The sequence below is a fragment of the Bombina bombina genome, chromosome 1, assembly GCF_027579735.1.
Source record: "Bombina bombina isolate aBomBom1 chromosome 1, aBomBom1.pri, whole genome shotgun sequence".
In the NCBI taxonomy this organism is placed as follows: domain Eukaryota; kingdom Metazoa; phylum Chordata; class Amphibia; order Anura; family Bombinatoridae; genus Bombina; species Bombina bombina.
In genome coordinates, this window is record NC_069499.1 from 1,502,170,722 (window position 1) to 1,502,314,900 (window position 144,179).

General features: G+C 39.4%; 1 protein-coding gene across 1 annotated transcript; it reads left to right on the forward strand.

Moving 5' to 3' along the window:
• Positions 1–17,416: 17,416 nt before the first annotated feature.
• Positions 17,417–105,704, forward strand: CACNG5 (calcium voltage-gated channel auxiliary subunit gamma 5). Its single transcript, XM_053696426.1, has 5 exons — positions 17,417–17,627; positions 82,179–82,265; positions 91,340–91,480; positions 96,125–96,270; positions 105,412–105,704. Exons 1-5 carry the CDS (start codon positions 17,420–17,422, stop codon positions 105,667–105,669), a joined length of 840 nt encoding a protein of 279 aa, XP_053552401.1. The 5' UTR covers positions 17,417–17,419; the 3' UTR covers positions 105,670–105,704.
• Positions 105,705–144,179: the final 38,475 nt, after the last annotated feature.

Consider the following 144,179-nt stretch of genomic DNA (forward strand, 5'->3'; position numbering starts at 1 on the left):
TGAGTGCGCTACTTCCGACACCTATATTACAGCATAAGAGTCTGTCAAATACTAGAGCAGTTGGGACTAACCTATATTAAAAAACAACAAAACAAAAAAACCTAACCTATATCACAGCATGAGAGGCTGGCACATACCAGAGCAGTAGGGACTAACCTATATTAAAAAAACAAAACAAAACAAAAAAACCTAACCTATATCACAGTATGAATGGCTGGCACATAGCAGAGCAGGAGGGACTGACCTATACCACAGCATAAGAGACTGGCACATACCAGAGCAGGAAGGACTAACCTATATCACAGCATGAGAGACTGGCACATACCAGAGCAGGAGGGACTAGATAGAATCACAACATGAGAGACTGGCACATACCAGAGCAGGAGGGATTAAACTATATCACAGTATGAGAGGCTGGCACATACCAGAGCAGTAGGGACTAACCTTTATTAAAAAATACCTAACCTATATCACAGTATGAGAGGCTGGCACATACCAGAGCAGGAGGGACTGATCTATATCACAGCATAAGAGACTAGCACATACCAGAGCAGGAGGGACTAAACTATATCACAGTATGAGAGGCTGGCACATACCAGAGCAGGATTGACTAACCTTTATCACAGCATGAGAGGCTGGCACATACCAGAGCAGGAGGGAATAACCTATATCACAGCATGAGAGGCGGGCACATACCAGTGCAGTAGGGACTAACCTATATCACAGCATGAGAGGCTGGCACATACCAGTGCAGTAGGGACTAACCTATATCACAGCATGAGAGGCTGGCACATACCAGTGCAGTAGAGACTAACCTATATCACAGCATGAGAGGCGGGCACATAGCAGAACAGGAGAGACTAAACTATATCACAACTTGAGAGGCTGGCACATGCCAGTGCAGTAGGGATTAACCTTTATCACAGTATGAGAGGCTGGCACATACCAGTGCAGTAGGGACTAACCTTTATCACAGCATGAGAGGCTGGCACATACCAGTGCAGTAGGGACTAACCTTTATCACAGCATGAGAGGCTGGCACATAGCTGACCAGGAGGGACTAACCTATATCACAGCATGAGAGGCTGGCACATACCAGAGCAGTAGGAACTAACCTATATCACAACTTGAGAGGCTGGCACATACCAGAGCAGGAGGGACTAACCTATATCACAACATGAGAGGCTGGCACATACCAGTGCAGGAGGGACTAACCTATATCACAGCATGAGAGGCTGGCACATAGCAGAGCAGGAGAGACTAACCTTTATCACAGCATGAGAGGCGGGCACATAGCAGAGCAGGAGAGACTAACCTATATCACAACATGAGAGGCTGGCACATACCAGTGCAGGAGGGACTAACCTATATCACAACATGAGAGGCTGGCACATACCAGTGCAGGAGGGACTAACCTATATCACAGCATGAGAGGCTGGCACATAGCAGAGTAGGAGGGACTAACCTATATCACAGCATGAGAGGCTGGCACATACCAGAGCAGGAGGGACTAACCTATATCACAGCATGAGAGGCTGGCACATAGCAGAGCAGGAGGGACTAACCTATATCACAACATGAGAGGCTGGCACATACCAGAGCAGGAGGGACTGACCTATATCACAGCATAAGAGACTGGCACATACCAGAGCAGGAGGGACTAAACTATATCACAGTATGAGAGGCTGGCACATACCAGAGCAGGATTGACTAACCTTTATCACAGCATGAGAGGCTGGCACATACCAGAGCAGGAGGGAATAACCTATATCACAGCATGAGAGGCGGGCACATACCAGTGCAGTAGGGACTAACCTATATCACAGCATGGGAGGCTGGCACATACCAGTGTAGTAGAGACTAACCTATATCACAGCATGAGAGGCTGGTACATAGCAGAACAGGAGAGACTAAACTATATCACAACTTGAGAGGCTGGCACATACCAGTGCAGTAGGGACTAACCTTTATCACAGCATGAGAGGCTGGCACATACCAGTGCAGTAGGGACTAACCTTTATCACAGAATGAGAGGCTGGCACATAGCAGAGCAGGAGGGACTAACCTATATCACAGCATGAGAGGCTGGCACATACCAGTGCAGGAGGGACTAACCTATATCACAGCATGAGAGGCTGGCACATACCAGTGCAGGAGAGACTAACCTATATCACAGCATGAGAGGCTGGCACATAGCAGAGCAGGAGAGACTAACCTTTATCACAGCATGAGAGGCGGGCACATAGCAGAGCAGGAGAGACTAACCTATATCACAACATGAGAGGCTGGCACATACCAGAGCAGGAGGGACTAACCTATATCACAACATGAGAGGCTGGCACATACCAGTGCAGGAGGGACTAACCTATATCACAGCATGAGAGGCTGGCACATAGCAGAGTAGGAGGGACTAACCTATATCACAGCATGAGAGGCTGGCACATACCAGAGCAGGAGGGACTAACCTATATCACAGCATGAGAGGCTGGCACATAGCAGAACAGGAGAGACTAACCTATATCACAACATGAGAGGCTGGCAGATACCAGTGCAGTAGGGACTAACCTTTATCACAGCATGAGAGGCGGGCACATAGCAGAGCAGGAGGGACTAACCTGTATCACAGCATGAGAGGCTGGCACATACCAGAGAAGGAGGGACTAACCTATATCACAGCATGAGAGGCTGGCACATAGCAGAGCAGGAGGGACTAACCTATATCACAACATGAGAGGCTGGCACATACCAGAGTAGGAGGGACTAACCTATATCACAGCATGAGAGGCTGGCACATACCAGAGCAGGAGGGACTAAGCTATATCACAACATGAGAGGCTGGCACATAGCAGAACAGGAGAGACTAACCTATATCACAGCATGAGTGGCTGGCACATACCAGTGCAGTAGAGACTAACCTTTATCACAGCATGAGAAGCTGGCACATAGCAGAGCAGGAGGGACTAACCTATAGAACAGTATGAGAGGCTGGTACATACCAGAGCAGGAGGGACTAACCTATATAACAGTATGAGAGGCTGGTACATACCAGAGCAGGAGGGACTAACCTATATCACAGCATGAGAGGCTGGCACATACCAGAGAAGGAGGGACTAACCTATATAACAGTATGAGAGGATGGCGTATACCAGTGCAGAAGGGACTAACCTATATTACAGCATGAGAAGCTGGCACATACCAGAGCAGGAGGGACTAACCTATATCACAACATGAGAGGCTGGCACATACCAGAGCAGGAGGGACTAACCTATATAACAGTATGAGAGGATGGCGTATACCAGTGCAGAAGCACTAACCTATATTACAGCATGAGAGGCGGGCACATACCAGAGCAGGAGGGACTAACCTATATCACAACATGAGAGGCTGGCACATACCAGAGCAGGAGGGACTAACCTATATCACAACATGAGAGGCTGGCACATACCAGAGCAGGAGGGACTAACCTATATCACAACTTGAGAGGCTGGCACATACCAGAGCAGGAGGGACTAACCTATATCACTGCATGAGAGGATGGCACATACCAGAGCAGGAGGGACTAACCTATATCACAGCATGAGAGATTGCACATACCAGAGCAGGAGGGACTAACCTATATCACAACATGAGAGGCTGGCACATACCAGAGCAGGAGGGACTAACCTATATCACAGCATGAGAGGCTGGCACATACCAGAGCAGGAGGGACTAACCTATATCACAGCATGAGAGGCTGGCACATAGCAGAGCAGGAGGGACTAACCTATATCACAGCATGAGAGGCTGGCACATAGCAGAGCAGGAGGGACTAACCTATATCACAGCATGAGAGGCTGGCACATAGCAGTGCAGTAGGGACTAACCTTTATCACAACATGAGAGGCTGGCACATACCAGATCAAGAGGGACTAACCTATATCACAGCATGAGAGATTGCACATACCAGAGCAGGAGGGACTAACCTATATCACAACATGAGAGGCTGGCACATACCAGTGCAGGAGGGACTAACCTATATCACAGCATGAGAGGCTGGCACATACCAGAGCAGGAGGGACTAACCTATATCACAGCATGAGAGGCTGGCACATAGCAGTGCAGTAGGGACTAACCTTTATCACAACATGAGAGGCTGGCACATACCAGAGCAGGAGGGACTAACCTATATCACAACTTGAGAGGCTGGCACATACCAGAGCAGGAGGGAGTAACCTATATCACAACATGAGAGGCTGGCACATACCAGAGCAGGAGGGACTAACCTATATCACAACATGAGAGGCTGGCACATACCAGAGTAGGAGGGACTAACCTATATCACAGCATGAGAGGCTGGCACATACCAGAGCAGGAGGGACTAAGCTATATCACAACATGAGAGGCTGGCACATAGCAGAACAGGAGAGACTAACCTATATCACAGCATGAGTGGCTGGCACATACCAGTGCAGTAGAGACTAACCTTTATCACAGCATGAGAAGCTGGCACATAGCAGAGCAGGAGGGACTAACCTATAGAACAGTATGAGAGGCTGGTACATACCAGAGCAGGAGGGACTAACCTATATAACAGTATGAGAGGCTGGTACATACCAGAGCAGGAGGGACTAACCTATATCACAGCATGAGAGGCTGGCACATACCAGAGAAGGAGGGACTAACCTATATAACAGTATGAGAGGATGGCGTATACCAGTGCAGAAGGGACTAACCTATATTACAGCATGAGAAGCTGGCACATACCAGAGCAGGAGGGACTAACCTATATCACAACATGAGAGGCTGGCACATACCAGAGCAGGAGGGACTAACCTATATAACAGTATGAGAGGATGGCGTATACCAGTGCAGAAGCACTAACCTATATTACAGCATGAGAGGCGGGCACATACCAGAGCAGGAGGGACTAACCTATATCACAACATGAGAGGCTGGCACATACCAGAGCAGGAGGGACTAACCTATATCACAACATGAGAGGCTGGCACATACCAGAGCAGGAGGGACTAACCTATATCACAACTTGAGAGGCTGGCACATACCAGAGCAGGAGGGACTAACCTATATCACTGCATGAGAGGATGGCACATACCAGAGCAGGAGGGACTAACCTATATCACAGCATGAGAGATTGCACATACCAGAGCAGGAGGGACTAACCTATATCACAACATGAGAGGCTGGCACATACCAGAGCAGGAGGGACTAACCTATATCACAGCATGAGAGGCTGGCACATACCAGAGCAGGAGGGACTAACCTATATCACAGCATGAGAGGCTGGCACATAGCAGAGCAGGAGGGACTAACCTATATCACAGCATGAGAGGCTGGCACATAGCAGAGCAGGAGGGAATAACCTATATCACAGCATGAGAGGCTGGCACATAGCAGTGCAGTAGGGACTAACCTTTATCACAACATGAGAGGCTGGCACATACCAGATCAAGAGGGACTAACCTATATCACAGCATGAGAGATTGCACATACCAGAGCAGGAGGGACTAACCTATATCACAACATGAGAGGCTGGCACATACCAGTGCAGGAGGGACTAACCTATATCACAGCATGAGAGGCTGGCACATACCAGAGCAGGAGGGACTAACCTATATCACAGCATGAGAGGCTGGCACATAGCAGTGCAGTAGGGACTAACCTTTATCACAACATGAGAGGCTGGCACATACCAGAGCAGGAGGGACTAACCTATATCACAACTTGAGAGGCTGGCACATACCAGAGCAGGAGGGAGTAACCTATATCACAACATGAGAGGCTGGCACATACCAGAGCAGGAGGGACTAACTTATATCACAGCATGAGAGGCTGGCACATAGCAGAGCAGGATGGACTAACCTATATCACAGCATGAGAGGCTGGCACATAGCAGAGCAGGATGGACTAACCTATATCACAACTTGAGAGGCTGGCACATACCAGAGCAGGATGGACTAACCAATATCACAGCATGAGAGGCTGGCACATACCAGAGCAGGATGGACTAACCAATATCACAGCATGAGAGGCTGGCACATACCAGAGCAGGATGGACTAACCTATATCACAGCATGAGAGGCTGGCACATAGCAGAGCAGGATTGACTAACCTTTATCACAGCATGAGAGGCTGGCACATAGCAGAGCAGGAGGGACTAACTTATATCACAGCATGAGAGGCTGGCACATAGCAGAGCAGGAGGGACTAACTTATATCACAGCATGAGAGGCTGGCACATACAAGAGCAGGAGGGACTAACCTCTATCACAGCATGAGAGGCTGGCACATAGCAGAGCAGGATTGACTAACCTATATCACAGCATGAGAGGCTGGCACGTAGCAGAGCGGGAGGGACTAACCTATATCACAGCATGAGAGGCTGGCACGTAGCAGAGCGGGAGGGACTAACCTATATCACAGCATGAGAGGCTGGCACATAGCAGAGCAGGAGGGGCTAACCTATATCACAGCATGAGAGATTGCACATAGCAACACCTTTAGTGCAGGTATCAAAATCAATAAGTGAAGACTGCATCTCCAATCAGCAAATTTAGTGATGCCCTCCAGAATCTGTTCATGCAGTGAGATGTCCATATAACACTTTGCAAGGAACTGTCAGCTTAACAACCTGAAAATACTGGTTAATATCCGAGAAGACCAGGATAGATTAGACTACATAAGAGTATGAGAAACTAGCCCATATCACAGCAGGAGGTATTGGCCCACATCACAGCACAAGTCACTGGCCTATATCTGAGCCGGAGACATTAGCATACATATGAGCATGAGAGACTGGCCCATATGTAAGCAGCAGGGGCTAACCCACATGAGAGCTTTAGAGACTAGTACATATTATAGCAAGAGGGACCAGTACTAATCAGCTTTTTGACATTCAGTGTAAAGGCTTTTAGTAGCCTCATCTTTCAGATACAAAATTGCCTCTTGTCTAGGACAGAATATAGGCTCAGAAGTCAAGTTAGATACCACAGCAGGAACTTGATTGGATGCCCTCTTACAGTTAGGAATTGATACAACCATGGTAGATTGATGCCTCAGAAAATACGGTCACACTAGAATTTTATATATTAACCTCCCTGGAATTCAAGGTAGTATGCACAAACAGGTTATACCATATTGGGATCAGGTGCTACCTAAGCTTTTGCACCTTTTTGCTTTTGAACTTGGCTTTGGTCTCTATCTTTTCTTTTTCCCCTGATTTTTGTCTCTTACTACCCTGATTTCTTTCATCTTTTTTCCCAAGCTTTCTATCTTTTTATCTAATGGAAGAAATCATTTTCTTTTTTTAGGGCATTTTGGATCACTAAGTAGCAACATGTATCAGAGTAAAAACCATAAACAACTCTTACGGTTCTCCAGGCGATTCTCATAAATGTGCATTTTTCCTATCCGTTTTTGAGACCCACAGATACGTAGCTGCTATTAATCTAGTACATAAAGCTAATCTGATAAGCAGTTTTATAAAATGTGTTGGTTTATGAGAGACCAAACCTTTTGAATCAAGCCAATTACACTGACGACAAATTTCCATTTTCTGTGCAACGGGGGCAGTTATATGACACCAATTAATCTGTTTTATGGAGGAGATATATTTACATGTATAGGAGGGTCTCCTTTATGGAACATAATGTACTGTGCATGAGCTATTTCTAGTTTCTGACCCCAATTAATCCTCATCCGTTAAAGTCTTAATGAACGGGGTATAGTTATATCATTGATTGCTTTTAGGACAGCCATACACATTAACAGCTTCCAGCAAAAGGAAAGTTAGTCCTTCATTATGAAATTGTAATCTAGCCTTCTACCTGCAAATACTGAAAGCTGGTAAAGATCATTAAAGGGACATGATTGCATATTGCAATTAAACAGTGCTCTGCAAAGGGCTAGATTACAAGTGGAGCATTATTTAACCCTCCCGCTTGAGCGTTAACTCCGCTAAAATTAAGATATTTATTAGATGGTGTTATTATGAGTGTAACTGTTCTTTGTAATGTATTTTTGGTGTGTTTTGTGACCATTTTTTGTTTCATGAAACAGTTAGCCAGAGCTCTGAAGTTGCGCTAAACTGACACGCGTTAACTTGAATTGCACTCATGCAATTCCGTTTACTTTAAACTTGTAATGTGACCGAAAAACCCGACCTGCACAAACACCCACGATAAACCTCATTTCGCTCGGGCGTAACTGTTAGCGCTTCACTCTTAATCTGGCCCTAAATGTTTTAAAATAATTTAACATTGTTATTTTGTTAGTACAATTTACAAGGATGTGCAAATCAAGAGCTATTCTGGGAAAGACTTTTGAAAAGCCTGGTAGAACCTATGTTGCCAGTCTCCTTTTCTGTGGACAGGTAGAGAAAGAGTTAAATGAGCTTGTGTTCTGGTTTAACCAATTGCTGTGTAGAATGCTGCAGGCTCAGGTAAATTTCCTCATACTTAAAGGGACATTATGGTCAAAATTTATTTGCACAAAATGTAAATGCAATGGATACAAACACATTTGCAATTTGCAAACTTTGGCCTAGATTTGGAGTTCGGCGGTAGAAGGGCTGTTAATGCTCCGCGGGCTTTTTTCTGGCCGCACCATAAATTTAACTCTGGTATCGAGAGTTCAAACAAATGCTGCGTTAGGCTCCAAAAAAGGAGCGTAGAGCATTTTTACCGCAAATGCAACTCTCGATACCAGAGTTGCTTACGGACGCGGCCAGCCTCAAAAACGTGCTCGTGCACGATATCCCCATAGGAAACAATGGGGCTGTTTGAGCTGAAAAAAAACCTAACACCTGCAAAAAAGCAGCGTTCAGCTCCTAACGCAGCCCCATTGTTTCCTATGGGGAAACACTTCCTACGTCTGCACCTAACACTCTAACATGTACCCCGAGTCTAAACACCCCTAACCTTACACTTATTAACCCCTAATCTGCCGCCCCCGCTATCGCTAACCCCTGCATATTATTATTAACCCCTAATCTGCCGCTCCGTAAACCACCGCAACCTACGTTATCCCTATGTACCCCTAATCTGCTGCCCTAACATCGCCGACCCCTATATTATATTTATTAACCCCTAATCTGCCCCCCACAACGTCGCCGACACCTGCCTACACTTATTAACCCCTAATCTGCCGCTCCGTAAACCGCCGCAACCTACGTTATCCCTATGTACCCCTAATCTGCTGCCCTAACATCGCCGACCCCTATATTATATTTATTAACCCCTAATCTGCCCCCCACAACGTCGCCGACACCTGCCTACACTTATTAACCCCTAATCTGCCGAGCGGACCTGAGCGCTACTATAATAAAGTTATTAACCCCTAATCCGCCTCACTAACCCTATCATAAATAGTATTAACCCCTAATCTGCCCTCCCTAACATCGCCGACACCTAACTTCAATTATTAACCCCTAATCTGACGACCGGAGCTCACCGCTACTATAATAAATGGATTAACCCCTAAAGCTAAGTCTAACCCTAACACTAACACCCCCCTAAGTTAAATATAATTTAAATCTAACGAAATAAATTAACTCTTATTAAATAAATTATTCCTATTTAAAGCTAAATACTTACCTGTAAAATACATCCTAATATAGCTACAATATAAATTATAATTTTATTATAGCTATTTTAGGATTTATATTTATTTTACAGGCAACTTGGTAATTATTTTAACCAGGTACAATAGCTATTTAATAGTTACCTAGTTAAAATAATAACAAATTTACCTGTAAAATAAATCCTAACCTAAGATATAATTAAACCTAACACTACCCTATCAATAAATTAATTAAATAAACTACCTACAATTACCTACAATTAACCTAACACTACACTATCAATAAATTAATTAAACACAATTCCTACAAATAAATACAATTAAATAAACTAGCTAAAGTACAAAAAATAAAAAAGAACTAAGTTACAAAAAAATAAAAAAATATTTACAAACATAAGAAAAATATTACAACAATTTTAAACTAATTACACCTACTCTAAGCCCCCTAATAAAATAACAAAGCCCCCCAAAATAAAAAATTCCCTACCCTATTCTAAATTAAAAAAGGTAAAAGCTCTTTTACCTTACCAGCCCTGAACAGGGCCCTTTGCGGGGCATGCCCCAAGAATTTCAGCTCTTTTGCCTGTAAAAAAAAACATACAATACCCCCCCCCAACATTACAACCCACCACCCACATACCCCTAATCTAACCCAAACCCCCCTTAAATAAACCTAACACTAAGCCCCTGAAGATCTTCCTACCTTGTCTTCACCATCCAGGTTCACCGATCCGTCCTGAAGAGCTCCTCCGATGTCCTGATCCAAGCCCAAGCGGGGGGCTGAAGAGGTCCATGATCCGGTCAAAGTCTTCATCCAAGCGGGGCAGAAGAGGATCTTCCATCCGATTGAAGTCTTCATCCAAGCAGCATCCATCCGGAGCGAAGCGGCAGGATCCTGAAGACCTCCAGCGCGGAACATCCATCTGGCCCGACGACTGAACGACGAATGACTGTTCCTTTAAGGGACGTCATCCAAGATGGCGTCCCTCGAATTCCGATTGGCTGATAGGATTCTATCAGCCAATCGGAATTAAGGTAGGAATTTTCTGATTGGCTGATGGAATCAGCCAATCAGAATCAAGTTCAATCCGATTGGCTGATCCAATCAGCCAATCAGATTGAGCTCGCAATTTATTGGCTGTTCCGATCAGCCAATAGAATGCGAGCTCAATCTGATTGGCTGATCGGATCAGCCAATCGGATTGAACTTGATTCTGATTGGCTGATTCCATCAGCCAATCAGAAAATTCCTACCTTAATTCCGATTGGCTGATAGAATCCTATCAGCCAATCGGAATTCGAGGGACGCCATCTTGGATGACGTCCCTTAAAGGAACAGTCATTCGTCGTTCAGTCGTCGGGCCAGATGGATGTTCCGCGCTGGAGGTCTTCAGGATCCTGCCGCTTCGCTCCGGATGGATGCTGCTTGGATGAAGACTTCAATCGGATGGAAGATCCTCTTCTGCCCCGCTTGGATGAAGACTTTGACCGGATCATGGACCTCTTCAGCCCCCCGCTTGGGCTTGGATCAGGACATCGGAGGAGCTCTTCAGGACGGATCGGTGAACCTGGATGGTGAAGACAAGGTAGGAAGATCTTCAGGGGCTTAGTGTTAGGTTTATTTAAGGGGGGTTTGGGTTAGATTAGGGGTATGTGGGTGGTGGGTTGTAATGTTGGGGGGGGGGTATTGTATGTTTTTTTTTACAGGCAAAAGAGCTGAAATTCTTGGGGCATGAACCGCAAAGGGCCCTGTTCAGGGCTGGTAAGGTAAAAGAGCTTTTACCTTTTTTCATTTAGAATAGGGTAGGGAATTTTTTATTTTGGGGGGCTTTGTTATTTTATTAGGGGGCTTAGAGTAGGTGTAATTAGTTTAAAATTGTTGTAATATTTTTCTTATGTTTGTAAATATTTTTTTATTTTTTGTAACTTAGTTCTTTTTTATTTTTTGTACTTTAGCTAGTTTATTTAATTGTATTTATTTGTAGGAATTGTGTTTAATTAATTTATTGATAGTGTAGTGTTAGGTTAATTGTAGGTAATTGTAGGTAGTTTATTTAATTAATTTATTGATAGGGTAGTGTTAGGTTTAATTATATCTTAGGTTAGGATTTATTTTACAGGTAAATTTGTTATTATTTTAACTAGGTAACTATTAAATAGCTATTGTACCTGGTTAAAATAATTACCAAGTTGCCTGTAAAATAAATATAAATCCTAAAATAGCTATAATATAATTATAATTTATATTGTAGCTATATTAGGATGTATTTTACAGGTAAGTATTTAGCTTTAAATAGGAATAATTTATTTAATAAGAGTTAATTTATTTCGTTAGATTTAAATTATATTTAACTTAGGGGGGTGTTAGAGTTAGGGTTAGACTTAGCTTTAGGGGTTAATCCATTTATTATAGTAGCGGTGAGCTCCGGTCGTCAGATTAGGGGTTAATAATTGAAGTTAGGTGTCGACGATGTTAGGGAGGGCAGATTAGGGGTTAATACTATTTATTATAGGGTTAGTGAGGCGGATTAGGGGTTAATACATTTATTATAGTAGCGCTCAGGTCCGCTCGGCAGATTAGGGGTTAATAAGTGTAGGCAGGTGTCGGCGACGTTGAGGGGGGCAGATTAGGGGTTAATAAATATAATATAGGGGTCGGCGGTGTTAGGGGCAGCAGATTAGGGGTACATAGGGATAACGTAGGTGGCGGCGCTTTGCGGTCGGAAGATTAGGGGTTAATTATTTTAAGTAGCTGGCGGCAACGTTGTGGGGGGCAGGTTAGGGGTTAATAAATGTAATACAGGGGTCGGCGGGGTTAGGGGCAGCAGATTAGGGGTACATAAGTATAACGTAGGTGGCGGTCGGCAGATTAGGGGTTAAAAATTTTTAATCGAGTGGCGGCGATGTGGGGGGAGCTCGGTTTAGGGGTGCATAGGTAGTTTATGGGTGTTAGTGTACTTTAGGGTACAGTAGTTAAGAGCTTTATGAACCGGCGTTAGCCCAGAAAGCTCTTAACTACTGCTATTTTCCTGCGGCTGGAGTTTTGTCGTTAGAGCTCTAACGCTCACTTCAGAAACGACTCTAAATACCAGCGTTAGAAAGATCCCATTGAAAAGATAGGATACGCAATTGACGTAAGGGGATCTGCGGTATGGAAAAGTCGCGGCTGAAAAGTGAGCGTTAGACCCTTTAATCACTGACTCCAAATACCGGCGGTAGCCTAAAACCAGCGTTAGGAGCCTCTAACGCTGGTTTTCACGGCTAACGCCAAACTCCAAATCTAGGCCTTTATTAGGGGTCTCTAGATATAATAATTTTTTTATAGGGTTTATAAATTTCCATTCCCCAGCAAAACTGTTTTACAAAGATTTGGATGTTTGTAGCTTTCTACAATTTAAAAGGGTAGAAAATTGTCTTTCAAATGAGGGGTCTTGGAGGTCTTTGATTAGTAAGGGAACTGATACTGTAAAATTTTAACAACCACCACCCATCCAGTTCCCTTATCTTCCTGTCACATTCTGGTACTGCCCCCTCTGTGATGTCACTATAAATGTTTGTAGTGACATTACTGGCACTCCCATGTAGCTCTGAGAGTGTTGCCCACTTCCGAAGATCAGGCTGGCAGTGTGGGGGAATCGCTGATGCTACACTGTGATCAGCTATTCCCATTTATGACAAGAAAGGGACATCACGCACTTACAATTTGCTCGTTGCATGACAACCCGTTCTCTTCATATGCATCAAAGTGGTTAAAGGGACAGTGAACATATTTTTTACATTATTGTGCAGCATGTACACAATTATATTGAGTATTCAGTTACATTTTTTGTGTAGACAAATTTAAATAGATTTTGACTCCCAAAATGGCCTCAGTCCCCCTTAGACAGCTCACCTGTCAGCTCACGTGTGCATCCTTTTGGTTTCTTTTCAACTTTGTTATCTCCAGCACTAGCACTGCTCTCTTTACTATAGCTCACTCCAACACTCCCACAATGAGCTTCATACCTCGAACGGTTGATTTGCAAACATCCCTGTGACTCCCTTTAAAAGGAAAAAATATGACAAAGCTGAATCAAGGCCAATTTTGAAGAACCTCCCTCATACAGCTCCCTTGCTGCTACATTTAGTTTCTGGTTCAGCCCCATGAAGCCTGGGAGTGCCACCCATTATGCCACCAATGATCTCCGTCATGTAGTGCAGGGGGATCACAGAAAACAATGTTTAATTGGCAATTCCCCTGAATGACAAAAAGGGCTCATCATGCGCCTACAGGTTGCAATGTCCATTGAAGGGGTTAAATGGACATGAAACCCAATTTTTTTTCTTTCCGTAGTCAAATAGAACATACAATTTTAAACAACTTTCCAATTTACTTCTATTATCAAATCTGCTTCATTCTTTGTATATACTTTGCTGAATGAACAGCATTGCACTACTGAGAGCTAGCTGAATTAATCTAATCAGCCAATCACAAGAAACAAATATATGCAGGCACCAGTCACCAGCTAGTGTACAATATGTACATATTCCTTTTTAACAATGGATACCACAAAAAAAACAAATACCAAAAGAACAAAGTACATTTGAGAATTTAAGTAAATTTAAATGTCTATCTGAATCATTCAAGTTTAGTTTTAAATTTTCTATCCCTTTAATGTTATGAAGGTTGGTTGTGTATCAAACCTTGGCGACAGCTTATCAGACAATGATAGCTTAATTAGTGAAGTGATTAGCCAACTAGGATCTGGGCCATAGTAAACTAATTTGTAATTTGACATGCTTAATAAATAAAGTGAAACTAAACACATGAAATACAGGGGTAGGTTATTTTTAGCAAACACGTCATATTTGCACATGAAGCCACAAATTACCATATGCTGTAACAAATTAGCATACAATGTAGCCAAATACATGTTTTTTTTTAATGGATCAAACAATCATTTTTATACACATCAGATTTAAACAAAAATATAATTCTGATGCACAAATGCATGTAATAGTCATTTAGATGCTTATGGTATTTCCTTAATAATTAATAAAAGTGCCAAAAAGAAAACGAGAAAGGTTAAAAACATGATAGATTGGGTAAAGACATAGGGGCATATTTATCAAGTTCCGTATGGAGCTTGATGCCCCGTGTTTTCGAATACGATCGGGTTGAATGACACCCCCTGCTAGCAGCCGATTGGACGCAAATCTGCAAAGCGCGGCATTGCACCAGCAGTTCACAAGATGATAAATGCTGAGAGCTTATGCTGTCGACATTTATCGATCTGCGGCGGACATGATCCGCAATATCGGATCATATGCGCTCGCACAATAATAAATAGGCCCCCTTAACACTAGTTGATGAGTAAGTGCCGATAGGGGGCTTGAAACGCGTCAGGCTATCTGTCCACCTTACTGCCATGTCTGTCTGCCTTATAATTTGACTTAATAAAATGGATTTTAACTATACTGGGTTTTGGTGTAGTGCCTGCCGCTTTTTCCTCATGCTCTATCTGAATCATTAAAGAAACATTTTGGATTTAGTATCCCTTTAATGTTTTCTTCTGTTATACATATTACTGTTATTATAAATGGCTACAATAGAGCAGCAGAGGACAAGTTCATCTTGTATTCAATAAAATCCAGATTATTCCATCACAAAGTTACCACAATTGACATTAAAATACATTTCTATTGTGTTGCTATAGAATAAAATATCAGCCAAGTATTAACAGTGTTAAAAAAAATGAACATCCTTTTTACTGCAATTGTTGTTTAATATCCAAACTCCACTTTTCATTTGCTTTATTTGGAGGAGCCAATATGGGTTTTTGTCTGAAGCCAACACGGCTAGCTATGGTCATAATGTTAGTACAAAATGCAAGTCAAGTTCTGAGAATTAAAAATTCCTTAGGGGCTAAAAAATAAATAAAAATATATTACAAAGTTACTTTATTATATATAACTAAACATGTTAATTAAAAATCTCAAGGTACTTACTGTCCCTTTAAATAGCTTTTACTTTAATTGTGTTGTGCAAAAGTATATTTTAACATGTTTAATTATTCCTCTCATGTATGGGAACAATATACTACTTTAATATGTCAAACTGGTGACCATGATGACTGTTGCATGCAGGAATTAGGAAACATAAAAACTACTTTACTTCACATCTATCAAGCTCCGACGCCCCGTGTTTCTGCCAAACCTTCAGACTCGCCAGAAACACAAGTTATGCTCTGGGGAGGCCGACAGAGATTGCCACAATTCAACCCGATTAATCGGGTTGATTGACACCTCCCTGCTGGCGGCCAAGCTGCTGGTGTAATGCTGAATATGGAGAGCGTATTGCTCTCCGCATTCAGCACGGTCTGTCGGACCTGATCTGCACTGTCGGATCAGGTCCGCCAGACCTTTGTTAAATAGGCCTACAAATATCCAATGGATCGAGTTTTGTGTTTTTGGAGGGATCAATTCGATTTTCCAAACTCTCAAACCGTAATATAAAAAATAGCATTACTATTTTTCAGTATCCATCATTAATGTTAAGGCAACAGTATCTCTACTGGAATATTGCAGTTAGCAGAAATCATCTCCACAAGGTTTTGCAGCAACAACTTGTTTGGGGATATGGATTCAGGGTATGGGGTTTGGGATGTGGATTCAGATCAGGGTTGGAATTAGGGATTATGATTACAGCAAACTAATGCTATAGCCATAAACGGTAAAGATAGGATAACCCACTTGACACCCTATGGGTTAAAACAAGTTTAAAGGGACATGACATACACATTTTTTCTTCATGATACAGATAAATTTACAACTTTAAACAACTTTCTATTTTACTTATACTATCAAATTTGCTTCATTTTCTTGGAATCCTATGTTGAAGCCACAGTAATGCACTACTGGGAGCTAGCTGAACACATCTGGTCAACCATTGAAAAGCAGCATATATACGTGTAGTCACCAATCAGTAGCTATTTCCTGTTAGCTTCCTAGGTATGCTTTTCAACAAAGGTCACCAAAAGAACAAAGCAAATAAGATCATTGAAGTAAATTAGGACGTTATTTCAAATTTAATGACCTCTCTGAATGCTGAAAGTTTAATGTCTACTTTACTGTCCCTCTAAACAACTTCCAACCTAATTCTTTAGGCTGGAACATTGTTGTGGCAACATTTTGCCTAGCGCAACATTAAAGGGACAGTCTAGTCAAAATTAAACTTTCATGATTTAGATAGGGCAAGTCATTTTAAACAACTTTCCAATTTACTTTTATCGTAAAATTTGCTTTGTTCTCTTGTATTCTTAGTTGAAAGCTAAACCTATGTAGGCTCAGATGCTAATTTCTAAGCACTTGAAGGCCACTTCTTATCTGAATGCATTTGATGTTTTTCACAGCTAGAGGGTGTTAGTTCATGTGTGCCATATAGATAATATATAGATAGTTACCTATGAGAGGGCGCTGATTAGCTAAAATGCAAGTCAAAAGAACTGAGATAAGGGGCAGTCTGCAGAGACTTAGATACAAGGTAATCACAGAGGTAAAAAGTACATTAATATTAGTGTTGGTTATACAAAACTGGGGAATGGGTAATAAAGGGATTATCTATCTTTTTAAACAATAAGAAATTCTAGAGAAGACTGTCCCTTTAAGGTTGCAATATCTTTTTTTGGCGCAATATTCTGATGCTGGCAGAATTGTGAGAACCTACTGTGAAATAGCATTGTAAAATATTTTAAGAAGTGAATGTGGTTTGTGTCCTTTGTCCGATCTCTGTAGTTTTATTCCGCAGACTAATGCCAATATCCTGTCTTCTCTACAGACCTTCTCTTGCACGATCTCAGACCTGATGCTTTGTGGGATGGGAGCGTGCAGCAGGAAGGCTCTTACGCTGCTCAGCAGTGTGTTTGCCGTGTGTGGCTTGGGGCTTCTGGGAATCGCAGTCAGCACAGACTACTGGCTCTACCTGGAAGAGGGCATCATCTTACCCCAAAACCAAACCACCGAGATCAAAATGTCCCTTCATTCTGGCCTGTGGAGAGTCTGTTTTTTAGCAGGTATTATAGATATTGTGTGATTGTTATTCCTCTTTATTTAAAGGGACCTTAAACTATAAACAAATGCTAGATAGAAAGATGCATTTAAAGAAAAAAATAACTTGTAGAGGTATTTTTTAGTTTAATTAGCTGTATAAATAATGACAAAATAAGTGTAAAGTTTTAGTGTCTGTAAATCAGTGGGAGTTGCCATGTTGTAACCTAGGTTGCCTTCTCTGCTGTGGCCAATTAGGGACAGTTACAAATAGGTCACTAGAGTGTGCAGCCAATGGCTGTGTGGATTAAAATAATGCGCTGCACTTCCATTTCTAACAGGACCTGAAAATCTCACAATTTCAGAATGGAATTACATGAAAAGGAGACAAAACAAATAATGAAAGTATATAGAGGTTGTTTTTTTTAATATATACAGTTTGTCATTTTATATTACTATCTCAATGTGTTTAATGTCCCTTTAAGTGCCATTTAATGTTTGCAAATGTGAACAATCTGAATTATGAACTTACTAGGCGATAAGCCTGCCCAGAGGGAAGTCTATGTTGAAAAAAATACAAACCCCCAAGCTAAATTTACAAAAAGTAAAAAAAGTAAAATGACAGAAAAAAATAAACAAAGCTATCGAAAATAAAAAAATTAACCCTAAACTAATACCCCTTTAAAAATAAAAAATCCCCCCCCCAAATAAAAACACCCCCTAATCTAATACTAAACTACCAATAGCCCTTAAAAAGACCTTTTGTAGGGCATTGCCCTAAGTTAAACAGCTCTTTTACCTCTAAAAAATACTAAGTTGCCCCTAACAGTAAAAAAACCCCAAAATAAAAAACCTAACTCTAAAGGGGCATTTGTATGGGCATTGCCCTTAAAAGGGCAATCAGCTCTTTTTGTAGCTAAAAATAAAAAATTAAATTGAAAAAAAGCCTAATCCTAAATCCTAAATAGGTACTCACTGTTCCTGAAGTCCGGCGGAGAAGGTCTTCTTCCAGACGGATCCATCATCTTCGATCTTCATCCAGAGTAAAGGCGGCGTGGAGCGGAGGTGCGGAACTGTGTTCCCGATGCCTGGATCCTCAGCGGCAGTCCTCAACGGTGGTAGTCCTTGGCGGCTGTCCTCTTCATCCAATGTCCGTCGTAAACTGAAGATTAAATGCAAGGTACCACAATCAATTTGTGGTACCTTGCATTCCTATTGGCTTAAATTTTGAAATCAGCCAATAGGATTAGAGCTACTGAAATCCTATTGGCTGTTCAGATCAGCCAAAAAGATTTAAGTAGCTCTCATCTTATTGGCTGATTTAAAAAATTTCAGCCAATAGGAATGCAAGGTACCCCAATATTTAATCTTCAGTGTGCGGCGGACGATCACATGAAGAGGAGCCTCCACTCTGCAGAAGACCGCCACCGCCGAGGACTGCCGCCAAGGATCCCCAAATCTGGGAACACTGCTCTGCACCTATGCTCCGCGCTGCCTTCGCTGTGGATGAAGATAGAAGATGATGGACCTGTCTGGAAGAAGACCGTCTCCGCTGGACTTCAGGAACCGTGAGTACCTATTTGGGGCTTTAGTGTTAGGCTTTTTTTTTATTTTTAGGTTTTGTTTTTTTTAGATTAGGGTTTTTTGGGCAATTGAAAAAGAACTGAATTCTCTTTTAAGGGCAATGCCCATACAAATGCCCCTATAGGGGCAATGGGTAGTATAGGTTTTTTAGTGTTATTTTTTTTATTTTGGGGGGTTTGGTGGGTGTGGGGTTACACTGTTAGAGAGGGGACTTAGTATTTTTTTAAGGAAAAGAGCTGTTTAACCGGTCCTTTTAAGGGCTATTGGTAGTTTATTCTTAGATTTGGGGTGTTTTTATTTTGTGGGGGCTTTTTATTTTCATAGGGATTAGATTTTTTTGTTAAAATACCTTTTTTTCTTGAAGCCGGAGAAGCGATTCCCACTCCTGCTGCTCGTCTCTTCTTACGTCAGCAATGACGAATATGGCATCCTCCAATCATGGCTTTCTCCCCAGGGGAATCATTGCCTGAGGCAATGTCGTGATTGGAGGAAGCCGGATTCATCATTGCTGACGTAAGAAGAGACGAGCTGCAGGTGGGGAAATCGCTGCTTCAGCTTGCAAGAAGGAAAGGTAAGTATTTTAACAAAAACAGTGAAATGTAAACTTTCATGAATAAAAGTGCCCGTGTTTTAGTAATATATTTTAAAAACGGGCACTCATTCGTGAAAGTTTACCTTCACTTTAAAGTACTGTTAGGATTTTTTATTTTAATTGTAATGTAGTATTTTATTATTTTATGTAATTAAGGGGTTAATTTAGGGGGTGTTAGGTTAGGGGGCTCAGTCATTAAATTAGTTATTTGCGTTGTGGGGGTTGGCGGTTTAGGAGTTAATAGGTAAAAGGTTTAATACATTGTGGCGGGTTGGCAGATTAGGGGTTAATATGTTAATTAAGTTTATTGTGTTGGTGGTGGATGGCGGTTTAGGGGTTACTAAATTAATTATTTAATTTACGATGTGGGGGAATGGCAGATTAGGGGTTAATAGATGTATTAGGTAGTTTGCGATGTTGGGGTTGGCAGATTTAGGGGTTAATAATTTTATTATGTAGTTGTTTTTTTCTTAATATTTCGTACGGCCGGTTAGTTTTTTTTTTTTTATACTTATTGCGGGCAGTTAGTTTTTTTTATATACTTATTGCCTGCGGTTAGGTTTTTATTTTATTAATACTTATTGCGGGCAGTTAATTTTTTTTTGTAATGCTCCGTTTGCCTTCGCTGCAGCAGGTGGATTCTTTCACCGCCCTGCCATTTTCGTAATACACCGGGATGCAGCTTTGCACAGCCAACATTCTTTTGAGGATGCGTGTGCAACTGGCGACACCAACGGACGCGCTACAAACGCGATTATAGTGTAGATGTGTTTCAGTGACTCAGGAATAAGTAACACAAATCACGTATCACTGCAACATTATAAACCTCTACTCCCTCATAATGCAGGTTTAATAACCACATGCATGATACAGAATATGATGATTCACTATAGGTTTCTTGTAACTAACACATCCTACAACAGTTTTATATATACAGCAGATAAGGCTACAATCTGTTTCTTAATATAATTATTTAGCTCTCTAATGGTAGTGTTCAGTAAAAATGATTAATGAAAATGGGGTCGATCACAGTCTTTAAAAAAACAAAAAAAAACAAATCCCCATATACGTTAAATGTGTTTTTCTGTTTGAAATAGAGAAGTATTTCTAAAGCATTGTGATAGACCCCTATGTTAGAACAAAGATAAAGTGGTGTAATTCGTTAGAGAATTTTACAACAACGTTCCTTTGTTGACTATGAATTTTATAACAACAATGTTCCTTGTTGACAATGCATTTAACCTCCACAACGTGCTGGTTAATCATGTTTGATCTTGAAAAATGGGACAAGCCACTAATTAATATACAAATATATATTTTATTCCGTTTATTTGTCCGTGTCAAAACCACAGCCAAGGTTAAAAGGACATTGTACATTGTACATTGTATAAATGTTTTGTAGATGATCGGCTTATATTATAGCCCATCTGGGAGTGTTTTTGTAAAAATGTATAGTTTTGCTTATTTTTAAATAACATTGTACAGTACTGATTTTCAGACTCCTAATCAAGCCCCAAAGATTTAGATGTATACTGATGTATACAGACTTCAGACTGCTTCTGTTTGTATAATGGGTCTTTTCATATGCAGAGGAGGGGGGAGGTTGTTGCCTCAGCCCCTTTCAGTAGGTGTTCCAGACTAATCTCATCAACAGTGCTAAATTGGGAGCTTCTAAGTAAGTTTTTAAAAGATTTTATACTGGATTTTTTTTTAGCAGTATCTGTGCATATTCTTCTTTATAGTAGTGTCTATTACATGCAGTTAAATTAAAATTGGCGTATACTGTCCCTTTATTATTCCCCACAATATTCAATCTCCATTGAGAATGTTTATGCCTAGATTACGAGTGGAGCGCAAAATTGCGCTTTCACAAGTGCGTTATTTGCGCTCCATTCAGTAATACCAGCGCATTTTTTTTTCATTTACCAGAGGTCTGTCCTCTGGTTCATTGTGCTACTAGCAATGGTTGGTTATTTAACGTGCGCCCGTAAATGGCAAATTTGCCCCTTTACGGGCGCACATTAAAATAGCGCTTCACTTGTAATCTAGCCTTTAATATTTAAAAAAAATTTTTATATAAATATCTTATTAAGAAAACTTTCACCTAGATTACGAGTTTTGAATTGCGGCTTTTAACGCTGAAAAAATGGCAATTTCAGCGTAAATGCAGGAATGCACTATTGGGAGTTGTGCCGGTATAGCTATACCACAAGCATTGTAGCCTGTAACGCAACAACAATACCGCACTCCAAAAAATTATGTTTTTGTGTGGGATTTCCATAGCACCGGTATTGCAGGTTGTGTGCTGAGGCTAAAATGCTTGCGTTACAACCTATACCGACACGATCCATTCCACCTTCTGAATGCAGTAGTTATGGATATTGTGTAACAAAAATGTTTCACAAAACTCATAACTAAAGTGTTACAAAGTACACTAACACCCATAAACTACCTATTAACCCTTAAACAGAGGCCCTCCCACATTGCAAACACTATATTAAACTTATTAACCCCTAATCTTCCGCCCACCCACATCGCGGTTATTAAATAAACCTATTTACCCCTAATCTGCTGCCCACCCACATCGCCAACACTGTTTAAATGTATTAACCCCTAAACCACTGCTCCCCGACATCGCCGCCACTATAATAATGTTATTAACCCCTAAACCGCCGCTCCCCGACATCACCGCCACTATAATAAATTTATTAACCCCTAATCTGCCATCCCTGCCACCGCCACCACTATAATAAAGTTATTAACTCCTAAACCTCCGGCCTCCCACATCGCCGCCACTATATAAACCTATTAACCCCTTAACCGCCAGCCCCACCACATCGCAAATACTAAATTAAACTATTAACCCCTAAACATAAAAGCCCCTAACTTTAAATTAAATTTACAATATAACTCTATTTAAATAAATAAAAACTTACCTGTGAATTAAATATAAAACTTACATTAAACTATAAATTAACCTAACATAACTAATCTAATAAAATAAAAAATACTACCAATTAAAATATCTAAATTACAATTTAAAAAAAAACCTAATAAAACGAAATAAAAAAAAATATCTAAATTGCAACTTTAAAAAAAAAAAAAAACTACGAAAAATTTAAATAATCTGTTTACCAAAAATAATAAACACTAAAATCACGAAAAATAAAAAACACTAAGATTACAAAAAAATAAACGAAATTATCAAAAATAAAAACAATTACACCTAATCTAATAGCCCTATAAAAATTAAAAAAAAAACTAGCCTACAATAAACTACCAATAGCCCTTAAAAGGGCCTTCTGTAGGGCATTGCCTTAAAGAAATCAGCTATTTTACCTGTAAAAAAATACAAAGTCCCCCCAATAGTAAAACCCACCACCCAACCAACCCCCCCAAAATAAAAAAACCTAACTCTAAAAAAAAAACTAAGCTACCCATTGCCCCTAAAGGGGCATTTGTATGGGCATTGCCCTTAAAAGGGCATTTAGCTCTTTTGCATTGCCCTTAAAAGGGCATTCAGCTCTTTTAAAAACCCCAGGTTGATTGTGCAATGTTAAATGCTGTCGGCCTTCAGCAATGTCGATGAGACCTGATACGCTACAGCTGGATAGTGGTAGACAGCTGCTAGTACCTAAGATAGCGGCACCTAGTGAGAGGAAGGGGGGTTAGAGAGCTGTTTGGGAGGAATTAGAGAATCTACAGAAATTAAATAAAATATTTTAAAAAATACTATCCCTAATCTGCATACTGGTATACTGTTTGGCAGTACTTAAAGGGACAGTCAACACCAGAATTTTTGTTGTTTAAAAAGATAGATAATCCCTTTATTACCCATTCGCCAGTTTTGCAAAACCAACACTGTTATATTAATACACTTTTTACTTCTGTGACTAACTTGTATCTAAGCATCTTCTGACCGCCCCTAATCACATGACTTTTAGTTATTATCTATTGACTTGCATTTTAGCCAATTAGTGCAGTGTCTGCCACTACCCACGGGCGTGATCACAATCAGTGGCGTAGCGTGGGTTGTCAGTGCCCAGGGCAAGGCAAGTATTGCGCCCCCCCAACCCCATTTTAGATATGCTGCTTCTTCTTACATTTGGGACAAACCAAGCAAATACCCAAGCCTGGTAGATCACATAAAGCAAGGGACACTGTCTCCTCTCCCACAAAATGCTCCCTTAACCATCTTAACTGGATAACTAACAGTTATTGCTGATGATACCCATATCCCCAAAATATGTCCCTTGTCATAAGCAGCTGCTAATCAGTAGCGCCTTACAAACAAAGCCATGAAAATAATATATTGGCAATACAAGAGGCAGTGGGTGAAGCCTGCAAGCATTATGTGCTATCCCCCTGTGATCAAACCATGTCTGCAGCTCTCCAGAGCTGGGCAAATATATACAATATTAAATTTTAAGATCTATTCTCATTTTACACATGGGTGGAAAGCCCCCCTTAACCCTCATCTGGTGGCGACATGTCCTGATCTGTAAAACTTCATGGTACAAATACTGCAGACCACAGGGTGCACCCACCCCCACATTGCAGCAACCCATATTGTATATGTGGTGCAATAGGTTTTTGGTAAGTCCTTAAAAAGAGGAAAAGGGGACACACAGGTTGGCAGCTGTTACATAAGTTTGTCCCTGCTGGGCAGACTGTCTTTTGCGTGCCAATGACATATAAAAGTGGGGTATATATTCTACCTTAATAAATATAACAATTGTAAGTAATCAATATAAAAGGGGCATGGGACAGACAACCCAGCATTACATACATATATGGGGGGAGGGTGTATGGTATTTAGGGGGGTGCTGTTAAATTTATTTACTAACACAAATTATAGTTATTTTTTTTACTTTAAATGCAGTAAGGGTGGGTTTAATGTAAATAAAAAAGGCAATGAGCACCCAAACCCTAAAAATCGGTAAAAGTCCACACCTCAGGAGTCCAGCAAGAAATAGATTCAAGATGGTGAATTCATAGAACTTCTTTGATAGGAGACAAACACAGTGAAATGCCTGGTGAGCAGCCCAATCCTGGTGCAAGACAGCACACAAATCCCTAAATCTACTTCTGCCCTAGGAAGATCATGGAGGGGAAAAATCAAATACAGGAAACAAGGCCTAATTTTTGTCAACTGTCACAAATATACTTTTTTTGTGCAAGGACAAGATGGCGTAAGTTGTAATCAGAATCCGGTCAAACATGAAAGTATGGTCTCTGATCACCCCACCATCCCACTAACTAGGTAACTGGGGTTAACAGAAAGGCAGAGCCCAGCCATGCTGCCACCAGTGCCACGGGTTTGAAAGAGATTTATTGCACTTTTTAAGGATTCCTCCCCCCCCACCTCTGCTTAGAGAGCCTTAAAAAGTGCCCCAGGCAATGCATGGCATTCTGGCTCTGGGTCCTTTGTTGGAAGGGAACTTAATTGTCGGGTAATAATAGAACCGTAATTAAGCTGCATTTTGCATGTTGCTAGTATCAGGCAAAAACAGGGCTATAAGTAAGTCTGGTCCTGACACCTTACCTTAGTCGCGGCATCACCACATTCCTGACGGGTCGCAGAACAGAGCTGGGGGCCTGTCAGAATTTTTAGCCTCCCTTCTTCCCTTTGCTAAGTTGAGGCTGGAAGCGCCCCTCAGAATTATGCGCCCGGGGCAACCGCCCCTGTTGCCCCCCCCACGCTACGCCACTGATCACAATGCTATCTATATGGCCTACATGAGCTTGCTCTCCCCTGCTGTGAAAAGTAAATAAAATAGAGGCGGCCTTCAAGGGCTTAGAAATTATCATATTTGCCTTCCTAAGTTTGCTTTCAACTAGAATACCAAAAGAACAAAGCAACATTGTTGATAAAAGTAAATTGGAAAGTTGTTTAAAATTACATGCCCTATTTGAAAAATGAAAGTTTTTTTTGGACTTGACTGTCCCTTTAAGATGGTGGTGACCCGTGGGGGTTGAGGGAGGGAAGAGAGTTGTTTGGGAGGGATCCGGTAGGAATATTGGGGGTGGGGGGGTTGGATGGTAGTCTCTACACTACAGCTAAAATTAACCATACAAGCTACCTGATTAACCCCTTGACTACTAAGGTGTATATACATATGTATTTATATGTGTATTTATGTATTTACAGACATATATACACATATAAAACGAAAACAGTATACTGTATAGTAAAATTATAACAGTGTATATAATCAAACAATAAAAGTGTAAACAATAAAGAAACTATACCATACTACACCGTGCACTATAAGGTCATTGGATAATATTCAAAAGGTAATCTTCTTCGTACCTCAAAGAAAATGGAGAAAAACTTTTATTGTGTTAAACCATATGAGAATATACCTTTAAACACAATAGGACAACTACTCACATGATTTTGAGCTACTATAGCTCTAAGTGATGCGCTCAGTACTAAAATCCAGACAGATGAAACATACTGCAACCTATGTCGGAGTCAGCAGTCACAAAAGCAAAGTCACAAGGAGGGCAGGCATATTAAAATCAAGGTGCAGAGGACCCTTCTGATATCAATCTAGGAAGGAGGTCTGAAAGTGTTGCCTGTTGATAGCCGCTGGGACCCCAGAGTGACAGACATTTATTGCCTTTTAATATTGCAAGGACTTTGCTTTTTAAAGAATCTGTTTTTTTTTGTGATTCAATTATAAAATTGGAACCCCCTACAACAAATACAGTCTTGGATCCATTTGTACTGAGCGCATTACTTAGAGCTATAGTAGCTCAATATCATCTGAGTAGTTTTCCTATTGCGCTTATTCTCATATAGTTTAACACTATGAAAGTTTCTCTCCATTTTCTTTGAGGTAAGAAGAAGATCACCTTTTGAATATTATCCCATGAGCTTATAGTGCACGGTGTTGTATAGTACCATATATACACATAAATACATATGTACACATATATATATATATATATATATATATATATATATATATATATATATATATATATATATATATATAGAACTGTATTAGTGTCCTTTGCAGTTAAGTAGATGAAAAACACATTTATGAAAATAGTCATATTTAATAAAATGTTATACTGTGTATGTACTGTAAATATTTCACATTCCAATGTTCTACACATAGGGGAATATGTTCTAAGTATTAATAAATAGATATTCCTATATATATATATCTGTATATATCCATACATATAAATATATATATATATATATATATATATATATATATATATATATATACATACAGTCATGGCCAAAAATATTGGCACCCCTCCATTTCAGTTACATAATGCACCACTTCGTCCAGAAAATTGTTGCAATTACAAATGTTTAGGCATTCTCATGTTTGTTTATTTTGTTTGTATTGGTATGACACAAAAAAGTGAAGAAAAAAAAGCCAAATCTGACACATTCTGCGCAAAAATCCAAAAATGGACTGGACAAAATTATTGGGACCCTCAATTTAATATTTGGAAGCACACCTCTTGGAAAAAAAACAATTGCTTCCTGTAACCATCAATGAGTTTCTTACATCTCTCTACTTGAATTTTGGACCACTCTTCTTTCACCAACTGCTCCAGGTCCCTCAAATTGGAAGGGTTCCTTTTCCCAACTGCTGTTTAAAATCTTTCCACAGGTGCTCTATGGGATTGAGATCTGGACTCTTTGCTGGCCAGTTCAGTACTCAGTCTCCAGTGCTTTGTCTTAAACCATTACTTGGTGCTTGTTGACATGTGCTTTGGGTCATTGTCCTACTGTGCCCTACATTGCACCACAGAATTCTTTGGTATTCTTCAGATTTCATAATACCATGCACACAGTCAAGACATCCAGTGCCTGAAGCAGCAAAGCAACCCCAAAACACCATGTTTGACTTGAAGGACTGTATTCTTTTCTTTATAAGCCTCATTTCTTTTTCTGAAAACAGTAGAATGATGGGCTTTACCAAAAAGCTATAATTTTATTTCGTCTCTCCACAGCACATTCTGCCAAAAAGATTTTGGCTTCCTCAGGTAAGTTTTGGCAAACTCCAATCTGGCTTTTTTATGTTTCTGTGTCAGCAGTGGAGTCCTCCTGGGTCTCCTACCATAGCGTCCCTTTTAATTCAGATGGCGATGTATAGTGCAATATTTGATCAATTTTTCTCTTTTGTCCACGTCTAGAGAGATTAGCTACAGTGCCATGGGCTGTAAAGTTCTTGACAATGTTGCGCACAGTGGACACAGGAACATTAAGATCTCTGGAGATGGACTTGTAACCTTGAGATTGTCCATGCTTTTCCACAATTTTTGTTCTCAAATCCTCAGACAATTATTTGCTGCTCTTTCTCTTCTCCATGCTTAGTGGGGCACACAGAGACACACAACAGAAAGGTTGAGTCAATTTTTCACCATTTTAACTGGTTGCCGGTGTGATCTGTATATTGTAAGCACCTGTTAATTGATACAGGTGAGTTAAATGACAAATTACAGGAGCATCACAAACTTGGAATGCAATTATTTCTTAACATTTTGAGAAGGTGCCAATAATTTTGTCCAGTCCATTTTTGCACGGAATGTGCCCACTTTTTTGTGTCATACCAATACAAACAAAAAACAAACAAAATAAATAAAAATAAACATGAGAATGCCTAAAAATGTGTAAATGCAACAATTTTCTGGGCAAAGTGGTGCATTATCTGACACAAATGCAGGGTGGCAATATTTTTGGCCAAGTCTGTATATATATATATATATATATATATTATTTTATCAAATATATAAAGAAATATGTATTATGAATATATAGAACATATTCTGCTATGTGAAGAACATTGGAATGAGAAATATTAATATTTCATGTCGGGTTTGTGCACTTGGTTAAACCTTTTCACGATCCATTAAAGTCTATGGACGAATATGTTAACGCTATCGCAATATTGTAAGTGTGACTTTTTGCACACAAGTGAAAACTTTTTACTTTGAACTTGTAATACGTGCGGTATTCGACGAGTACATAAAACTTACTTCCACTCGTAATCTGTTCCTTAGTCATTACAAATGCTCAGGGTATTTCATTGTTACTGACATGATGCATGCGACCATGCAATCATAATCTAATGCTGAGTGTCATTAGACAATTCACAGAGTTTTAGGCGTGATAAATGAGCTTAACAGATTAAATTCATGCTTTTTTTGAAAATCACATAATTCTTAACAAAGGTTTAATAATGGAAATACAAAGAACATCAGTGAAATAAACAATAGTAATATTTATACCTCGTTTTTTAGTTACCAGAAAGGAAGCTGTCATTCAAAATCCATGTTTGCAACATTAGTATTCCATCAAAATCTAAATTAATTTTTGTCACAGTACTAAAGTGAAATTTGCGCCTGTTGCTGTAACTGATTGGCTGACATAAACAAATTTTTGTGAGTAGGCTGGTTCGACTGAGTGACAGAATTTGGAAAACAACATTGACATTTAAACAATTTTAAATTGTTGTAAGATATATGTAGAAATATGTATTTATGAATAAAAAGAACATACGGCTAGATTTGGAGTTTTGTCGGTAACGACCCGAAAAACTAACGCCGGCTTTTTTCTGGCCGCACCATAAAAATAACTCTGGTATTGAGAGTCCACATAAAGGCTGCGTTAGGCTCCAAAAAAGGAGCGTAGAGCATTTTTAACGCAGCTTCAACTCTCAATACCAGAGTTGCTTACGCAAGCGGCCAGCCTCAAAAACGTGCTTGTGCACGATTCCCCCATAGGAAACAATGGGGCTGTTTGAGCTGAAAAAAAACCTAACACCTGCAAAAAAGCAGCGTTCAGCTCTTAACGCAGCCCCATTGTTTGCTATGGGGAAACACTTCCTACGTCTGCACCTAACACTCTAACATGTACCCCGAGTCTAAAAACCCCTAACCTTACACTTATTAACCCCTAATCTGCCGCCGCTATCGCTGACACCTGCATTTTATTTTTAACCCCTAATCTGCCGCTCCGTAAACCGCCGCTACTTACATTATCCCTATGTACCCCTAATCTGCTGCCCATAACACCGCCGACCCCTATATTATATTTCTTAACCCCTAATCTGCCCCCCTCAACGTCACCGCCACCTGCCTACACTTATTAACCCCTAATCTGCCGAGCGGACCGCACCGCTATTATAATAAAGTTATTAACCCCTAATCCGCCTCACTAACCCTATAATAAATAGTATTAACCCCTAATCTGCCCTCCCTAACATCGCCGACACCTAACTTCAATTATTAACCCCTAATCTGCCGACCGGAGCTCACCGCTATTCTAATAAATGGATTAACCCCTAAAGCTAAGTCTAACCCTAACACTAACACCCCCCTAAATTAAATATAATTTTAATCTAACGAAATTAATTAACTCTTATTAAATAAATTATTCCTATTTAAAGCTAAATACTTACCTGTAAAATAAACCCTAATATAGCTACAATATAAATTATAATTACATTGTAGCTATTTTAGGATTAATATTTATTTTACAGGCAATTTTGTAATTATTTTAACCAGGTACAATAGCTATTAAATAGTTAAGAACTATTTAATAGCTAAAATAGTTAAAATAATTACAAAATTACCTGTAAAATAAATACTAACCTAAGTTACAATTAAACCTAACACTACACTATCAATAAATTAATTAAATAAACTACCTACAATTACCTACAATTAACCTAACACTACACTATCAATAAATTAATTAAATACAATTCCTACAAATAAATACAATTAAATAAACTAGCTAAAGTACAAAAAATAAAAAAGAACTAAGTTACAAAAAATAAAAAAATATTTACAAACATAAGAAAAATATTACAACAATTTTAAACTAATTACACCTACTCTAAGCCCCCTAATAAAACAACAAAGCCCCCCAAAATAAAAAATGCCCTACCCTATTCTAAATTACTAAAGTTAAAAGCTCTTTTACCTTACCAGCCCTGAACAGGGCCCTTTGCGGGGCATGCCCCAAGAAGTTCAGCTCTTTTGCCTGTAAAAAAAAACATACAATACCCCCCCCCAACATTACAACCCACCACCCACATACCCCTAATCTAACCCAAACCCCCCTTAAATAAACCTAACACTAAGCCCCTGAAGATCATCCTACCTTGTCTTCACCATACCAGGTTCACCGATCCGTCCTGGCTCCAAAATCTTCATCCAACCCAAGCGGGGGTTGGCAATCCATCATCCGGTGGCTGAAGAGGTCCAGAAGAGGCTCCAAAGTCTTCATCCTATCCGGGAAGAAGAGATCCGGACCGGCAACCATCTTGATCCAAGCGGCATCTTCTATCTTCATCCGATGACGACCGGCTCCATCCTGAAGACCTCCACCGCGGACCCATCTTCTTCCGGCGACGTTCAACTGAAGAATGACGGTTCCTTTAAGGGACGTCATCCAAGATGGCGTCCCTCAAATTCCGATTGGCTGATAGGATTCTATAAGCCAATCGGAATTAAGGTAGGAATATTCTGATTGGCTGATGGAATCAGCCAATCAGAATCAAGTTCAATCCGATTGGCTGATCCAATCAGCCAATCAGATTGAGCTCGCATTCTATTGGCTGTTCCGATCTTAACTATTTAATAGCTATTGTACCTGGTTAAAATAAATACAAAGTTACCTGTAAAATAAATATTAATCCTAAAATAGCTATAATATAATTATAATTTATATTGTAGCTATATTAGGATTTATTTTACAGGTAAGTATTTATCTTTAAATAGGAATAATTTATTTAATAAGAGTTAATTAATTTTGTTAGATGGAAATTATATTTAACTTAGGGGGGTGTTAGTGTTAGGGTAAGACTTAGCTTTAGGGGTTAATACATTTATTAGAGTAGCAGTGAGCTCCAGTCGGCAGATTAGGGGTTAATAATTGAAGTTAGGTGTCGGCGATGTTAGGGAGGGCAGATTAGGGGTTAATACTATTTATTATAGGGTTAGTGATGCGGATTAGGGGTTAATAACTTTATTATAGTAGCGCTCAGGTCCGCTCGGCATATTAGGGGTTAATAAGTGTAGGCAGGTGGAGGCGACATTGTGGGGGGCAGATTAGGGGTTAATAAATATAATATAGGGGTCGGCGGTGTTAGGGGCAGCAGATTAGGGGTACATAAGGATAACGTAGGTGGCGGCGCTTTGCGGTCGGCAGATTAGGGGTTAATAAGTGTAGGTAGATGGAGGCGATGTTGAGGGGGGCAGATTAGGGGTTAATAAATATAATACAGGGGTCGGCGGTGTTAGGGGGAGCAGATTAGGGGTACATAAGGATAACGTAGGTGGCGGTCGGCAGATTAGGGGTTAAAAAATTTTAATAGAGTGTCGGCGATGTGGGGGGACCTCGGTTTATGGGTGTTTGTGTACTTTAGAGTACAGTAGTTAAGAGCTTTAGAAACCGGCGTTAGCCCAGAAAGCTCTTAACTACTGACTTTTTTCCTGCGGCTGGAGTTTTGTCGTTAGATGTCTAACGCTCACTTCAGAAACGACTCTAAATACCGGAGTTAGAAAAATCCCATTGAAAAGATAGGATACGCAATTTACGTAAGGGGATCTGCGGTATGGAAAAGACGTGGCTGAAAAGTGAGAGTTAGACCCTATTTTGAGTGACTCCAAATACCGGCGGTAGCCTAAAACCAGCGTTAGGAGCCTCTAACGCTGGTTTTCACGGCCATATTCTTCTATGTGCAGAACATTAAATGGGAAATATTCAAATTTTCCTGTCAGGAAAGCGCACTTGAGAATATGTAATCATGTTTACGCATGAGTTGGGTATTAGGTTTTCCCCCCACTTTTTTTGCTCCATTGGCTTCTATGGGGGAATACGTTATCGCATGCAATATTCTAACTTCGTCTTTTTGCGATTGTCGGGTTAGTGCAAGAGCGAAACCAGTTTACTTTCAATTTATAATACGAGAGCAATCCGATGAAAGCTTACTTCTAGCGCAGTTAACACATTATTTCACCAAGGTGCTATGTGGATATTGTCATGATCTATGCTTGTTTTATCAGTAGTGACTTAACTATTAAAGGGACACTAAACCCAAGTTTTTCCTTTCATGATTCAGATAGAGCATGCAATTTTAAGCAACTTTGTCATTTACTCCTATTATCAATTTCTCTTCGTTCTCTTGCTAGCTTTATTTAAAAAGCAGGAATGTGATGCATAGGAGCTGGCCCATTTTTGGTTGAAAACCTGGGTTATGCTTGCTTATTGGTGGCTAAATTTAAGCCTCCAATAAGCAAGCGCTATCCATGGTGCTAAGCCTAAAATGGGCTGGCTGCTAAGGTTTACATTCCTGCTTTTAAAAATAAACAGCTAGATTAAGAGTTTTGGCTTCATGAGTGAAAAAGCAGAGTTATGCTTCATAACGCTGCTTTTTCCCTAACACCGCTAATACAAGTCTTGTAGGTATAGCTGTACCACACACCTTTTTGGCCGTTACGCAACGTCAGTACCGCACTTTTAAAAAGTCATTTTTTAATGGGACTTCCAAAGAGCCAGTATTGCAATTTTTGCGGTACGGCTAAAAAGTGAGCTGTACACCCTGTACCGACAAGATCCGTACCGCCATCTAAAGTCAGTAGTTATGAGTTTTACGTTGCAAAGCTGTAGCATAAAACTCATAACTAAACTGTTAAAACGTACACTAAAACCCATAAACGACCTATTAACCCCTAAACCGAGGCCCTCCCACATCTCAAACACTATAATAAATTTATCAACCCCTAATCTGCCGCTACCGACATCGCTGCCACTTAAAAAGGTTATTAACCCCTATTTCGCCGCTCCCCAACATCGTCGTCACTATAATAAACCTATTAACCCCTAAACCGCCACCCTCCCGCATAAAAAACACTATTTAAAGATTATTAACCCCTAATCTGCCTTCCGCCCCCACACGGCTGCTATAATAAACCTATTAACCACTAAACCTCTGGCCTCCCACATCACTACATAAATATATTAACCCCTAAACCTAACCCTAACATAAGCCTAAGTCTAACCCTAACCCTAAGAGCCCCTAACTTAAATATAATTAAAATCTAAATAAAAAACTTACAATTATTACCTAAATAATTCCTATTTAAAACTAAATACAAACTTACCTGTAAAATAAAACCTAAGATAGCTATCTTAGGTTTTATTTTTATATCACAGATAAATTTGTATTTATTTTAACTAGGTAGACTAGTTAGGAAATAGTTATTAGCTATTTACTAGCTACCTAGTTAAAATAAATACAAAGTTACATGTAAAATAAAGCCTAACCTGCCTTACACTAAAACCTACCATTACAATAAAATAAAATAAATTAATAAAATACTATGTACTAAATTACAAAAAAAATAAACACTAAATTACACAAAATAAAAAATGAAATGATCAAAAATAAAAACAAATTACACCTAATCTAATAGCATTATAAAAATAAAAAGCCCCCCAAATAAACAAACCCCTAGCCTACACTAAACTGCTAATGGCCCTTAAAAGGGCCTTTTGTGGGGCATTGCCCCAAAGAAATCAGCTCTTTTACCTGTAAAAAAAATACAAACACCCCCAACAGTAAAACCCACCACCCACACAACCAAACCCCCCAAATAAAATTATATCTAAATAAACCTAAGCTAACCATTGCCCTGAAAAGGGCATTTGTATGGGCATTGCCCTTAAAAAGGCATTTAGCTCTTTTACGGTGCCCAAACCCTAAGCTAAAAATAAAACCCACCCAATAAACCCTTAAAAAAACCTAACACTAACCCCCGAAGATCCACTTACAGTTTTCGAAGACCGGACATCCATCCTCAGCCAGACGGCGAAGTCCTCATCCAAGCGGGCAGAAGTCATCATCAAAGCCGGCAGAAGTCTTCATCTAAGCGGGCAGAAGTCTTCATCCAAGCGGGCAGAAGTCTTCATCCAAGCAGGCAGAAGTCTTCATCGAAGCCGACAGATGTCTTCATCCAAGCGCCCGCATCTTAATAAATCTGCCCCATGGTGTCAGAAGTGCTGCACTGAAGAGAGAGACTACTCCTGGATTTGGTGTGCTGGAAACTGTAGGGGCTAACTGAAAATAAGAAAACAAAAGAAGATCAGAGTCTTCAAAAAATGTACACCTAAGTAGCACTCAAATTCCCTGAATGTGGAATTAGACTTAGTTACAACTGGCGAATATACTAGAAAAATTAAAATATAACTTTTATTTTTTATATTTTAATTTTTCTAGTATATCCGCCAGTTGTAACTAAGTCTAATTCCACATTCAGGAAATTTGAGTGCTACTTAGGTGTACATTTTTTGAAGACTCTGATCTTCTTTTGTTTTCTTATGGTCCAGTACACAGCACCAACATTTATACTATGAAATATTAGGAGGAATACATATGTCAATCTCCTATGAGCTACAATTTGATAATTATTATCAGTAATTATATTCCCTATAACGTCACAGTAGTGCCATTGGGCCCCCCTTTTTTTCTTAGCTAACTGAAAATAGTCTGCAACATCAAGGTAGGAGACAACATGGAATGTTTAAAGCCAGCACCAAAACTTCAGTTAACTGGGAATGTTGCTGAAAATTGGAGGAGATTTAAGCAAAGCCTTGAATTATATCTCTCTTCAATTGAGGCTGATAGAAAAAGTGAAAAAATAAAAGTCTCATTATTTCTGTAGTGGGTGAAGAAGCCCTAGAAATATATAATAACTTTGTATTTCCAGAGGGAGATAACCTAAAATTAAATCCAATAATGACTATGTTTGAAGAATATTGAATACCTAAAAGGAATGTCACATATGAAAGACACTGATTTTTTTACATGCATGTAGAAGCCTAGAGAAATGATTGAAGAGTATGTAAATGAGCAGAGAAATCGTGCCAAAATATGTGAGTTTGGAGAATTTTCAGATTCTTTAATAAAAGACAGAATAGTGGTATACCAGATAATGCACTTAATTAGAGAGCAAGATCTAACTCTAGAAAAGGCAATAACAAGTCATAGAGCAGAAGAAACTGTTAAATCACAAGCTAGAGAGCTACTTACTGAAACATGTGCTGTAGATCAACTAAGAAAGTGTGAGCAAAAAAGTAAAATGGAGAAAAACCAGATACATATGGAAAAAAAACAGACTTAATATATGAATAAAGAAACTGTATAATAGGTGTGGTACTTATCATCATCCCCAAAAATGCCCTGCATATGGACAGAGCTGTAAAAATTGTGGTAAGCTGCTGCAAAAGTACAAATAAGCAAGTTCACATGCTGAGGGAAAGCACTCTAGAGGACTTTTATATTGATACACTTCTATAGGATCAAGAAGAACAAAAGGAATGGATCCTTACATTTCAAGTGCAGAACACCAATATGTCATTTAAAGTAGATACTGGAGCTCAGGTTAATGTAATATCAGAGACTGATTTTGCTTTGTTTGGGCCAAGACCAGGACTACAAGAAAATAATGTCAGATTCACAGGATACTCTAGTGCAAATATATCAGTGATAGGTACATGTGTGGCACAAGCAACATACAAAAATAAAATGTTCATTTATAGTGATCCCAAAGAATATTCAAGCAATATTAGGCTTATCATCTTGTGAGAGACTGAATCTGGTGAAAAGAGTACTAATGATAGAAACTGAAAGTGATCCAGATTATTACAGCTTGTTGGAAGAATGCATCCAAAGGACTTGACTGTCCTCTCCAGGTGAAAACACCATCAGGATAAACAAAATGAAACTGCCAGTAGTTTACCCTTGCACAAAAGTACCTTTTACTCTACAAGACCAGCAGAGCTTGACAGAATGGGAAATAGATGAACTGACAGAGTGGGTGAAATCACTGGTAATAATGGAAAAGAAAAATGGAATTGCCTTGATCCTCGCGATTAAAACAAATTAATAAAAAGAGAATATTTTAAGTTGCCTACTCGAGAAGAGATCATGTTGCAATTTGCAAATAATAAAAACTTTAGTAAATAAGATGCTTCCTCAGGATTTTGCAAATTTAAGTTGGATGAAGCCAATTCAAAATTATGTACATTCAAAATGCCATATGCCAGATACAGATTCTTAAGATTGCCATTAGACATTGCACCCACCCCAGAAGTATATCACGGAAAATTCACATGGTATATGAAAATATTGAAGGTGTGGACACATCCATGGATTACATTATCATATGGGGAACCTCTAAGGAGGAACACAATTCTCATCTAAAACAAGTACTACAAGCTACTCGGCAACCAAACCTGAAAATAACGAAAGAAAAATGTTAATTAGGATTAAAAGAACTAAAGTTTGCGGGAGACATAATCAGCGCTAATGGGGTTAGACCTGATACCATGAAGATATCTGCTATAGAACACATGCAGAGACCACAGAACATAAAATATGTACAGAGATTTCTGGGCATGGTAAACTATATGGGAAAGTTCATACCCAACCTGTCCGACAAAATAGCTCCTCTGAGATGGTTACTTGAATACATGGGACTGGAATCATGAGCAAGAAATAGCAAATCAAAACACTTAAAGGAAGTGCTTACGCATGAACCAGTGTTAAAGTGATATGATTCTGCTAGACCCATTAAGATATCATCAGATGCATCACAAACTGGATTAGGAGCAGTTTTACTGCAAGAATATGACAGTAACTGAAAACCAGTAGCGTATGCTTCCTGCTTCATGACAAGTGCTGAGACAAAATATGCTCAAATACAAAAAGAATTTCTCAGCCTCACGTTTGCATGTGAAAGATTTCATTAGTTTGTTGCAGGACAACTAATCAATGTTAAAACGGATTATAAGCCACTAATGGCACTATTCACAAAGTCTCTTAATGACTGTCCGCTAAGGATTCAGAGAATAATGATTCATTTGCAATGCTATACCCTATAGAAACAACTAAAAACGATTGACATAACTTATAGCCAATCATCAGTTGTTTTCTAAATAAAGATATGATCAAATCAAAAGCTTGTAAAGAAAGCTACAGAAATAAAATGTAAAGTCTATCTCATATTACATCATATTGCCAAATCAAGTGATTAATAAAAGATCCCAGTAACACAACCTGTATAGTACAGTATATCCTGAAAAATACATGGCAATCATAGCTTTGTACATAGCTCTTCTATATATAACAAAATATTGTCAACATAAGGAGGTATCTGATTTACATAAGATCCTAATAGCTAAAGATATTTAGTATATTCTGACATTAAATTATTAACAAGTGATCATATCTTAATGCATGAATCTTTTACCTACACATACAATAAATTATCATTGCCATAAAAAAACAATATCTAAACACAATTTGTCTGTTCTTTAAGGGATACTAAACTTAATTTTTTTCTTTCATGATTCAAATAGAGCATGAGATTTTAAGCACCTTTCTAATTTACTCCTATTATCCAATTTTTCTTTCTTCTCATGCTATCTTGATTTGAAAAAGCAGTACTGTAAGCTTTAGAGCCGGATCATTTTTTGTTCAGCACTTGCTGATTTGTGGCTAAATGTAGCAAACCAATCAGCAAGCTCTACCAAGGTGCTGAACTAAAAATGGGCCGGCTCCTAACCTTTTATTACTGCTTTTTCAAATCAAGATAACATGAGAACAAAGAAAAATTGATAATAGGAGTAAATTAGAAAGTTGCTTAAAATTGCATGCTCTATCTGAATCATGAAAGAAAAAAAATGTGGGGTTAGTATCCCTTTAAAGAAGTGTCATTTTGATACAAATTTGCAGAAAACAAGACACAACATTTACATACGTGCACGTCAATGATACTGTATTCTTCTACTGAACATCATCAATGGGATATGAAACTCAAATTATTTCTAATTTACTTTTTTTTTATCAAACTTTCTTCGTTATCATGGTGTGTTTTGAAGAAAAGCAGGGACTTATGCTTATTAGCCGGCCTATTACTGGAGAGTTATATGGCAGCAGTTTTGCAAGATTGTTATCCATTTGAGAAGTATTATTATTGAAGTAAATTGGAAATGTTTTTTTAAAAAGGTATGCTCTATCTGAATCATAAAATAAAATTTTTGGGTTTCATATCCTTTTAAATGATTATATTTACAAACTTACTGCCCTAACTGGAAGAAAAACATAGGGCCATATTACGAGTGACATAGGGCCATATTACGTGTGACATAGGGCCATATTACGTGTGACATAGGGCCATATTACGTGTGACATAGGGCCATATTACGTGTGACATAGGGCCATATTACGAGTGGATCGCTATGTACTGCTTTCACTCATGCGCTAAAGGTAAACTTTTTGCGCACTTTGGGTTGCACTTGAATTTCAAGTTGAAAGTAAAATGTTATCATAATTAGAATTATAAATTATTAATTCATTTAATGCATTTCAAGGCACAAGCTAAATAACCTGTAACAGTCAGTCTTTTCACTAATTGGGAACTAGCTGATATTTTTACATATTGTAGTCGGCAGTGAAATCTGGGCACCAGCAAAACCAGCACATTTGCATGTCCAGGTTTGAGTAACTAGGAAAACCGGAACACACCGTTTGAAATCCCAAACAGGGGGCAAACTCAGTCACGCTAAATATTCTAGCGCAGTTTTGGCTTGCGCTCAAGCGCTACCTGTAACGTTCAACTTGTAACATGAACGCTATTTAGCACTGTTGCGATCTCTGCCGAAAGTATAAGTTGCCCGCTAATGTTAGCATGGTCCAGTGGTACTGCTTATAACGACCCACGCTCTTATTTGTGCACCACTAGTAATTTAGCCCTATGTTGGGAGTATTCAAACGTATTTGTAGGTAACATGTTTTTGATTATTAAAGGGAGAGACTACACCAGAATTTTTATTGTTTAAAAAAATAGATAATTCCTTTATTACCCATACCCTAGTTTGGCATAACCAAAACAGTTATATAAATACACTTTTTATCTCAGGGATTATCCTGTATCTAAGCCTCTGCAAACTGCCCCCTTGTTTCAGTTCTTTTGACAGACATCCATTTTAGCCAATCAAAACTGGCTCACTGGAACTTCACGTTCGTGAGCACAGTGTTATCTATATGACAAACATGAACTAACACCCTCTAGTGGTGAAAAACTATCAGAATGCCCTGAGAGAAGAGGTGGACTTCAAGGGCTTAGAAATTAGCATATGAACCTCCTTGGTTTAGCTTTCAACTAAGAATACCAAGAGAACAAAGCAAAATTGGTTATAAAAGTAAATTGGAAAACTGTTTAAAATTACATTATTTATCTGAATCATGAAAGTTTATTTTGGACTAGACTTTCCCTTTAAGAGAAGGTTTCAGCCTCTGTAATTCACTGTATATTTGTGAAACCTTTTTTCCTGTAGTTTTTTTGTTCTCTGTCCCTCATCTAAGTATTTTTGCTTGTTGTGACGCATTTCTATCTATACTTTTTTCCTATACACTGTTTAGATTTAATTTGTCTGTTCTTTAACAGAAACACAATTTATTAATGTTGGTTTGCTGGGACTAGCACAACAAAATTATTATACTCCTGCTGCGACTTCTCATCTCTGCCTCAAACAATTTATACTTTTTTGTATTATTGTTTCATGCTATTGTAGAGTCCCTTCCCCTTTGTCAGACACAGAAGTGCATTACTGTAATGCTTAGCCTTTGTCTATTCTGAGAGTACAGGTTGTTTGTTTATTTTCAATTTCGTAGGAACACAGTGTTCCAAAGATTCTTATTTTAGCAGAATACAGTTTTATTTAGTATTAATTTGTACAATGTTCAATGGTTTAGTGCAGAATACAGTTTTATTTAGTATTAATTTGTACAATGTTCAATGGTTTAGTGCAGAATACAGTTTTATTTAGTATTAATTTGTACAATGTTCAATGGTTTAGTGCAGAATACAGTTTTGTTATAATTTTGCTGTAGAGATCTTTTAATTATAAAAAGTCTGCTTATTTGGACTATGGCATTTAATTTTTGGATTTTTACATGCTTGCAAGTGTCACTCACCTGCTTCATGATTTTTCCTTTTGCTTTATCTTGGTTTGTTTTCATATTAATATCATTATTTCATTGGCCCCTATTTATGAAAGTCTGGTGGACCTGATCCGACAGTGCGGATCAGGTCCGCCAGACCTCGCTGAATACGGCGAGCAATACGCTAGCCGTATTCAGCATTGCACCAGCAGCTCACAAGAGCTGCTGGTGCAACGCCGCCCTCTGCAGACTCGCGGCCAATGGGCCGCCAGCAGGGGGTGTCAATCAACCCGATCGTACTCGATTGGGTTGATTTCCGCCGATGTCTGTCCGCCTGCTCAGAGCAGGCGGACAGTTTATGGAGCAGCGGTCTTTGTGACCGCTGCTTCATAACTGCTATTTCTGGCGAGCCAGCAGGCTCGCCAGAAACACGGGGCATCAAGCTCCATACGGAGCTTGATAAATATGCCCGATTGTCTTTATTATGTTAAAGAGACACTCAAGTCAAAATAAACTTTCTTTAGATAGAGCATGCAGTTTTAAGACACTTTCCAATTTACTTCCATTATACAAGTTTGCACAGTCTTTTTATATGCACACTTTCTGGGGAACAAGATCCTACTGAGCATGTCCACAAGCTCACAGGGTATACGTATACTAGTCTGTGATTGGCTTATGTCTATCACATGATACAAGGGCCAGAAAATGGTAGAAAAAATAAATTTGTTAGAAAAAAAGTAAAAAAGTAAAAAAAGAGTAAGTGTTATTGCTGAATGCACATACATAATATAGTACCTCTATACACTTTAAAGCATTTTCCACGAGCTTTCACAATTTATTTATGGACTATGGATGACTCAGAGGGGTTCCCCCACAATGGCTAACCTCCTCAATGTCTTTTTATTATCTACTTAATTTTTGAATTATGCAATTCTACTGCATTAAGTGGTCCTTTAAGGGAATGGTTATGTTTATTAGATAATTATTAGTTTATTAGTTATTTTATTACTAAGAAGCATAAATGCAAATTTTAGCGTTTTATGTTCAACCACCTTGGTTTTCTAACCGCTTATCTTTTGGTGAGCGGGATCAGAATTTTGCAGTAATGTCCCTTGGGGATAATTTTGAGTTGTATCTCTTCTGGGATAAACTTTACTAAAATTACTGGTGAAATATACTTAATCAGTGTGCTTGCAGATCTCCTAGTTATGTCTAGAAGACCTCTTTTGAGCTTCTCTAGCTAGTTCGCTAATTAGTGAGAACCACAATGTTCTGAACCTTTAGTAAGAAGCTTGTTTAAATATGGTGGAAATATTATTTTACATCCATTCTATGGGAATAGTGAGTTCATTTTTCTTTATGTTAGAACTCCCAATTATTGAAGAATGATCTCAGCCTAGTTAAAGATTCCATAGTTTTAGGTGTCATTCATACACCTTCTGATATTTTCTTTTTAAAATTTAAGAAAATGTTGCCTCACAATATTTAAAGATTGTATTAATAAATAAGGTCTTTGCAACATTTTCCTGCCATGGATCAGATTCTTCTAAATTTTAAGAAAAATCCTAAATTGGTTCTGCTACTTGTAGCTAACCTTTCCATAGGGAATTGGCCAAGAAAGCTTGATAATCCATAAAAACATATGATTACACATATGGGTAAATGTATTAAATGGCGAGATGACATGATTCGCTATAGTGAGCAAATCATGTCCGCTGGACATCGCTAAATGTCAACACTGTCAGCATTTATCAGTGAAATGCTTGTGCAATGCCGTCACCAGCTCACCGACAGCCAATCGTCCGCTAGCAGGGGGTGTAGTAAATCATCCAGATTGTATCGTATTGGGATGCTTTCAGTCGCCACCTAAATGGTGGCGGAGAAGTTAAGGAGCAGTGGTCTTACAACCGCTGCCTCTTAACTTACGTTTTAGGCAGGACTGGCATAGAAAGCAGCATTAGCTGCATAGTAAATCTACCGCATAGACTGAGTTATGCTATTTAAACACATACTGCCAGATAACATAATATGAAATTCTCTCACACTCTCGGAAAACTTGCACTGCTGGGTAGATGGCCTCACCATATTGGGGTAATCCGCAATGGTTACAAGAAATCTAAGATAGTGTTTGTTTACACATACAAATATATTTTCTACTTAAATCACTTAAGTCTCTGGCTATTTGTACAGCTGAAGAAAGGCGTTTTGACCTCTTTCTGCATAGCACACTCACTATTGCCAAAGGCTAACTAGCCCAAATTATCAAGCCTATGATCATGCAAGTGCTACCAAAATATACAGTATTTATTTGCATTTGGCAGCTTTGCTCACTGCTGAATGCGGAAGAAGGCGCAATAAAGAGAAAAAGGTTATTCTCAACCTGTGGGTGCGACGATCCAGATGTTTGGCTGCACTGAACAAATATTTATAGAACATTTCAGCCATGCCAGTCTATTAAATTAAAAGGAATATTATAAAGGTATATTAAAATGTGACGTTAATGTGTATAATCTAAAAAAGTTGACTATGGCATAGATTATAAGTGTCGCTCTTATATTAGTGCTGATATTAGCGTAAAAGCAAGACTCAGGTCTGCTAATAACTGGAGGTCGAATATCGCGACTAAGCGAAAACCTTTCCCCTTTGACATTTATGAGAACGCGCAAAAGAAAGCCTTTTCTTTTTTTCATTCAAGCGTTAATTTGAAGGTGCGCTAGTCCAACCGAGCTAAAGCAGAAGGTGCTTTAGGAATACTTCAAATACCTATCAGCTAGATTACGAATTGTGCGTTATGAGTGAAAAAGCATCGTTATGGCTCTTTTTCACTACCGCTGGTATTACAGGTGTTGTAGGTATAGCTGTACCGCACACCTTTTTGGCCGTCATGCAACAAAAGTACCGCTCTTTTTAAAAAAGTCCTTTTTCAATGGGACTTCCACAGCGCCGGTATTACGAGTTTGCCTGGCAGGCCAAAAAGTGAGCGGTACAGCCTATAACTACAAGATCCCGTACTGCAATCTAAAGTCAGTAGTTATGAGTTTTACGTTACAAAGCTGTACCATAAAACTCATAACTAAAGTGTTACACAGTACACTTACACCCATAAACTACCTATTAACCCCTAAACCGAGGCCACCCCGCATCGCAAACACTAGTTAAATATTATTAATCCCTAATCTGCTGCCCCCAATGTCGTCGCCACCTACATACACTTATTAACCCCTAATCTGCTGTGCCTAACATCACCGCAACCTACATTACTGTTATTAACCCCTAATCTGCTGCCCCCAAAATCGCTGCCACCTAACTATACTTATTAACCCCTAATCTGCTGCCCCCAATGTCGCCGCCACTATACTAAAGTTATTAACCCCTAAGTCTAACCCTAAACCTAACATAACCCTAACCCTAACACACACTAACTTTAACATAATTAAAATAATTTCAAATAAAAATTACAATTAATACCTAAATTATTCCTATTTAAAACTAAATAAATACTTACCTGTAAAATAAAACCTAAGCTAGCTACAATATAACTAATAGTTATATTGTATCTAGCTTATGTTTTATTTTTATTTCACAGGTAAGTTTGTATTTATTTTAACTAGGTAGACTAGTTATTAAATAGTTTTTAACTATTTACTAACTACCTAGTTAAAATAAATACATATTTACCTGTAAAATAAAACCTAACCTGTCTTACAGTAAAACCTAACATTACTCTAAAATTAAATAAATTACATTAATCAAATACAATTAACTAAATTACAAAAAATATAAACACTAAGGGCTCCATGTACTAAGCCGTCAATTCATCCGTCATTTTAGACGCGGATAAACTCGCCGTTACTCGCCGCGGGCGAAATGGTGTCCGCTGTCACTATGTACTAATAATCCCCCAATAAATAGACAAGTCTAGCCGCCGCGAGCAGTGGCGGATTAGTGATAAATTTGACGCCTCGCTCGCCGCGACTAAGCTGATGTACTTAACTTTCAGTTGAATTGTCTGGCCAATTATTAACACGTGACATGCAAGGTGTCACGAACATCATAGTAGTCGCGGGAATAGAATTTTGCTCCTATAAAAGTTCAACTTATCTAAACAACTTTATTATTGTTCAAAATTTTTTGAAGAGTGATAACAGAGCGTTATTTTTGTAATATTTATTTACAATTTGGATATGGCTTCATCTGGATCTGATAATATATAAATATTAATATAAAAATAATTATAAAGATTGACAACTATACAATACAAATTTAAAATATAGATTGCTCTTTAATTACAGTCGACAAATTTGGCGCAATTTATGTACATGGAAATGAGAGACAAATTAGACGCCAGTTATGCTGTACAATGCTGATATTACTGCCTTTTATATATGTCTAGACTGGCATCTAGATTGACTTTCCTATTGTTTTGTACCTTGCCCGCCACCTAAAAGGTGGCGAGGCAAAAATAACGAGGTGGGAGCGGAAATTGTAGCGAGCGGACAAATAGATTTTTTAGTACATTCGTTTTTGGCGAGTTGGTGGTCAAATGTGTCTAATTACAGTGAAAAATGGAGAGGTAGCGAGGTTTGGCGGATAAGTACGCTCGCAATTTTAAAGATGCGAGTTTGAACATAGTTGACGACTTTGTACATATCAGTTTGCGAGTTTTGACGCGAGATTTGTTGCGGGTAGCTCGCTGACTGCTTAGTACATGGAGCCCTAAATTACACAAAATAAAAAAGAAATGATCAAATATTTAAACTAATTACTCCTAATCTAATAGCCCTATCAAAATAAAAAAAAATAAAAAAATGAAACCCCTAGCCTAAACTAAACTGTCAATAGCCCTTAAAAGGGCCTTTTGCAGGGCATTGCCCCAAAGATATCAGCTCTTTTACCTTTCAAATAAAAATACAAACATCCCCCCAACAGTAAAGCCCACCACCCATACAACCAACCCCCCCAAATAAAATTCTATCTAAAAAACCTAAGATACCCATTGCTCTGAAAAGGGCATTTGGATGGGCATTGCCCATAAAAGGGCATTCAGCTCTTTTACATTGCCCAAACCCTAAGCTGATTGGAACAGCCAATAGAATGCAAGCTCAATCCCATTGGCTAATTGGGTCAGCCAATAGTATTGAAGCTCAATCCTATTGGCTGATTGCATCAGCCAATAGGATTTTTTACCCTTTAATTCCTATTGGCTGATAGAATTCTATCAGCCAATCAGAATTCAAGGGACGCCATCTTGGATGACATCCCTTAAAGGGAACCTTCAGTGTACGGCTGGGACCGTATGAAGAGGATGCTCCGCGCCGGATGTCTTGAAGATGGACCCGCTCTGTGCCGGAAGGATGAAGATAGAAGATGCCGTCTGGATGAAGACTTCTGCCCGCCTGGATGATGACTTCTTGCCGCTTGGATGAAGACTTCTCCCGGCTTCATTGAGGACTTCTTGCCGCACGGCTGGATGAGGGTGGCTGTCCGGTCTTACAAAACTGTAAGTGGAGCTTCGGGGTTAGTGTTAGGTTTTATTAAGGGTTTATTGGGTGGGTTTTATTTTTAGCTTAGGGTTTGGGCAATGTAATTGCCCTTTTAAGGGCAATGCCCATCCAAATGCCCTTTTCAGGGCAATGGGTAGCTTAGGATTTTTAGATAGAATTTTATTTGGGAGGGGTTGGTTGTGTGGGTTGTGGGTTTTACTGTTGGGGGGAATGTTTGTATTTTTATTTGCCAGGTAAAAGAGCTGATATCTTTGGGGCAATGCCCCGCAAAAAGGCCCTTTTAAAGGGACAGTCAAGTAAAAATAAAACGTTCATGATTTAAATAGGGCATGCAATTTTAAACAACTTTCCAATTTACTTTTATTACCAATTTTGCTTTGTTCTCTTGGTATTCTTAGTTGAAAGCTACATCTAGGAGGTATATATGCTAATGTATTAGACCTTGAAGGCCACCTCTAATCTGAATGCATTTTGACAGTTTTTCACCACTAGAGGGCGTTAGTTCATGTGTTTCATATAGTCTGTCAAAAGAACTGAAATAAGGGGGCAGTTTGCAGAGCCATAGATACAAGGTAATCACAGAGGTAAAACCTTATTGTAACTGTGTGCGTTATGCAACATTGGGGAATGGGTAATAAAGGGATAATCTACCTTTTTAAACAACAAAAATTCTGGTGTTTACTGTCCCTTTAAGGGCTATTGGCAGTTTGGATTAGGCTAGGGGTTTTTATTATTTTGGGGGGCTTTTTTGATAGGGCTATTAGATTAGGAGTAATTAGTTTAAATATTTGATCATTTCTTTTTTATTTTGTGTAATTTAGTGTTTATTTTTTTTGTAATTTAGTTAATTGTATTTGATTAATGTAATTTATTTAATTTTAGTGTAATGTTAGGTTTTACTGTAAGACAGGTTAGGTTTTATTTTACAGGTAAATTTGTATTTTTTTAACTAGGTAGTTAGTAAATAGTTAATAACTATTTACTAATTAGTCTACCTAGTTAAAATAAATACAAACTTACCTGTGAAATAAAAATAAAACATAAGCTAGATCCAATATAACTATTAGTTATATTGTAGCTAGCTTAGGTTTTATTTTACAGGTAAGTATGTATTTAGTTTAAATAGGAATAATTTAGGTATTAATTGTAATTTTTATTTGGAATTATTTTAATTATGTTAAAGTTAGTGGGTGTTAGGGTTAGAGTTATGTTAAGGTTAAGACTAGAAACATGGGGATAAGGGAGCTGTTAAAAATAATTCTGGATATGTGTATAATTATAACAGAGGTGCAGACCCTATAATACTATAATCAAAAAGATATATGGAGAAAGAAAATAAGGATAAGTGATCCTTATAAAAAGATAGCGAATTCAGCACCCCAAAATGTTGGTTATATAAGGGTGATGTTGTCATAGTAATATTACTATGACAACATCACCCTTATATAACCAAAATTTTTGGGTTGCCCTCTGATAGAGGTGTTGCAGGTTCACTATTATATTAAGCCACTTTATAAGTTATGCTTATATATATGACCAAATTTCCCATGAGACGTCTCTCTTAGATATCAAGCTTTATATATAATTTTTTGGTTTTATATTTCAAGTTTTCACTAATTTTTGCTTTTTGTAAATAATAAACTATTGGTGCTTTGAAACGCATGCTAGTTGTCAAGTTTCTATTCTTTGTATCCACCACGCTCCACACTCATCTCTATATATAGATATTTAGGATTTTACTCATATCAATTTTCCTAAATGTGTAGTGGAGAGTGAATTCCCTATCTTTTTATAAGAATCACTTATCCTTATTCTCTTTCTCCATATATCTTTTTGATTATGTTAAGGTTAAGGTTTTCTTAGGGTTAGGTTTAGGGGTTAATAACTTTAGTATAGTGGCGGCGACATTGGGGGCAGCAGATTAGGGGTTAATAAGTGTAGTTAGGTGGTGGCGATTTTGGGAGCAGCAGATTAGGGGTTAATAACAGTAATATAGGTTGCAGCGATGTTGGGGGCAGCAGATTATGGGTGTTTAGACTTGGGGTTTATGTTAGGATGTTAGGTTTAAACATTAAAAAAAAAATTCCCCATAGACATCAATGGGGCTGCGTTACAGAGCTTTACGCTCTGTGATTGCAGGTGTTAGGCTTTTTTTTAGCCAGCTCTCCCCATTGTTGTCTATGGGGAAATCGTGCACGAGCACGTAACAGCAGCTCAAAGCAGCGCTGGTATTTGTGTGCGGTATGGAGCTCAACGCTGTCATATCGCCCGCAAACGCCAGCTTTTTTTAAACTCGTAATACCAGCGCTACAGGGAGTGAAATACCACTGAAAATGCTGCGGTCGTTAATTTCCCTATAGCGCCCAAAACTCGTAATCTGGCTGTATGTTATTCACTTAGAAGAAAGTACTCTTTTTATTTGTATATATTTATTTTTATTAATATATACAGTATATATATCTGTATATATTTCTGTAAAAATACAGAATAACTATAGACATATGTCTATATGAAAATATATATATATTTATATATATATATATATATATATATATATATATATATATATATATATATATATATATATACACACAAATATGCATAGTATAGAGCAATGGAGAATATATATTTAAAAGTAAAAATATTTTCTTCTGAGTGAAGAGAATAGGAATTTTTAAAAGTTCTATTAAAAAAGATAAAAACATATTAAAATTGTTTAAACTTTACATTAGATATTTCAAGGTATTTGACTGGGAAGGGCTCAAAAGTGATTATATACTTGTATATATGTATGTATGTGTGCACATATAAACACATGTATATACATATATAGACATTGATACATAAATACACACAGACATATAAAGATTTAAACATAAATATATATATATACACATATATTTTGGAGCCGTTCCCAGTCAATCACATTGTCATATATCATATCCCTTTTTAAACCTTTAAAAACATTTTTTCAATATTACACTTAAACATAAATAGAAGTATATTACAGGCACTTTGCAGTTAAGTAGATGAAAATATGTAAAAGCATATTATGCAATATTCATATTTAATAAAGTGTTATACTGTGTATTTACTATAAATATTTCACATTCCATTATACCTATATATAATTTTATATATATATATATATATATATATATATATATATATATATATATATATATATATATATACATATATATATATATATGTATATATTATACCAAAATACCATCCACTCTAAATAGAAATATGTATTTGAGAATAAACAGAACATATTTTGCTATGTAAAGAACATTGGAATGTGAAATATTCATATTTTTATGTCGGGTTAGCGCACTTGAGAATATGCGATCGGGTTTGCATGCAAGTAGGGTGTTAATTTTTACCCCCTCGTTTTTTGCTCTTTTGACTTATATGGGGAATACATTATTGCGTGTGCAATATTCTAACTTCTGCTTTTAACGCGTGTCAGGTAAGCATGCAAGCAAAAACTTTCCATTTGTAATCTGAGCGCTACTCGACGCGCGCAAAAAATTTACTTCTAGTAGAGTTAGCGCTCGAGTGGGAGCGTTATTTACAACTCTACTTGTAATATGGCCCTAAATCATGAAACACAATGTGGAAGACACAAATTTTACATTCCTATGTTCTTCACATTGAAAAACATATTACTATATATACCTGATACTTGTAGGGTTAAAGTCAAACAAAGGAATTTGACCACAAAAGATGCATCTAAATAGCAGGGCCGGCCCTAGCCATTGCGGGGCCCTAGGCAGGATGACAAAATGGGGCCCCTTTGTCTCCGCCTCCAACCCCGCCCAGTCTCTGCCTCCAACCCTGCCCAGTCCCCGTCTCCAACCCCGCCCCCAGTTTTTAAAATTAATTAAAATAAATGGGAGAAAAATAATTTAAAGGTAATGCGCAACATTTAAAAAAACAAAAAACAAATCCACAAATGTGGAGCACTATAGCATTGTATATACTGCAATAAACCATTTGTACTATTGGAACAACTGTTTATGTATATAATGAAGAATTATGCTGACAATTAGGGACAGTTGAGTGGAACTGGGCCTTATTTTGTGTTTTCTTATGATAACAGGAACATTACAGAGGCGCCAGGGCTGGCCCTAGCAAGTGCATGTCCATAGGCAGAATGACAGAGCAGTGGCCTCTACCCAGAACAATAAATACTTAAAGAAATGGGGCAACCACACACACACACACACACACCAACCACACCCACCAACCAACCACACACCCACACCCACCAACCAACCACACACACACACTAAAGGGTAATATAAATGTGATGATAGCAGGATGTGATGTCACTAGCTGGTGGGCGGGGCTTAGGTCCGGTGTCTGTGTCGCAGTTAGTTTAGTACAATCAACCTGTCTGGATGTGTATTGCTATGCTCTGTAATAAAATAGAGTTGTACCATCATTGCTGTGTCCTGCATATGTCCTGCATCTCATGACATGGTGTCAGAAGTTCTGGACTGCGCTTCTGTTCCTGATCGATTGCAATGTCAAAGTTTACCCCACCTGAGCCTTTTGACTTTTCTCAGCCTGCAGCTTGGCCCACATGGCGTCAGCGGTTTCAGCGCTTCAGGATTGCATCCAAACTGAACAAGGAGAGTGGTGAAGTACAAGTTAATTCTCTTTTATACTCCATGGGGAAAGATGTAGAGCCAGTGTTCAATGCTTTTACTTTTCAAGAAGGGGAAGAAGTTAACTTTGATATAGTTATGGATAAACTCAGTGCCCACTTTGTGCCCAAAAGAAATGTGATTCATGAGAGAGCTTGTTTTCACAAACGTAATCAGCGTGTGGGAGAATCTGTGGAGTCATTTGTGCGCAGCCTGTATGAATTAGCTGAATTCTGTGAGTTTGGTGTTGCTAAAGAAGAGCAAATCAGAGACAGAATAGTTATTGGAATTGCAGATGCTGAAGTCTCCCTGAAGCTGCAGTTAGAACCTGATTTAACGTTAGAAGGGGCTATTAGGATGGCCCGCCAGAGTGAACTGGTGAAAAAGCAAAGTGCTGATCTGAGGTCTGAGAGTATTGTGGATGAAGTGCAACAGTCTAGAAAAATTACTAGTGAAAGGCACAGTGTGAGCGGTAGATCAAAAGTACTGGAAAGGCCTAGAAGTGGATGGGCGCAACACGGCCGATGCACACGGTGCTACCGGGCTCATGATCAGAGTGCTATATGCCCGGCCAGAGATAAAAGATGCAGAAAATGTAACAGAATAGGCCATTTTGAAGTGGTGTGTAAAACTGAATACATTAAGGAGATGCAGGTGGACAGTGACCAGGAGGGTCAGGAAGTGTCTTTTGTGGGGTCTGTTGTGGAACGGACAAGCTCAGAGGAAGATTGGAAAGTTACTTTTACTGTAATGGGAGCCAAAGTTGATTTTAAGATTGATACAGGAGCTGATATCACTGTAATGTCTTTTGCTGAATTTATGAAACTGCCTAGACAGCCCCAGCTGGCGAAGGTTACTACTAATGTTCATAGTCCTGGTGGCCGCATTGATTGTGTGGGGAAGTTTCTTGCCAGCTGTGAGTACAAACAAAAAAAATTCACCATGTGGGTGCATGTGATCCGAGGACAGTGTGTTAACAGTTTATTGAGCAGAAAAGCAGCCTGTGACTTGGGCCTTGTGGCCAGAGTGAATGAGATCTCCGAAGATATGTTTGGCGAGTTGGGCCTACTGAGCTGCAAACCTGTCCGTATAGCTCTTAAAAGTGACGCAGTCCCGTACAGTATTTCTACTCCTCGTAGAATTCCGTTCCCGCTCATGCCTCAAGTGGAGAAAGAGCTCATGCGCATGAAGTCTATGGGGGTTATTGAAGAGGTTGTTGAAGCAACTGATTGGTGTGCCCCCATTGTTCCTGTTGCAAAGAAAAACGGAAAGGTGCGCATCTGTGTGGACCTGAAAAGGTTGAATGAGGCAGTGAAGAGGGAGAGATTTGTGCTGCCGACATTGGAAGATATAGCCCCGAAGTTGGCTGGGGCGAAGTTCTTTTCCACATTAGACGCTTCTAGCGGCTTTTGGCAGATCCCCCTGGATCCAAAGTGCCGCAAACTGACTACCTTCATCACTCCGGTAGGTCGGTTCTGCTTCTGTAGACTTCCCTTTGGGATATCCTCCGCTCCTGAGATCTTTCAGAGGGAAATGAGTTCTCTCCTGAGTGGCCACGTGGGCACAGCAGTCGTCATGGACGACATTCTAGTGTATGGGTCTACAGTGGAAGAGCATGATCAGCGTTTGAGTTGTGTGCTGCAGGCTATCAAAGAGTCTGGGCTGAAGCTGAATAAAGAAAAATGTCATTTTAGGAAAACTGAATTATGCTACTTTGGGCATATCATCAACGGGGATGGCATCAAGCCGGACCCCGAGAAAATTCGGGCTATCGAACAGATGAAAAGCCCTTCGGATGTACATGAGCTGAGACAGATATTGGGCCTTGTAAATTATGTGGGCAAGTTTCTTCCAGATTTATCTACAGTTTTGCACCCTATCACAGAGTTGCTTAAGAAAGATGTTGCCTGGGTCTGGGGACCCTCACAAGAAAAAGCGTTCCTGCATGCTAAGTCCCTGCTGGGGTCTGCCCCGGTGCTGGGGTTCTACGACCCTTCAAAAAAGACTGTGGTTAGTGCTGATGCAAGCAGTTATGGGTTGGGGGCTGCACTCCTGCAACTGAATGACAACAAACTACAGCCCATCGCCTACTGTTCCCGCACACTGACGGCTGCGGAGTCAAAATACGCTCAAATTGAGAAAGAGTGCCTGGCTGCAGTTTGGGCCTGTGAGCGCTTTCAGCGTTATCTAGTGGGTTTGGAGAAATTTAGTCTGGAAACTGACCACAAACCGCTAGTCCCTCTTATCAATTCTTATGACATCGACAAAACACCTTTGAGATGCCAGAGACTTTTAATGAGACTACTCAGGTTCAATGTTCAGGCAGTGCATGTGCCGGGGAAGCAGCTGGTTGTGGCAGATACACTGTCCAGGCTCCCGCTGGCTGCTGCTGAAGAATCCTCCACAGAGTCGGATGTAAAAGTGTATGTTGATTCAGTTCTGGCCTCTAAGTCCATTTCTTCAAGGAAACTGGAAGAGATAAAGAAAGAGACATATTTGGACACAGATCTGCAAGAAGTTATAAGGTACATAAGAGATGGCTGGCCCGAGAGCCGGGCAGCCTGGATGTCTTTAAATGCTTACCAGCCAGAGAGGTCACAGCTCACGGAGCTGGAGGGGTTGGTACTGTTCCAAGACCGTATTGTAATTCCTGTCAGCATGAGGAAGGAGATGTTAAACAGGATTCACGATGGCCACTTAGGCATTACAAAGTGCAGAGAAAGAGCAGCTACAGCTGTGTGGTGGCCTGGGATCAGCTCCGACATTGCAAATCACGTGTCTAAATGTGCCTTTTGCCGGGAACGCCGGCCTACTCAGAGAAGGGAGCCCTTAATGTCTACTCCGCTGCCTGCGGGGCCGTGGCAGAAAATAGCTGCTGATTTGTGCGAACTGCACGGGAAAAAGTTTCTTGTTGTTATCGACTACTATTCCAGGTATTTGGAAATAGCACCCCTGAATGATATCACAAGTCAGGCCGTTATCATTCGCCTGAAGAGCTTGTTCGCCCGCTGGGGCATTCCAATGGAGCTGGTGAGTGATAATGGCATGCAGTTCGCTTCTACAGAGTTCAGTGCTTTCAGCAGGGAATATGATTTTGTACATTCCACGTCAAGTCCACATTATCCGCAGGCCAACGGAATGGCTGAAAGGGCAGTTCAAACAACAAAATTCATCCTAAAGCAATCTGAACCGTACCTAGCCCTCTTGTCATACAGGGCGACGCCCATTCAAGCCACCGGGTTTAGCCCGGCACAGCTGATGCTAGGACGCCAGATTCGCACCACTTTACCACTTTACCCTCAGTGGGTGTCTTCAAGCCGCCTGGCCCTGTTCCTCGGGACGAAGTCCTTAGGAGGGATGAAGAGGCCAAAAAGGGTTATCGTTTCTTCTACGACAGGAGACATTCTGTCAGGCCTTTACAGGAACTGAAAGCGGGCCAAAGTGTCAGAATTAAACTGGATGATGAGAAGAAATGGAAGACGCCTGCTACGGTAGTGGGCCGCTCTCCAGAACCAAGGTCTTACACAGTCCTTACAGAGGGAGGGACGGTTACACGCCGTAACCGAAGACATCTTCAGCCTGTACCTGAGAGTCTGGAACCGGATACCTCAGTACCACCGCCGGTGGGATCTCCTGTTCTAAGAGAGGTGCCTTCCCCTCAGCAAGATCATAGCGGGGATATATCTTTGCCTCCAGCAGACTCTTGTTCACCATCTTCTGTATCAGAGGACAGTTCATGTAAAGTTACATCAAGCGGAAGAGTGGTGAGGCTTCCGGCCCGATACAGGGACTGACTTTAGCTAGAACGGTGACCGGAAGTATGGGCAGAATAATCCCATGGTCACTGTGGACTAGGGTAGTCTACCCCGATGTCCAAGTCAGGATGTAATTTATTTGTTCATGTTTTCTAATCCATCTGTTCTTATAATGTTCTAAAACAAAATGTTGTTGTATACCCTGTTGGTGTACTTTGTTATTTAATATATGCGAATGTATGCTTTGCCTTTGAAAAAGGGGAAGATGTGATGATAGCAGGATGTGATGTCACTAGCTGGTGGGCGGGGCTTAGGTCCGGTGTCTGTGTCGCAGTTAGTTTAGTACAATCAACCTGTCTGGATGTGTATTGCTATGCTCTGTAATAAAATAGAGTTGTACCATCATTGCTGTGTCCTGCATATGTCCTGCATCTCATGACAATAAATACTTGTAAAAAACTTTTTTTTAAAGATGTTAATGCTTTATTTAGAATACCAAGGTATGGCAGCTACCTTTTGTAATAAGGTTTGATTCATAGCCCCAACCATTATAGAAAGCAGTTAGGTAGTGTACATTGTGCATTTTATATGCAAATGAAAACAAATCTGGCATTACATTTAAACAAAAAGTACCTTAGTTACACCAAGTTACAATGAAAGTAAAGTTTAACTTTGCACTGCAGTTACATTCTTTGATGTAGACATTAGACATTAATGTCCAATATCCACATAATCTTACAGATGTTAATACCATGAAAACCCAAAGCAAAAATGTATAGAAATGGGAAGCAACTGAAATGGTGTAAATTGCTTAAGCTCAGTTGCAGACAGGTACTTACTGTAACTAAGGCAAGCTGGTTAGCTGCAAATTACAGTTGTGTATTTACTTATACAATTTTAAATCCATATATTGAGGTATTGTGACACATGATGGTATGCCAAGCTTTGTTATTGAACTTTTATTAGTGACACCTCACGTAACATGCACCACACCAATAGGAATCAGCGGTCAAATCATAAATTATATCCCAGCCCCACTGCAATAAAATGATGCCCCCAGCACCCCTGCAATAAAATGATGCTCCCAGCAATAAAATGATGCCCCCAGCACCCTGCAATAAAATGGTGCTCCCAGCAATAAAATGATGCCCCCAGCACCCTGCAATAAAATGATGCTCCCAGCACCCTGCAATAAAATGATGCTCCCAGCAATAAACTGATGCCCCCAGCAGAACTGCAATAAAATGATACACCCAGCCCCCCTGCAATAAAATTATGCCCCCAGTAATAAATGATTCCCCCCAGCACCCCTGCAATAACATTATGCTCCCAGCCCCTCTCTGTAATAAATTATGCCCCAGCAATAAAATGGTGCTCCCAGCCCCCCTGCAATAAAATGGTGCTCCCAGCCCCCTGCAATAAAATGGTGCTCCCAGCCCCCCTGCAATAAAATGGTGCTCCCAGCCCCCTGCAATAAAATGATTCTCCCAGCCCCCTGCAATAAAATGATGCCCCCAGCACCCTGTAATAAAATGATGCTCACAGCAATAAACTGATACCCCCAGTACACCTGCAATAAAGTGATGCTCCCAGCCCCCCTCTGTAATAAATTTTGCCCCAGCAATAAAATGATGCTCCCAGCCCCCCCTGCAACAAAATTATGCCCCCAGCAATAAATGATTCCCCCCAGCACCCCTGCAATAACATTATGCTTCCAGCCCCCCTCTGTAATAAATTATGCCTCAGCAATAAAATGGTGCTCCCAGCCCCCCTGCAATAAAATGGTGCTCCCAGCCCCCCTGCAATAAAATGGTACTCCCAGGCTCTCTCTACCCTTAAAATTACGGACCTCTTTAGGGACAAAAACCTGGTAGCTCCTGGAGAACTGGCTCTCCAATTTGACATTCAACCAAAATTCAGATTTGACCTTTTAAGGCTCTTGTCTATTTTGAAGTCATGGGGATTCATGGGCGCCCCCCCAAGACAGATAACTCACTGGGAGAGGCGGTTAACATCTGATCTTCAGCACATTTCTTCGTTGTCCTTTCATTACCAAATTCTTCTGGACTCTTCAAAACTAACAAAAACAAGGCAAATGGGGGAATGGGAGAAACTGGAAAATGGAAATCTCCGTAGAAATGTGGGCTGACGCAGTTCAACATACAAAGTCATCTTTACATTGTATTATGCTTTATGAACTATTCTTCAAGATAATTACGAGGGGGCATTATGCCCCTGCGAAACTCCACAAGATGTTTCCGGACAGCTCACCCCTCTGCTGGAGAGGTTGCTGGGAGGTGGGAGATCCCTAGCATGTCTGGTGGGCTTGTCCCGCCATTACCCCTTTGTAGAACAAACTGGAAGTCCTGTGTGGCTGCCTGGGCCTGGCTAAGTCCCTTTCCGCTGAAAAGGCGCTAGCTCATGTAGGCCTCAGTCCCATCTCTCCTCCAAAACGTACACTTCTGATGACGATCATGATGGCAGCAAAATTATCAATAGCCAGGAACTGGAAGAAACCTAACCCCCCTAATTGGCCGGCTCTGATCCAACTTATCTCATATTTCAGCTCCATGGAGTGCTTTGTGTATACCTCCCAACAACAAGCAGATTTGTACTCAATGATATGGGAACCCTGGGACTCCCTGGGAGAGAGGTTGATTTCCTCTATGTATATAGAAGGCAATTGAAGTAGTAATTAGTACTAGGAATGAGTGGAGCCACGAGGAGGGGGTCTGTGTCGTTTTCCCCCAGTCCTGCGTCTGGCCCCGCTCGGGATTTGTCCCCCTTCCCCCCCTTTTTTTTTCTTCTTTTCTCTCTACTCCTCCCTCCCCTCTCTTCCCCTCAGTTACCCACTTTCCCGCCTCGGAATTCTTCTGGTCGGAAGTTTTCCAAATAGAATTCTGTCTCTTTGATTGCAAACAAAACTTCTTATTGGTTTCATCTATGTCTCTGATCATCAGATTTTATTTCTCTCATATTATTACTAGTTAAACTCCTAAAACACAAATTATAAAATATTAAACCTCACTTTGAGGTCTGCCCTTTCTAAATACAGGTAGCCCTCAGTTTACGCCGGGTTAGGTTCCAGAAGGAATGGTTGTAAATTGAAACCGTTGTAAATTGAAACCCAGTTTATAATGTAAGTCAATGGGAAGTGAGGGAGATAGGTTCCAGGCCCCTCTCAAAATTGTCATAAGTAACACCTAAAACATTATTTTTAAAGCTTTGAAATGAAGACTTTAAATGCTAAACAGCATTATAAACCTAATAAAGTAATCACACAACACAGAATATATAATTAAACTAAGTTAAATGAACAAAAACATTTGCTAAACAGCATTATAAACCTAATAAAATAATCACACAACACAGACTTCACTTTCATTTTTCTGCAAACAGTTCTTTCTATGCATTCCAATCTGGACTGATTTATAGACAGGAAGATCTTGTTCCTTTGAAATCTGTTCGACAGCTCAGGTCTGGTTAAACTGATTAATTTCCGCTTGCTTGGCTTTGTTGCAACACAAGCAGACAGCTCCACCTACTGGCTATTTTAATAAATGCACTGCTTCTCAATGCTTTTCAATAGCAGTCACATGACTGGAAAAAAAGGTAGTTATTCTGAAACAGTGTAAATTGAACCATTGTAAAACGAGGGCCACCTGTTGAGTATTTTGATCAATAGTTGTAAGACCACAATATGATATGTATTGTCTTGTATCTGGAGGAATGTCTCCTGTTTCACATTCTGTTTCATATGGGCTGTAAATGTTCTTTTATATATTGTTATGAGATTTTGACCTCAATAAAAATTATTTTGAAAAAAAAAAATGGTGCTCCCAGCCCCCCTGCAATAAAATGATGCTCCCAGCCCCTCTGCAATAAAATGACGCTCCCAGCAATAAACTGATGCCCCCAGCACACCTGCAATAAAATTATGCTCCCAGCCCCCCTCTGTAATAAATTATGCCCCAGCAATAAAATGGTGCTCCCAGCCCCCTGCAATAAAATGATGCCCCCAGCACCCTGCAATAAAATTATGCTCCCAGCCCCCCTCTGTAAAAAATTATGCCCCCAGCAATAAATGATCCCCCCAGCACCCCTGCAATAAAATTATGCTCCCAGCCCCCCTCTGTAATAAATTATGCCCCTGCAATAAAATGGTGCTCCCAGCCCCCCTGCAATTAAATGGTGCCCCCAGCCCCCTGCAATAAAATGATGCCCCAGCACCCTGCACTAAAATTATGCTCCCAGCAATAAAATGATGCCCCCAGCACACCTGCAATAAAATGATGCTCCCAGCCCCCCTCTGTAATAAATTATGCCCCAGCAATAAAATGATGCTCCCAGCCCCCCTGCAATAAAATTATGCCCCCAGCAATAAATGATTCCCCCCAGCAACCCTGCAATAAAATTATGCTCCCAGTCCCCCTCTGTAATAAATTATGCCCGAGCAATAAAATGGTGCTCCCAGCCCCCCTGCAATAAAATGGTGCTCCCAGTCCCCCTGCAATAAAATGGTGCTCCCAGCAATAAATGATCCTCCCCAGCACCCCTGCAATAAAATTATGCTCCCAGCCCCCCTCTGTAATAAATTATGCCCCAGCAATAAAATGGTGCTCCCAACTCCCCTGCAATAAAATGATGCTCCCAGCAATAAATGATTCCCCTCTCAGCCCCCCTGCAATAAAATGATGCTCCCAGCCCCCCTGCAATAAATTGATGCTCCCAGCCTCCCCTCTGTAATAAATTATGCCTCAGCAATAAATGATGCTCCCAGCCCCCCCTGCAATAAAATGATGCCCCCAGCAATAAATGATTCCCCCCAGCACCCCTGCAATACAATTATGCTCCCAGCCCCCCTCTGTAATAAATTATGCCCCAGCAATAAAATGGTGCTCCCAGCCCCCCTGCAATAAAATGGTGCTCCCAGCCCCCTGCAATAAAATGGTGCTCCCAGCCCCCCTGCAATAAAATGGTGCTCCTAGCAATAAATGATTCCCCCTAGCACCCCTTCAATAAAATTAAGCTCCCAGCCCCCCTGCAATAAAATGATGCTCCCAGCAATAAATGATTCCCCCCTCAGCACCCCTGCAATAAAATTATGCTCCCAGTCCCCCTGCAATTAAATGACGCTCCCAGCCCTCCTCTGTAATAAATTATGCCTCAGCAATAAATTATGCTCCCAGCCCCCCTGCAATAAAATGATGCTCCCAGCCCCCCTGCAATAAAATGATGCTCCCAGCACCCCAGCAATAAAATGATATCCCCAGCCCCCTACAATAAAATGATGCCCTGAGCCCCCTGCAATAAAATGATGCCCATAGCAATAAAATGAAGCCCCCAGGCCAGCCCCTGCAATCAAATGATGCCCCCAGCAATAAAATTATTTCCTCAGCCCCTCCTGCAATAAAATGATGCCCCCAGCCCTCCTGCAATAAAAGTATGCCACTAGCCCTCCTGCAATAAAAGTATGCCCCCAGCCATAAATGATGCCCCCAGCAGCCCCCCTGCAATATAATGATGCCCCCAGCAGCCCCCTGCAATACAATGATGCTCCCAGCAATAAATTGATGCCCTCAGCACCCCTGCAATAACATTATGCTCCCAGCCCCCCTGCAATAAAATTATGCTCCCAGCCCCGCTGCAATAAAATGATGCCCCAGCAATAAAATGGTGCTCCCAGCCCCCTGCAATAAAATGGTGCTCCTACCCCCTGCAATAAAATGGTGCTCCCAGCAATAAATGATTCCCCCTAGCACCTCTGCAGTAAAATTAAGCTCCCAGACCCCCTGCAATAAAATGATGCTCCCAGCAATAAATGATTCCCCCCTCAGCACCCCTGCAATAAAATTATGCTCCCAGCCCCCCTGCAATAAAATTATGCTCTCAGCCCTCCCTCTGTAATAAATTATGCCTCAGCAATAAATGATGCTCCCAGCCCCCCTGCAATCCCCTGCAATAAAATGATGCTCCCAGCCCCCCTGCAATAAAATTATGCTCCCAGCCCCCCTGCAATAAAATTATGCTCCCAGCCCCCTGCAATAAAATGATGCTCCCAGCACCCCAGCAATAAAATGATACCCCAGAACCCCAGCAATAAAATGATACCCCAGCAATAAAATGATGCACCCAGCCCCTGCAATAAAATTATGCCCATAGCAATAAAATGAAGCCCCCAGGCCAGCCCCCCCCTGCAATAAAATGATGCCCCAAAAATACAATTATTTCCTCAGACCCTCCCGCAAGAAAATTATGCCCCCAGCCATAAATGATGCCCCAGCAGCCCCCTGCAATAAAATGATGCCCCCAGCAGCCCCCTGCAATACAATGATGCTCCCAGCAATAAACTGATGCCCCAGCACCCCTGCAATAACATTATGCTCTCAGCCCCCCTCTGTAATAAATTATGCCCCCAGCAATAAATTAGTCCCCCCAGCACCCCTGCAATTAAATTATGCTCCCAGCCCCCCTCTGTAATAAATTATGCCCCCAACAATAAATGATTCCCCCCCAACACCCCTGCAATTAAATTATGATCCCAGCCCCCCTCTGTAATAAATGATGCCCCTGCAATAAAATGATGCCCCCAGCCCCCCTGCAATAAAATGATGCTCCCAGCCCTTCTGCAATACAATTATGCCTCCAGCCATAAGTGATGCCCCCAGCAGCACCCCTGCAATAAAATGATGCCCCCAGCAGCACCCCTGCAATAAAATGATGCCCCCATCCCACTGCAATAAAATGATGCCCCCAGCAGCCCCCTGCAATAAAATGATGCTCCCAGCAGCCCCCTGCAATAAAATGATGCTTCCAGCAGCCCCCTGCAATAAAATGATACCCCCAGCAATAAAATGATGCCCCCAGCCCCCTGCAATAAATGATGCCGTGGCAATAAAATTAAGCCCCCAGGCCAGCCCCCCTGCAATAAAATGATGCCCCCAGCAATAAAATGATGCCTCCAGCCTCCCCTGCAATAAAATGATGCCCCCAGCCTCCCCTGCAATAAAATGATGCCCCCAGCAGCCCCCCGCAATAAAATGATGCCCCCAGCCAGCCTCCCTGCAATAAAATGATGCCCCCAGCCAGCCCTCCTGCAATAAAATGATGCCCCCAGCCAGCCCCCCTCATCTCACTCCTCAGCTAAAACTTGCGCCGCCGTGGCGCGTGCAAAATTGAAAAAAAAAATGGCGGCAAAAAAAAATAATTACATTTGAAAAAAAAAAAAATTAATAAAAAAAATAAAAAAATAATAATTTTTAAGCCGGTGCGGGGCCCCGCGGGGGCCCAAAGGCCGGCCCTGCTAAATAGCACTTCTTACTCCCCTTTAGGATTTTAGTCACATTAACTTAATCTCAGGGGTGTGATTAGGTAGTATTTAAATTTAACTTTTATTAATAAAATTTTTTAAAAGCACACAAAAACATAAAAGTTTAAAAAAACTGATACTGTTCATGTTAATTACATATCTATACCTATATATCTATAGCAATATATATATATATATATATATTTGAGAATAAATAGAACATATTCTGATATGAACTTCTTCTGAGTGTGATGAATACAAGTTATAAACAAATGAGCATTTAAAATCAGTCCTATCAGCTTTAGTTCTTTAGTTATGCTGTTTAATTAGTTATGCAAATTTATGTTAATTAGCATGGCCGGTATTTTTTTCCAAGAAAGGTGGCAACCCTAAGAACACTAGAATGTGACATATTAATATTTCATGTTAAATTTAACACTCTTGAATATAGACAGTTGGGTTAATGTTTTTTTTTGTTTTGTTTTTTAATTTTTCACTCACCATCGAGTTTTATGGGAGAAGAAGTAAACACTGTAGCGATATTTTTTTAGCGTGCATCAGGTTTTCACTAGTGTGCAAACTTTTCACTTTCAACTTGTAATTTGATAGCAACCCTACGCATGCAGAAAGCATCCGTCTACCACAGTTAACGAGCAAGTGGGAACGCTAATTTGAACTCCATTCATAATCTAGCCTATATGTATTCATTATATCACTATCCATCCTAAGCTTACATTCCTGCTTTTGAAATAAAGATACCAAGAGAACGAAGAAAAATTCATATTAGGAGTAAATTAGAAAGTTGCTTAAAATTGCATGTTCTATCTGAATCACCAAAGTAAAAAATATGGGTTCAGTATCCATTTAAAGGGACAGTCTAGTCCAAAACAAACTTTCATTATTCAGATAGGGCATGTTATTTTAAACAATTTTAAAATTTACATCTATCACCAATTTTGCTTTGTTCTCTTGCCATCCTTAGTTGAAAGCTAAACCTAGGAGGTTCATATGCTAATTTCTAAGCCCTTGAAGGCCACCTCTCATCTCAGGGCATTTTGACAGTTTTTCACCATTAGAGGGTGTTAGTTCATATGTTTCATATAGATAACACTGTGCTCACGCACGTGGAGCCAGCACTGATTGGCTAAAATGCAAGTCTGTCAAAAGAACTGAAATAAGGGGCAGTTTGCAGAGGCTTAGATACAAGATAATCACAGAGGTAAAAAGTGTATTAATATAACTGTGTTGGTTATGCAAAACTAGGGAATGGGTAATAAAGGGATTATCTATCTTTTAAAACAATAAATATTCTGTTTTAGACTGTCCCTTTAACTGTGTGACTAACATGAGGTAAAATACTCTGAGCTCATTATTATTGTTTAAAGGGACACTGAACCCAAATTTTTTCTTTCATGATTCAGGGCATGACATTTAAGCAACTTTCTAATTTACTCCTATTATCAATTTTTCTTCGTTCTCTTGTTATCTTTATTTTAAAAGCAGGAATGTAAATCTTAGCAGCCAGTCCATTTTAGGTTCATCACCATGGATAGCGCTTGCTTATTGGAGGCTTACATTTACCCACCAATAAGCAAGCATAACCCAGGTTCTCAACAAAAAAGGGGCCAGCTCCAATTCATCACATTCCTGCTTTTTAAATAAAGATAGCAATAGAACAAAGAAAAATTGGTAATTGGAGTAAATTAGAAAGTTGCTTAAAACTGCATGCTCTATCTGAATCAGGAAATAACAAATTTAGGTTTAGTGTCCCTTTAAGTGAATCACAAGGTAAGTAGCCTGATTACCATTTTGTTTTAAACTATTGGTTCCAGAGCGGAAGAGCAAGCTTCCAAATTGTATTTGACCATCCGTTTTTACACTGCCTTCATAATTACCATGACTACTAAAGTTTCTCCTTTTAAGATAATACATTTATGTGTAGTGCACATTAAATACGTCTCAATCAAATTAATCTCAATCTATGTCACTAAGCAACTGATTAAAAATGCCTGTGGCTGTTTGATTGGACAGGTTGTCTGAATGTCATTATGTTAGTGATGCACATTTAAAAATAGAATTTTCTCTTGAGTGGGTTAGGTAATTATACGAGCCAATGTTTGACATATTTTTCTTGGGTAAAGGCATTGTCAGTTGTGGTCTTAAAGGGACAGTCTACTCCAGATTTTTTATTGTTTTAAAAGATAGATAATCCCTTTATTACCCATTACCCAGTTTTGCATAACCAACACTGTTATATTGAAGGGACAGTCAAGTAAAAAAGAAAACTTTAATGATTCAAATAGGGGATGTCATTTTAAACAACTTTTCAATTTCCATTTATCACCAATTTCGCTTTGCTCTCTTGGTGGGCGCGATCAAATATATACGGTGCAGGTTTCGGCGCAAGCGTGGGAACCGGCGCCGTCCGTAATTTCACCTTGCACATCGGGGTATTACATAAACCCCGCCAGCAGTTCATAAAGTGCCGTAAGTCTGATAAACTAGCGATGTCCAGAAATGAGCGTAAAGACAAATTTCTGGAGTCGCTAGTGACTTACGGCACTTTAGAAACTGCCGGCGCCTAAGAAAAGTAAATAAAATAACAAATCTCCCGTAAAAGTCTAACACGCCTCATAAAAAATAAGCCCGACACCTAAAACCCCTATATCCGCAATTCCACCCTCTCTTTACTAATATTAAATGTATTAACCCCTAGACCGACAACCCCGACCGACAACCCCCCACAACGCAATATGCCTATTTAAACTATTAACCCCTATAACCGCCATCAAACCCACGCCGCAAGTAATAACTAAATTATTAACCCCTAAATCCGCCAACCCCAACATCGCAAACTACCTATTAAAAATATTAACCCCTAATATGCCATTAACCCACAACGCAATAAACCTAATCAAGTATTAACCCCTAATCCGCCATAGCCCACAACGCAATAAACCTAATCAAGTATTAACCCCTAAACCACCATAGCCCACAACGCAATAAACCTAACCCCTAACCTAACCCCCCTAAATAAACTAAAATTATCTAATTTACATAATACTAAAGTTACCATTAAATATAAAAAAATTTACACCACTTCTAAAATACAAATAAACTAAGTATAAATTAAAGGGGCAGCCTAATCAAAATTCAGGAGTAGACTGTCCCTTTAAGCAAGAATTACAGAAAATAAAAAAAACTAAGATTATAGAAAATAAAAAATAAAATTACAAAATTTTAAATAAATTACACCTAATCCCTATGAAAATAACCCCCCCCCAAAATAAAAACACCCCCTAATCTAATCAACTAACAGTAGCCCTTTAAAGGACATTTTGCAGGGCATTGCCCCAAGATAATCAGCTCTTTTACCTGTAAAAAAAGTACAATACTCCCCCCCCAACATTACAACCCACCACCCACACACCCAACTCTACTCTAAAACCCACCCAATCCCCCCTTAAAAAAACCTAATACTAACCCCTTGAAGATCACCCTACCTTGAGCCGTCTTCACCCAGAAGGGCACAAGTGGACCTCCAGAGGGGCAGAAGTCTTCATCCGATCCGGCCGGAAGAGGACATGCAGACCGGCAGAAGTCTTCATCCAGGCGGCATCTTCTATCCTCTTCCATCCGGAGCGGAGCGGGTCCATCTTGGCTGTTCCAATCAGCCAATAGAATGCGAGCTCAAACCTACTGGCTGATTGCATCAGCCAATAGGATTTTTCCTCACAGGATATAGGGCACTTGAGAAGTGCCACAAAGACCTCCTGGACACTTGTCAGCTGTCCAGCTCACTGATTTCACCGATATCCTCTGGGTTCAATAGTTCAGGTCACAAAAGGGCTCCAATGAAGCACTCTACGATATACCTGCAGCTCAGTGTCCTGTTACTTGCATAAATGGCTGTCAGTATTAAATGCCAAAAATTGCCGTGCTACTTGTAATTGTAATATAAAAAGATATTTATTTAAAAACAATGTTACACTACGCGTTTCCCGGTTGCTAAGACCGCTTCCTCAGGTGTAAATACAAATACAAAGTAGCCAAATTTTATAGCCCATTGTCGGCGTCTATCCCGACCTAGGGCGCATGCGTGAGCAACTAAAACACCGTTAGCCAATCCATGTCTGTTTAAGAATTATCTGTGGTATAATAGGTTCCCACTTAGGGGCTTGGCCTGTGACGTTACCCACACTGAAATTAATGGGGCGATCCTTTAATAATTTTTGCAATATGTAAAAAACACTTACGATGTGTTTGTTTACCGGTGTTGGCCATCGATGTGGCACATCGGCACCTAGTGTCAATCACTGCACTCATATGATAGTGGGTAACGTCACAGGCCAAGCCCCTAAGTGGGAACCTATTATACCACAGATAATTCTTAAACAGACATGGATTGGCTAACGGTGTTTTAGTTGCTCACGCATGCGCCCTAGGTCGGGATAGACGCCGACAATGGGCTATAAAATTTGGCTACTTTGTATTTGTATTTACACCTGAGGAAGCGGTCTTAGCAACCGGGAAACGCGTAGTGTAACATTGTTTTTAAATAAATATCTTTTTATATTACAATTACAAGTAGCATGGCAATTTTTGGCATTTAATACTGACAGCCATTTATGCAAGTAACAGGACACTGAGCTGCAGGTATATCGTAGAGTGCTTCATTGGAGCCCTTTTGTGACCTGAACTATTGAACCCAGAGGATATCGGTGAAATCAGTGAGCTGGACAGCTGACAAGTGTCCAGGAGGTCTTTGTGGCACTTCTCAAGTGCCCTATATCCTGTGAGTACATTTCAATTATTGCGCTTTCACAAGTGATCACACTGATACACACTATTGTGGCACTTTTGTGTTTTTTGTCTCACACAGCACATTATTGAAGCAGTACTGGTACAATTCAGCTAGCTGGACGGCTGCTAACAGTTCAGAAGGCATTTGTGGCACTTCTCAAGTGCTGGAAATTTTGTAAGTAGTTTTTATCTGGGGGCATGGCCTACTGAATTTAAAACGATACACACCATTTGGCGCCTCTTCTCTTTTCTCTTTTTGAACAGAACCTGTGATTGCCAACACCTATTTGGAATGAGTCTGCTGCCTGGAGATTTTAATACCTCTGAGAGTGTGGACTATCTAACTTATATTGACAGAGGGATAGTCATATCATTGTAGTATACTTTGATAAAATCGTTTGAGTCTAACAATTTATATTTATATATGTAGGTTGTGATTTTGCTTGTTACATCATACATTGTATTGTCAATATAAAAACAATAGTGACAAGTTATACATTTTATTGTAGCACATAGCACACCAATACTGGCAATTTAATAACTGCCAGTACATGAGGGCGCCTCTAATTTCACTTTAACATATTTTCATTTGAGGATTTTTCCTACCTTCGCTGATAGGATTCTATTAGCCAATCGGAATTGAAGGGACGCCATCTTGGATGATGTCACTTAAAGGAACCTTCATTCTTCAGTCGCCATCGGATGGAAGAGGATGCTCCGTGTCGAATGTCTTCAAGATGGACCCGCTCCACTCCGGATGGAAGAAGATAGAATATGCCGCCTGGATGAAGACTTCTGCCGGTCTGGATGACCTCTTCTGGCCGGATCGGATGAAGACTTCTGCACCTCTGGAGGTCCACTTGTGGCCAGCTGGGTGAAGACGGCTCAAGGTAGGGTGATCTTCAAGGGTGTTAGGTTTTTTTAAGGGGGGATTGGGTGGGTTTTAGAGTAGGGTTGGGTGTGTGGGTGGTGGGTTGTAATGTTGGGGGGGAGTATTGTACTTTTTTTACAGGTAAAAGAGCTGATTATCTTGGGGCAATGCCCTGCAAAAAGTCCTTTTAAGGGCTATTGGTAGTTGATTAGATTAGGGGGTGTTTTTATTTTGGGGGGACTTTTTATTTTCATAGGGATTAGGTGTAATTTATTTAAAATTTTGTAATTTTATTTTTTATTTTCTGTAATCTTAGTTTTTTTTATTTTCTGTAACTCTTGCTTAAAGGGACAGTCTACTCCTGAATTTTGATTAGACTGCCCCTTTAATTTATACTTAGTTTATTTGTATTTTAGAAGTGGTGTAATTTTTTTTATATTTAATGGTAACTTTAGTATTTTGTAAATTAGATAATTTTAGTTTATTTAGGGGAGGTTAGGTTTGGGGGGTTAGGTTAGGGGTTAGGTTTATTGCGTTGTGGGCTATGGCGGTTTAGGGGTTAATACTTGATTAGGTTTATTGCGTTGTAAGCTATGGCGGTTTAGGGGTTAATACTTGATTAGATTTATTGTGTTGTGGGCTATGGTGGTTTAGGGGTTAATAGACTTTATTAGTTATTGCAGTGGGGGATTGCGGTTGACAGGTAGATAGACATTGCGCATGCGTTAGGTGTTAGTTTATTTTTGCAGGCATTTTTGGGAGTTACGGTGCTCCCATACTCAGCGCAAGGCCTGCTACGGCTGCCTTTTATGTCGAAGTAAAAATGGAGTAAGATTTCTCCATTTTCGCCACGTAAGGCCTTGCGCTGGATATTGGATACCGATTTACAACGCGGTCCCATGTTAGCCTATGTGAGTAATAATTATGAGCGACGGGTCAAATATACGTGCGTAATTTGTATGCTACTCCGTATGTGTAATACCAAAATCGTGTAAAATCTGTCGGCGGAGGATTTTGCAGGCGACGCTGCATATGTAATGGAGGCCTTGGTATTCTTAGTTGAAAGCTAAGCCAAGGATGTTCATATGCTAATTTCTTAGACCCTGAAGGCCGCCTCTAATCTGAAAGCATTTTGACAGTTTTTCACCACTAGAGGGCATTAGTTCATGTGTTTTACATAGATAACATTGAGCTCATGCACGTGACGTTACCGAGGAGTGAGAACTGATTGGCTAAAGTGCAAGTCTGTCAAATGAACTGAAATAAGGGGGCAGTCTGCAGAGGCTTAGATACAAAATAATAACAGAGGTAAAACGTGTATTATTATAACTGTTTTTGTTATGCAAAACTGGGGAATGGGTAATAAAAGGATTATCTATCTTTTTAAACAACAAAAATCCTTGTGTTGACTGTCCCTTTAATACGCTTTTTACCTTTATGATTACCTTGTTTCTAAGCCTCTGCAGATTTCCCCTTATCTCAGTTCTTTTGACTGACTTGAATTTTAGTCAAGCAGTACTGAATCTTAAAGATCTCCACAGGAGTGAGCACAATGTTATCCATATGACACACATGAACTAGCAGTATCTAACTGTCGAAAATTGTCAAAATGCATTGAGATTAGAGTCAGTTCAGTGGCTTATAAATTAGTATGATTTAGATTTCAGCAAAGAATACCAAGAGCGTAAAGCAAATTTGATGATAAAAGTAAATTGGAAAGTTGTTTACAATTGCATGCCTTGTTGGAATCATGAAAGTTTCATTTTGACTAGCCTGTCCCTTTAAGGTATCATCAATTTGAGTTGGTTGTTTTTTGCTGCGTTTCTACAAGCCCCTGTTATGTTCTATTTACTGCACAGTCAAGTTAGGATTATGAAAAACGATCATAAAAAAGTATTAATAGATGATTTTTAAATTCCATTTTCCCCACTATCATACAGCTTAAAGCCATCTGGAAAAGATTTCACATGCTTAATTTATACTCAAACAAATAAGCTCACATCCTGATTTGTTTCAAATATTAAAGATTGCCATATTTTTAACTATACTTTCCAAATTAATAGCATAAATAAAAAAAATCAATTGATTTGTACACTTTGCCTTTGTATAAAAACATATTCCTTTATTTAGTGAGTAGGTTTTAATATCAATGCTTGTAATGTACATGTTACAGTATATGCACTAATATGATCACCAATTGTCATATATTGGAAGTGCAGATTGTTCTAATGTATCAATTTGCAATGGTGCCAATGTGCCATTGATTTAAAGGGAAATTGTTCACTAGATTTTTCGTTGCATAAATGTTTTGTAGATGATCCATTTATATAGCCCACCTGGGAGTGTTTTTGTAACAATGTATAGTTTTGCTTATTTTTAAATAACATAGTGCTGATTTTCAGACTCTTGTCCAAACCCCAACATTTTAGATGTATACTGATGTCTACAGACTTCAAATTGCTTCCATTTGTATAATGGGGTCTATTCATATGCAGGGGAGGGGGGCGTCTGCTCTCAGCCCCTTTCAGTGGGTGTTCCATACTAACCTCATCAACAGTGCTAAATTGGGAATTTCTAAGTAAGTTTTTAAAAGGTGTTTTTTTACTGGATTTTTATATCAGTATCTGTGCATATTATTGGTGTATACTGTCCCTTTAATGAAGCTGACTTTCACATACCTTGCAGAAAAAAAACAAGGCAAAATGCATTCTTAATCCATTACTGTCAACGTTTTAATGAGAATATTTCAACATGTGCTTCAGCTCATGTGTATTACAACATTCAGCGCATGATAGACAAATGCACAGATATATTTAAATTCAATATAAAAGTAACATTAGATAATCATATTCTGCTGTGTAGTGCTGCACTTTTATAAATGGGAAAGTTTTTATATTTTTACAGAATGAAAAGTATTTTTTCTTGCTTTTATATTGTCTATTTTTATTTAAAAAAAATACCATCTTTTATAGAATAAGACAGTTAATTGCATCAAATGTTGAAGTTCTTTTTCACTTCCCTGATGTTCCTATTTTTAGCCTTTGTGATAAACACTTTGCTTATTATTTGTTTGGATACAGTAACACAATTAGTGCTAGAGATGTCAGTACCGCATACTCATCTTTCCTTAAAAGGATATTAAAACCATTAAAAGTGCAGAATTATTTTGCTATATGCTCATTTTTGTATAAATGACACTTTAAAAAATATTCGCCTAGATTACGAGTCTTGCGTTAACCTTAAAAAGCAGCGTTGAGAGGTCCCAACGCTCCTTTTTAACGCCAACTGGTATTACGAGTCTGGCAGGTACAGGTGTACCGCTCACTTTTCTTCCGCGACTCGAGCATACCGCAAATCCACTTACGTAAATTGCGTATCCTATCTTTTTAATGGGATTTGCCTAACGCCCATATTACGAGTCTTGAAAAAAGTGAGACTCCTACCGCATTTAAAAGTTAGTAGTCAAGAGTTTTTTAATGCCTAATCTGCCAACCGGACATCGCCGCCACTTCAATAAATATATTAACCCCTAAACCGCTGCACTCCCGCTTTGCAAACATTAGTTAAATTTTATTAACCCCTAATCTGCCGCCCCTAACATTGCCGACACCTACCTACATTTATTAACCCCTAATCTGCCACCCCTAACGTCGCCGCAACTATATTAAATGTATTTACCCTTAAACCTAAGTCTAACTATAACCCTAACACCCCACTAACTTAAATATAATTTAAAATAATAATAATAATAATAACTAGTATTTATATAGCGCCTTTCTCCCAGTGGGACTCAAAGCGCTTTTTCAGCGCTCGCTCTCGGAATTAACCAAATCAGCAGCTGAATAGTAATAGTTGTTATTATTACCCAATTTAATGGTACTCATTTTATCGACCTCGGAAGGATGAAGGGCTGAGTCGGCCCTGCCGGGATTTGAACCTGTGACCTTGGATCTTTTAAAAAGGCTTTTTTTGTAGTCAGGGCATAAACTAATCTAAATAAAATTACTACAATTAACAAAATTATTCCTATTTAAAACTAAATACTTACCGATAAAATAAACCCTAAGCTAGCTACAATATAACTAATAGTTACATTGTAGCTATTTTAGGGTTTATTTTTATTTTACAGGCAAGTTTGTATTTATTTTAACTAGGTAGAATAGTTATTAAATAGTTATTAACTATTTAATAACTGCCTAGTTAAAATAAATACAAATATAATAATAATAATATAAAATAAATCCAAACCTAACATAACACCTAACACTACATGATAATGAAATAAATTACCTAAATTAACTACTTAATTAATTACAATTAAATTAAATAAACTAAATTACGAAAAAAAACAAACACTAAATTACAGAAAAAAATAAAATAATTACAATTTTTTTAAACTAATTACACCTAATCTAATCCCCCTAATAAAATAAAAAATAATAAAAATCCCTACCCTATACTAAATTACAAATAGCCCTTAAAAGGGCTTTTTGCGGGGCATTGCCTCAAAGTAATCAGCTTTTTTACCTGTACAAAAAAAAGACAATACCCCCCCAACATTACAACCCACCACCCATACACCTAACCCTACTCTAAAACCCACCCAATCCCCCCTTAATAAAACCTAACACTACCCCCTTGAAGATCACCATACCTTGTGACGTCTTCACCCAACCGGGCAGAAGTGGTCCTCCAGACGGTCCGAAGTCTTCATCCTATCCGGGCAGAAGAAGTCCTCCACATGGGCAGAAGTCTTCATCCAGGTGGCATCGTCTATCTTCATCCATCCAGAGGCGGGTCCATCTTCAAGACATCCGACGCGGAGCATCCTCTTCTTCCGACGACTAACACTAAATGATGGTACCTTTAAGTGACGTCATCCAAGATGGCTTCCCTTCAATTCCGATTGGCTGATAGAATTCTATCAGCCAATCGGAATTAAGGTAGAAAAAATCCTATTGGCTGATGCCCGGATAGGATGAAGACTTCGGACCGTCTGGAGGACCACTTTTGCCCGGTTGGGTGAAGACGTCTCAAGTTAGGGTGATCTTCAAGGGGGTAGTGTTAGGTTTTATTAAGGGGGGAATGGGTGGGTTTTAGAGTAGGGTTGGGTGTGTGGGTTGTAATGTTGGCGGGGTATTGTCTTTTTTTTACAGGTAAAAGAGCTGATTACTTTGGGGCAATGCCCGCAAAAAGCCCTTTTAAGGGCTATTTGTAATTTAGTATAGGGTAGGGATTTTTATTATTTTGGGGGGCTTTTTTATTTTATATTAGGGGGATTAGATTAGGTGTAATTAGTTTAAAAAATTGTAATTATTTTATTTTTTTCTGTAATTTAGTGTTTTTTTCCCGTAATTTAGTTTATTTAATTTTATCGTAATTAATTGTAGTTAATTTAGGTAATTTATTTAATTATAGTGTAGTGTTAGGTGTAATTGTAACTTAGGTTAGGATTTATTTTACAGGTATATTTGTATTTATTTTAACTAGGAAGTTATTAAATAGTTAATAACTATTTAATAACTATTGTACCTAGTTAAAATAAATACAAAGTTGCCTGTAAAATAAAAATAAACCCTAAGCTAGCTACAATGTAATTATTAGTTATATTGTAGCTATCTTAGGGTTTATTTTATAGGTAAGTATTTAGTTTTAACTAGGAATTATTTAGTTAATAGTAGTAATTTTATTTAGATTTATTTAAATTATATTTAAGTTAGGGGTGTTAGGGTTAGACTTAGGTTTAGGGGTTAATAACTTTATTATAGTGGCGGCGACGTTGGGGTTGGCAGATTAGGGGTTAATAATTGTAGGTAGGTTGCAACGACATTGGGGGTGGCAGAATAGGGGTTAATAACTATAATGTAGGTGTTGGCGATGTTGGGGGCGACAGATTAGGGGTTCATAAGTATAATGTAGGTGGTGGCGGTGTCCAGAGTGGCAGATTAGGGGTTAATAAGTATAATGTAGGTGTCGGCGATGTCAGGGGTGGCAGATTAGGGGTTAATAAGTGTAAGATTAGGGGTGTTTAGACTCGGGGTTCATGTTAGAGTGTTAGGTGTAGACATAACAAGTATATCCTCATAGGAATCAATGGGGCTGTGTTAGGAGCTGAACGCTGCTTTTTTGCAGGTGTTAGGTTTTTTTCAGCCGGCTCTGCCCCATTGATTCCTAAGGGGAAATCGTGCATGAGCACGTTTTGCCAGCTCACCACTATCGTAAGCAGCGCTGGTATTGAGGTGAGATGTGGAGCTAAATTCTGCTCTATGCTCAATTTTTTGCGGCTAACGCCAGTTTTAAAAAAAAACGTAATACCAGCGTTACTGTAGGTGAGCGGTAAGGAAAAACTGTGTGTTAGCCACGCACACCATTACCGACAAAAACTCGTAATCTAGCCGATTGATTCTTAGGTGATGACTTTCGTTGTGTACTGCTTGCATGGATAATAAGGTGCGTGCAAGTATTCTTCCACCAGTGACGTGCGGTGACGTCAGAGACTGGTGAGGCACTAGCTGTGATACGCCAGAGATACACATATATGAACATATATATGATTAAATTTACGATTAAATAAGTGTATGGTGGTAATTTTTACAGACACATTGCTTTTTGACTATGATTTAGGAGAGACTGTTGTAAGTTATTACAAAAACATACTTCAGGTTGTTTTTTGCAAGGCACCCTGAGAACACCTATGTCCTCCATGCATAGGTTTGACAGGGGTTTTGGTTAAAAAAAAAACAGGCACAATTTTTAAAAAAAATAGAGTAGTGAAATGTAAAAATCTGGCACAGTAAAAGTAAAAAAACCAAAAAACATCTAACAGTAAACATAACCAAAAAAAAAATATATATATAACAGCAAATGTATTTTTTTTTTTTTAATTGACCATTGTATGGTACCGCTTGAAGCAGTCCCCAATGCAGAGTGCAGGCTGTCCAGGGCAATCAGGGCAGTGATATATGGTGTCCCTTCTCTTCCCCCTCTTGGTACAGACTCTGCATTTTTTTGTGGTTTCTACTTTGCGGCAGTAGGGGGGGATTTTAAAAATAAAATGGGTAGCCCCAACTCTGCTCTCTCCCATCACCGCCCGGGGAGCAGGTGCATCATGGTACAAAATCCCCGTAGTAATCTGGAGCTGAAACTGTAAAAAAGTTTTTTTATCTCTGGGGTTTGCTTTTTTGAACAACAAAAAAGCGTTGTGGGTTGCAATCTGCATTAGGTAAATTGCAACCTTTTTGTACCAGGCCCTTGTCTTCCGCATAATTAGGTAGGGCTGCAGCAGCTGATCAGCCAGATCAACCCCACCCATATGCCGGTTATAAGACTTGATGCACACTGGCTTCCTTATGATCTCAGCTCTGCCAAGTACAGAAACCGCCATCGTCCTCTCTGTGTGGATGGTGGTAAGAAGGTATACATCCTTCTTGTCTCTGTACTTAAGTGCCAACAGCTCCTCTTGGCGCAGAGCTGAGGTCTCCCCCATTCGTAGCCGGGTGCGTTGTCCTGGGAAACCTGCGCGGTTCTTTTTAATTGTACCGCAAACTACTGTATCAAAGCAATACAGTAGCTTGAACAAAAGAACACTTGTATAATAATTGTTTAAGTACAAGTGATACCCTTTGTTCATTAGGGGTAATATCAGGTCCCAGACAATCTTGCCAGTGGTTCCCATATGTTCTGGGCAACCTGGAGGGTCAAGGTGGCTATCCTTTCCCTCATACACCCGGAAGGCCTGAGTATACCCAGTCTCGCTGTCACAGAGCTTATACAACTTTACCCCATATCTGGAGTGCTTGGAAGGAATATACAGCTTGAATCCCAGCCTTCCCTTATACTTCATTAGGGATTCATCAACGCATATATTCCTTCCAGGTGTATAAGCCTCTGCAAACCTGGCAGAAAAGTGGGTTATCAGGGGGCGGATTTTATACAGCCTGTCAAATTGGGGATGCTCCCTAGGGGGGCAAAGGCTGTTGTCGCTGAAGTGCATGAAATGCAGAATCATTTCATACCTCTTCCTCAACATAATCTGGGAGAAAATGGGGGTAGAGCAGATGGGGCTAGTACTCCAGTAGGAGCGAATGGAGGGTTTCTTTATGATGCCCATCAGCATAGTCAATGCCCAGAATTTTTTGAATTCTGGCACATTGATGGGGGCCCATTGCTGCTTTGCAAAATATGTTCCATGCTTTGCAGCACGGAACTGATGGGCATATAAATTAGTTTGGGCGACAATGTTCCCCAATACATCATCGCCCAGAAACACTTCCAGAAACTGCTGGGGGCTAAAACCTGCCACATCTATATTTATGCCAGCATTTGCTGTGAAGGGTGGGATATCTGGCCTCTGGAGATGAGGCGTAACCCACTCTTCAGCAGCAATGGCAGCAACACGCCTCCTTCTGGCAGGGGGGCTAGCAGGGGGGCTGGTAGGGGGGTATCAGGGGGGCTAGCAGCCACAGATACATTACTATCAGTTGAGACTGCATCTAGTGATGCATCTGAGCATATGGCAGGGTCAAAATTGGGGTCTGAGTCAGACATAGAGGCATCTGACTCTGACGCAAGGATGGCATATGCCTCCTCAGCACTATATATTTTCTGTGACATTTTTGTATCTGTCACAGAAAAAAATTACAATTTTTTTTTAAAATAAAATTAATTAACTAAAGTAATTAACTAAATTAACTAGCAAAAAAGTACAGCTATGCTACTGCCAGTGATTTATAGCGATCACTGGCAAGCTAGGGGTTAATGGCTCTGAAAATGAAATTATATTAACTAAATGGTTCTGAAAATAGCCTTTGGATTTTTAAAAAATTACAACAACAAAATTAACCCCTAAAAAAATGCACAGACAGCAAACAAGTACAGCTATGCTAATGCCAGTGATTTATAGCGATCACTGGCAAGCTAGGGGTTAATGACTCTGGAAATTAAATTAAATTAGCTAAATGGCTCTGAAAAGAGCCTTTGGATTTTTTAAAAAAATACAACAAAAAAAATTAACCTGTAATAAAATGCACAGACAGCAAAAAAAAGTGCAGCTATGCTACTGCCAGTGATTTATAGTGATCACTGGCAAGCTAGGGGTTAATGGCTCTGAAAAGAGCCTTTGGTTCTATATTTTTTTAACAAATAAAATAAATAAATCTCTCTCTGCTAAATACAGGTCTCTCTCTCTCTCCAACAAAATCGCAAGTGAGGAGAGGGAGGGAGATCCACACTGATCATAGTCAATATTTACAAATATTGACATGATCAGACAAATGGGGTATTTTATTATTAATTTTTTTTTGGTGTGGGAGTCTCAGATTGGGTGACCATAGCTTGCCCCTATGATGAGGCAGGCTAGGGACACCCCCAGAGGCCCCATGATGCACTGGGCATCGCCATCTTGGATGCCTAGTGAAGGGGGGGGGGGCTATTTAGGGCTTTTTTTTTTATTTTGTCCGTTTTTTTTTAACTTTTTTTTTTTTATAATTTTGTAACTAAGTGCCTCGACCCACCGAGGCACTTAGCACACAAGCAGAGCATCGGAAGCGTGCCCGATCGCTTCCGATGCTCTGAAACACTGCGGGGCTCCATGTGGAGCAAAACCGGAAGTGATCACTCGTGGGGGAGTGATCAATCCGGTCCCGGCACTCGGCAACAATATTGCAGGATGCCTAGACATCGAGGCATTTCGATCGCTTCCAGTGCTCTGTTTAACTAACGACGTATGCCATACATCCTCGGTTGTTAAGTGTTTTTTTTTTTAGGACGTATGGCATACGTCGTCGGTCGTTAAGGGGTTAAATACATAGTAAACACTTTAATATTAATATTGCATAAATATGATTTTACATGTTTTCAGCTACATGATTGCAAAGGGCTCCAATCCACTTACATATATGTCTACATGTGTATACCTATGTATTTATGTGTTTTTATGTGTATATATGTCTGTAAATACATATACACACATATAAATACATATGTACACACACACACACACACATATAAATATATATGCTTGTTTATATATATATATATATATATATATATGATAAATTTAAAAAAAATAATCCCTAAAAAAAAAACAATAAGTCTATCTTAACCAGCACTGATTATTAATTCTAACCCAGCAGTATTGAATTGACACATCAGATAAAAGACAGAAATAGATTGAATTAACATATATATTTATTCAAAGGCACAACATCCTATAGAATGAATACCACATATTACAGTAAAGTGACCGGTCATGAGTATGTGAAGACTTCCCGGGATGAAAGTGGAACGTCGGGTTGCGCTCGTATTATAGTTGAAAGTAAACTGCTTTTGCTTGTGCTCTAACCTGACAAGTGAAAAAAGACGAAGATAGAATATCTTGCGCTCGATAGCCTATTCTACCATAGACATCAATGGAGCAAAAAAGTTGAAAAGACCAACACCCAACTCATGCACAAAACCCGATCACATATTTTTATGTGCGCTTTCCTGACATGAAAAAATATGAATATTTCAAATTCCTGTGTTTTTCACATATAAGACTATGTTCCATTTATTCATAAATAAATATGTATATATATAGATATATTCTGAAACAGAAGTGGGAAGGGCGCACAGCAGAGAAAAACTCCTGGTTTAGTAAGTCTAGACACTTGTTTAAACAATTGCAGTGCAGTGGCAAATGCAAACTCACGGGTTTCCACCTCAACCATATGAGGTATAGATAAGACTCTGAGTGGTGAATGTCCACTAAGGAAGGCAATCCAATCCCCTTGCGCTTGCGACCTGTCTTTCACTCCTCATAGACAGTCCTCACCTCTTCGGCAGAAACGTAACCACTTCTAGCTGAACGGGACACAGTGTTAGGAGGTGGTGTTGACTGCAGGGTGCACTGGTGCAGTGCGAGAGCGTCCTCAGTGCAGAAACTCTTATTGCTCAGCCAGTCCAACTCTGTACGTGCAGAAGCCGAGCTCTCTCCAGAGATCCCTGAAAATGCTGGGATCTCTGGAGAGAGCTCGGCTTCTGCACGTACAGAGTTGGACTGGCTGAGCAATAAGAGTTTCTGCACTGAGGACGCTCTCGCACTGCACCAGTGCACCCTGCAGTCAACACCCCCTTCTAACACTGTGTCCCGTTCAGCTAGAAGTGGTTACGTTTCTGCCGAAGAGGTGAGGACTGTCTATGAGGAGTGAAAGACAGGTCACAAGCGCAAGGGGATTGGATTGCCTTCCTTAGTGGACATTCACCACTCAGAGTCTTATCTATACCTCATATGGTTGAGGTGGAAACACGTGAGTTCGCATTTGCCACTGCACTGCAATTGTTTAAACAAGTGTCTAGACTTACTACACCAGGAGTTTTTCTCTGCTGTGCGCCCTTCCCTCTTCTGTTTCAGAATTTCTTGTCCAAAGGAGCTTTCCTGTTTACAGGGGGACTTCTCTTACCTTTGGGAATAGGCTGCATGTGGAATCAAACAACTCTAACTCCCTCCAGACATCATCATTGGTGTTATTGGAAGAAAATAAAGGGAGACCTATACACATAGGACAATACTGGTATATTTGATTATAAATTGGGACTGTCCAGGTTCATAGCGCTGTAACACACTGTCTCTGTGTATATATATATATATATATATATATATATAATGGTATTTTGGTACAATCTATATTTATACATATGTATATATTTATATATATATATATATATATATATATATATATATATATATATATATATATATATATATATATATATATATATACACATACATACATGATTACATATAGGTATAAATATATACAGATATATAGGAATATCTATTTAGAGATACGTAGAACATATCCAGCTTTGTGCAGAACATTAGAATGTGAAATATTTACAGTAAATACACAGTATAACCCTTTATCAAATATAAATATTACATAAATATGTTTTTACATGTTTTCATCTACTCAACTGCAAAGGACTCCAATGCAGTTATATATGTGTGTATATGTGTTTATATGTGTATATATGTCTGTAAATACATGCATACACATATAAATACATAAATACACATGTACACAAAGATGTATATGTATGTATGTCTATGTTAAAACCTGCTGCCTGCCTCTTTTTTCTAACACCCGAGACCTCATATCTTTGAACCCTTTTTGTGCAACATTTTTTTTCTAAATAATTTTTTGATGGTGTTATTATGAGTGTAAGTGTACTTTGTTATATATTTTTGATGTGTTTTGTGACACTTTTTTGTTTTGCAAAGCAATTAACCAGAGTTCTAAGGATGCAGTAATCATTCTAGCATAAATCACGAATGCGCTCAAACGATTGCATTTACTTTCAACACGCAAACACCCGCAATATACCCTTTATCGCTTGTGCGTAACTGTTAGCGCTCCACTCATAATCTAGCCTATTATATTTTAGGGATGTGTGTTCAGCAGTTATGTGAGGAAACGAATGCCGAAGATGGCGCTCGCCAGCATCATTCTGTTTTTTTTTCTGAGCTGGAATTCTTCTTGTGAAATTGCAACACACTACAATTTTTGCAAATCCAGATCTTTGTGCGTTGTACTTTTACACAAACAAAATCTGGCTCTGAAATTAGCTGAAGGTCACTGGTGGCCGCCATCTTTTGTATTTTTTTTACTAATGAAACTGACAAATGCACATCCCTATTATTTATACAATTATTATTATTATTATTACTACACCTATTTGCAGGGCCGGCGCTTGCATATAGGCAAGTTAGGCATCGGCCTTAGGGCGCCACAGTATTGGGGCGCAAACTGCCGGTGACAAGCAGCAGCAACTTTTTTTTTTTTTTTTTACATTTGCGGTCCACTCCGCCCCCAGTCCAGACAACATTGAATTTTCTTTGGGCAAATTGGGGTGCCGTGCTAGTAATACATACATAGGGGACGGGGTTACATTTTTAAATATTGTCTCAAATTCAATTTATTCAAATGTTTCCCGCGCGCACAGGCTGCATCTGTTCAGTGTGCGCGGGCTTCTGTAGGTAAAGGAGGAGGGGGTGGAGCAGCTATGCAGGAGCTCAGCTGCACTGTCCTGGCTGGGGAACGGATTTGCAGAACTAGCTCAGTTCTGAATTGGCAGCAGCAGACAGTCAAGTCAACTCACAGGTAAAGCAAAGCCTGTTACCAGTTTCTATAGAAAAAACAAAGCTTGTCCTTTAAAAGCAATTGTTTATTTAAGCAAACAGCTCAGAAACTGCACCACGGAAAATAGATCAGACAGTTAAGTACAAGTTTACTTTTACTCCACTGTCTGAGCTATTTTCCATGCTGCATGTTCTGAACCGTTTGCTTAAATAAACACTTGCTTTTAATGATTTGTGGGAGTATCTGCTTAATGCAGTCCAAGCTCCGTGCAGAGTCAGAGAGATACCGTGCTGTGTTAAACATGATCAGGGAGCTGTTCCTGCAGAGGGAGGTCACAGTTTAACTAGGAAATCAGACACAAGCCCCTCACAGTAAGCAGAGGGGGGATGGGTAGGGAGAGAGTTTTGCTCGGCTGTCTGTTCACTGAACTGAAGTGTTTGCTAGTTCAGCTCAACTTGGGGATATAATATGTGATTTTAATAAGTGACAATCATGACACTTATGCTGCTGTAAACATGTGTATGTATGTGTAAATATGAGTGTATGTATGTGTAAATATGAGTGTATGTATATGTAAATATGCGTGTGTGTAAGTGTGTGTATGTGTAAATGTGTGTGTGTATGTATGTGTAAATGTGTGTATGTATGTGTAAATGTGTGTGTATGTATGTGTAAATGTGTGTGTGTGTGCATGTGTAAATATGTGTGTGTGTGCATGTGTAAATATGTGTGTGTGTGCATGTGTAAATATGTGTGTGTGCATGTGTAAATATGTGTGTGTGCATGTGTAAATATGTGTGTGTGTGCATGTGTAAATATGTGTGTGTGTGCATGTGTAAATATGTGTGTGTGTGTGTGCATGTGTAAATATGTGTATGTAAATGTATGTATATGTACAAATATGTGTATGTAAATGTATGTATATGTACATGTGTGTGTATGTACATGTGTGTATGTATATGTGTGTGTAAATGTGTATGTGCGTGCGTGTGTGTGTATGTATGTGTAAATGTGTGTGTGAAAATATGTATGTGTGTGTGCAGGTAAATGTTGTTACCTGCACATTATGTCATGCAGAAATATCTACTACACATTACTAGAACATTTTATTAAGTAGCAGGGTATATCTTTTTTTTTTTTTTTTTTGGGGGGGGGGGGGGCGGCAAAATGTGTCTTTGCCTGTGTAGCCAAAAATCCTAGCACCGGCCCTGCCTATTTGCTAGATGTGTTAAGCTTGGCCTTCACATCTTCCCTGCCAATTTATTTCTTATACTTCATTAAGTTGCAATTTGTAAGCAGAAACAGCATAAATAAATGAAGGTGTAGCACAGTCCATACAATGATGTTTGGAAAAAAACATATACCGTATATATATTTATGCTTCCAGGTGAGGAGCAAGGTCGTTGCTTTACTATAGAATATATAATGCCTATGAATGTCCAGATGACATCGGAATCCACAGTCAGTGTACTAAGTAAGTAAAATATATTACATCTTCAACACACACACAATCACATGCACGCACATACACACACATGTGCACACTCACATCCATACAATAACATATACATACACATACAAGCACACTAACACCCATAAACACATAGCATCCAATACACACAAACACACACATGCACAGATCTACAAACACACATACACACACTTGCGCAGATATACAAACACAGATACACACATGCGCAGATATACAAACACACGTGCAGATATACAACACACACATTCACAAATCCGCAGATATACAAACACACATGCACAGATATACAACACACACATACACACAAATGTGCATACTCAAACCCATACAATAACATATGCACTCACATACATGCACACAAACACCCATACACACATAGCTACCCATATACACACACAAACATGCTCAGATATACAAACATATATACACACACACAAACATACGCCACATACAAACACACACATGTGCACACTCACACCCATACAATAACATAAACACACACGTACATGCACACAAACACCCATACACACATAGCCACCCATATACACAAACACACACATGCGCAGATATACACACACGCGCAGATATACACACACATACACACATGTACAGATATAAAAACACACATACACACATGCAGATATACATACATACACACAAACATACGCACACATACAAGCACACACAAACACACACAATCACACATACACACACATTATACACTGCTATTTCTCCCAAGCTAACCTGTCTCTCCTCCACAACTTTCTACTTATTAAAACCAAGGCTTGAGAGGTAAGTATAATGTTGAATATCTCACTGTCATATACAGTACATACAGGCACAAATCCAGAATTCCAAAATCCAGACTTTTTCATCAGCATTTTATTAAAAATAAAATTTACTTGTGCTGACACACTTGCACTGATACAATTCAATCTTTAATAAAGTCTTCAATTCTCATAGCGGCACATAACTGAAATAACTGCCAGAAGCATCACTATCATTCTTTCAAAATTGTACATAATAACTTTCAACCAGTGCATAAAATAACTGCATTTTAACAAGTACTAAATGACATAAGGTGTTGTTTACACTTAGGGGTAGATTTAATAAGCAGCTTCTATCTACGCCCGTAGTTTCGTAAGACCGCTGCTACTTAACTTCTCCGCCACCTTTTAGGTGGTGGACTGCAATCATCCCGATCTGATCCGATCCAGATGATTGACACCCCCTGCTAGTGGCCGATTGTCCCCGAATGTGCAGGGGGCGGCATTGCATAAGCATTTCACTAGAAACGCTTGTGCAATGTTAAATGCCATCAGCTTATGCTGTCGGCATTTAGCAATGCCGGGCAGACATGATTTGCTACAGCATATCATGTCCGCCCGGCATTTAATAATTTGACCCCTTGGTCTCATCCCCTCTCCATGCTGCCTCATTTTGCAGATGTGAATTGTACAAATATTCTGAAATCCAAAATTATCAGTTCTCTAGTTTTACTATTTATAGGTATGTGTTTGAGGAAAATTAACATTTTTGTTTTATTCTATAAACTACTGACATTTCTCCCAAATTCCAAATAAAAATAGTATCATTTAGAGCATTTATTTGCAGAAAATGACAACTGGTCAAAATAACCAAAAGATGCAATGTTTTTAGACCTCGAATAATGCAAAGAAAACAAGTTCATATTAATTTTTAAACAACACAATACTAATGTTTTAAGCGTTAAGAGGTCAGAAATCAAAATTTGGTGGAATAACCCTGATTTTCAATCACAGCTTTAATGCGTCATGACATGCTGTCTCCCAGTTTTTTTTTTAGCGCAAAAATTCAAGCAGCTTAGCTTTGTTTGATGGCTTGTGACCATCCATCTTCCTCTTGATCACACTCCAGAGGTTTTCATTGGTGCTCAAGTCTGGAGATTGGCTGGCCATGACAGGGTCTTGATCTGGTGGTCCTCCATTCACACCTTGATTGACCTGGCTGTGAAGCATGGAGCACTGTCCTGCTACAAAAAAAACATAATTTATGCTTACCTGATAAATTTATTTCTCTTGTGGTGTATCCAGTCCACGGATCATCCATTACTTGTGGGATATTCTCCTTCCCAACAGGAAGCTGCAAGAGGATCACCCACAGCAGAGCTGTCTATATAGCTCCTCCCCTAACTGCCACTACCAGTCATTCGACCGAAGACAAGCAAGAGAAAGGAGAAACTATAGGGTGCAGTGGTGACTGTAGTTTAAAAATAAAAAACACCTGCCTTAAAATGACAGGGCGGGCCGTGGACTGGATACACCACAAGAGAAATACATTTATCAGGTAAGCATAAATTATGTTTTCTCTTGTAAGGTGTATCCAGTCCACGGATCATCCATTACTTGTGGGATACCAATACCAAAGCTATAGGACACGGATGAAGGGAGGGACAAGGCAGGCGCTTAAAAGGAAGGCACCACTGCCTGCAAGACCTTTCTCCCAAAAATAGCCTCCGAAGAAGCAAAAGTATAAAATTTATAGAACTTTGAAAAAGTATGAAGCGAAGACCAAGTCGCCGCCTTACAAATCTGTTCAACAGAAGCCTCATTTTTAAAAGCCCATGTGGAAGCTACCGCTCTAGTAGAATGAGCTGTAATCCTTTCCGGAGGCTGCTGGCCAGCAGTCTCATAAGCTAAGCGTATTATACTCCTTAGCCAAAAAGAAAGAGAGGTTGCCGAAGCCTTTTTTCCTCTCCTCTGTCCAGAGTAGACAACAAACAATGCAGATGTTTGACGAAAATCTTTAGTAGCTTGTAAATAAAACTTTAAAGTACGAACCACGTCAAGATTGTGTAAAAGACGTTCCTTCTTTGAAGAAGGATTAGGACACAGTGACGGTACAACAATCTCCTGATTGATATTTTTATTAGATACCACCTTAGGTAAAAAACCAGGTTTGGTACCCTTGAAGAACCTTAAGAACTACATTTAAACTCCAAGGCGGAGCAACAGGTTTAAACACAGGCTTGATTCTGACTAAAGCCTGACAAAATGCCTGCACATCTGGAACCTCAGCCAGACGTTTGTGCAAAAGAATAGACAGAGCTGAAATCTGTCCTTTTAAGGAACTAGCTGACAAACCCTTCTCCAATCCTTCTTGGAGAAAAGATAATATCCTAGGAATCCTGACCTTACTCCATGAGTAACCCTTGGATTCACACCAATGAAGATATTTACACCATATCTTATGATAGATTTTTCTGGTGACAGGCTTTCGCGCCTGTATTAAGGTATCAATGACCGACTCACAGAAACCACGCTTTGATAAAATCAAGCGTTCAATCTCCAAGCAGTCAGCCGCAGAGAAATTAGATTTGGAGGGTTGAAAGGACCCTGCAGTAGAAGGTCCTGCCTCAGAGGCAGAGTCCATGGTGGAAAGGATGACATGTCCACCAGATCTGCATACCAAGTCCTGCGTGGCCACACAGGTGCTATCAAAATTACCGATGCTCTCTCCTGTTTGATCTTGGCAATCAGACGAGGGAGCAGAGGAAACGGTGGAAACACATAAGCCAGGTTGAAGGACCAAGGCGCTGCTAGAGCATCTATCAGCACTGCCTTGGGATCCCTGGACCTGGATCCGTAACAAGGAAGCTTGGCGTTCTGGCGAGACGCCATGAGATCCAGTTCTGGTTTGCCCCAACGTTGAATCAACTGTGCAAACACCTCCGGATGGAGCTCCCACTGACGACTTAGAAAATCTGCCTCCCAGTTCTCTACTCCTGGGATATGGATAGCTGATAGATGGCAAGAGTGAATCTCTGCCCATTGAATTATCTTTGAAACCTCCAACAGCGCTAGGGAACTCCTTGTTCCCCCTTGATGGTTGATGTAAGCTACAGTCGTGATGTTGTCCGAATGAAATCTGATGAACCTCACTGCCGCTAGCTGAGGCCAAGCCTGAAGAGCATTGAATATCGCTCTTAGTTCCAGAATGTTGATTGGAAGGAGTGCCTCCTCCTTAGTACACGACCCCTGAGCCTTCAGAGAGTTTCAGACTGCACCCCAGCCCAGAAGGCTGGCATCTGTTTTTACTATTGTCCAATCTGGCCTGCGGAAGGTCATACCTTTGGACAGATGGACCCGAGATAGCCACCAGAGAAGAGAATCCCTGGTCTCTTGATCCAGATTTAGTAGAGGGGACAAATCTGTGTAATCCCCATTCCACTGACTGAGCATGCAGAGTTGCAGCGGTCTGAGATGTAGGCGGGCAAACGGAACTATGTCCATTGCCGCTACCATTAAGCCGATTACTTCCATACACTGAGCCACCGAAGGGCGAGAAGTATAATAAAGAACACGGCAGGAATTTAGAAGTTTTGACAACCTGTCCTCTGTCAGGTAAATCCTCATTTCTACAGAATCTATCAGAGTTCCCAGGAAGGAAACTCTTGTGAGAGGGGATAGAAAACTCTTCTTTTCATTTACTTTCCACCCATGAGACCTCAGGAATGCCAGAACAATGTCCGTATGGGACTTGGCAATTTGGAAATTCGACGCCTGTATCAGAATGTCGTCTAAGTAAGGGGCTACTGCTATGCCCCGTGGCCTTAGGACCGCCAGAAGTGACCCCAGAACCTTCGTAAAGATTCTTGGTGCCGTAGCTAACCCAAAGGGAAGAGCCACAATCTGGTAATGCCTGTCTAGGAAGGCGAACCTGAGAAACCGATGATGATCTTTGTGTATCGGAATGTGAAGATAAGCATCCTTTAAGTCCATGGTAGTCATGTATTGACCCTCCTGGATCATAGGTAGGATGGTTCGAATAGTCTCCATCTTGAAAGATGGGACCCTGAGAAATTTGTTTAGGATCTTGAGATCTAAGATTGGTCTGAAGGTTCCCTCTTTCTTGGGAACCACAAAGAGATTTGAATAGAAGCCTTGCCCCTGTTCCTCCTTTGGAACTGGGTGGATCACTCCCAAAACTAGGAGGTCTTGAACACAATGTAAGAATGCCTCTCTCTTTATCTGGTCTGCAGATAATTGTGAGAGGTGAAATCTTCCTTTTGGGGAAGAAGCTTTGAAGTCCAGAAGATATCCCTGGGACACAATTTCCAACGCCCAGGGATCCTGGACATCTCTTGCCCAAGCCTGGGTGAAGAGAGAAAGTCTGCTCCCTACTAGATCCGTTACCGGATCGGGGGCTGATCTTTCATGCTGTCTTAGAGGCAGCAGCAGGCTTCTTGGTCTGCTTACATTTGTTCCAGGCCTGGTTAGGTCTCCAGACCGGCTTGGACTGGGCAAAATTTCCCTCTTGTTTTGCATTAGAGGGAGTTGATGCCGCGCTCGTCGCAAAGTTTCGAAAGGCACGAAAATTAGTTTGTTTGGTCCTTAATTTATTAGACCTATCCTGAGGAAGGGCATGACCTTTTCCTCCAGTAATATCAGAAATGATCTCCTTCAGTCCAGGCCAGAATAGGGTCTGCCCCTTGAAGGGAATGTTGAGAAGCTTAGACTTTGAAGTAATGTCAGCTGACCAGGATTTAAGCCATAGCACCCTACGCGCCTGTATAGCAAAACCTGAGTTCTTAGCCGTTAGTTTGGTTAAATGAACAACGGCGTCAGAAACAAATTAATTGGCTAGCTTAAAGCGCTTTAAGCTTGTCAAGTATATCATCCAATAGAATTTCTACCTGTAAGGCCTCTTCCAGAGACTCAAACCAGAAGGCCACAGCAGCAGTGACCGGGGCAATGCATGCAATAGGCTGGAGAATAAAACCTTGTTGAATAAACATTTTCTTAAGGTAACCCTCTAACTTTTTATCCATTGGATCTAGGAAAGCACAACTGTCCTCGACAGGAATAGTTGTACGCTTAGCTAGGGTATAAACTGCTCCCTCCACCTTAGGGACCGTTTGCCATAAGTCCCGTGTAGCGGCATCTATTGAAAACATTTTCTTAAAAATAGGAGGGGGAGAGAACGGTACACCTGGTCTATCCCATTCCTTAGTAATAATTTCTGAAAACCTTTTAGGTATTGGAAAAACATCAGTGTAAACAGACACTTCATAGTATTTATCCAATCTACACAATTTCTCTGGCACTATAATGGTGTCACAGTCATCCAGAGTAGCTAAAACCTCCCTGAGCAACACGCGGAGGTGTTCAAGCTTAAATTTAAATGTAGACATATCAGAATCAGGTTGAAGCATCTTCCCTGAGTCAGAAAAATCACCCACAGAAAGAAGCTCTCCTGCCTCAGCTTCTGCATATTGTGAGGGGATATCAGACATAGCTACGAAAGTGTCAGAGAGCTCTGTATTTTTTCTAGTCCCAGAGCTGTCTCGCTTTCCTTGTAACCCTGGTAGTTTGGACAATACCGCTGTAAGGGTATTATCCATAACTGCCGCCATGTCTTGTAAAGTAAACGCCATGGGCGCGCTAGATGTACTTGGCGCCACTTGAGCGGGAGTCCCTTGAGCGGGAGTCAAAGGTTCTGACACGTGGGGCGAGTTAGTCAGCATAACTTCCCCCTTGTCAATTTCCTCTGGTGATAAATCTTTTAAAGTCAGAATATGATCCTTATAACTTAAAGTAAAATCAGTACATTTGGTACACATTCTAAGAGGGGGTTCCACAATGGCTTCTAAACATAATGAACAAGGAGTTTCCTCGATGTCAGACATGTTTAAACAGAATAGCAATGAGACCAGCAAGCTTGGAAAACACTTTGATAGATGTAAACAAGCAAAAAATAAAAACGGTACTGTGCCTTTAAGAGAAACAAATTTTGTCAGAAATTGAAAAACAGTGATAAAAAGCAGTAAATCTTACGAAATTTTTACAGTGTGTATAATAGACTAACAGAGCATTGCACCCACTTGCAAATGGATGATTAACACCTTAGTTTCAATACCGGATAAAACCCCCCCCGATATAAACGTTTTTTAACAGTCACACAGCTCTGCTTTGGCCCTACCTGCTCATACAATGACTTTTGAAGGCACAAAACCCTTTGTAGAGGTCCTAAGTGTTCAGGGGACTCCTTCAGGGAAGCTGGAAGTCTCAAGCTGCAAAAACTACTGCACGATTTAGGCCTGAAATTAGGCCCCTCCCAACCTGAACTCACAGTGAGAGGGCCATAAAAAACTATCCCTAGGCAAAATCTAGCCAGCCATGTGGAGAAACTGGGCCCCAATAAAGTTTTATCACCAATATGTAGAAAAAAACGTTTAAACACTTCCAGCAAACCTTATCTTATTTTCAGTAATGTGAGAAAGTAATAAGAATATTACCTTTTACAGCAAGCATGATACTAGTCGTTATTAAATCACTGTAATCAGGCTTACCTTAAATAAATCCGGTATTAACAGCATTTTCTAGCATATTCATTTCTCTAGAAAAATTTAAACTGCACATACCTCATAGCAGGAGACCCTGCACGCCATTCCCCCAGCTGAAGTTACCTCTTCTCTTCAGTTATGTGTGAGAACAGCAATGGATCTTAGTTACAACCTGCTAAGATCATCAAAAACCACAGGCAGACTCTTCTTCAACTTTCTGCCTGAGGCTAAAACAGTACAACTCCGGTACCATTTGAAAATAATAAACTTTTGATTGAAGATAAACTACATAAATTTACCACATCTCTCTAGCTACTTCCTATCTTGTCGAGAGCTGCAAGAGAATGACTGGTAGTGGCAGTTAGGGGAGGAGCTATATAGACAGCTCTGCTGTGGGTGATCCTCTTGCAGCTTCCTGTTGGGAAGGAGAATATCCCACAAGTAATGGATGATCCCTGGACTGGATACACCTTACAAGAGAAAACAATGCTCAGGGGCGTCAGAGTAGAAGGAAGCAAGTTTTCTTCCAAGATAACCTTGGGTGTGGCTTGATTCATGCGTCCCTCACAAAAATAAATCTGCCCGATTCCAGGTCATTTTCTATGGGCAGATTTATCTTTGTGAAGGACGTATGAATCAAGCCTCATACAAGGTTATCGTGGAAGCAGGATAATGCTCCATGCCACACAGTCAGGTTAATCAAGATTAAGAACCTGTCATGGCCAGCCCAATCTCCAGACCTGAACCCCATTGAAAACCTCTGGAATGTGATCAAGAGGAAGATGGGTGGTCAAAAGCCATCAAACAAAGCCGAGCTGGTTGAAATTTTGCACCAGGAGTGGCATAAAGTCACCCAACAGCAATGTGAAAAACTGTTGCTGTGATTGAAAATCAGGGTTATTCCACCAACATTAGTATTGTGTTGTCTAAAAATGAACATAAACTTGTTTTCTTTTCATTATTTGAGGTCTTTTTTATTTTGACCAGTTGTCATTTTCTGCAAACAAATGTTCTTTTGGAGAAATGTTGTCAGTAGTTTATAGTAGATATGTGCATGATCGAAAAATTCGTTTCGGTTCGTTTCGGATCGATTCAAATTTGGAAAACTTTGAATGAATTAGTTTCGGATTCGTTTCGGATTCATTCGGATTAAAAAAAATTTGGCTGGATTCGGTTCGGTGCTGTGTATTAGACTAGTATTATGTACTGTATATTAGGTGTAACCCATAGCAGTGATATAACCTAAACCTGATATACTGTACAATACTAGTGTAATCCATGGCCATCCGAATTTACCGAATAAATCTGAACTAATTCGAATTTATTCGGTAAATTCGGCAGTATTTTAATTCGGAAATTCGGATCGATCCGAATCTCCGAATTTTCCGAATTTCCGAATCGATCCGAAACGAATTGCACATGTCTAGTTTATAGAATAAAACAAAAATGTTCATTTTACACAAACACGTACCTATACTAATAATCTGGTTACCTTCGTTTCATTTTATATGAAGCTCCTAGTGCTGGCAGAAGATCTGAAATGTTTAAACGCACTTTGCAGAAATCAGAAAATGAAGGCTGTGACTAAATATAAAATTGGACAATCGGAGTATGGAAATGTATTATATCTAAGCAAAAGTATTGCCTGCAAATATTACCTTTTTATGTGTAGGGTGTGGTTACATGTATATAATTACTGTTTAATAAAGTCTTTTTCACTTTTTTCTCCTAGAAATGATCCGCTCTGCAACTCCATTTCCATTGGTCAGCCTTTTCTTTATGTTTATCGGTTTTATCCTCAACAATGTAGGTCATATCCGCCCCCATAGGACCATTCTGGCATTTGTTTCTGGTATTTTTTTTATTCTTTCTGGTAAGTTTTTTATTTTTTATTATTATGATATTTAGTATCTTTTCTCCTGACCTATTTTTTTTTTTTATTAGTATTTGTCTATATCTCTAACTATGGGGCCCATTTATCAAGCTCCAAACGGACCGCTACTCCAGAACCCTGTCCGCCTGCTCTGATGAGGTGGACAGGAATCGCCGCAATTCAACCCGATCGAATACGATCGGGTTGATTGACACCTTCCTGCTGGCGGCCGATTGGCTGCAAGTCAGTAGGGGGCGGCGTTGCACCAGCAGCTGGTGAGCTGCTGGTGCAATGCTAAATACGGAGAGCGTATTGCTCTCCGCATTCAGCGAGGTCTTGCAGACCTGATCCGCACTGTCGGATCAGGTCAGCAAGACCTTTGATAAATAGGCCCCTATCTATGTATCTCTCTATCTTTTGATCTATTTTTACAATTTTGATATTGACCATGCTTTTTCTGAATAAAACATTTGATCTTGTCTGGATTTTGGGGGCGCATCCTTATTTATCGCCAAAAAAGTTACTTTTATTTATTTCACTATTACTTGCACACCCTGATAAATCTTCCTTTAACCTAAAATATGCACTTATTCCTGAAGCTCTAACCCATCATCTGAGCAATAGAAACTTAAAGGGACACTAAGCCCAATTTTTTTCTTTGATGATTCAGAGCATGTAATTTTAAGCAACTTTCTAATTTACTCCTGTTATCAACTTTTCTTCATTCTCTTTCTATCTTTATTTGAAAAAGCAGGAATGTAAGCTTAAGGGAGCTGGCCCATTTTTGGTTCAGCGCCTGGGTAGAGCTTGCTGATTGGTTTGCTACATTTAGCCACCAATCTGCAAGCGCTAACGAGGTGCTGAACCAAAAATGGATCGGATCTTATGCTTAAATTCCTGCTTTTTCAAATAAAGATAGCAAGAGAACAAATGAAAAATTGATAATAGGAGTAAATTAGAAAGTTGCTTAAAATTGCTGTTCTATCTGAATCATGACAGAAAAAAATTGGGTTCCGTGTCCCTTTAACATGTTATGCTGTTAAAGAACCCTGCAAAGCCTTGTTTGTTCTGCTGCATTCATTCTTTAAAATATTCGAAAAGATTGCAAGTGGAGCGCTCATTTTTTTTTTTTTACTCTTGCACAATAACTTCAGGACTTTGGATATCGCAACCACGCTAACGTCTTCTCCCTATAGACTTCTATGGACCGCTCTGAAAAAAACTATTAGTTATCACTCACGTGCTAATCTGACACTGCGCTAGATCAACTGCGCTAAACCAGAAGGTTCACATAGATGAACATTTTTATTTTAAATATATGATTATTTAAAAATATATGTATATATATATATATCTATACCTATATATCTATATGAATATATACAGATATAGATATATAGAGAGACAGATATATCATATATACATATACTGTGTTTATATATAGAAATATGTATTTAAAAATAAAAATATTTTTTTTCTAAGTGAAGAACATTGGAATTTCAAGTATTTCTATTAAAACACATTTGAGTAGGAAGGGCTCAAAAGTGTATCTATATGTGTATACATGTGTTTTTATGCCTTTATATATGCATATGTGTATATATATTGTATATACATACATACACATAATTAGACACATATATACTGTATATATATATATATACATGTGTGTGTATATATATATATATATATATATATATATATATATATACTGTATGTATATATATATATATATATATATACATATATAAATACACACACATAATTAGACACACACATATACTGTATATATATACAGTATATATATATATACATATATACATACATACACACACACTTTGGATCGCTTACCAGTCAAGCACTTTGCCATTTAATTTGTAACCCTTTTGCCATTTAATTTGTAACCCTTTTAAAACCTTTTTATACCGATATTTAAATGATATGTGTTTATTAAAAAGTGTTTATGTGTGTAATACGTTATTTTAATGTGTTTTGTGCAACTTTTTTTTTAACTCTTCACTTTCCTTCTAGTTGTAAGTTAAGCTTAAGATTCTAGCGCAGCATCGGCTTTTGCAACCGCACAAACTATAGCTTTCAGTATGTAATATGAGCGCCGAGTGCATTCGGGATATTGATATTGGGGCATATGTATCAAGCTCCGTATGGAGCTTGATGCCCCGTGTTTCTGGCGAGCCTGCAGGCTCGCCAGAAACAGCAGTTATGAAGCAGCGGTCACAAAGACCGCTGCTCCATAACCTGTCCGCCTGCTCTGAGCAGGCGGACAGACATCGCCGGAAATCAACCCAATCGAGTACGATCGGGTTGATTGACACCCCCTGCTGGCGGCCGATTGGCCGCGAGTCTGCAGGGGGCGGCGTTGCACCAGCAGCTATTGTGAGCTGCTGGTGCAATGCTGAATACGGCAAGTGTATTGCTCGCCGTATTCAGCGAGGTCTGTCGGACCTGATCCGCACTGTCTGATCAGGTCCGACAGACCATGATAACTAGAGGCCATTGTCTTCAGACCTCCCTAACAGGCCAGATTTTCAGTATAACCTTGGGTGAGAGCAGGTTAGTAACCATTTTTACGAATCATCTGATTATTTCACCTGTGCTTCTGTAGAGATATCCTCAATATTCATCATTACATTTATATTTCATAGCGTGTGAGAAAGATGCGGTAAAAAATGTAAAAGTAGAAGTATATTTTTGTTAAGTTTTTAGTGAATAATATTGAAAACGGCCACGTGACCTTGGCAGTTACTGTGATCACTTTACTAAATTGTCATCAAGGGTAGCCACATGTAAAACAGGGACCCATACAGGGGTTTGTAATATAAACTAGAGAGGCCCCATTGGGCAATACAGAAATAAAAGCACTTTTTTTTTCTTGCAATGTGATCACTGTTACCACAGTGATCACCTGGCTACAGACAAAATTTATATATATTTCATAAGAGATGGACTTGTCTACTATAAAATAACATTTATTAGGGGTCTGTAGTCATAACAGATTTTTTTATTGAGCCTATAAAGTTCCATTCCCCAACAAAACCCCATATGTTGTGTTTTTAATTTTTGAACAACATCTTGGTGGTTGTGGCTTTCCAAGACACCACCATCATTTAAAAAATAGTGAATATATTTGAAATGTGCGAACTTGGAGGTCTGTGGCTTGTATGGGAGCTGAGATTGGGGGGTTTGAACAACCCCTCCATCCATCTTCCTTACCTGTCTTTCACATTCTCGTCCCCTCTGTAATGTCACCATGCACATTCATGGTGGCATCACCGGTACTCCTATGTAGCTCTGAAGGTGCCGACCACTATTACCACCACTGTGCTGTGATTGGAGATTCCCCTTCACGATGAAAACGGACTGTGATGCGATCGCAGGCAGAGATTTGCATGACGACCCATTCTAGTCATGTGCATAGAAGCATTTAATGTTCTCCTTTTATAGCTGTAACAATATTTACATATATTTAATTTCAACATATTTAACATTACTAGGTCATTCCAATCTTTCTAAAAATTTTATGCACTGAGTGTTTTTTTTAAGTAAATGAAAAAAAAATAAATAAATAAATAAATATATATATATATTTTTTTAATGTCATTTACTGATCTATTTGGGTATTCAGTATAATTTTATGGCACAATTGCATCGTCATCAGATAGGGCCATCAATGTAGCAGGCATGGGCAGTGCCATCTTGTATATTGGGTCCGAGCATGCTCAGACTATGGCTGATTTGTTTTATCAACTGATCTGTGGGTGTTGAGCATTTATTATTGCCTTTGGCTGTTTAATTTGATGTATTCATTTTGTTGCTGATATTTAGTTGATAACTTTTGGTCGGGTGGATTGTGATCAGCGAAGTTAAAGGGACATTCTACCTAATTTTTTTAAAATTGTTTAATAAGATAGATAGCGCCTTTACAACCCATTCCCATCTTAGCACAACCAAAATTGTTATATTAATATACTTTTTAATCTCTAAACCTCTAAATCTCTGTCTGTTTTCTAGGCTCCTGCAGGCCGCCTCTTGTCTCAGTGCATTTTATTAGCTTTTCACTACTAGACAGTGCTAGTTCTTGCATGCCATATAGATGACATTGTGCTCACTCCCATGTAGAATAATAAAGGTTATGCAGGAACCAGCACTAATTGGCTAAAATGCCAATGTCAAGTTTGTAAAAAGCACTGAGACAAGGGGGCTGTCTTCAGAGGCTTATACATAACCATAGAGGTAAAAACTGTATTAATATAACAGTGTTGGTTATGTAAAACTGGGGAATGGGTAAAGGGATTAGCTATCTTTTTAAACAATGCATTTTTTAATTATTTTATTTTATACATACATACATTGGAGCCCTTCCCAGTCAAACACCTTGTCATATACCATGTCCCTTTTACACTTTTAAAACCTAATGTTGACCTCGCTAACCTTCTCTGGTAACTCTGACTTATCATGAACTTATCATAAAGATTAAGTTGTGCACTAATGTTAGCACGGTCCAGCGATAATGCTATCATTAAGGAACCACTTGTATTCCGACCCTCTATGGGGATAGATATTTGTGTTTAATGCTTATTTCAATATGTTTTGAAAGATTTGTCACTCTACTTCTTATCAATACAGGTTTATCTCTTGTCGTTGGTCTGGTTCTGTACATATCCAGTATTAATGATGAAATGCTGAATAGAACAAAAGATTCAGAGACCTATTTCAGCTACAAATATGGATGGTCCTTTGCATTTGCAGCCATATCGTTTCTCCTGACAGAGGTAATTTAGGTCAATGATCTCTTTGGAACAAAAGCATGTTGTTGCAAAAGGCGTTGTTGCAAATTAGTCTAGTCAAAATTAAACTTTCATGATTCAGATAGAGCATGCAATTTTAGGCAACTTTCTAATTTACTCCTATTATCACTTTTTTCATTCTCTTGGTATCTTTATTTGAAAAAGCAGGAATGTAAGCATAGGAGCCCACCCATTTTTGGTTCAGAACCTAGGTAGAACTTTCTGATTGGTGTCTAAAAAACAAACAAACTGCATGCTCTATCTGAATCCTAAAAGTTTAATTTTGACTAAAATATCCCTTTAAAGCTCTCTGTTCTCCTCGGTATTGTGAGGTCCCTCAAAGAATTTTAGAAACGCAAATTATAGCTTGAGAACTGTTTATCTCACTATGCAGGGAACTGAAGACACACAATATTTAAAAAACTCAAAGGATTTTGTGTGATCTCTCTCCATGCTTGTGAGTTTCTGATAAGGCCCTAAAATTATTGTACTCAGTCTCAGATTATCGAATGCAAATATGTTTAAGTCTGGTTGTCTGGACCTGCACAATTATACCACTGTTCCTTATTGTGCTACTGTGTAATATACCTATTTCATTAAGGTCCCTATTTTGTTTCTTAAAAACTCTCACATACACCTTTAAGGGAGTTTAAACATGAAAGGTTAGATTACGAGTTTTGTCGGTAAGGCTGTGCGGGGCTAACGAGCAGTTTCTGCTCACTGCTCACCTACAGACAACGCTGGTATTACGAGTTTTTTTAAACCCGGCGTCTCACTGTAATACCAGCGCTGCTTACGGTAGCGGTGAGCTGGTTAAACATGCTCATGCACGATTTCCCCATATGAATCAATGGGGGAGAGCCGGCTGAAAAAAAACCTAACACCTGCAAAAAAGCAGTGTTCAGCTCCTAACGCAGCCCCATTGATTCCTATGGGGAAATACATTTATGTCTACACCTAACACCCTAACATGAACCCCGAGTCTAAACACCCCTAATCTTACACTTATTCACCCCTAAACTGCCGCCCCCGACATCGCTGACACCTGCATTATATTATTAACCCCTAATCTGCCGCTCCGGACACCACCGCCACCTACATTATAGTTATGAACCCCTAATCTGCTGCCCCCAACATCGCTGACACCTACATTATATTTATTAACCCCTAATCTGCTGCCCCCAACATCGCTGACACCTACATTATATTTATTAACCCCTAATCTGCCACCCCCAATGTAGCCGCAACCTAACTACACTTATAACCCCTAATCTGCCGCCCCCAACGTCTCCGCCACTATATTAAAGTTATTAACCCCTAAACCCTAGTCTAACCCTAACCCTAACATCCCCCCTAACTTAAATATAATTTAAATAAATCTAAATAAAATTACTACAATTAAATAAATTATTCCTATTTAAAACTAAATACTTACCAATAAAATAAACCCTAACGCCTAGATTTAGAGTTTTGCGGCCAAAGGGCTGCTTCTAAACAACGCTGGTATTTAGAGTTCACTGAAGGGCTGCGTTAGCCTCCAAAAAGGGGGGGGAGTACAGGCATATTTACCGCCACTTCAACTATCAATACCAGCGTTGCTGACAGTAGCGGCTAGCTGGAAAAATGTGCTTGTGCACGATATACCCATAGGAAACAATGGGGCAGTTTGGGCTGAAAAAAAAAAAGCAGCGTTAAGCTCCTAATGCAGCCCCATTGTTTCCTATGGGAAAACACTTTCTAAATCTGCACCTAACACCCTAACATGTACCCCGAGTCTAAACACCCCTAACCTTACACTTATTAACTCCTAATCTGCCGCCCCCACTATCGCTGACCCCTACATTATATTATTAACCCCTAATCTGCCGCTCCATACACCGCCGCAACCTACATTATACCTATGTACCCCTAATCTGCTGCCCCTAACATCGCTGACCCCTATATTATATTTATTAACCCCTAATCAGCCGCCCCCAACGTCGCCGCTACCTACCTACACTTATTAACCCCTAATCTGCCGACCGGACCTCGTCGCCACTCTAATAAATGTATTAAACCCTAAACCGTCGCACTCCCGCCTTGCAAACCCTATAATAAATAGTATTAACCCCTAATCTGCCCTCCCTAACATCGCCGACACCTAACTTCAAGTCCAACCCTAACACTAACACCCCCCTAAATTAAATATAATTTTAATCTAACGAAATAAATTAAATATTATTAACTAAAGTCTTCCTATTTAAAACTAAATACTTTCCTGTAAAATAAACCCTAATATAGCTACAATATAATGAATAATTATATTGTAGCTATTTTAGAATTTATTTTTATTTTACAGGCAACTTTGTATTTATTTTAACTAGGTACAATAGCTATTAAATACTTATTTACTATTTAATAGCTACCTAGTTAAAATAATAACAAAATTACCTGTAAAATAAATCCTAACCTAAGTTACAATTAAACCTAACACTACACTATCAATAAATACATTAAATCAATTAACTACATGTACCTACAATTAAATAAACTAAACTAAATTACAAAAACAAACAAACAGTGGCGTCACTAGGGGGGGGGGGCGGGCCGCACCCGGGTGACACCCTCCAGGGGGTGACACCAAAAAAAAAAAAAAAAACAAATTTTTTTTTTTTTTTTTTTAATTTTATTGAAATTCAAAAAAATACAATGTTGAGATGCATAGATTATTTTATTAGAGGCTGGCATTTGTGAACATTAGTGGGACTGGGGAAGTTGTAGACACACAATTTTTTTGCCCCTTGAGCCAGTGCTGCAATTTCAACAAATAGTTTTCCCGGCTGCTTTTGCTTGTTTGTACTTTGCTCCTCCCCTGCCCAATTTCACTATGAATGTTGTGGGTGTGCCGTGGGGCTTGCAAAGTTGCCCTGCTAGCCTAAACCTGCCTGCCTATCTGTGCTCACTGCTCAGTGACATGCGGCCCAGGGCTGTGCACTGACAGACTTGGAACAGAGTCAGAGAGCAGAATTTTCATAGTTTGCGTGCCTAAACCTTTTCTTCAGTGATTTATTTTAGAGTGCTCTGTTTATCTTTCATTTGATGTTCTGCTGAGCCAGGGAGCAGCTCTAGGCATGAGCTTCCTAATTAATGCAGTGCAGTTTACATATTTTGTATGTGTGTTTCCGAGTGTTTGTGTGTGCATCTGAGTATGTTTTTAAGTGTGTCTGAGTGTTTGTATGTGTGTTTGCCTGTGTTTTTGTGTGTGTCTGCTTTCTGGGGGGGGGGGGGGTGACACCATGACTTACCGCACCGGGTGACACCAACCCTAGTGACGCCACTGCAAACAAACACTAAATTACAAAAAATAAAAAAAGATTACAAGAATTTTAATCTAATTACAGCTACTCTAAGCTTCCTAATAAAATAACAAAGCCCCCCAAAATAAAAAATTCCCTACCCTAGTCTAAATTAAAATAGTTAACAGCTCTATTACCTTACCAGCCCTTAAAAGGGCTTTTTGCGGGGCATGCCCCAAAGAAATAAGCTCTTTTGCCTGTAAAAAAAACACAATACCACCCCCAACATTACAACCCACCACCCACATACCCCTACTCTAACCCAAACCCCCTTAAATAAACCTAACACTACCCCCTGAAGATCTCCCTACCTTGAGTCGTCTTCACCCAACCGGGCCGAACTCTTCATCCGATGGACCAAAAGAAGACATCCGGAGCGGCAGAAGTCTTCATCCTATCCGGGCAGAAGAGGACATCTGGACCGGCAGACATCTTCATCCAAGCGGCATCTTCTATCTTCATCCATCCGATGAGGAGCGATTCTATCTTCAAGACCTCCGGCGTGGAACATCCTTCTTCACCAACGACTACCGACGAATGAAGGTTCCTTTAAGTGACGTCATCCAAGATGGCGTCCCTCGAATTCCGATTGGCTGATAGGATTCTATCAGCCAATCGGAATTAAGGTAGGAAAAATCTGATTGGCTGATTGAATCAGCCAATCAGATTGAGCTTGCATTCTATTGGCTGTTCCGATCAGCCAATAGAATGCAAGCTCAATCTGATTGGCTGATTGGATCAGCCAATCGGATTGAACTTGAATCTGATTGGCTGATTCAATCAGCCAATCAGATTTTTCCTACCTTAATTCCGATTGGCTGATAGAATCCTATCAGCCAATCGGAATTCGAGGGACGCCATCTTGGATGACGTCACTTAAAGGAACCTTCATTCGTCGGTAGTCATAAATGAAGAAGGATGTTCCGCGCCGGAGGTCTTGAAGATGGAGCCGCTCCTCCTCAGATGGATGAACATAGAAGATGCCACTTGGATGAAGATGTCTGCCGGTCCGGATGTCCTCTTCTGCCCGGATAGGATGAAGACTTCTGCCACTCCGGATGTCTTCTTTTGGTCCATCGGATGAAGAGTTCGGCCCGGTTGGGTGAATATGACTCAAGGTAGGGAGATCTTCAGGGGGGTAGTGTTAGGTTTATTTAAGGGGGGTTTGGGTTAGAGTAGGTGTATGTGGGTGGTGGGTTGTAATGTTGAGGGGTGGTATTGTGTTTTTTTACAGGCAAAAGAGCTGATTTCTTTGGGGCATGCCCCGCAAAAAGCCGTTTTAAAGGCTGGTAAGGTGATATAGCTGTTAACTATATTCTATCAGCCAATCGGAATCAAGGTAGAAATCCAATCAGCCAATAGGATTGAGCTTGCATTCTATAGGCTGATTGGAACAGCCAATAGGATACAAAATTGACGTAAGTGAATTTGCGGTATTTTCGAGTCGCATAAAAAAAAGTGAGCGGTACACCTGTACCTGCAAGACTCGTAATACCAGCGGGCGTTAAAAAACAGCGTTGGGACCTCTCAACGCTGCTTTTTAACCCTAACGCAAGACTCGTAATCTAAGCGTAAATAAATTATAGATAGATTATTGCATTCAAATAAAAGATTTGTCTGAGAATAACGAATGTTCTGCACTTCCATATCTAACAGGAACTGAAAAGCTCACAATTTCAAAATGGAATTACAGGAAAAGGGGACAAAATAAATAATGAAAGTAAATGGCAGACTTTTTTTATGTATATATATATATATATATATATATATGATTTATCATTTTACATTATCATCTCAAAGTGTTTAATGTCCCTTTAACCCTTTGTGTGCTAAGCACTTTCCCACCTGGGTGCTAAGCTGATTTAATTTTTTTAAAAAAATTTTTATTTTGTGAAAAAAAATGTTTTAACTTTTTTTAATTTTTTTTTCCAGATCCCCAAGACTTACACCATTGGAAAGGCTAGGCGATTACCTTTCCAATGGTGGGTCTTGGGGGTCTGAGATACAGGCTTCAAAGCAGCATGCCCCCTTTCCCTATACTTTGTATTGACAAATTGTTAATAAAGTTGCGCGGTGACGTCATCACGTCATTGCGCGTGACGTCACTGCGCAAAACGTGATGCCCCGGCGATGCCTGTCACTCTACAGGCACGATCGCCGGGGTAGGAGCGGGTGGGAGCCCACAGATCTTCCTCAAGGTGGGAGAGTGCTAGTGACGACTCTGAGCCGTCATTAGCATCAGAGTGAGAAACTCTGTGACGGCTGAGAGCCGTCATTAGCACTCAAAGGGTTAAAGGGACATGAAACCCAACATATTTCTTTAATGATTCAGACACAACGTACCATTTTAAACAACTTTTCAATTTAGTTCCATTATCGAATTTGCTGCAGTCTCTTGGTATCCTTTTTAAAGGATTAACAATTCTACTGGGAGCTATTTGAATACATTGGGTGAGCCAATGACAAGAGACATACAGCCACCAATCTGCAGCTAGCTCCCAAAAGTGCATTTCTGCTCTTGAGCCTACCTAGGTATGCTTTTCAACAAAGGATTAAAAAAGAAAAAAGCTAATTATATAAGAGAATCAAACTGGAAAGTTGTTTAAAATGACATGCTCCTATCTGAACCATTAGAGTTTAATTTTTACTTTATTGTCCTTTTAATGCAGGTCCAATCCTGTGAATTAAAGAGAACAACCTAAGAGATAATAGTTGAGAGTGAAATAATTAAACATAAATATCAACCTGAAAGCAATCTGAAATATATACTAGTGTAGTTTAGAGTTTAAAAATATAATTCAAATCTGGTAGTTTTCACATTCAATTAGTTCATTAAAACAGCCAGAAATCATATAATTAAGGAAAAGCAAACTACACTTCCCCTAACTTTGTAGCCTCCCAAGATATTCTCCAAATCGTTGTAAACAGAGGTTGCACATAGGGGAAGAAGAAAAAACACACAGTACATTTTATGTTCCTAGCACTGGAACAATGAATAGAATTCACTTACACTTTAGTTTCTGTCAATCAGCTCCTTTGTAGTTATCAATAGCTCAGTCGATCCTCCTGGGTGTCCATCAGTGAATACCTACAAATGGTGAAGGAACAAGCATCAATGTTTATTTTAAACAGTTTAGCAAAAGAATCTGTAACCACTTATATGTAAGATTTGGTCTGTCAGTTCCCATAAGGGTCAGGAGAATAAAGTGGATGGATTTTGAATTTAAATTGTGTTATAAAAAGCTCTTATCTTTAAAACAACTTACTATAACCTCAAAACTAATGACAATCATGTTTATAAAGAGGAAGCTTCAACTCTATAAAAACAAGTAAAGTGATATAATGTACTATGATGAATTAGAGATTGATGGAGGCTTCTATCCACAACATAAAAACAGCTGTCAATAGCGGTGTAGTGGCACAAAACGTGCATAAACACTCCTTATGGGGGCTATCACACTTGCCCTCCAATTTATATTCAACATTCTAACCCTTGCATTGTATTGCTGTCTTCTCATCAATGAGAATCCCAGGAATCCTGGTCATGTGATACATTAGCGCAACCAAACATTGTCATCTCCACTTGCACCAAATTCCATAACACTCATTATAAAATGATATGCTAATTTATGTTAGAACATTTCATTTTAAGACTAGCAACCCTGCACGTCTATGTGTTTAAACCTTGCAAAAGGGCTAAACTTATAATAAAAGTACTGTGCAGGACTAGCAGAGAACTGGTGGTCCTGTTTAGAGGCTGCGCAAGTCACAAGGCCCAGCTGTGTAATTAGTGATGCTTATTGGATCAGTATCAGTTTCTGCTCGGGCCGAGCTGTTCAAAGGGGTTGAATGCAAAATGGTGCAGGGTCGCTAGTTTTCAAATTACATTCTCAAATAAATTAGAGAATCTAATTATTTGATTGTAATGGCCCTTTAACCAAACAGGTTGTGTCTCCACACTTAGCCACCTCAAAGCACAGTCCTCCAGGTTGTACTATAACCGCTTGCTAATGAACCTTATAGCTATAGATTCTTTATGGGGAACTGCAAATAAAATTTCCTGGGATCATCCAACCATTGCTGGTAAATTCAAAGTCCAAAAAAATCTGAATATGAATAAAGTGGGGATCTTTAAAAGTTCCAGTTTATTGATCCAAAAAATAGAAACCTACAATTACAACTACTTATGCACGATAAATGTAATTACTAGTATATTATTGTATCTATACTGAGAAAAAAAATCTACCTATGGTGTCACCAGACCACCAATAACAGGTCAAACATGGGGAATTTCCATGTTGGATTATAAATATTAAGGGATCATTCTTTTTAGTTTGTTCAGCTCTTCAGGTAGTGCTTAAAGGGCCATGATACCCACATCTTTTCTTTCATGATTTAGAAAGAGAATTCATTTTTAAACATCTTTCTAATTTACTTCTATTATCTAATTTGTTTTATTCTCTTGATATTCTTTGCTGAAAAGCATATCTAGATATGCTCAGTAGCTGCTGATTGGTTGCTGCACATAGAAGTCTCATGTGATTGGCTCACCCATGTGCATTGCTTTTTCTTCAAATAAGGATATCTCAAAAATGAAGCAAAATAAATAATAGAAGTAAATTGTAATGTTGTTTAAATTTGTATGTTCTATCTGAATCATGAAAGAAAGATTTTGGGTTTAGTGGCCCTTTAAGCTTGGCTGCCTTTAGAGTTGAGAAACACTGTGGTATTGTGTAATATTTTTACATCAACTGATCAAATTATTTATCAGCCAAAACATTAACAAAGAGTTTAATGTTGATTTTGGATAAAAACAAAAAAAACACCAGACTTCTAATGGATTCTAATATGCAATATTATGTAAAATATAAAATAGTTTGGTCCAGTATGACACAAGGTGGGCTCCAGTGCATAATCTCAGGATGCATGTTATCAGCCACTTAAAAAGGACTGAGATATGTGCATTACATTTTTTTTCACAAGCCTTTATTAAAAAGTATTTAAAATAAACAAGAACACATTCTAAATATTATAAATTATAAAAATTTTTTTTAACAATGTACAAGTCGCGTAACTATAAGGGTGTCTGAGGTCTCCATTGAGACTGGGATTACACCTCTAGGGGGCCTGCCTGGGCCCAGCAATCAGTTGTGCGATCGCTCCATCTGCATTATGACAGGCCCCTCTGTGTGACTCCTTACAAACCAAGGAAAGGTTATGGATTTTCCTTTACAACATGGTTGCAGGGTTTTCATGGCTGCCACAGTGATGCTGTACAGAAAAACCTGCCGCCATATTTGTACAGTTAGCCTGACACAGACTAACCAAGAAGGAAGGATGAGTCACATTAATAGAGAAGTAGCTCCTCTTTTTCCTAAGTGGCTGTCGGTTCAGCATAAGCTGAATGCAAACAGCCAAAAAGGACAATGTTAAAATGGGGAAGCCCCTCCACAGGCGATGCCTAGGGGCCTAGCAAGGCCTAGTTATGCCGCTGCAAGTTATCCAACATAATTTGGAAAAAAGCAGAGCGCTATGATAGCTTTCTGGCCATTTCCAAAGACATAAAATAAGTAAAATAATTTAAATTACCACAATATAAAACAATACAATATTTTATTCTCAAATACTTTATTAATTATATGTTACACATATGGTGTATTAAAAGATCATAATCAATCTTTCACTATAACCCCAGAGAATACAATATAAGACATTGTCATCTCATTATTTAATATAATGATAGATCTTAGCCCATCACAAGTGAATCCATGTCCCTTCTTTTTTCCTTCAGAGTGCTGGGGTGATGTCTGTTTACCTATTCATGAAAAGATACACAGCAGAAGATGCCTACAGGCCTCACCCTGGGTTCTACCGCCCACGGCTAAGCAACTGCTCTGACTACTCTGGCCAGTTCTTGCATCCTGAGGCTTGGGTACGTGGACGTAGCCCATCCGACATCTCCAGCGAGGCATCACTTCAAATGAACTCCAACTACCCAGCTCTGCTAAAATGTCCAGATTATGACCAGATGTCTTCATCACCTTGCTGAGAACAGGACATCCGCTTCACATTGAAGCTGGAATAGTGTTTTTGTTCAGGCACATTTGTGCTGCCGCACTTAAAACATTCCTGTTCCATCCTCTCATTGTTCCAGATATTAAATCTGAGGAAAATACATGCTTCATATAAGCAACCATGTAGGTGAAATTTATATGCACTTTTATGGCTGGAGTGCACAGATAATTTGTCCCATCGTAGACTAGTTAAAAAAGTGGTGTTCACTATGTGGGGTACACTTAGTTTCATCACAACACAAACTACCAACTTAGAATGTTTAGTGTTATCTTGTAACACATGACAGTGCTTTATGGCAAATTGATTACAAAAGCAGATGATTTTCCATCGTTTTATTGGCTGAGGCTGGACGATTTTGATGGTGCCCTGATTATGATGTTGCAGATACAAACGGTGATACATTTCATGGACAGTGTCAAAGAAATAATGTGGAAAATGGTAAACAATTGTTGTGTGCTAAGACTATAGGTTTAAAAAGGTCTGTTCATTGCTGATTGTTTTCTTCGTTCTATATGTCAAGAATAAAAAAATATCTAATGTAAATAGAGAAAATTGCAAGTTAAAATGGAACTCAATATCCTATATTCACAGAAAATTCAAACAAATCTCCCGTGAGAAATAACTTTTGAATTCCTATATTCTATGAAGTTGATTAATTGAAATATGAGGTAGTTTTTCAGACCTTAGTAAATTAGCTTTGCAAAATTACAAGTTGGAAATATTTGTTGTTTTAATTCTTATTGAATATAGTGGATTATCAAAGCTTTTATTTAAACTAGAAAATATGTTAAACTTTTCAGATTTCAGAGTTAATGCTGCTGGTTCATGTTGGAATTTATGCCATTACCGTAGAAAATGTTATTGAATTCACCCTCTAAAATATTTAATGGATTAGTTAAGTTTAACATGTCCTGCCATGTATGTTAAAATCACACATTAAACATTTACATTTTTTTGCATTTTACATAAAACAAAAAGTGGTTTAAAGTCTGCAAATGGGGTCTTAGTTTCTTTGTAAAAGAAAGAGATAAAATACAGATATTCAGACCCATATTGACTATAGAAAAATGAATGTGAAATTGGGCAAACGTAATTCTTAAATTTTCTCTTTTTAATTGTATGATACAAATAAATATAAATAAATACATTTTCCCAGCATTCTTTAAATATTTATGGTGGTGCTCTTTTCCAAGCTTTATGAGCCCTAATACAAATAATTTATATATATATATATATATATATATATATATATATATATATATATATATATATATATATATACTGTATATCTCAATACATAAAATGAATTTGCTGTATTTAAGGGCTACTCCAGAATTTTTTTAGTTTAAAAAGATAGATAATCCCTTTATTACCCATTCCTGGTTTTGCATAACCAACATGGTTATGTTAACCCCTTAGTGACCAAAGCACTTTTCAATTTTCTGACTGTTTGGGACCAGGGCTATTTTTACATTTCTGCTGTGTTTGTGTTTAGCTGTAATTGTCCTATTACTCATTTACTGTACTCACACATATTATATACCGTTTTGCTCGCAATTAAATGTACTTTCGAAAGATACCATTATTTTCATCATATCTTATAATTTACTATAAAGAAAATTATAAAATATGATGAAAAAAAAACACACACTTTTTCTAACTTTGACCCCCAAAATCTGTTACACATCTACAACCACCAAAAAACACCCATGCTAAATTGTTTCTAAATTTTGACCTGAGTTTAGAAATACCAAATGTTTACATCTTCTTTGCTTTTTTTTGCAAGTTTTAGGGCAATAAATACAAGTAGCACTTTGCTATTTCCAAAGCATTAGCGATAGTTACATTGGAACACTGATATCTGTCAGGAATCCCTAAATATCCCTTGACATGTATATATTTATTTTAGTAGACAACCCAAAGTATTGATCTAGGCCCATTTTGGTATATTTGATGCCACCATTTCACCACCAAATGCGATCAAATAAAAAAATCGTTCACTTTTTCACAAACTTTTTTTTCTCACTGAAATTATTTACAAACAGCTTGTGGGATTATGGCACAAATGGTTGTAAATGCTTCTCTGGGATTCCCTTTGTTCAGAAATAGCAGACATATATAGCTTTGGTGTTACTTTTTGGTAATTAGAAGGCCACTAAATGCGTGTGCCCACCACACATGTATTAAGCCCAGCTGTGAAGGGGTTAATTAGGGAGCTTGTAGGGAGCCTTGTAGGGTTAATTTTAACTTTAGTGTAGCGTAGTAGACAACCCAACGTATTGATCTAGGCCCATTTTAGTATATTTCATGCCACCATTTCACCGGCAAATGCGATCATATAAAAAAAATTGTTCACTTTTTCACAAACTTTAGGTTTCACACTGAAATTATTTACAAACAGCTTGTGCAATTATGGCACAAATGGTTGTAAATGCTTCTCTGGGATCCCCTTTGTTCAGAAATAGCAGACATATATGGCTTTGGCATTGGTTTTTGGTAATTAGAAGGCCGCTAAATGCCACTAATTTAGAAATACCCAATGTTTACATCTTCTTTGCTTTTTTTGCAAGTTATAGGGCAATAAATACAAGTAGCACTTTGCTATTTCCAAAGCATTAGCGATAGTTACATTGGAACACTGATATCTGTCAGGAATCCCTAAATATCCCTTGACATGTATATATTTATTTTAGTAGACAACCCAAAGAATTGATCTAGGCCCATTTTGGTATATTTGATGCCACCATTTCACCACCAAATGCGATCAAATAAAAAAATCGTTCACTTTTTCACAAACTTTTTTTTCTCACTGAAATTATTTACAAACAGCTTGTGGGATTATGGCACAAATGGTTGTAAATGCTTCTCTGGGATTCCCTTTGTTCAGAAATAGCAGACATATATAGCTTTGGTGTTACTTTTTGGTAATTAGAAGGCCACTAAATGCGTGTGCGCACCACACATGTATTAAGCCCAGCTGTGAAGGGGTTAATTAGGGAGCTTGTAGGGAGCCTTGTAGGGTTAATTTTAACTTTAGTGTAGCGTAGTAGACAACCCAACGTATTGATCTAGGCCCATTTTAGTATATTTCATGCCACCATTTCACCGGCAAATGCGATCATATAAAAAAAATTGTTCACTTTTTCACAAACTTTAGGTTTCACACTGAAATTATTTACAAACAGCTTGTGCAATTATGGCACACATGGTTGTAAATGCTTCTCTGGGATCCCCTTTGTTCAGAAATAGCAGACATATATGGCTTTGGCATTGGTTTTTGGTAATTAGAAGGCCGCTAAATGCCGCTTTGCACCACACTTGTATTATGCCAAGCAGTGAAGGGGTTAATTAGGTAGCTTGTAGGGTTAATTTTAGCTTTAGTGTAGAGATCAGCCTCCCACCTGACACATCCCACCCGTCCCAAACAGCTCTCTTCCCTCCCCCACCCCACAATTGTCCCCGCCATCTTAAGTACTGGCAGAAAGTCTGCCAGTACTAAAAAAAAATATTTTTTATGTGATGTAGGATCCCCCCTTAGCCCCCATCCTCCATGATCCCCCCCCAAACAGCTCTCTAACCATCCCCCCTCTGACTTATTGTCCGCCATCTTGGGTACTGGCAGCTGTTTGTTTTTTTTTAAATTTTATTTTTAAATATAAAAACCTATTTCTCTTGTAAGGTGTATCCAGTCCACGGATCATCCATTACTTGTGGGATATTCTCATTCCCAACAGGAAGTTGCAAGAGGACACCCACAGCAGAGCTGTTATAAAGCTCCTCCCCTAACTGCCATTCCAGTCATTCTCTTGCAATTTTCAACACGCATGGAGGTAGTAAGAGAGAGTGGTGAAATATAGTTAGTTTTTTATCTTCAATCAAAAGTTTGTTATTTTAAATGGTACCGGAGTTGTACTATTTTATCCCAGGCAGTAAATAGAAGAAGAATCTGCCTGAGTTTTCTACGATCTTAGCAGGTTGTAACTAAGATCCATTGCTGTTCTCACATATGTCTGAGGAGAGAGGTAACTTCAGCTGGAGAATGGCGTGCAGGTTACTCTGCTATGAGGTATGTGCAGTTACAATTTTTTCTAGAAATGGAAAATGCTAGAAAATGCTGCTGATACCGGATTAATGTAAGTTAACCCTGAATACAGTGATTTAATAGCGACTGGTATCATGCTTACTCTCAGGGGTAATACCCTTATAAAATTGCAATATAAAATGTTTGCTGGCATGTTTAATCGTTTTTATATATGCTTTGGTGATAAAACTTTATTGGGGCCTAGTTTTTTCCACATGGCTTGCTTACATTTTCCTGAGGCTTTCCACTGTTGTAGTATAAAAGTTACAGTTGTTGCAGTTAAAATTACAAACTGTGACATCCAGCTTCCCCCAGGAGTCCCCTGTATGCTATAGGACATCTCTAAAGGGCTCAAAGGCTTTCCAAAGTCGTTTATTGGGGAAGGTAGGGCCACAGCAGGCTGTGGCAGTTTGTTGTGTCTGTTAAAAAACGTCTATATCGTTTTTTTGATCCGTTTTTTGAATTAAGGGGTTAATCATCCATTTGCAAGTGGGTGCAATGCTCTGTTAACTTATTACATACACTGTAAAAATTTCGTTTGATTTACTGCCTTTTTTCACTGTTTTTCAAATTTTGACAAAATTTGTTTCTCTTAAAGGCACAGTACCGTTTTTTATATTTGCTTGTTAACTTGATTTAAAGTGTTTTCCAAGCTTGCTAGTCTCATTGCTAGTCTGTACAAACATGTCTGACATAGAGGAAACTCCTTGTTCATTATGTTTAAAAGCCATGGTGGAACCCCCTCTTAGAATGTGTACCAAATGTACTGATTTCACTTTAAGCAATAAAGATCATATTCTGTCTTTAAAAAAATTTATCACCAGAGGAATCTGACGAGGGGGAAGTTATGCCAATTAACTCTCCCCACGTGTCAGATCCTTTGACTCCCGCTCAAGGGACTCACGCTCAAATGGCGCCAAGTACATCTAGGGCGCCCATAGCGATTACTTTACAAGAAATGGCGGCAGTCATGGATAATACACTGTCAGCGGTATTAACCAGACTACCTGAATTTAGAGGTAAGCGAGATAGCTCTGGGGTTAGACGAAATGCAGAGCATACTGACGCTTTAAAAACCATGTCTGATACTGCCTCACAATATGCAGAAGCTGAGGAAGGAGAGCTTCAGTCTGTGGGTGATGTTTCTGACTCAGGAAAGATGATGCAACCTGATTCTGATATTTCTACATTTAAATTTAAGCTTGAACACCTCCGCGTGTTTCTCAGGGAGGTTTTAGCTGCTCTGAATGACTGTGATACAATTGCAGTGCCAGAGAAATTGTGTAGACTGGATAAATACTATGCAGTGCCAGTGTGTACTGATGTGTTTCCAATACCTAAAAGGTTTACAGAAATTATTAATAAGGAATGGGATAGACCAGGTGTGACGTTCTCTTCCCCTCCTATTTTTAGAAAAATGTTTCCAATAGACGCCACCACACGGGACTTATGACAGACAGTTCCTAAGGTGGAGGGAGCAGTTTCTACTTTAGCAAAGCGCACTACTATCCCTGTCGAGGACAGTTGTGCTTTTTTAGATCCAATGGATAAAAAATTAGAAGGTTACCTTAAGAAAATGTTTATTCAATAAGGTTTTATCCTACAGCCCCTTGCATGCATTGCTCCTGTCACTGCTGCTGTGGCGTTCTGGTTTCAGTCTCTGGAAGAGGCTTTATAGGTAGCGACTCCATTGGATGACATACTTGGCAAGCTTAAGCTAGCCAATTCCTTTGTTTTCTGATGCCATTGTTCATTTGACTAAACTAATGTCTAAGAATTCTGGTTTCGTTATACAGGCGCGCAGGGCGCTATGACTTAAATCATGGTCAGCTGACGTGACTTCAAAATCTAAGCTGCTTAACATTCCCTTCAAGGGGCAGACCCTATTCGGGCCTGGTTTGAAGGAGATTATTGCTGATATCACTGGAGGAAAAGGTCATGCCCTTCCTCAGGACAGGTCCAAATCAAGGGCCAAACAGTCTAATTTTCGTGCCTTTCAAACTTCAAGGCAGGTGCGGCATCAACTTCCTCTAATGCAAACAAGAGGGAACTTTTGCTCAGTCCAAGACGGTCTGGAGACCAAACCAGACCTAGGACAAAGGTAAGCAGGCCAAAAAGCCTGCTGCTGCCTCTAAGACAGCATGAAGGAACGGCCCCCTTTCCGGTAACGGATCTAGTAGGGGGCAGACTTTCGCTCTTCGCCCAGGCGTGGGCAAGAGATGTCCAGGATCCCTGGGTGAAATTATATCCCAGGGATATCTTCTGGACTTCAAAGCTTCCCCCCCAAAAGGGAGATTTGACCTTTCACAATTATCTGCAAACCAGATAAAGAGAAAAGCATTCTTACACTGTGTACGAGACCTCCTAGTTATGGGAGTGATCCATCCAGTTCCAAAGGAGGAACAGGGACAGGGTTTTTACTCAAATCTGTTTGTGGTTCCCAAAAAGAGGGAACCTTCAGACCAATTTTGGATCTAAAGATCTTAAACAAATTCCTCAGAGTTCCATCATTCAAGATGGAAACTATTCGTACCATCCTACCTATGATCCAGGAGGGTCAATATATGACTACAGTGGATTTAAAGGATGCTTATCTTCACATTCCGATAACAAAGATCATCATCGGTTTCTCAGGTTTGCCTTTCTAGACAGGCATTACCAGTTTGCAGCTCTTCCCTTTGGATTAGCTACAGCCCCAAGAATCTTTACGAAGGTTCTAGGGTCGCTTCTGGCGGTCCTAAGGCCACGGGGCATAGCAGTGGCCCCTTATTTAGATGACATCCTGATACAGGCGTCAAACTTCCAAATTGCCAAGTCTCATATGGACGTAGTACTGGCATTTCTGAGATCGGGTGGAAAGTGAACGAGGAAAAGAGTTCTCTATCCCCACTCACAAGAGTTTCCTTCCTAGGAACTCTGATAGATTCTGTAGAAATGAAAATTTAACTGACGGAGTCCAGGTTATCAAAGCTTCTAAATTCCTGCCGTGTTCTTCATTCCATTCTGCGCCCTTCAGTGGCTCAGTGCATGGAAGTAATCGGCTTAATGGTAGCGGCAATGGACATAGTGCCGTTTGCACGCCTACATCTCAGACCGCTGCAACTATGCATGCTCAGTCAGTGGAACGGGGATTACACAGATTTGTCCCCTCTACTAAATCTGGATCAAGAGACCAGGGATTCTCTTCTCTGGTGGCTATCTCGGGTCCATCTGTCCAAAGGTATGACCTTTCGCAGGCCAGATTGGACAATTGTAACAACAGATGCCAGCCTTCTAGGTTGGGGTGCAGTCTGGAACTCCCTGAAGGCTCAGGGATCGTGGACTCAGGAGGAGACACTCCTTCCAATAAATATTCTGGAAGAGCGATATTCAATGCTCTTCAGGCTTGACCTCAGTTAGCAACTCTGAGGTACATCAGATTTCAGTCGGACAACATCACGACTGTGGCTTACATCAACCATCAAAGGGGAACAAGAAGTTCCCTAGCGATGTTAGAAGTCTCAAAGATAATTTGCTGGGCAGAGACTCACTCTTGCCACCTATCAGCTATCCATATCCCAGGTGTAGAGAACTGGGAGGCGGATTTTTTAAGTTGTCAGACTTTTCATCCGGAAGAGTGGAAACTCCATCCGGAGGTGTTTGCACAATTGATTCATCGTTGGGGCAAACCAAAACTGGATCTCATGGCTTCTCGCTAGAATGCCAAGCTTCCTTGTTACGGATCCAGGTCCAGGGATCCCAAGGTGACGCTAATAGATGCTCTAGCAGCGCCCTGGTCTTTCAACCTGGCTTATGTGTTTCCACCGTTTCCTCTGCTCCCTCGACTGATTGCCAAGGTCAAGCAGGAGAGAGCATCAGTGATTTTGATAGCGCCTGCGTGGCCACGCAGGACCTGGTATGCAGATCTGGTGGACATGTCATCCTTTCCACCATGGACTCTGCCTCTGAGACAGGACCTTCTACTTTAGGGTCCTTTCAACCATCCAAATCTAATTTCTCTGAGACTGACTGCCTGGAGATTGAATGCTTGATTTTATCACAGTGTGGCTTCTCCGAGTCAGTCATTGATACCTTAATACAGGCACAAAAGCCTGTCACCAGGAAAATTTACCATAAAATATGGCGTGCATATCTTTATTGGTGTGAATCCAAGGGTTAGGATTCCCAGGATATTATCTTTTCTCTAAGATGGTTTGGAAAAAGGATTGTCAGCTAGTTCCTTAAAAGGACAGATTTCTGCTCTGTCTATTCTTTTGCACAAGCGTCTGGCAGATGTTCCAGATGTTCAGGCATTTTGTCAGGCTTTGGTTAGAATCAAGCCTGTGTTTAAACCTGTTGCTCCCCCATGGAGCTTAAATTTGGTTCTTAAGGTTCTTCAAGGAGTTCCGTTTGAACCTCTTCATTCCATAGATATCAAACTTTTATCTTGGAAAGTTCTGTTTTTGGTAGCTATTTCCTCGGCTCGTAGAGTCTCTGAGTTATCTGCTTTACAATGTGATTCTCCTTATCTGATCTTCCATACGGATAAGGTAGTCCTGCATACCAAACCTGGGTTTTTACCTAAGGTGGTATCTAACAAGAATATCAATCAAGAGATTGTTGTTCCATCCTTGTGTCCTAATCCTTCTTCAAAGAAGGAACGTCTATTACACAATCTGGACATGGTTCGTGCTTTAAAGTTTTACTTACAAGCTACTAAAGATTTTTGTCAAACATCTGCTTTGTTTGTTGTCTACTCTGGACAGAGGAGAGGTCAAAAGGCTTCGGCAACCTCTCTTTCTTTTTGGCTAAGAAGCATAATCCACTTAGCCTATGAGACTGCTGGCCAGCAGCCTCCTGAAAGGATTACAGCTCATTCTACTAGAGCTGTGGCTTCCACTTGGGCCTTTAAAAATGAGGCTTCTGTTGAACAGATTTGCAAGGCGGCGACTTGGTCTTCGCTTCATACTTTTTCAAAATTCTACAAATTTGATACTTTTGCTTCTTCGGAGGCTATTTTTGGGAGAAAGGTTTTACAGGCAGTGGTACTTTCCGTTTAAGTACCTGCCTTGTCCCTCCCTTCATCCGTGTACTTTAGCTTTGGTATTGGTATCCCACAAGAAATGGATGATCCGTGGACTGGATACACCTTACAAGAGAAAACACAATTTATGCTTACCTGATAAATTTATTTCTCTTGTGGTGTATCCAGTCCACGGCCCGCCCTGTCATTTTAAGGCAGGTAATGTTTTCATTTAAACTACAGTCACCACTGCACCCTATGGTTTCTCCTTTCTCTGCGTGTTTTCAGTCGAATGACTGAATATGGCAGTTAGGGAGGAGCTATATAACAGCTCTGCTGTGGGTGTCCTCTTGCAACTTCCTGTTGGGAATGAGAATATCCCACAAGTAATGGATGATCCGTGGACTGGATACACCACAAGATAAATAAATTTATCAGGTAAGCATAAATTGTGTTTTTTCTGTAGTGTAGCTGCCTCCCCTCAATAACCTACCCCCACCCCCTCCCAGATCCCTTAGATACAATTTTCCCCCTCCTCTCTCCCTCCTTCCCTTAACACTCCGTCTCATAATGTAGCGCTCCCACCCGCTCCCGCCCCTGTGCGCTCCTCTGCCCCGTGTGCATTCCCGGCGCCCATGCACGTGATCCCACCGTCCTCTGCCGGATATCCTCCAGCGATGGCCGCCCACCCGCCTCCCTGCAATGGCTCCCACCCACCAACGATCGGCACCATTGTGGCCAATGCAAAGAGGGCCACAGAGTGGCTCTCTCTGCATTGGATGCCTAAAATGTTTTTATTGCAGGATGCCTCAATATTGAGGCATCACTGCAATAACATGAAAGCGTCTGGAAGCAATCAGGATCGCTTCCACCGCTTGAAACCCCTGATGACGTACAGGGTACGTTGTTGGTCGTTAACGACCGTTTTCTGTAGGACATACCCTGTACGTCATCGGTCGTTAAGGGGTTAATATAATTTTGACCTCTGTGATTACCTTGTATCTAAGCCTCTGTAGACTGCCCCATTTTTTCAGTTCTTTTAACAGGCTTACATTTTAGCCAATCAGTGCTGACTCATAAATAACTCCACAGGAGTGAGCACAATGTTATCTATATGGCACACATGAACTAGCACGGTCTAGCTGTGAAAACTGTCAAAATGTCCTGAGATAAAAGGCTACCTTCAAGGGCTTAGAAAATAGCATATGAGCCTACCTAGGTTTACCTTCCAGCAAAGAATACCAAGAGTACAAAGCTAATTAGATGATAAAAGTATATTGCCCTATCTGAATCATGAAATTTTAATTTTGTCTTGACTGTCCCTTTAAAGTATTCCATCAATATGCATAAACAATATAAATAAATTCAACTTACTAATACTAATAATTTTGGAGTTATTTTGTCATACAAAATATAGAATTGTGATTAGGACGTGAACATTATTTTTTCTTATAAATGTGTACTTAAAATGCTTTTTGTTCATTTTTATAAATAGGAAAAATATAGATTTATAATGTTAATACACTAATTAATTTATCTAAATTTACCATTAACTTAATTATATTTTCATTTAACAATATTGGCCCGGATTGCAAGTGGAACGCAAACATATTAGCACTGTTGGGCGTTAACGTTGCTCAAGTTAAATCAATAGCACCTTTATTTTGTGCTCATATTGCAAGTTAAAAGTAATTTTTTATTGCTTGAACAATAGTCTAGCATTCATTAATATCTTAATGTCACATAACTTGAGTGCTCTAAATCCCTTCTTCTCATATTGGCTATCTTTTAAGCGCTAAGCCGTTTATGGGTTAAACCTCTGCTGAAGTATTTCTTCCCTCATTTTTTTATAATAGTATATCATTTTAACTTTAAGTATAAAACACCATGCAGCATTGCTGAAAACATACAGATAATAATATATACCAAACATAATCAGCTGTAATTCATATCAGTTGTAACTGGTGATTTTCTAACTTGGTCAGGTAGAAGATTCCATTTATGTATGGCTCTTTTTATTTTATATTTTGAAAGGTGTTTCTACAGACTATGGGCCAGATTACAAGTGAAGCACTAAATATCTCTTGCATGCAAGCAATATTAGCGTTTCACTTTGTAATACCAGAGCACAATAATGTTATATTACAAGTTAATTGCAATGCGAATGCTAGCTTGTGTTCAAATTACTAGGAAGCATTGTGCTCACGAGAGCGTGCTCCCATAGGCTCCTATGGAAGTCTCGTTCTGATTCCGTCACAGATTGCATCAAAACCTCGAACAGCGAAGGAGGTATGTAGCGCAGCATATTTTAATATATTTGTATATGAATATATACATATATATTTATGTGTTAATGTGTATAAAAAAATAAAAATAAAATAAAAATGTGTAGTTGAGAGCAAATAGTTAATTTGGAGATGGCTGTGTTGACCAATCAGAGATGGGTTATGCCTTTATTAAGATGCAGATGTGCACTATAGGATTAGACTTCTGAGGACAGCATAAGCCGAAACTTGTCAAGTTTTTTGTACTTGCAAATATAAGTTTTTCTCACCTAGATTACGAGTTTTGAGTGCTATAGGGAAAGTAAAGAACACCAAAAAAGTGCGTTAGTTAACCCCTTATAGCGCTGCCATCACAAGTTTTAAAAAACCCAGGTTGTGCGGGCGATATGGCTGCGTTGAGCTCCATACCACATACAAAAGCAGCAGTGTTTTGACGTGCTCGTGCACGCTTTCCCCATAGACATCAATGGGGAGAGCCTTCAAAACAAAAAGTCTAACACCTGCGATCGCGGAAACAAAAGCTCTGTAACGCAGCCACTTTGATGTCTATGGGGAAAGAGAAACTACAGTTTAAACCTAACACCTAACATAAACCCTACATCTTAACACCCCTAATCTGCTGCCCCCGACATCGCCGACGCCTGCCTACAGTTATTAACTCCTAATCTGCCGCTCCCGATATCGCTGCCACCTAAATAAAATTATTAATCCCTAATCTGCCGCTCCCAATATCGCCGCCACTATACTAAAGTTATTAACCCCTATTCCACCACACCCCAACATTGCCACAATTATATTAAAGATATTAACCCCTATTCCGCCGCTCCCGATATCGCTGCCACCTAAATAAAGCTATTAACCCCTAAACCTCTGGCCTCCCATATCACTACCACTAAATAAAGCTATTAACCCCTAAACCGCCAGCCCCCCACATCGCAACATGCTAAATTAAACTATTAACCCCTAACCCTAACGTAACCCTACCCCAAACACCCCCTTAACTTTAACATAATTAAAATAGATCTAAATTAAACTTACAATTATTAACAAAATAAACCTATTAACCCCCAAACTGCCAGCCCCCACATCGCAACAACCTAAATTAAACTATTAACCCCTAACCCTAAACCTAACCCTAACACCCCCAACTTTAAAATAATTAAAATAGATCTAAATTAAATTTACAATTATTAACTAAATAATACCTAGTTAAAACTAAATACTTACCTGTGAAATAAAACCAAGCTAGCTACAATATAACTAATAATTATATTGTAGCTAGCTTAGGTTTTATTTTTATTTCACAGGTAAGTTTGTATTTATTTTAACTAGGTAGACTAGTTAGTAAATAGTTATTAACTATTTACTAACTACCTAGCTAAAATAAATACAAACTTACCTGTGAAATAAAACCTAACCTGCCTTACACTAAAACCTAACATTACAAAAAATAAAAAAAAACTACCATTACAACAAATAAAAAAAAATACCATTACAAAAAAACTAAATTATTTAAAAAATGAAGATTATTCCTATTCTAATACCCTTAAAAAAACACCCCAAAATAAAAAAAACACCCCAAAATAAAAAAAAGCCTGATCTAGAATAAACTACCAAGGGCCCTTAAAAGGCATTTTTAGGGCATTGCCCTGAGTTAAACAGCTCTTTTGCTCCAAAAAAATACAAACACCCCCTAACACTATACAACCCCCACCCCCCAAACTACCAAGGGCCCTCAAAAGGGCCTTTTGTAGGGCATTGCCCTGAAATAAAAAGCTCTTTTGCTCCAACAAAAATACAAACACCCTCTAACACTATACAACCCCCACCCACCAAACTACCAAGGGCCATTAAAAGGGCCTTTTGTAGGTCATTGCCCTAAGTTAAACAGCTCTTTTGCTACAAAAAATAAAACACCCCTAAAAATATATATTACACAAAATAAAAAACAAAATCATCCGAAATAAAAAAGAATTACACCAAATCTAACAGTCCTATCAAAATAAAAAAGCCCACCAAAAATAAAAAAAACCCTCGCCTACAATAAACTGCCAATGGCCCTTAAAAGGGCCTTTTGTGGGGCATTGCCCCAAATATATCAAATCTTTTACCTGTAAAAAAAAACACAAAGACCCCCCCAACAATAAAACCCACCACCCAACCAACCCCCTCAAATAAAAAAAACTATCTAAAATACCCTAAGCTAACCATTGCCCTGAAAAGGGCATTTGTATGGGCATTGCCCTTAAAAGGGCATTTAGCTCTTTTACATTGCCCAAACCCTAATCTAAGTAAAAACCCTACCGAAAAAACCCTTTAAAAAACCTAACACTAACCCCCGATGATCCACTTACAGTTTTTGAAGTCCCGCTTGAAGGATCCATCCAGCTGGCAAAGTCATCATCCATGCGGCAAGAAGTCTTCATCTAGACGGCCCTTTTCTATCTTCATCTAGCCGGCGAAGTCCTCATCCATGCAGCAAGAAGTCTTCATCCAGATGGCCTCTTCGATCTTCATCCAGCCGGCGCGGGTCCATCCTGAAGCATCCTTTTCATACGGTCGCTGCCGTATACTGATTCTTCAATGCAAGTGACGCAATCCAAGATGGCGTCCCTTGCATTCCTATTGATTGGCTGTTCCAATCAGCCAATAGGATTGAGCGCTCATCCTATTGGCTGTTCCAATCAGCCAGTAGGATTGAGCTCTCATTCTATTGGCTGATTGAAGATCGAAGAGGCTGCCTGGATGAAGACTTCTTGCTGCATGGATGAGGACTTCGCTGACTGGATGAAGATAGAAGAGGCCGCCTGGATGAAGACTTCTTGCCGCATGGATGATGACTTTGCCAGCTGGATGGATCCTTCAAGCGGGACTTCAAAAACTGTAAGTGGATCATCGGGGGTTAGTGTTAGGTTTTTTAAAGGGTTTTTTCGGTAGGGTTTTTACTTAGATTAGGGTTTGGGCAATGTAAAAGAGCTAAATGCCCTTTTAAGGGCAATGCCCATACAAATGCCCTTTTCAGGGCAATGGTTAGCTTAGGGTATTTTAGATAGTTTTTTTTATTTGAGGGGGTTGGTTGGGTGGTGGGTTTTATTGTTGGGGGGGTCTTTGTGTTTTTTTTTACAGGTAAAAGATTTGATATATTTGGGGCAATGCCCCACAAAAGGCCCTTTTAAGGGCCATTGGCAGTTTATTGTAGGCGAGGGTTTTTTTTATTTTTGGTGGGCTTTTTTATTTTGATAGGACTGTTAGATTTGGTGTAATTCTTTTTTATTTCGGATGATTTTGTTTTTTATTTTGTGTAATATATATTTTTAGGGGTGGAGTTAGTGTTAGGTTTTTTAAGGGTTTTTTGGATGTTTTTTTTTAGATTAGGGTTTGGACAATGTAAAAGAGCTAAATGCCCTTTTCAGGGCAATGCCCATACAAATGCACTTTTCAGGGCAATGGTTAGCTTAGGTTCTTTTAGATAGTTTTTATATTTGGGGGGGTTGGTTGGGTGGGGGGTTTTACTGTTGTGGCTCTTTGTGTTTTTTTACAGGTAAAAGAGCTGATATTTTTGGGGCAATGTTTTTTTATTTTGAGGGGCTTTTTTTATTTTGATAGGGCAATTAGATTAGGTGTAATTCTTTTTTATTTTTGATAATTTGTTTGTTATTTTTTTGTAATTTAGTGTTTTGTTTTTTTGTAATTTAGTTATTATTTTTTGTAATTAGATACTTTTGTAATTTTTAGAGTAGTGTTAAGATTTTTTAATGTGTAGTTTAGTTTTATTTAATTGGTAGTTAGTTTAATTTTAGTTTAATAATTATAATAATTTAATTGTTAGTTTAAAATTATTTTTTAAAATTTGACAGGTAAGTTTTAATTTAATTTAAGATAGGGAAATTGTAATTTTAATATAAATTCAGGGGGTCGTTAGGTTTAGGGTTTAATAGTTTATTTTAGTATATTCCGTTGTGGGGGGCTTTCGGTTTAGGGGTTAATAGTTTATTTTAGTTTATTTTGTTGTGGGGGGCTTTTAGTTTAGGGGTTAATAGTTTATTTTAGTTTATTTGTTGTGGGGGCCTGCGATTTAGGGGTTAATAGGTTTATTATAGCGGCGGTGTGGGCGGACGGCAAAAATGGGGGTTAATAATATTTAAATAGTGTTTGCGATGCGGGAGGGCGGCGGTTTAGGGGTTAATAGATTTATTATAGTGGCGACGATGTCAGGGAGCAGCGGAATAGGGGTTAATACATTTTATTAATGGCGGCGATGTCGGAAGCGGCGAATTAGGGGTTAATGAGTTTATTATAGTGTTAGTGATGTGGGAGGGCCTCGGTTTAGGGGTTAATAGGTAGTTTATGGGTGTTTAGTGTACTTTTTAACACTTTAGTTATGAGTTTTATGCTACAGCTTTGTAACGTAAAACTCTTAACTACTGACTTTAGATGGCGGTACGAATCTTGTTGTTATAGGCTATAAAGCTCACTTTTTAACCTCACCACAAAACTTGTAATACCAGCGCTATGGGAGTCCCATGAAAAAATGTAATTTTTTAAACCTTTTTTTTAAAAAAATCTTTATACCTTTTTTTCATTAATAAACCTTAATTTTAGATCTTATAAGTATAACAGAAATACTTAATTTCCATATAATTTGCATGTTTATTGTTGTGCTATCAAGCGATAATGGCTTACTTCAGATTTCCAAAATTGCAACACTTAGCTCACTACTTGTTATATGAGAGCGAAAAGGGATCTCGCTGCGTTCTTCATTAAAAGTTAAAAAAATAAGTAAGATTCTCTGGTTAACCTTTTGTACCAAACACTTATAATACTAGATTGTGAACTTAGCTTGTGAACTTAGCTTTGTTTCATTTTTCGAATGTTGCAAAAGATTCAGCATCCCTAGCCTTGACCCCACCCCAACTCTAATATAATTAAATGGCTCCCTAAAACCCAGTCCAGACACCAAAGACCTTTTGAGACTCTGGAAACAAGTGCAAGTGCCTTCCAACTCTCTACGAATATAGGGCACAGCATTGATTGATAGGAAAAGGTTGAAGGTCAATTCAAGTATATATGCTAAAATAAACACAATTCAACAAAATAAAAAGAATCATTTAAAACATTTGCGGTACATCCTATTTGTTTTAGTTTTTTCTCCTCTAGTATTTTTGCTTTGCCTTCATAAATCAGAAGGAACAAATTAGATTAGTAACCACTTGAGTACAAAAGAAAAAAAATCTTCAGGTTGGAAAGGTTAGCTGCAGCATACAGGGGATACATGAACATATTTATTTATTATTATTATACTTTATTATAAAGCGCTGTCCATGGGTACAATTCATTTAAATAAACAATGATATAAAACTTGTAAGAGACAGGACAAAATTTACAAGCACATACAGGAGGAATTGAGGGCTCTATTGCCGTGGGAACTTACACTCTAGAAGGGTAGGAGGTTGAGAAACAGGAGGTGAGGACTGCAAGATTGAGAAAGATGTTAATGCAGAGTTAGATGAGGGAAATGTTAGGTAAGTGAAATTAATTATTACTGAGTTGGGTGGTAGGCTTCAGGGAGCATTTAAAAGAAGAAAAGATTAGGGGAAAGCCTGACAGGACGAGGCAGAGTAGTCCAGAGGGTAGGTGCTGCATGACAGAAGTCCTGCAGTCTAGCATGGGAAGAGGTGATAGTCGAAGATGCAAGGAGCAGGTCATTATTGGATCTTAGTGGGCGGGCTGGAGTATACTTGTTGATTAGAGAGGATAGGTAGTGGGGAGCGGCGTTGGTGAGAGCTTTGTATGTAAGGTTGAGAATTTTGAGTTTAATTCTGCTGTGAATGGGGAGCCAATGAAGGGACTCACTGGTACAGAGCGACGGCAAAGATGGATTAGCCTGGCAGAGGCATTTAGAGTAGATTGAAGGGGGTAGAGACGAGAAAGAGGAAGGCCAATAAGTAGGTTATTGCAGTAGTCAAGTCGGGAAATAACAAGGTAGTGGATTATTTACTTTGTGGTGTTAGCGTTCAGAAAAGGGTGAATCTTTGAAATATTGCGTAGGTGGTTGTGCAGGATGAAGAAAGCGATTGGATGTGGGGGATGACGGAAATATTTGAGTCAAGTGTAACTCTGAGGCAGCGGACTTGGGGCAATGGGGAGAGCTTAAGGGGGGGGGGATAGAAGTAGCTCAGTCTTGGACATGTTAATCTTTAGGTAGTGAGAAGCCACCAAGCAAGAAATACCAGATAAGCAGTCGTTGACATGAGAAAGGACAGAGGGAGAGAGAGCGGGGATGGAGAGGTAGATCTGGGTGTCATCAACATAGAGGTGATATTTGAAGTGATAACTGTTGAAAAGTTTACCCAGTGAAGAAGTATAAATGGAGAAGAGTAGAGGATCCAGAACAGATCCTTGCGGTACTCCAAAAGACAGAGGCATTGGAGAGGAGGAGTCACCAGCAAGTGACACAGAAAAAGACCTGTGAATGAGTGAATCCAAGAAAGAGCAGTGTTACAGAGGCCAAAAGAGCTAAGGGTCTGTAGGAGGAGGGGGTGGTCAACTGTGTCAAAGGCAGCTGAGAGGTCAAGTAAGATAAGTAAGGAGTAGTGGCCATTATTAGCAGAAAGAAGATCGTTAGTAACCTTAGTAAGGGCAGTCTCAGTTGACTGTTTGCGGCGGAATACAGATTGCAGGGGGTCAAGCAAGGAGTTGGTGGACAGGAAGTGGGTTAGGCGATTGTAAACTAGTTTTTCAAGGAGTTTTGACATTAGTGGAAGCAGTGATATGTGGCAGTAGCTTCCAGGAGAATTAGTGTCAAGGGAGGGTTTCTTGAGTATGGGAGTGACATTTGCATGTTTGAAAGAAGATGGGAATGAACCGGTAAAGAGAGATAGGTTGAAGATGTGAGTGAGAGCAGAAGTGAGGGTGGAAGACAGGTAGAGTATAAGATGGGAAGGGATAGGGTAGAGCGGGCAGGTAGTGAAGTGTGAGGAAGATAGTAACGAAGAAACTTCATTCTCAGTGGCTGGATGGAAAATGCAGAGGGTGGCAGAGGGAGTAACTGGGCCTGTTGTTGGAAGATTGCAGGTTGGTGTTGGGATGTTGTTTTGGATAGTACGTGTTTTGTTTAAAAAGTAATTTGCCAGGTCTTGAGCACTAAAGACAGATGGGGGGGGGGTGGAACAGGTGGGTAGAAGAAAGAGGTAATGGTTGAGAAGAGTCATTCAGGGTTTGAGGAAAGAGTATATATGAGAGAAGAGAAATAGGTTTGCTTGGCTAAATGATGGGCAGAAGTGTATCAACGAAGAATAAACTTATAGTGGATGAAATCAGGTTTAGAATTAGCTTTTCTCCAGGCACGCTCAGCATTTTTGCAAATAGCATGTTTGCTGAGAGTGCCAGAGCTGTAACTGATGTTTTGTGCAGTTGGGGAGGGGCAAGTGTGTCTAGTCCCGAGGAGAGAGTTTTGTTATAGTGGGCTGTAGCGAGATTAGGGCAGGTTATAGTGGAAGTGTGAGGGAGGAGATCTTGAAGGATTTTTGAAAATTGTAGTAAGTAATTAAAATGTATTTTATTCTTTACTTTTTACCTTCTTTAACTGGTTTACAGTAGTTTTTCATTTGAGTTTATTGCTACTGAGATGTTTAAAGGGATAATAAACTCAAAATTAAACTTTCATGATTCAGATAGAGCATGCAATTTTAAGCAAATTTCTAATTTACTCCTGTCAAACTTTCTACGTACTCTATGTATCTTTAGTTGAATAAGCAGGAATAAAAGCATAGGAGCTGGCCCATTTTTGGTTCAGCACCTGAGTAGCACTTTCCGATTGGTGTCTAAATGTAGCCACCAATCAGCAAGCGCTACCCAGGTGCTGATCCAAAAATGGGCCGGCTCCAAAGATTACATTCAAATAAAGATACCAAGAGAAGATAAATTGCTAATAGAAGTAAATTAGAATGTTGCTAAAAATTGCCTGCTCTATCTGAATCATGAAAGCGTAATTTTGACTAGACTATCCCTTTAATATAGCCAAATGTAATAATGTGGTGTAATGTGTGCAGATTCTAATCATTACAACTTGCAGTGTGTCTTTAAAAAAACAAAAAAAACCTCCATATTTGGTATTCTACTTTATACCGTAAAGAGACAGTATACACCAATTTTCATATAACTGCATGTAATAGACACTACTATAAAGAATAATATGCACAGATACTGATACAAAAATCCAGTATAAAACCGTTTAAAAACTTACTTAGAAGCTTCCAGTTTAGCTTTCTTTAAAAGGTTACTGGAACACCCACTGCAAGTGGGAAATATCAGACACTCCCCCCCTTCCTTTGCATATGAAAAGACCCTTTACACAAACAGGAGCAAGCTGGAGTAAGTATATGTCGGTATTCTCCTAAAACTTTGGGGCTTGGTTAGGAGTCTGAAAATCAGAGCAATGTTATTTAAAAATAAGCAAAGCTATCCATTTTTAAAAAAACAACTTTATGGGTTATATAAATAGATTGTCTACAAAACATTTATGCAAAGAACAAATGAGTGTACATTGTCTCTTTAAGAAGAGTAAACAATATCCAAAGTGGAAAACAGTGCCAACACATCAATATCTGGTACCCACATTGCTTGTCTGGAAACATACCATGCGCCCAGAGAGATTGCCACTTGCATTTCTGGTAATAGCAGACAGTAACAGCTGGTGATTTTTTAAAGATTGGTGGGTCATCAAACCTCCCTAAATTGCACCAAAAGAAAAAGAGAGGGAATTGTATTATTGTTATTCTAATCTGAACACACTCAACGCACATGGGAGCTGCCCACCTGTTTGACAGTTATGTCTTTATGTGTCAAAGGAAAATAACCAGTACTAATAGATCCAAAAGGTAACACAAATAAAACAAGGTTAGTCAGGCACAGAATGTAAGGACTAATCGGCATACAGAATCAAACAATGAGGCTTAGATGGGTAACATCATCAAAATCATTAAAGGAATAGTAAACACCTTGTTATTACAAGACATTACTATTGTGTTGCTATGTAATAAAACAAGTTTTTCTTTTTTACTGCAGTTATTTTGCAGACAAACGCCACCCGCTATTTGCCTTATTTGGAGGAGCCAATCTGGGCTTTAGTCTACAAACATTCATCTTAAAGGGACATGAAACCCAACATTTCTGTCACGATTCAGATAGAACATACAATTTTAAACAACTTCATTCTCTTGGTATCCTTTGTTGAAGAAGCCACACTGCACCACTGGAAGCTAACTGAATGCATTGAATGGGCCAATAACATGAGACTGCATATGAGCAGCTATCAATCTGCTACACCTGAGCCTACCTAGGTAGCCTTTTCAACACAAGATACCAGGAGAGCAAAACAAATTATATAACAGAAGTAAAATAGGAAGTTGTTTAAAATCACATGCATGGGGCCTATTTATGATGGTGCGAGCGGACATGATCCGATATAGTGGATCAGGTCTGCTGCACATCGATAAATGCCGACAGCATACGCTCTCAGCATTTATCATTGCACCAGTAGTTCTTGTGAACTGCTGGTGCAATGCCACCCCCTGCAGATTCGCAGCCAATCAGCCGCTAGCAGGGGGTGTCAATCAACCCGATCGTTTTTTGTCCCTTTAAATAAAAGTTATTAAAAAGTCAATTTTTCAGATAGCTTTGAAAAAGGTTAATTTTTCTAAAAACTTTAGATATTTTTTTTTTATATATATATTTTGTCCATATACAATTTTATATAGGTCTCCCAAAGCTTATACAGATGATTGTCTCTTACGGATGCTGCTGAAACAACAAGAATCATATATACAAGTAATACCAAAAATGATTTCACTCTCCAGGTGGGACAATCCTTGCTGTGGCTCCTGTTTTACTGGTAAGTCCCCCACTTCCAGCTTAGATAGTTGCAGGGTATACTCTTGTAAGCTTTCACATACTTTCAAACAGATGAATAATGCTATGAATTACCAGGTGCCAAAATCAGTGGTTAATTGGAGGACAACTCCCACACTGGATGCTAAATTAGTGAAAACCAGTTCATACAAAGGCAGAATTATGGTTCACCAAGGATAGTTTTTAAAAATGGAATATATATATATTGGTCTCCAGTATAGAATGAAAGATAAGTACATACAAAAAGAGAAGAAGTCTGCCAGGAACGAACTTCAGCTCAGTGGCTTGTTCTATGGTCTGTTTACCACCTTGGAGTAGCTTCTTTTAGCCCAATTGTGCTTTTCACAGAGGAGAACTCTCCTGAAGTATATCAGTATGTCAGAAAGAAGCTTCACCATGGGTGGGTACCATCCCATAGGTTGGGCTATTAAGCACCATCCCCAGTTGAGCATTTCTCTTATGTATTCTAGTCTCCCTAAGAATAATGGGGCAACCAGACATGGACACCTTGCTCACTGTGCCTTGGGGGATATAGCTGTATCTCCACTGATGAAGCCCATATAGACTGAAACATATCTCTGAGGTTAGCTCTACAAATCCTTTGTTCAGATGAGAACTTCCTGGTATTTTGAGGCTGGACTGTCCTTTTGAATAGGGTGAGACTGATATACATACAACACCAATAAAGCAGAGAAGTGTAGAGCATGCTTGATTCAAGGATGCTGCAAAGGCTTTCAAATACCAACAGTCAACAGCACTTTAGAAGATAAAATGACCTTTATTGCAAACGTGTCACATAAAAAGCATAGAAGGTATATGACCCAAGTTTGCAATAAAGCTGTTGGCATCAGACTACAGGAAAGTTCTCTTCTGTGGAAAGCACATATTGGGAGAAAGAAACTGCACCTTGGGTAGTGTCATGCTTCTCATTCTCACCTATTGTTACATCTCACTGGCCCTTTAAATCCTCAGCAACTGCCATAAATAGCAACAATCCTCACTTACTCATTGCTTGGTATTGATTCATTCCGGACCAGTCCTGAGCTCCACCCTCTACCTGCAGTCTGTGCAGCAACCGCTCCCTGAGCCCTGTCTCATTCAAGCTGCTTCCCTGTGAAGTGAACTGCTCCGCTACCGGAACTCAGGCCTCTGTGACGTCACACGCCACTTTCTGCCGACATTCAGCTGCTATCTTACCGCTCTCAGCACTTACCTTACTTGCGGTTATACCGAAGTTCAGTCTCCAACTTTAGCTCTATCAGGTACCAACACTAAAGGGGTTCTTTTGCTTATGTTGCTCACACTGTACTTTTACCGCAATCTTCTATGTGCATTAGTTATAAGAGCTCATGTTACTTTACAAGTATCCATTACCCATTGCTTCCAAAACAGCTTAAGCTTTACTATCTCTTTGGTTTGTGCACAAACATATATAATTTCATGGTTTAACGTTAACAATATATCATAACTGAGGTTAAAGCAACTAGTTACACTGCTGAACTGAACTTAACTTTAAACTTCAGCAATAGTGCTTGCTGCTGCTTTGTTTATTTTTCCTTTCTTTCTTCACATATTAACTGCTAGTTGTGTGTGTGCTAGGTTATCACATATTACTAAAGGGTAATATTAATGTGACACCCTGCCACACACTTAGCTACACCATTTATATATATATATATATATATATATATATATTGTTTTATCAGTAGCTGTGGTCCACTCTAACATATGTCTCTTTTTCAGACATTACAGAAATACCAAGCCATTTAAAATGGACCCAACTGATATGAATACACACATACAAACACTAACTAACAAAGTAGATTTATTAACTGAAGGGCTTACTGCACTTAAACTAGAAAATGATAATTTGAAAACTTATATCAAGGAGGTAGTTGACAGGAAGCCCCCTCCTCTAGAACCCCAGATTAGTACCCCTGAACCTTTCTCTGGAGATAGGAAGATTTTTAGGGAATTCAAAAATTCATGCTATTTATTATTTACTCTCAAACCCTATACATATCCTACTGATAGGGTAAAAGTTATGACAACCATTTCCTATTTAAGGGCAGAGCCTAGGGCATGGGCTAATACCTTTCTGGAGCACAATGATGATATTCTCAATTCCTTGGACTCTTTTTTCTCTGCCTTATCACAAATTTATGAGGATCCTTTTAAGCAGCAAACGGCTGAAAATGCCATGAGGTCTTTAAGGCAGAGGAAAAGAGAGGTAGAGGAATATATAGCAGAATTCAAGCGGTGGGCTCCCGACACCCAATGGAATAACTTGTCTCTCCGAAATCAATTTCGGTTGGGGTTGTCGGATGCTGTTAAGGATGAGCTCTCTCGCACCCAAATACCTCCTACTTTGGAACAACTTATAGATCTCTCTATCTGCATAGATAGAAGGCTCAGGGAAAGACATCATGAGAGAACTAGTCATGACTCATCCTCTAGACCAAGGTTTGCAACTAATCCACCCAGTACACACTCAAAACCCCCTCCGGAACCTATGGATATCGCCTTCCTGAGAGGACCCCTAAGTTCCCAGGAAAAGATAAGACGTCGCACCCATAACCTGTGCATGTACTGTGCCTCTGATGAGCATGGGATTAGAGACTGCCCCAACCTCGTTCGCCAAAGAAAGGGTAAGCTTTCTACTCCCTCTCCTTCACTTAAGACTGTACTCAAAAGCAATCAGTATTGTAAAACTAATCTTGTTTTACAGTGGGATCAAACTCGGGTGACCATCCAAGGGATTATTGACTCCGGAGCCTCCCTCTCCTACATTGATGTAACTTTCTGTGAAACAAATAAAATACCCCTGGCATAAGAAACTGTCTCCTGTTCATTTGAGAGGGATAGATGGAGAGGTCTTATCCACTGGACCTGTTCTGTTTGAAACGGCTCCCATCTTAATGTCCACAGAGTGTCACCATAGGGAGTATATCAAATTCGATGTCATTACCTCACCCGATTTTCCTCTAATTTTAGGGTTACAGTGGCTTAGGCAACATGATCCTGATATCTCTTGGTCATCTCTTTCTCTACAATTTAGATCTGAATATTGCAAGACAACCTGTTACCCCCAACTGTTATTTCAACCTTCTCCTGAAGAGTTGCATACAAATGTGCCCATTGATTATGACGATTTTACTGATGTGTTTAGCAAGAAACAATCAGAAAATCTCCCACCACACAGGCCATATGACTGCCCAATCGATTTACTTCCAGGTGCAGTTATTCCCTGTGGGCACATTTTTCCTTTGTCTAAACCAGAATTACTGCATCTCAAAACTTACCTCGAAGAAAATCTTAAAAAAGGTTTTATAAGACCATCAACTTCTCCTGCAGCAGCAGGGATTTTCTTCGTAAAAAATAAAGACGCTTCTCTAAGACCTATAGTGGACTATAGGCAGTTAAATAAAATAACGATAAAAAAATGTTACCCCCTACCACTTATCAGCGAATTAATTGAGCGTCTAGAGGGCTCTACAATTTTCACTAAGCTAGACCTTAGAGGTGCCTATAACTTGATCAGGATGAGGGCAGGAGACGAATGGCTGACTGCATTTCGTACTCGTTATGGGTTATACGAATATGTAGTCATGCCATTCGGTCTCTGCAATGCTCCTGCCACCTTCCAGCACCTGATAAATGATATTTTCAAGGATATACTGGATATCTACGTGGTCATTTATCTAGACGATATTCTCATATTTTCAAAATCTCTATCAGAACACAAAATCCACGTCCGTCAGGTATTGTCTAGACTCAGAAGCAATTCTTTATATGTAAAAGTTGAAAAATGCACCTTTCACGCTAATAGTATACCGTTCCTTGGGTACATAATATCTGACAAGGGTATACGTATGGATGACACTAAAATTAAAACTGTAGTAGATTGGCCTGTCCCTACGTCCAGAAAACAAGTACAAAGTTTTCTGGGATTCGCCAACTTCTACAGGAAATTTATAAAAAACTACTCATCCCTGGCTAAACCTCTTATTGATCTTACAAAACAAAATATAAAATTCACGTGGACTACTACTACCCAAAATACTTTTGATTTATTAAAATCACGTTTTACCTCTGCACCTATTTTGCGCTACCCTAATTCAGAACTTCCTTATACTCTTGAAGTAGACGCTTCTGACTTCTCCCTTGGAGCTATCCTCTCACAACGACAATCTCTACAACAACCATTGCATCCTGTAGCTTATTATTCTCGTACCTTAACAACAGCAGAGAGAAATTATCCAGTTGGCGAAAAGGAACTCCTCGCCATAAAGGCCGCATTCGAACAATGGAGACACCTACTGGAAGGTGCTACAACACCAACTGTAGTTTACACTGACCATAGGAACTTACAATTCCTGAAGTCCACAAGAACACTCTCTGCCCGCCAAGTTCGTTGGAATTTATTCTTTTCACGCTTTAATTTTCTCATCACCTACAGACCAGCCAGCAAGAATGGGAAGGCAGATGCGCTTTCTCGTCTCCCACAAACGTTATCAGCAACGACCACAACCCAGAACATTATTCCTGAAGAAAATTTCCTTCTGTTTACGATTGATTCTGTTCCTTTACTACGTACTGAACAAATAAAAGATTCTTCAAAACCTGAACATCTATTAAGGAAGAACAACGATGGACTCTACTGTTATGGGAATAAACTGTACCTCCCTCCATCTCTACGTGACCAACTATTCAGATCCGCTCATGATTCATCTCTTGGGGGACATTGTGGATTGAAAAAAACTAGAGAATTGGTACAGAGATCTTACTGGTGGCCTACCATGTTGACTGACGTAACACAGTTCATAAACTCTTGCCCCACTTGTACCATATCCAAAAGGAACAAAAGACCACCTTATGGTCTTCTACTCTCAATACCTACCCCCGAGAAACCCTGGCAGGAAATCGCTCTGGATTACATCGTGGATTTACCTACATCTGACAAAAATACCACTATTGTAGTGGTAGTGGATCTTTTCAGCAAAATGATCCATCTGATACCTTATCACAAACTACCCACTGCAGCAGAAACCATACAACTACTTCTAAAACATGTAATCAGGCTACATGGTTTACCTAAGAAGATTCTGACCGATCGAGGGTCTCAATTTACTTGTGCTCTTTGGTCTGCCTTCTGCAAGCAGTTCTCCATTGAAAAGTCCCTCTCTTCCTCTTATCATCCTCAGACAAATGGACAGACGGAACGGTGTAATCAATGGGTGGAACAGTTCTTACGAACTTATTGCCATACTAACCAACACTCCTGGTCCCAACAGTTACATTTCGCTGAATTCGTCTTCAATAATACTTTGCACTCTACTACTAAACAAACACCATTTTATGTCAACTATGGTTTCCATCCTACGTTCCACTACTTGCCAGAACTAGTTTCGGATCATTCCCACATTTCAGATTTAGCTTCCACTATCAGTTCTAACTTCATAACTATCAAACAAGCAATTGAAGACGCAAAGGTTATACAGAAAAAGTATTATGACCGACGTCGAACTCCACCTCCTATTTACAAAGTAGGAGATCTAGTCTGGCTCTCCACAAAAAATCTCCGCTTATCAACTCCATCCAGGAAGCTTTCACCTCTCTTCATTGGACCATTCCCTGTACAGTGGGTTATCAACTGCAATGCTGTCCGACTCACTTTACCTACTTCACTCAAAATACATCCCACTTTCCATGTATCTTTGCTTAAACCTTACCGAACCTTACGTAACCAACCAGTGGATACTACACTACCCTCTGTTTCTGTAGACCCTAACATGGAATATGAGGTAGAGGACATTTTGGATGCTAGACATCTCAGGGGTGTCCTTCAATATCTAATTAAATGGAAGGGTTATTCTAGTGAGCATAACTCTTGGGAACCATCCACCAATATCTCAGCTCCTAGATTACTTTCCAGATTCCACCAAAGACACCCGGATCGTCCTGGACCCTGAGCATCGGTGCTGCTCCTGGAGGGGGGTGTTCTGTCATGCTTCTCATTCTCACCTATTGTTACATCTCACTGGCCCTTTAAATCCTCAGCAACTGCCATAAATAGCAACAATCCTCACTTACTCATTGCTTGGTATTGATTCATTCCGGACCAGTCCTGAGCTCCACCCTTTACCTGCAGTCTGTGCAGCAACCGCTCCCTGAGCCCTGTCTCATTCAAGCTGCTTCCCTGTGAAGTGAACTGCTCCGCTACCGGAACTCAGGCCTCTGTGACGTCACACGCCACTTTCTGCCGACATTCAGCTGCTATCTTACCGCTCTCAGCACTTACCTTACTTGCGGTTATACCGAAGTTCAGTCTCCAACTTTAGCTCTATCAGGTACCAACACTAAAGGGGTTCTTTTGCTTATGTTGCTCACACTGTACTTTTACCGCAATCTTCTATGTGCATTAGTTATAAGAGCTCATGTTACTTTACAAGTATCCATTACCCATTGCTTCCAAAACAGCTTAAGCTTTACTATCTCTTTGGTTTGTGCACAAACATATATAATTTCATGGTTTAACGTTAACAATATATCATAACTGAGGTTAAAGCAACTAGTTACACTGCTGAACTGAACTTAACTTTAAACTTCAGCAATAGTGCTTGCTGCTGCTTTGTTTATTTTTCCTTTCTTTCTTCACATATTAACTGCTAGTTGTGTGTGTGCTAGGTTATCACATATTACTAAAGGGTAATATTAATGTGACACCCTGCCACACACTTAGCTACACCATTTATATATATATATATATATATATATATATATATTGTTTTATCAGTAGCTGTGGTCCACTCTAACTTATGTCTCTTTTTCAGACATTACAGGTAGGGACTGTCCAATAGGATGGGCTATTTAGCACCATCCATCCCCAGTTCAGCACTTCTAATGCATTTTAGCATGAAAGATAATACTGAATATTGAGAGAAAATGACTAAAACAACCATGAAGATTTGAATTTATAACTGTGAAAAAATGGAATATGACATATATAGAATATGTTATAGTTGATTTTTAGTTCATCTTCCTAACACATGGGGCACATATAAATATTTTACATGCCTTAAGATCGGCATATAAATGTATGACCATTAAACATACTAATAATAATAATAATATATTTCCTAAGAATATCCAGTGGCACAGGGACAGATCTTGATGATGCAGAGGGCTCTTGTGACTTGCAACCGCTCCAAATGACTAATTTTTAGTTCTGCTTTTTCTTGGAGCCACAAAAACTACAGCACACAATATTAGTTTTGCTTTTTCCCAGGGGCCGCAAAAACTAGTACAGAGGGCTGCATTTGTCTATCAGGCTACCAGTTGGAAGTCTTTGTGTTAGTTTTGAATAAATATGCCCATGTAACATCCTCTGTTCCTCCTTTTCACCTCCTGTTTCCTTTATAAAGCACACCTCTACCTAGGTTCATTGCTTGGTATTAAATGTTGATCCAGTGTCAAATTAGCCAGCCTATTGTAACTTGTTGTTACGGATCCCCAAGTTCTTTCCAGAGAACTTCACTTTCTGATTGAATCTCCTTCAAGCAGTGAATCTACTCATCCCCCTCTTGGATTAATTTCAGAACTTATTATCAAATTTGTTTCTGAAGTAACTTGCCTCTTCGTGGATTTCCCCTGTCAGCTGTAAGGCGGGTGACGTCCCCAACGGCCGCTCCGTCTGCTTCCGTGTTCCTCACGCTTCCATCTCTAACAGTGTGTACACCACCTACCGCAGACTGTCGGCTTGGATCTTATCTTATAAAACAACTGATCCTACAGCTACTTCTATTACCCTCTCCTACTGGACATATCCTTAGTCATCGTTTGGGTAAGCAATTTAGTAACCAAACTTACTCTGCTATTGCTCGTCATACTTTTATTTTCAAACTTATTAACATCGCTCAAACTAACACCTGAATATATTATACATATGTATACTAAATGTTAATATGCTAATCTCAATATCGTTCACTATATGATACTGAATTAGTACTTAACTATATTAAACTCCTTATTCAAATTATTAAGGTTTTAAGAATTAACCCCTTAATAACTGACTTAGGAACACAACCTAAAACTATAACTTTGAATTGTCATAGACTATTCAGATTTTCTCATGTGTATCAGGAAACAACTATTTTTAATAGTTAATATTATTTGGGTTATTACAGCCCATCTGACAGATCTTAAAAGTGCTCCCCACAATCCTTTTCTACAAACCAGTAAAATATATTATACTGCAAATTGGTTTAATGACCTTTACCTCTGAATCATTTTCTCTATGTTTTGGTTTCGATTCAAGAAACCTTGGACCACCTAAACTTGCAGAATAACCAATCAATTTTCCTGAAAAACAAAGCCCTCCCAGATTACCTTAAACATCATGGTTTCTCAGCACACCATGCTTGCTCCAACAATATGGCTGCCCAGGTCTTGACCTCTATCTCAGGGTTTAATTTTTGTGTTTAATTTATGTACAATAACAAACAAATCTAACTAAAATGTATTTTATAATACAAAAACTTTGCTACACTACTGTTGTATCTGCATAGGGTTGCCAGTGGCAGCCCTGTGCAGATACAACGGTAGTGTAGCAAAGTTTTTGTATTATAAATACATTTTGCCACCCAGTCAGTATTTTACCGACATGGCCGGTATTTTTAAGATTCATGTCAATGTAGAAAATAAAGAATAAATATTGAAAGAAAGCCCCTGTTAAAGTGAAATGTCTTCTGAGTGTGATGAATATTAGTTATAAACAAATGAGCCTTTAATATCAGTCCTAGCAGCTTTAGTTTTTGAGTTATGCTGTTTAATTTTTTATTCAAATTTATGTTAATGAGCATGGACGGTATTTTCTTCCAAGAAGAAGGCAACCCTATATCTGCATGGCAGTAATAATTATGGCCTAGATTAAAGTGGAGTGCAATTGTTATCTTGTGCACTGACCTGCGCTAATATTGAACAATCTAGGAATATAAGTGGATGATTAAAATGTTTTACCAGAGAGTCTTCATTTTTTAGCTCACCTTGGGCAAAATTACATTTACGATGTAGGTTTCAGCCTAACTGATGTAACCCACACTGCCCGTAAATGCACATCGGGTGAATCATATATATGGTTCTGGCAGATCATATACTGCCGTAAGTCGGATAAACTGGCGAGGTTCAGAAATGTGTGGAAATACACATTTCTGGAGTCGCCAGTGACTTACGGCAGTTTATGAACTGCTGGCGCCTAAGTAAAAAACTAAATAATCTTTAAACACACATAGAAATCTAACCCCTAAACCGCCAACCCCCCACAATGCAAAGTATCTAATTATACTGTTAACCCATAATCTGCCAACCCCCCACAATGCAAACTACCTAATTAACCTATTAACCCCTATGTGTATATGTATGTATGTATACATGTGTATGTATATATGTATGTGTGTATATATGTGTATGTATGTATACACGTGTGTATATATGTGTATGTATGTGTATGTATGTAGACATGTACATGTATATATGTATGTTTGCAGTATTTTTAACTTATATTTTTCAATTCAACACCATAGTATATATCTAAGTGAAGAACTCCACTGCTTGAGTTAAAGTTTAGTGCACCTTGAGCAATAGTCATCATGGGTCTATATTACAAGTGGAAAGCATTCTATAGCATAGGGTGCGCTTTCCATATTGCAACCCTGCGCTAAGAATAGCACACAATCTGGCATTACAAGCCAATGGTAAAAAACATTTACCAGAGAATGTTAACACTGCTAACATTATTTAGCGCCCTATAGTTTCAAAGGATAAAGCAGGGTGCGCTATAATTGCTCATATCACAAGTGATAAGTTATGTGCGCTTATGAAAAACATGTTCATAAATTATATATATTTATATATATATATACAATATATATATATATATATATATATTTATATATATACAGTATATACAGTATATACAGTATATATATATATATATATATATATATATATATACACATACAGTACTGTGCAAAAGTCTTAAGCCACCATTAGATTTGTTGTTTTAGCAGAGTTTTAATGACCATTCATATTTATTTTTCAGTCTCTTTATTAAGATACAAACAGAAAATACAGGAAATATGTACACAAAATATAAAAAAACACAATTTTCAGAACAAAATGTCTTCTTCAGGCAAAAGTCAGTATTTAGTGTGACCTCCCTTGGCACTAAGCACATTTTGAACTCTTTTGGCGAGACTGTCCTGAAGTTTTCTGAAGTAATCTTCTGGTATATTATACCAGGCTTCTTTCAGCACTTCCCAGAGTTCTTCTTTAGATTTATGTGGTCTTTTATTTTTCTTTCTCTGTCCAGATGATCCCATACTGCCTCTATAATATTCAGGTCTGGACTCTGTTGAGGCCAGTCCATGACTATCAGTGTTTTATCAGCTGTTTTTCTCTCCAGTGTGCTTGGGATCGTTATCATGCAGAAAAAAATAAAACCATTCCAAATCAGGCGCTTTCCAGATGGAATGGCATGATGAATTAAAACCTGTCTGTACTTTTCAGCATTCATTATCCCATCAATTCGGACAATATTGCCAACACCACTGGCAGAAATGCAGCCCCAAACCAGGACAGACCCTCCACCATGTTTCACTGAAGGCTGCAAGCACTCATTCGTCCATCTCTCTCCAACTTTTCTTCTCACATATTGTCGTTGATTGAACCCAAAATTTTCAAACCTGGATCCTCTTTTACATTGATCTTAATTCCAACCTTTGTGCACTTAAGCATATCTTAGTCTTTTCACCCTGTTTCCCTTCTGAAAAATTGGTATCTTCGCTGCTACCCTTCCACAAAGACTATTCCTGGTCAAGCTTCTTAGGACTGTAGAAGGGTCAACTTGGCATGCTGATGAAGCGCCAGAAGCTGAGCTAGGTCCTTGCTGGACTTCTTCCGGTCCCTTGAAAGAAGAAACTCTGAGAAACTTCTCATCAGATTTTGACAGTTTTCTTGGCCTTCCAATCCTTTTTTTGTCATTGACCTCTCCTGATTCTTCAAATTTCTTTATAACAGATTGAATACCTCATCTTGAGTATCCAGTTTGTTTGCTAATTTCCCTTTGAGAGTGGCCTTGCTGATGCAAAAGTATGATTTTATGTCTGTCAAATTCTGTGATCTTTGGCATTTTGAATGGAATGATGTGATTGAAAGTTTGTCTTATTAGCAAGCTTCCAATGAATTTATCTCATACCACATGAGTATGTAATGCTCAAGCATGTCTTGCACAAACCTTGTGTAATAGACCTTTTTCACAGCAGTCATTTGACATGAAATAGTAGGACACATACAGGTGTTAACAATGACATGATTTAGGTTTCCATAGCATGTAGGTTTATGAGAGCCAGGTTTCTGCTATTGCTTAAAGGGGCATTAAACCTAATTTTTTTCTTTCATGATACAGATAGAGAATACTATTTTAAACAATTTTCCTATTTACTTCTATTATCTAATTTGCTTCATTCAGTAGCTATTCTTTGTTGAAGAAATAGCAGTGCATATGGGTGAGCATCACATGAGGCATCTATGTGCAGCCACCAATTAGCAGCTTCTTAGCTTATCTGGATATGCTTTTCAGCAACGGATAGCAAGAGAATGAAGCAAATTAGATCATAGAAGTAAATTGGAAAGTTTTTTAAAATTGCATGTTCTTTCTAAATCATGAAATAAAAAAATTGGGTTTCATGTCCCTTTAAGTGTAACGGGAGGACACACTAAATACTTGCCACTTTAGCCTATAGAAGCTGATTTTTCAAATTTTTAATACTGCATACATATTTTCTGGTTGTATTCTAATAAAGAGACTGAGAAATAATTATATATGATCATTATACCATTGCTAAAACAACAGATCTTTTGGTGGCCTAAGACTTTTGAAGAGTACTGCATATACATTAGACATATACAATTCGTTTTGCCCGAACTTCAATTTCGACCCAATCTGAATTTCCGAATCGGCACCATAACTAAAATCCCCAAAAATTCTGAAAACTAATAAATCAGTTTCCGAATTTTCAGATCCATTCTTTATTCATATTCAGAATTTTTCCTTGTTCTAATCTAAACCACCATCCCCCCACATCGCCAACACTAAATAAAGCTTATAAACTCTAAACCACCATCCCCCCACATCACCAACACTAAATAAAGCTTATAAACTCTAAACCACCATCCCCCCACATCACCAACACTAAATAAAGCTTATAAACTCTAAACCACCATCCCCCCACATCACCAACACTAAATAAAGCTTATAAACTCTAAACCACCATCCCCCCACATCACCAACACTAAATAAAGCTTATAAACTCTAAACCACCATCCCCCCACATCACCAACACTAAATAAAGCTTATAAACTCTAAACCACCATTCCCCCACATCGCCAACACTAAATAAAGCTTATAAACTCTAAACCACCATCCCCCCACATCACCAACACTAAATAAAGCTTATAAACTCTAAACCACCATCCCCCCACATCACCAACACTAAATAAAGCTTATAAACTCTAAACCACCATTCCCCCACATCGCCAACACTAAATAAAACACTAAATAAACCTATTAACCCCTATACCGCCTTCCCCCCACATTGCCAACACTAAACATATTAACCCTTAAACCCCGTCCCCCTACATAGCCAACACTAAATAAACCTATTAACCCCTAAACCGCTGCCCCCCACATCGCCAACACTAAATAAAACACTAAATAAACCTATTAACCCCTAAACTGCCATCCCCCATGCTGCCAACACTAAATAAACCTATTAACCTCTAAACCGCCGTCCCTCCACATCGCCAACACTAAATAAAACACTAAATAAACCTATTAACCCCTAAACTGCCATCCCCCCATGCTGCCAACACTAAATAAAGCTATTAACCCCTAAAACACCCTCCCTTCACATCGCCAACACTAAATAAACCTATTAACCCCTAAACTGCCACCCCCCAACATCGCCAACACTAAATAAACCTATTTACCTCTAAACCGCCGTCCCCCCATGTCGCCAACACTAAATAAACCTATTAACCTCTAGACCGCAGTCCCTCTACATTGCCAATACTAAATAAAACACTAAATAAACCTATTAACCCCTAAACTGCCATCCCTATGTCGCCAACACTAAATAAACCTATTAACCCCTAAACCGCCATCCCTTCACATTGCCAACACTAAATAAACCTATTAACCCCTAAACCGCCATCCTCCCACATCGCCAACACAAAATAAAGCTATAAACCTCATAAACCGCCGCCCCACCACATCGCCAACACTAAATAAAACACTAAATAAACCTATTAATCCCTAAAATGCCATCCCTTCACATCGCCAACAATAAATAAACCTATTAACTCCTAAACCGCTGTCCCCCACATCGCAAACACTATCGGCTAGATTATGAGTTGTGCGTTAGGCTGAAAAAGCAGCGTTAAGAGGTCCTAACGCTGCTTTTTTACGCCCGCTGGTATTACTAGTCTTGAAGGTTTAGGGTCACCGCACACTTCTTTGGCCTTACCACAAAACGACTTAAGTAAACTTCGTAAAGTCTTTTTTCTATGGGACTTCCATAGCGACGGTATTACGAGTCTGTTCTGGGAGGCCAAAAAGTGAACGGTACACCCTACCCTGTCAAGAGTCCTAACGCATTTAAAAGCCAGTAGTTAAGAGTTTTATGGTACAACGCCGTAACATAAAACTCATAACTAAAGTGCTAAAAAGTACACTAACACCCATAAACTACCTATTAACCACTAAACCGAGGCCCTCCCGCATCGCAAACACTATAATAAAATGATTAACCCCTAATCTGCCGCTCCAGACACCGCCGCCACCTACATTATATTTATGAACCCCTAATCTGCTGCCCCCAACATCCGGACACCTACATTATATTTATTAACCCCTAATCTGCCACCCCCAATGTTGCCGCCACCTACCTACACTTATTAACCCCTAATCTGCTGCCCCCAATGCCGCCGCCACTATAATAAACATATTAACCCCTAAACCACCGCACTCCCGCCTCGCAAACATTAGTTAAATATTATTAACCCCTAATCTGCCGTCCCTAACATCGACAACACCTACCTACATTTATTAACCCCTAATCTGCCACCCCCAACGTCGCTGCCACTATATTAAAGTTATTAACCCCTAAATCTAAGTCTAACCCTAACACCCCCCTAACTTAAATATAATTTAAATAAATCTAAATAAAATTCCTATCATTAACTAAATTATTCCTATTTAAAACTAAATACTTACCTATCAAATAAACCCTAAACTAGCTACAATATAACTAATAGTTACATTGTAGCTAGCTTAGGGTTTATTTTTATTTTACAGGCAAGTTTGTATTTATTTTAACTAGGTAGAATAGTTATTAAATAGTTATTAACTATTTAATAACTACCTAGCTAAAATAAACACAAAAGTACCTGTAAAATAAAACCTAACCTAAGTTACACTAACACCTAACACTACACTATAATTAAATAAATTAACTAAATTAACACCAATTAAATAAATTAAATTAAATTAGCTAAAGTACAAAAAACAAAAAAACACTAAATTACAGAAAATAATAAACAAATTACAAGATCTTTAAACTAATTACACCTAATCTAGTAGCCCTATCAAAATAAAAAAGCCCTAGCCTAAACTAAACTACCAATATCCCTTAAAAGAGCCTTTTGTGGGGCATTGCCCCAAAGTAATCAGCTCTTCTACCTGGAAAAAAATATACAAACAACCCCCCAACAGTAAAACCCACCACCCACACAACCAACCCCCCAAATAAAATACTATCTAAAAAAACCTAAGCTCCCCATTACCCGGAAAAAGGCATTTGGATGGGCATTGCCCTTAAAAGGGCAGTTAGCTCTTTTGCAAACCCAAAGTCCCTAACCTAAAAATAAAACCCACCCAATACACCCTTAAAAAAACCTAACACTAACCCCCTGAAGATCGACTTACCGGGAGAAGTCATCATCCAAGCCGGGCCGAAGTCCTCAACGAAGCCGGCAGAAGTCTTCATCCAAGCCGGGCGAAGTGGTCCTCCAGATGGGCAGAAGTCTTCATCCAGACGGCATCTTCTATCTTCATCCATCCGGCGCGGAGCGGGTCCATCTTCAAGACATCCGGCGCGGAGCATCCTCTTTCTTCAATCAACGTCTTCTTACTAAATGACGGTTCCTTTAAGTGATGTCATCCAAGATGTTCCAATCAGCCAATAGAATGCGAGCTCAATCCTATTGGCTGATTGCATCAGCCAATAGGATTTTTTCTACCTTAACTCCGATTAGCTGATAGAATTCTATCAGCCAATCGGAATCTAAGGGACACCATCTTGGATGACATGACTTAAAGGAACCATCATTTAGTAAGAAGACGTCGATTGAAGAGGACGCTCTGCGACGGATGCCTTGAAGATCCCGTCTGGATAAAGACTTCTGACCATCTGGAGGACCACTTCGCCCTGCTTGGATGAAGGTTTCTCCCGGTAAGTCGATCTTCAGAGGGGTTAGTGTTAGGTTTTTTTAAGGGTGTATTGGCTGGGTTTTACTTTTAGGTTAGGGACTTTGGGCTTGCAAAAGAGCTAACTGCCCTTTTAAGGACAATGCCCATACAAATGCCCTTTTCAGGGCAATGGGGAGCTTATGTTTTTTTAGTTAGTATTTTATTTGGGGGGTTGGTTGTGTGGGTGGTGGGTTTTACTGTTGGGGGGTTGTTTGTATTTTTTTTCATGTAAAAGAGCTGATTACTTTGGGGCAATGCTCCGCAAAAGGCCCTTTTAAGGGCTATTGGTAGTTTAGTTTAGGCTAGAGTTTTTTTATTTTGGGATGGGGGGTTATTTTGATAGGACTTGAAAAGAAAAGTAACTAGCGCCCAGGACTGATATCTGCTCACTATAAGGAAGACCCCCTAATAGGTCTAAAAACAGAACAATGAAACAGGATATATAGGAGCGCCAATGGCTTAGATATACCACAGAAATCCGTCGCTAAAAGACAAGAAGTGAGCGTTGAGCAAAATTTTGCTCATTACCCCACTCCAATACCAGCGCTGCTTAAGTCAGCGGTGAGCTGGTCGTACATGCTCGTGCACGATTTCCCCATAGGAATCAACGGGGAGAGCCGGCTGAGAAAAAGTCTAACACCTGCAAAAAAGCTGCGTAAAACACAGTAACGCAGCCCCATTGATTCCTATGGGGAAATAAAATGTATGTTTACACCTAACACCCTAACATGAACCCCAAGTCTAAACACCCCTAATCTTACACTTATTAACCCTAATCTGCCACCCCCGACATTGCCGACACCTACATTATAATTATTAACCCCTAATCTGCCGCTCCGGACACAGCCGCCACCTACATCATATGTATTAACCCCTAATCTGCTGCCCCCAACATCGCCGACACCTACATTATATTTATTAACCGCTAATCTGCCGCCCCCAATGTCGCCGCCACCTACCTACACTTATTAACCCCTAATCTGCTGCCCCCATCATCGCCGCCACTATATTAAAGTTATTAACCCCGAAATCTAAGTCTAACCCTACCGCTAACACCCCCTAACGTAAATATAATTTAAATAAATCTAAATAAAATTCCTATCATTAACTAAATTATTCATATTTAAAACTAAATACTTATCTATCAAATAAACCCTAAGCTAGCTACAATATAACTCATAGTTACATTGTATCTAGCTTAGGGTTTATTTTTATTTTACAGGCAAGTTTGTATTTATTTTAACTAGGTAGAGTAGTTATTAAATAGTTATTAACTAATTAATAACTACCTAGCTAAAATAAATACAAAAGTACCTGTAAAATAAAACCTAACCTACGTTACAATAACACCTATCACTACACTATAATTAAATAAATTAACAACAATTAAATAAATTAAATTAGCTAAAGTACAAAAAAACCACTAAATTAAGAAAATAATAATCAAATTACAAGATATTTAAACTAATTACACCTAATCTAATAGCCCTATCAAAATAACCCTGAAACAGGATATATAGGAGCGCCAATGGCTTAGATATACCACAGGAATAGAAATAATCTCCAATTGTTTCTCTTAGAATTAGTGTAATCCTAAGTAAGTGGTGAAATAAATTATGTT

Bases quoted from the DNA above. Each gene is read 5' to 3' on its own strand.
- CACNG5 (XM_053696426.1), top strand. From the start codon at position 17,420: ATGCTTTGTGGGATGGGAGCGTGCAGCAGGAAGGCTCTTACGCTGCTC. The intron at 82,266-91,339 runs GTAAGTAAAATA...TTTTTCTCCTAG, and splicing joins ATCCACAGTCAGTGTACTAA to AAATGATCCGCTCTGCAACT. The intron at 91,481-96,124 runs GTAAGTTTTTTA...TTATCAATACAG, and splicing joins TATTTTTTTTATTCTTTCTG to GTTTATCTCTTGTCGTTGGT.